Here is a 144,179-nt window from a genome sequence, read left to right as displayed (position 1 = left end):
TTCTATTGTATTTCTTTATTTTCCTGTAAATGCCTGCAAGAAAACAAATCTCAACATAATAATGGTGACATATATGTACTTTGATATTAAATTTACTTTGAACTTTGAATAACTGGATGCTGAAAAGAGAACCCAACAATACTTATTAATTTCAAAAATGGAGCCTGGGTGCTGTGTCTAGAAGTGGGGATTGCAGTCTCAGAATATCACATAATTCATTTAAGAAGGAAGGTATCACAGGCTGCAGAGGGAGACCAGGAACGTGGTATTGAGATCATCAAAGATCCTCACCGCCCAGCTCATGCTCTCTTCTCATTGCTGCCATCAGGTAGAAGGTACAAGTGCCTCAGGACTTGCACCAACAGGTTCAAGAACAGTTACTACCCCATAACCATCAGGCTCTTGAACAAAAGGGGATAACTACACTCATTCTACTTCTGGTGTTCCCACAACCAATGATCTCACTTGAAACACTCTCTACTTTGTTATTTCATGCTCTCGTTTTTTATTGCTATTCATATTTGCACTTGTGCAGTTTGTTGTTCATTGATCCTGTTTACAGCTACTTTTCTATAAATTTGTTAAGTATGCCCACAGGAAAAAGAATCTTAGTGTTGTATGAGGTGCCATGAAGTATATGTACTTTGAAAATACATTTTACTTTGAACTTTGGTGGAGCAGGTAGGAAGGATTGTTCTCTCTTCTTCCATTCCCCATTCTGGCTCCTCTCTTACCCCTTCTCCTCAACTGTCCATCGCATCCCTCAGATGCCCCTCCTTCTCCCCTTTCTGTGATTGTCCACTCTTCTCTCCGATCAGATTCTTTCCACTTCTTCAGCCCTTTACCTCTTTCATTTATCATCTCCCAGTTTCTCACATCACTGCCCCCTCTGCCACCACCTGCCCTCTTACCTGGCTTCACCTATCACCTGCTGGCTTATACTCCTTCTCCTCCCCCACCTTCTCATTCTGGCTTCAGCCCCCTGCCTTTCCAGTCCTAATTGGCCTGAAACATTGACTGTTTACTTCTCTCCATAGATGCTGCCTGACCTGCTGAGTCCCTGCAGCATTTTGTTTGTGTTACTCTGGATTTCCAGCATCTGCAGAATCTCTTGTGTTTATGGCGTGCTTCCCTGGCACCTGTTTTTCTATGTTGGATGCTTTTCTATTTCTATAATCTTTAACAGTGAATATCTGTCAGCTATCTAACAGTGACTTTCTTTATTTTCACTTTTGGGCTGCAGAATATTTGTGAATGCTCTAACTAAGATACAGAACCTATGAATTAATTTTGATATACTCACCTTTCGGTGATATTTGTTTGAGGAAGAAGGAGGTTGATTCGGGCAGGAAGACAATATTTTTAAATAACAAGAATTTACTCATTAACTCCATCCAGAGAGAAAGAAACAAATAAAGAAGCTCTGAAACTAATGAACAGGAGTTCTTTTAATCTTCTTTCTCTCTTTAAAAGAAGCACGGTGACAGTGAAGTATTTGACTGCATTCTCTGGCAGCTTAAGCATCTAGGTGACGACAGTCTTATCACCTTTGAGGAAATGCTGACAAAATACTGTTGCAAGGGAGTTGTTACCCACTGACCTTGCCACCCCCCACTTTCAATCCTAATATTACTGTGCTCTCTCTTCCTGTTTCTAGTCCTGTTCAAAGACAGGCAGTGCTCCGGCTCCCTCACTGTTAAAGCTGTTTGCTTTTGTCAGGAAGACAAAGAACTTCCCACTCGCTTTGTATCACACTGTCAGGCACAATTATCAGCTGACAGGATGGGGCAGCAGGGGGAGATGGGCACTGAATAGCACAGGATGGAAATGGGCTTTTGAGGAGCATGCTGGCGCGGGGTTAAAGGCCGGACAGGGAAGAAGGGAAAGTGGAAATAGGAGGCGGGGGAGACAAAAGAGGAGGATGAACCAGGAGCTGACAAGCAGAGAAGGAGAAATAAAAGGCAGAGAGTAAAAGGCAGGAAAGAGATCCTGTCGAAAAGGAAAAGATGCTCATGGAACAGATGGTTCGGAGTTAAGCTGAAAAGCAAAGTAAAAGCAGATACATTAAGGGCAGACATAGAAATACAAAAGGATATATAGAGTAGTAAACAGAATGTGAGCTCTCCTAGTGACTCAGCTGGTAACACTATGAGGAGCTGAGATATTACGACCAAGAAGACACAGGTCATTGGTAGACCAATGTGGATTTTAAAACTGGTGGAGATGGGAAGGCCTCCCTAGTCTCCTCAAAAGGACAGAATGGCTGTGTAAATATGGGAAGTAGGGAGAATCTACCTGGACAATAACACAAGGGCAGACTGCATTTGGAGCATTGTGAGCAGTTCTGGGTCCCATATCTAAAAAAAAGACTTGCTGGCATTGGAGAGGGTCCAGAGAAGAATGATCCCAGGAATGAAATGTTTAAAGTATGAGGAGTGTTTGATGACTCTGGGCCTGTACACACTGGAGTTTAGAAGAATAACGGGGAATCTAATTAAAACCTATTGAATATTGAAAGGCCTAGATACAGAGGAGGTGGAGAGGCTGTTTCCAGTAGTAGGTGAGCCTAGGATCAGAGGGCACTCCCTCAGAATACAAGCATGTTCCTTTGCAACAGTGATGAGGAAAAAGTTCTTTAGCTAGAGGGTGGTGATTCTGTGGAAGTCATTGCTACAGATGGCTGTGGAGGCCAAGTCATTGAGTATATTTAAAGTAGAGGTTGATAGGTCCTTGGCCGGTAAGGACATCAAAGGTTATAGGAAGAAGCAGGAGAATAATGGAGCAGGATGGCCTAATTCTGCTCCTATGTCTTATGGTCTCATGGCTGAACACAAGGCCAGTGTGTCGGCTTATATGTAGACTGGATGAGAGGGCAGTGCCTGAGTCTTACATTACATCAGATTTAGCATCCTCAGAGTGAAGGTCATTGTGTTTTTATTTAATTTGTTTTAATGCCCTAGTTAACATGTTTTTGTGAATAAAACTCTGTTGTTACAAAAGTTCACCTCCTCAGACTCAACTCTTACTTGCAAGATCTTAGAGCTAATATTTAGAATCACAGATTAACAGTGTGGAAATGGGCCTTTTGGCCCAACTTGTTTTGTACCGACCATTATGCCCACCTATAAGTTAGTCCTATATCCTTCCAAACCCCTCCTATCCTCGTGCTCATCCAAATACCTTTGAACTGTTATTATTGTACCTCCCGCAGCCACTTCCTCTGGTAGCTCATTCTATCAATGCGCCATCCTCGGTGTGAAGAAGTTGTTCCTAAGGTACCTTTTAAATCTTTCTCCTATTTTTGCTGTATCTCTCTGTCAGAATCAGATTCAGGTTTATTATCACTGACATATGCTGTGAAAATTGTTTTATTGTGGCAGCAGTACAGTGCAAGACATAAAGAGAGATAGGCTCAGAGACAGGCCATTTGGTCCATCAAGTCTGCTCCACCACTTCATCATGGCTGATCTAATTTTCCTCTCAACCCCAATCTCCTGCCTTCTCCCTGTTTCCCTTCATGCCCTGACCAACCTATCAACGTCTGCCTTAAATATACATAAAAACTTGGCTTCCACAGATGCCTGTGGCAAAGAATTCCACAGATTCACCACCTTCTCGCTAAAGGAATTCTTCCTCATCTCCATTCTAAAAGGATGCCCCTCTATTCTGAGGCTGTGTCCTCTGGTCTTAGACTCCCCCACCATAGGAAACATTCTCTCCATATCCACTCTATTAAGGCCTTTTACCATTCAACAGGTTTCAATGAAGTCAGCCCTCATTCTTCTGAATTCTAGTGAAGTTAGGCCCAGAGCCATCAGATGCTCTTCATATGACAAGCCTCTCAATCCTGGAATCATTTTCATCAACCTCCTTTGAACCCTCTCCAGTTTCACAACATCCTTTGTAAGGTAAGGGCCCCCAAACTGCTCACAAAACTCCAAGTGAGGCCTCACCTGTGCTTAAAAAGTCTCAATGTTACATCCTGGCTTTTATATTCTAGTCCTCTTGAAATGAATGCTAATATTGCATTTGCCTTCCTCACCACAAACTCAACCTGTAAATTAACCTTTAGAAAATCCTGCACAAGGACTCCCAAGTCCCCTTGTGCCTCAGTATTTAGTATTTTCTCTCCATTTAGAAAACAGTCAACCCTTTCATTCCTTCTACCAAAGTGCATCACCATACACTTCCCACCATCTGCCATTTCTTTGCCCATTCTCCTAATCTGTCTAAGTCCTCCTTTAGCCTCTCAACTTCCTCAAAATTACCTACCCCTCCACCTATCTTCATATTGTCTGTAAACTTTGCAACAAAGCCATCAATTCCATCATCCAAATCATTGACATGTAACATAAAAAGTATCAGTCCCTACACAGACCCCAGTGGAACACCACTAGTCACCAGCAGCCAACCCGAAAAAGGCTCCCTTTATTCCCACGTTTTGCCTCCTGCCAATCAGCCACTACTTTATCCATGCCAGAACCTTTCCTTATATAATATGGCCTTGTAGTTTGTTAAGCAGCCTCAGATGTGGCACCTTGTCAAAGGGCTTCTGAAATTCTAAGTACACAACATCAACTGATTCTCCTTTGCCTATCCTGCTCGTTATTTCTTCAAAAAATTCTGACAAATTTGTCAGGCAAGATTTTCCCTTGAGGAAACCATGTTGACTATGGCCTATTTTATCATGTGCCTCCAAGTACCCTGAGACCTCATCCTTAATAATCAACGCCAACATCTTCCCAACCACTGGGGTCAGACTAACTGGCCTATAATTTCCTTTCTTTTGCCTCTCTCCCATCTAGAAGAGTGGAGTGACATTTGCAATTTTCCAGTCTTCTGGAATCATTCCAGAACCTAGTGATTCTTGAAAGATTATTACTAATGCCACCACAATCTATTAGCCACCTCTTTCAGAACTCTGGGGTGTACACCATCTGGTTCAGGTGACTTATTTACCTTCAAACATTTTCCAAGAACCTTCTTTCTCTTTATGGTAAATTCACACACTTCATGCCTGACACCTGGAAGTTCCACAATACTGTTAACATCATCCACAGTGAAGGCTGACACAAAATAATTACTCAGTTCATCTGCCATTTCGTTGACCCCCCTGTTACTAGCACTTCAGCATCATCTCCCAGCGGTCTGATATCCACTCTCACCTCTTTTTTACACTTTATGTATCTGAAGAAACTTTTGGTATCCTATTTAATATTATTGGCTAGTTTACTTTTGTATTCCATCTGTACCTTCTAAATGACTTTTTTAGTTGCCTTCGTTTGGGTTTTAAAAACTTCCCAGTCCTCTAACTTCCCACTAATTTTTGCTCTATTATATGACCTCTTTTTGGCTTTTAATTTGGCTTTGACTTCTCTTGTTAGCACTGGTTGTGTCATCTTGCCTTTAGAATACTCTTTCTCTTTGGGATGTATATATCCTGTACCTTCCAAATTGCTTCCAGAAATTCCAGCCATTGCTGCTCTGCTATCATCCCTGCCAGTGTTTTTTCCCCCAATCAATTCTGGCCATCTCCGTTCTCGTGCCTCTGTAATTCCCTTTACTCCACTGGAAAACCGACACATCTGACTTTAGTTTCTCCTCCTCAAATTTCAGGATGAATTTGATCATATTATGATCACTTACCCCAAAGGGTTCTTTCACCTTAAGCTCTCTAGTGTATGCTGACCATCAAGCACCCACTCTTATTCTAATCTTCCTCTAACCAAAATGATTATCTCCACCTCCCCAACAATTCCATTCAACTCCTACCTCACCCCCCCACCCTCTGCACTCACCACCTCCCCCACCCCCCAAACACACACACACAAAATTCACATTCTTCACTTCACTCTCCTATAACATTGGGGCAATTTAAAGCTGCTAATTAATCTTCTGAGCCACACAGTCACAGGGAAATTGTGCAAACTGTCCACACAGACAGCACCAGAGGCCAGTATTGAACTTGGGTCACTAGAACTGTGTGGCAGGGGCTCTGCCATTGTTTCACCTAACCATTCTAACTCCTCTAACAATTATTGCTATTTTTAAAATTTATTTGATTCTAATATCTTTGGGTTTCTGGTTAGGCCAACATTTTGTCCTTCCCTATTTGTTTCTTGAATATTGTTTCTTACTGGGCCATTTTAGACTCTGGATTGGCCCTTCGCTCTCAGGTCTTCTGCTGGTCTCTTGTATTTAAACAATCTCCCTCAAAAGGTAATTGGCAGGTCAGCTTTTTTTTGGACTAGGCTCCTAAACTGTGGAATTCAATACCTAAAACCATAAAGGACACAGACCTCAGTGGACACTTTTAAACACCAGCTCAAAACTTATTTATTTAATATAATTTTTTCTTTTATTTTCACGTTTATTTATATTCTTTATTTTTTATTTTCATATTTGTACTTTTATTCCATTGTAAAGTACTTTGAGCTGCATCGTCTGTATGAAAAGTGCTCTATAAGTTATTATTATTATGCTTATAGATATTAGCAAGCTGGTCAAGTGTTTAAAGAGATTTGTCACATGTACAGTAAAATTCATCATTTGTGTCAAATCAAATCAGCTGGGAGCAGCCTACAAGTGTCACCATGCTTCTGGTGTCAACAGAGCATGCTCATAACTTACTAACCCTAACCATATATCTTCGGAATGTGAGCACCCATGCGGTTACTGGGAGAGCCTACAAACTCCTTACACTTACAGCACAGAGGCAAGATTTGAATCCCAACTGGTAATTGCTGGTGCTGTAAAGCGATTGGTGCAAAATGATAGTTTACTATTTATCTTTACTAATTTTAGATTTGTTTAATTACTTGCTTAAATCTGCCAGCTGCTGGGATGAGGTTCAAATTCATGCCTCCAGCACAACAGTTCAAACTGCCACCTATTCTTTCTGCACAGAGTGGTAACTTGCGTTGAGAGCCTTTATCTGAAATACCTGGGTTTCTCAATTTAAAAGGAAACCCGCTTCACACATTCTGTCACATCAGTAAGATGAAAGAGCTGATTGTGGACTTCAGGAATGGTAAGATGAAGAACACATACCAATCCTCATAAAGAGATCAGAAGTGGAGAGACTGAGCAGTTTCAAGTTCCTAGGTGTCAAGATCTCTGAGGATCTAACCTGGTCCCAACATATCAATGCCGTTATAAAGAAGGCAAGACAGCGACTATAATTCATTAGGAGTTTGAAGAGATTTGGTATGTCAACAAATACACTCGAAAACTTCTATAGATGTGTCGTGGAGAGCATTCTGACAGGCGGGGTGCTACTGCACAGGACCGAAAGAAGCTGCAGAGGGTTGTAAATTTAGTCAGCTTCATCTTGGGCACTAGCCTACAAAGTACCCAGGACATCTTCAAGGAGTGGTGGCTCAGAAAGGCAGGGTCCATTATTAAGGACCTCCAGCACCCAGCCTCTGCCATCCGATTCCTAAATGGACATTGAACTCTTGAACACTACCTCACTTTTTAATTATATATTACTTCTGTTTTTTTGCACGATTTTAATCTATTTAATATACATATACAGTAATCGATTTATTTATTTATTTATTATTATTTCCTTTTTTTCTTCTATATTATGTATTGCATTGAACTGCTGCTGCGAAGTTAACAAATTTCACATGCTGGTGATAATAAATCTGATTCTGATTCTGATGAAACTTATTGTGATGTGCTGTAGCCCTTAGCAGGGTGCAGTATGAAATACTGTGCATCACAATACCCTAAAGGTGGCAGATATATTCGGAGCAATACTGGAGATGCAGCAAGAAGGAGTGGATAGATGATCCAAGATATAAAGCAAACCTCAGCTTCCAGAGACTGAAAAGCAAGAAAGAATTCTTTATGTGGATAATCTGCACAATATCCCTGTGACCGCGAGGGTTTTGTCCAGGTGCTCCGGTTTCTTCTCACATCCTAAAGACGTGTGCGTCAATAGATTAATTAGCATTTTTAAAGTACCTCGGGTGTGTAGAATATGGGTTGTGTGGGGGAGGGAGAGGGCAGGGAGTGGTGGAACAATAAAATGGGTCAGAGGAAGATGCTCGAAGAAGTTGCAGCTGTGGCAAGAGCAAAAGAATCGAACCTCTTCATCACGAAGGATGATTCCATTTCTTACTTTAATGGCTAGAAGGTCCATTTTGTTGAATTGGAAAGAGATTAACCCTCCTAAGGTATTTCATTGGTTTTCACAAACTATGGTGTGTTTGAATTTGGAGAAAATTAGAAGTGCAGTTTATGACCCTTCCATTAAGTTTGAAAAAACTTGGAGGCCATTCATTCAGCATTTTCACTTGATGTAATTTGATCATTTCCAAACTTGTTTTATCTCTCTGTACTGTTGTTGGAGGGGAGTGGAGGCGTCGACGCTGAGGTTTTCTTCTTTTCCATTTTTAAGTTGTTAGTTTTGCCCAAGTCTTTTAGTTTAGTTGTTTAATTCTGTTTTTCTTTGGGGATGGGGTTTTTTTTTGGTTTTGTTTTTTTTTCTTTTTCATGATTTTTCTTCAGTTTTTTTTTTGATTTGTATTATCCGTTGTCAGTTCTACATGATTGGGAGCTTTGTTAACTTACACTATTTGATTTTACAATTACTTTTCTTAAGTGTAACAATATTTCTCCTACTATTTGTATTATTACTATGTTTTGTTTCTATACTTCAAAATTAATAAAAAGATTGAAAAAGAAAAAGAAAGAAAGAATCGCACTGAGTATTTTGATAGTGTAAATGACCTGCCTGTGGCTTTTCGAAAAGGAAATCTGCAAGGAAGACTCCAAAAGGCTTAGTGTTCTGAGTAAAGTACAAATGGTCGCTCATCCTCGACTATCATCACTTGCCACCTTGAGAGGCTCACAGCACAGAGAGCAGCTCCTCTCCCCGGAGATCACTCCCAGACAGAGGGAAATACACAGGGGAAGCTGCAGAGTGTTAGGAGGATGGGATAGAAAAGCTGTGGAGTGGGGGGAACAGATGAATTCAGTAATTTATTCAGGAAACAAAGCATTTTTCAAAACTCTGTGATGAATTGCTTTCAGAATAGAATCACAGCTTTCAGTCCAGTGCTGAAGCTCCAGAGCTGGTTGCTGTTGTCACCTGGCAGTGTTTGCTAAGAGACAGGCAGTTATATGCTGTTTGTTAATGCAGTGCATTTATTCAGTAAAGCAAGGAGATCAGAAAGATCTCTGATTCAATCTTTCCTCTAACCCAGGGGTTCCCAAACTTTTTTATGCCATGGACCAATACAATTAAGCAAGGGGTCCATGACCCCAGGTTGGGAACCTCTGTTCTAGCCTGTCCTGGTGAACAGCCAGAACAGCAACATCATCTACAATGGGACGCAGTGCTCTCATGTCAAACTGAACAAAAACCAAGCAGAGTTCTTGTTCTTACATCTGCATGGTGGAATTTAATTTCAGGATCTATTTACACAACATGGGGTGGGTACCAAGAGCCACAGCTATACAGTACAGAAGACATGTCCTTTGACCCAACTCACTCAAACTGAACCATTTGCCTGCTTGGCCCAGAGGATAGTGAGTACCTGGAATGAGCCACCTGAGCAAGAGTAGAAGTGGGTACAATTGCAACATTACATTTGGATAGGTACATGGAGAGAGGAGGGACTTGGAGGTTCATGGGCTGAATGCTAGCAACATGGATGGTGTGATTGGTATGGACCGCTTAGGCTGAAGGGCCTATTTCTATACTGCATTCCTGAATGACACATTCTTCTAAACCAAGGGCCCCCAACCTGGGGTCTATGGATGCCTCGGTTAATGGTAAGGGTCCACGGTATTAAAAGGATGTTGGAAATCCAAAGCAACACACACAAAATGCCGAAGGGTCTTGGCAAGCCAGGCAGCATCTATGCAAAAAAGAAAACAGTCGATATTTCAGGCTCAGTCCCTTCTTCAGGACTGTTTACTCTTTTCCATAGATGCTGCCTGGCCTGCTGAGTTCCTCCGGCATTTTGTGTGTGCCCCTTTTAAATCTTTCCCTCTCATTTTAAATTTGTACCCCTTAGTTTTAGACTCCCATACAAAAAGATCCTTAATGAGAACATTAAATGAGAGGAAACTTAAATTCTTGGGCCATGTCATCAGAAAGGGAGAAATAGAATGCCTTACATTACAAGGCCGTATGCCTGGGAAATGCGGTAGAGGAAGGCAAAGAAGAAAATATATGGACACTGTGAAAGAATTAACGGATCTAAGTGTGAGAGATGTCATTGATGCTGCGAGGGATTGTTCGATGTGGAGAGCCATGATCGCCCAAGCGTGTAACGCACAAGGCACATGAAGAAGAAGTTTTAGACTCCCATACCTTGTGGGAAAAGACCGTGGATATCCACTTTCTCAATGCCTCTCTTGATCTTGTGAACTTGTGTAAGGCTGCCGCAAACAGACAAGGCCTATTAACCAAAAATTTTATTGTTAGGGAGTGCAGATGTGGATATCAGGGTAGGATAAGACTTGTTTGCCGCAGCTTAAATATGAAGAATGGTGGCTTTGCTGACATAGGTGCTCACCTGATATCAGGATTCAGTGACTTAAGTGTGGAGACCGTTTAGAAGTAATAATGCACCTCTCAATCAAACTTGTCTTTATCATACCTCCTCCTTGGACCCCCACCCCAAAATCCCTAGCTCTCATTTAACTTACTGCCTCTCCAACATGGAGGTAAATATGGATTTGATTCGATTCTAAAATTTCAAGTGCTGCTTCAATTTATACCCTCAGTGGCCACTTTATTAGATACCTCCTGTACCTAATAAAGGGGCCACTGAATATGCTCGTCGACTTCTCCAGCTGTAGCCCATCCACTTCAAGATTTGACATGTTTTGCATTCATCAACGAGCTTCTGCACGTCTCTGTTGTAACACAAGGTTATCTGAATTATTGTCACCTTACTATCAGCTTGGACAAGTCTGGCCATCATCATGTGACCTCTCTCGTTAACAAGGATGTTTTCGCCTACAAAACTGCCTCTCGGTGGATGTTCTTTTATTTTTGCACCATCGTCTGTAAACTCTAGAGACTGTTGTGATGAAAACCCAGGGCATCAGCAGTTTCTGAGGTACTCAAACCACCCTGTCTGGCACCAGTAATCGTTCCATGGTCAAAGTCACTTCGATCACATTTCTTCCCCATTTTGATGTTTGGTCTTGAAGAACAACTGAACCTCTTGACAATGTTTGCATGCTTTTATACATTGAGCTGCTGTCACATGATTGGCTGATTAGATATTTGCATTAACGAGCAGGTGTACAGGTGTATCTAATAAAGTAGCCGCTAAGTGTATATGTGTTTTTATGTGAAATAGCAAAGATTTCTCAAATGAGTCAGCTTGAGATCATTTGATGTTTTGTATCAAAACAAAAGATTCCTGACTGAGAAACGGCATGGTAATAACCCACTGAGCTCTTCGCACCTCATCTGGTGGCTCGCCCATGTGGAACATCATAGGTGACCTGGATTGTGCCCCCAATGTATTTCTGCCGGGATGCTACATTGTCAGATGAGGTTAACTTGAGCTTCTACCTGCTTGCTCATGTAGATACTGGTAGTCTAGCAGTACCCATAACAGCATCAGCAACCTGGATTCAATCCCACCACTGTCAGTAAGGAATGTTTACGTTCTCCCTGTGTCTGTGCGGGATTTTTTCTGGGTGCTCTGATTTCCTCTCACATTCCGAAGATGTTCAGGTTAGTGGGGTAACTATTCTTATGGGTGTAATTGGACAGGGTGGGTCGTTGGGCCAGAAGGGCCTGATCTCTAAATACAACAAAATAAATTATTAAAAACTGAGAGATCAGCTTTGCATCTGACCATTATTAATCTCTCAATCAACAGAACAAGAATTGCTTAACTGTTCAATACCTTATCAGTTATGTGGGACATTGCTGTGTCTCCTCCAATCTATATAACAATGATGGCCATGGAGTGCATTGGGATGTCTGGAAATTAAGATGGTGCTGCATTCCTTTGTTATCTTCATTTAAATCAATATGCTCTTGAGAAGAAGACACTTCAGATATTTGGGTTTGATCTGACCTTGGTTGCTGTTTGTGTGGAGTTTGCACACTCCCCCACTCCCACCACCTCCACCCGATGACCTTGTGGGCTTCCTCCTAGTTCTGTCATTTTCCCCCAATTTCCAAAAGCATGTGGGTTAGTAGGTTTATTGGCCATTGTAACTTGCCCCTTGTGTGCAGGCGAGTGGTTGAATCTTGAGAGAGTTAGAGTAGAGTGATTGTTTCACTCAGTACGGAAACAGGCCCTTTGGCCTAACCTGTTCGTGCTGACCAAGATGCACCTAAGCTAGTCCCAATTGCCCGAGTTTGACGAATATCCCACCAGAGAATAACTTCACTAATGGCTAATTATGAGGCAAACATCTCTGCAAGGGCCTCTGCAATTTCCTCTCTAGCCTCCCATGAAGCCCGAGAATGCACATGGCGAGGCCCTAGGGAGCTATCCTCCCTATCGCGTGGTACGGCTGCAGATACCTCCTCCCTAGCAATATGAACGTCCTCCAAAACGTCTCCACTTGGGGGAATAAAATGGCTTAGAGTGGGATTAGTATAAAAATGGCAGACTAGGTGGGCTGAAGGACCTGTTTCTAGTGTTGTCTCCCTCTATGAGACCAAGAACAGAATCCTGACCTTTGTTTCACCTCCTGTGCTCTGAGCCACTGAAGGGACAGTTACAACCTCTCCTGCTGTCCATTGTGATCAGCAGAGGCCAAGGATGTAATTCAGGGACCCCTCCTACTCATTTGATCAAACCCTGTGCTTAACTACCCAGACAAAGATTTGTTTTTGTATGTATGTATGTATATATATATATATAAGCTGCTCTATCACGGCGAATACAACAAATTAATTTACACTCACCACAAACTTGAATAGTCAAAGAAACTTCTTGAAAGACAAATAGTGTCATTACGACACATGGTTCCTCTGTTATCATTATGTAATTATCTGATTCCACTCGACTCACTAACCGCAGCAAATCTGTGTTGAAGGAAATTTGTAACATTTGTCATTAAGTGGAATTTAACATACTGTCATTCATCTTCTCATGGTGCTTGAGTGACAGGCAGGAGCTGGCGAACTGATCGGGCAATGTATCATTCACACACACCAATCTGATTAAATAAAGGCCTAAATGAAGAGATACCGTTCAGTGCCAGCTGTTTCTTGAGAATATCAAGTATGGTGCAATTAGTGATTAATAAACAAAGTAGAAACTGTGCATCTTATAGCACGTCCCATCCAGTTTGTTTGGCAGTGTTTAAAAGGGCAATGCCCTTGCAAAGCAGACTTTCCCCCTCCTTTTACAAAGGTACTGGGTTCCAGCATCATCTAGCCTATAAGGTTCAAACATGTATACTCTGTGGCCACTTTATTAGGTACACCTGCTCAATTATGCAAATATCTAATCAGCCAATCATGTGGCAGTGACTCAATGCATAAAAGCATGCAGACATGGTCAAGAGGTTCAGTTGTTGTTCAGACCAAACATCAGAATGGGGAAGAAATGTGATCTAAGTGACTTTGACCCTGGAATGATTGTTGGTGCCAGACAGGGTGGTTTGAGTATCTCAGAAACTGCTGATCTTCTGGAATTTTCATGCACAGCAGTCTTTAGAGTTTACCAAGAATGATGCGAAAAGCAAAGAACGTCCACAGAGAAGCAGTTCTGTAGGTGAAAATGCCTTGTTAATGAGAGAGGTCAGAGGCCAATGGCCAGACTGGCTCAAGCTGACAGAACGTATTACAGAAATTGTGTGCAGAAGGACATCTTTGAAGTGAATGGGTTACAGCAGCAGAACACTACGACCATTTTCTAATGGCCACTTTATTAGGCACAGGAGGTATATGAACCAAATACTGTGTGTTGGCAAATCATTTCTGCAGAGCAAATATAGCATGTGTTCTGCTGTCAACTTCCAGCAGAAAATCTCGATCCGTTCTGAACCCTGAGCCACAAAAATTAGGAAAAGCTCCTGACGTCGACTGTTGATACCTCTGCGTAGATCTGCTGAGTTACTCTGGCATTTTGTGTGTGTTGCTCAAAATTTCCAGCATCTGCAGAATCTCTTGTGATAAGGGACAGAAGCTGGTCACTCGTCTCTTTAGGCTGCTTATCCTTTGTCAACATCATGGCTGTTCTTCTATCTCAGTGCCATTTTCTTGCACTATTGCCACATCTCCTCATTGCTATCCATCTCTCTTTCAATGGCCCCAGAAACCTCTCAGGTAGAAAACTCCCTAAAAACTACCTCTGTTTATAGTATTATAATGGATACTGACCTTCATGAGTCAGGGGTTTGATATAGAGTCGTGTGCCTGGAGTTCTGTGGGCAGCTCTAGTCTCCAAACTATAGCAAGGATGTGATAATGTTGGAGAGAGTGTAGAGGTAATTCACCAGGAAGTTGTCTGGGACAGAGAATTTCAATTAGAAGGAATCAGAATCAAAATCAGGTTTATTATCATTGAAATATGTCAAAATCTCTCATCGTTCCTGGAAGTTAACTCTCAAATTCTGTCTTTTCTTTCTGTATCAATTCACACTTTACTAAGTTCTGAAACTCCACCAATGCTCAGGCTAAATGCTTTTCTGGCAACTTTATGTGTTATTTAAAATTAAATACTACCTTTAATTCCTCCTGTCAATTGCAGCATTTCCTGTTGGGGTTTTGCATTTTGAAGGAACAATCTTCTTGCAAATGCTGCCTTATTTCCATAAACGCCTGTCCACCAAAGACCAACAGTAGCAGCCCAGTCACTCAGCACAGACCAAAAGGTAATTTCTCCCGGTCCATGTGTTTCAGCTGCCCACTGAGAAAGTTCACTGAACCATTGAGAATGTGCACTTAAGGCTTTTACTGAAATAGGAATTAATGACTTGCATTTATAAAGCATTTATAAAACATCTTTCAGACTTAGGTTGTCTCAAAACACTTCGCTAGCAGTGATATACTTAGGGAGAATGCATTTAGAATCCAAGATATGCAGCTGGCAATAAGAGCACACCATGTTCCAAAACATAACCATGTACAAATGTCTGGCTAATACTTTATGTGATGTTGATTGAGGAACAATTACTGCCCGAGGTATTAGGGTAATTCAGCTGTTCTTCATCATATTGTGCCATGAAATCTTTACTTACAGGGCAGATCAAGACTTGATAATATCTCGTCCATAAGCTGGCCCCTTCATAGCATCCTCTCAGACTGTTAGCCGTGGTCGGATGTCAGGCCGGCAGACCAGCGCAGAGAGGACAGGTGCCCCTCCCACCAGGGTCATGGGTTCCAGAGTCGGAGTCCCATGTGGGCAGGAGGAATAAGGTTCGATGACCCCCCCGAGTTTGCAAAGCAGTGAGACTGGAATTCGAGGCCCAGTGTTTGAGCACTCACCGTTTGAGGCCTAGTGTTCAATGACTGGTGGGTCCTGCAGTCGATGACGAGGATCGAAGACCAAGGGTTGAATCGGAAGCCTGGAAATCAAGGCCTATTGGCTGCCGCCTGAGTCTGCAAATCTTTGCAAATGCCCTGGGAAAGTCAAAGCCATAAAGTCTGCTGGTCTGAACTCAAGCCTGCTGGAGCCTGAGGCTGAAGATGGCCTGTTCAGTGTTTGAAGGACTGTGTATGTGCATGGCTGGGAGGGAGGAATAGGAATGAGGTTTCTTTTGCTTTTGTTATATTCTGTGTTGTTCTGCTGAGCACTGTGGGCATGCTACGTTGGTGACACTTGTGGGCTGTGCCCAGCACACCTTTGGATGTGTTGGTTGTTAAATGGAGATAACACATTTTACCGTAACACACACAAACTGCTGGAGGAACTCAGCAGGTCAGGCAGCAGCTATGGAAATGAATAAACAGTCGACATTTTGGGCTGAGACCCTTCTTCAGGACTGAAAAGGAAGGGGGAAGACACCAGAATAAAAAGGTGGGATTAGGGGAAGGAGGAAGAAGAGCCAGGCAAAGCCAGGTGGGTAAGAAAGATAAAGGGCTGGAGAAGAAGGAATCTAATAGGAGAGGAGAGTGAAGCATAGGAGAAAGGGAAGGAAGAAGGGCCTTTTTCTGTATGTTACTACGTACATGTGATAAATAAATTTGAATCTTGAATCTTGAAATCTTTTTGCTAACATTACTGAAATAGCAAGAACTGCCAGAATTAGCTCTTGCAACTGGGAAATGAAAAGTACAGTTAGAGAGTTGATTGTTTATGCAATGAGTCCTAATTCACAGGATTCCTGAAATCAATTCATAATTTAAAGTTCAAAGTAAATCTATGATCAATGTCACCAACCTGAGTTTCTTTTGCTTGTGGGCATACTCAGTAAATCCAAGAACCACAATAGAATCAATAAAAGACCACACCCACCAGAGTGGACAAACAAGAAATGCGCATATACAAAAAAGAAATAATAATAATAAATAAATAAATAAGCAATAACTATCAAAAATATGAGATGAAGAGCCCTTGAAAGTGGGAACATAGGTTGTGGGAACAGTTCAGTGATGGAGTGAACTAAGCTGAGTGAAATTATCCCCACTGGCTCAAGAGCCTGATGGTTGGGGGGTAATAACTGTTTCTGAACTTGATGGTGTGAGTCCTGAGGCTCCTGGACATTTTTCGTGATGGTAGCAGCGAGGAGAAAGCACGGCCTGGGTAGGAGGGGTCTTTGATGATGAATGCTGCTTTCCTGCGACTGCGCTCCATGTAGACGTACTCAATGAAGAGAATTTTACCCATGATGGACTGGGCTGTATCCACCACGTCATACATTTATGATTTTATTTGTAGAGTGTAAGTGACCATTGCATGTGGGCCATATGTAGTGATGCTTAGGTGCAGAAGAACAATTGTGTTTATAGATTTAGTGATACAACATGGCTCTTCAGACCCAACGAGCCTGCACTGTTCAGTTGCACCCATGGGACCAATTAACCTACTAACCCGGAGGTCTTTGGAATGTGGGAGAAAGCCCATGCAGACACAGGGAAAATGTACAAACTCCTTCCAGGCAGTGGCAGGAAATGAATTCAGGTTACTTGCGTTAGGATTATGCAACTGCTATACTACTGGACCAGAGAGGCAACCAATATACCTCAGAATGTTTTTTAAAAATTCCTGTGCAACAATGACTGAGTATGAGCTGAGGCCCCTGGAACCGAGACTGTGGGAGTGAAGCTGCTGAATTTTGGGGCTGTCTGAGTCACGAACCAGAATTAGCCATAGGGATATGACTTAGAACCCCATTTCTGTGAGATGTCTTATAAGTGAGGAAACTAGCCTAACAGAACCGAATAATTATTCAATGATGGAACATAATTGTATCACTGACATATATCCTCACGTTCTTTTTCACAGAATAGAAACATAGAAAACCTGCAGCATGATACAGGCCTTTCAGCCCACAATGCTGTGCCGAACATGTACTTATTTTAGAAATTACTTAGGGTTACCCGTAGCCCTCTATTTTTCTAAGCTCCATGTACCAATCCAAGAGTCTCTTAAAAGACCCTACTGTATCCGCATACACCACTGTCGCCAGCAGCCCTTTCCACACACTCACCACTCTCTGCGTAAAAAACTTACCCCTGACATCTCCTCTGTACCTACTTCCGAGCACCTTAAAACTGTGCCCCCTTGTTTTCATCATTTCAGCCCTGAGAAAAAAGCCTTTGACTATCCACACAATCAATGCCTCTCATCATCTTATACACCTCTATCATGTCACCTCTCATCCTCCGTCTCTCCAAGAAGAAAAGGCCAAGCTCACTCAACTTATTCTCACAAGGCATGCTCCCCAATCCAGGCACATCCTTGTAAATCTCCTCTGCACCCTTTCTGTAGTTTCCACATCCTTCCTGTAGTGAGGTGACGAGAACGGAGCACAGTACTCCAAGTGGAATGTGAAGTAAATTTTCATTTTTATTTTTATGAGGCCAAAGAATGTTGGTACTGAAATCAATATGCTTTAGATTACAGAGTCAGTACTAAACATGCCCATGTTATCATATTAGCTCATTAGACAATATCAAATAAAGTGTACCAGATTTTTAAAGCTAAAGCAGAGGTCTTTCCTCACCGTCCCAATTAAATTGTTCTTACTCAGGTATTATACTAATTAAATATTTTGTACAAAAATCACTCCAACTTCATTTTATGTCCATCTTCACTACTGTTGTGTCTTGTTTCTCAAATCCAGTCAACCCTGCAAAGACCTTCTCACTGATTAGTAGGTAAGACTGCTCTCCCACTTTAGGCAAGTCTCAGCGATCTTACCTACTAATCAAGCAACAGTCCAGCAAGATCATCCTCAAAGAATAATGCAGTTATTACTGCAGAGGGCTGTAATCCCAGCCAGCTCCAACATAGACACAAGCCTCCCCACCATTAAGGACATCTTCAAAAGGTGATGCTTCAAAAAGATGCCTTTCATTATTATAGAAACATAGAAAACGTACAGCACAATACAGGCTCTTCGGCCCACATGTCCCTACCAGGCTCATGTCCCTACCTTAGAACTACCTAGGCTTTACCCATAGCCCTCTATTTTTCTAAGCTCCATGTAGCCATCCAGGAGTCTCTTAAAAGACCCTATCGTTTCTGCCTCCACCACTGTTGCCGGCAGCCCATTCCACGTGCTCACCACTCTCTGTGTAAAAAACTTAGCCCTGACATCTTCTCTGTACCTACTTCCAAGTACCTTAAAACTATGTCCTCTTGTGCTAGCCATTTCAGCCCTGGGGAAAAGCCTTTGACTATCCACACAATCAATACGTTTTCTTGTACACCTCTATCAAGTAACTTCTCATCCTTCGTCGCTCCAAGGAGAAAAGGCCAACTTCACTCAACCTATTCTCATAAGGCATGCTCCCCAATCCAGGCAACATCCTCTGCACTCTTTCTATGGTTTCCACATCCTTCCTATAGTGAGGTGACCAGAATTGAGCACAGTACTCCAAGTGGGATCTGACCAGGGTCTAATATAGCTGTAACATTACCACTCGGCTCTTAAACTCAATCCCATGATTGATGAAGGCTAATGCACCGTATGCCTTCTTAACCACAGAGTCAACCTGCGTAGCAGCTTTGAATGTCCTATGGACTTGGACCCCAAGATCCCTCTGATCCTCCACTCTGCCAAGAGTCTTACCGTTAATACTATATTCTGCCATCGTATTTAACCTTGTTGTGTGTTCATCCATCGTCGTCGACAAGGACCTCGACACCATTATGATGGTGTCAAGACTAGCACATTATTTGGATTTAAGTGAGGGAGAGTTGCGCAGCGTCTGCCTCACTCTCTCTTCCCAATTCCCATCTGGATCCAGTGGCAAGACAGAGTCGAGACGGCTGGAGATGGGACTAGGCGCAGTGGATGACCTGGACGTCTCCTGTGTCTTGTCCTGCTCTACATGATCCACGATGCTTGCAGGGACTGCCTTCTTGACCGTTGGACCTTCCATTGGTCTCGTCCGCTCAATCCATTGGAGTCTGCCTTCACATGCTGGGATAGACAATTCCCTATCTCACCGAGGGTTTGAGACCCGTCGGCTACCCTCACCTGGTTTAGCCGGCTTGTCGAAGCCGTTGCCCGGGGTGTGGCCGCTGTCACATGCAAACAGCTACGGGGAGCCACAGGTGAGACCTGAGTGCCAGGTGGGGACCAATGGTGGACTAACCACCTTGAAAAGGATGCGACATGTTCCCCCACCAGAGGTGCTACCCCTCCCTGACACCCCATACACCCCATTGACCTACAAATATTATGAACCCCCACCACCCAGGACATGCCCTCTTCTCATTGTTACCATCAGGGGAGGAGGTACAGAAGCTTGAAGACACACTTCACATTTTAGGAAAAGCTTCTTCCTCTCTGCCATCAGTTTTTCTAATGGACAATGAACCTACGAACACTACCTCAGTATATATATTTCAAATTTATAGCATATTTTGTATATTGTACAGTACTGCTGTCGCAAAACAACAAAATTCATGACGTATGTCAGAATAAACCTGATTCTGATTCTGAATACTTTTGGACATAACCTGCAAGGTAGATTCATAAGAGGAAGTGCCACACAGTATTTACATGAAGCTCATAAAATCACAGGTCAAATGTGGGCAAGGAAACCGCAGTCACCTGCTATCCTCGCTCGCTAATGAATCAGAATCGAGTGGCTCACTTGTGCTGATACCAGGGCTGCTGTCTCACGGCTTAACCTCTTGACTTCAGTCCTAACCTGGTGCTGTCTGTGTGGAGTTCTCCCTGTGATGGTTTGAGTGCTCAGGATCCCTCTCATATGCCAACAGTGTATGGGATTGCAAGTTAAGTGGCCACTCTAAGTCACCCCGTGTGTGTAGATAAATGGTAGAAGGTGGGGGAGGGTTGATGGGAATGTGGGGAGAGTAAAACGGGTTAGTGAAAGATTGGAGTAAATGTGTGCCACCATTTGCGGGCTGTCTCCAGCACACCCTTGTGTGTGTTGGTTGTTAACGCAAATGATGTATTTCACCGTATGTTTCAATGTACATCTGCTAAGTGAGTCTGGATCTGAATCAGACTAATAGGTGGCTCAGTGAGAGGAGGTACTTCTTTCTGAGCTGCATCTTGTTATAGTTCTGGTTTCTCCTTATTTGAGCACAGAAAGTAAAAGCAATGCACAATAGATTTTGCATCATCAGGAGTGGCTTTGTGATACTGCTTTGATTGACATGTGAAGTTATAAAGAACAGAGGCTGCCCAACTGAGGCAGATGGTGAGGGAACTAACATGGAGAAACCTCATCTTCACCATCCTCATCTGAGTATAAATGTACTGGCTGGAGTAGTGTGTCCCTGCACAATTTGTAACCCGAAGGCTAAGCTTCATCGTTTTCTATTAATATGAAGCCAGGCAATGAACCTGAACATGGTCAACCTATGACACAGAATGACATGCATGCTAAATAGCAGACGCTTCATAATACAGATAGAGTTAAGCAATCCAGCAACCAGTAATACTACAATCCTCCCACATTTGGACAGGATGGTGGTACACAATTAAACAGCTGAGGAGACTCCATGACCATTCTCATTTTGAGTGATTTTGTGGGTACATAACTGGTATCCACCCAATACTGTAGACAATTGAACATGTGAGCTCTGTGGTTGGTATGGACTCATTGATCTAAAGGGCCTCTATCCATGCTATATTGCTCTATGACTCTATCTGTGTTGTTTTCATAGACATGAGAGGAAATTACAACCCCTCACACAGCCCTTGACCACTGGCAAACAATCAAAGGTGTCAGGTACAACCACTGAGCAACCCTTACTCACCAATATTGTGCACACACTCTAAACTCACATACTACAGAGACCACCTGACTGCTGACCTCATTTGGCAAAAGAGTTGAACTTCTGAGGGAGGAATGGAAGGACTTACATAAGAGCACAACATAGTACAGCATAGTACATGACTATGATGTTGTGCAGAACTTTTAAACTACTCCAAGATCAAGTTAACACTTCCCTCCCACGTAGACCTCTATTTTTCTTTCATATATGTACCTAACAGAGTCTCCTAGATGTTCCTGATGTATCTGCTTCTGCCACCACCCCAGGCAGATACATTAGGGACATTTAAGAGCCTCTTAAATAGGCTCACCCTCCACAATCTGTGTAATAATCCTACTTCTGACTATACGTTCCTCATATCCAGTCACTTTAAAATTATGCCCTCTCACATTAGCCATTTCCACTCTGGGAAAGAGGCACTGGCTGTCTATTTATATCTCTTATCATCTTATACACCTCTAAAAAGGACTCTCTCCTCCTTCACTCCAAAGAGAAAAGCCGTAGCTCGCTCAACCTTTCCTCATAAGTCCTGTTCTATAATCCAGGCAGCATCCTGGTAAATCTCCCCTGCACCCTCTCTAAAACTTCCACATCCTTCCTATAATGAGGAAACCAGATCCGAACACAATATTCCAAGTGTGTTCTAACCAGAGTTTTATAGAGCTACAACATCACCTCACAGTTTCTGAACTCAATCCCCCAACTAATGAAGGCCAACACGCTATATGCCTTCCTAACCAACTTATCAACTTTGAGGGATCTAAGGATGTGGGCTCTCCACACCACTAAAAATCTTGGCATTAACCCTGCCTTCAAACTTGACCTTCCAAAGTGAATCACTTCACACTTTTCCTGATTGAACTCCATCTGCCATCTCTCAGCCCAACTCTGCATCCTATCAATGTCCTGAAGAAACATAAAGCAACCTTCCACAAGGGTTCCCAACTTGGGGTCTGTCCTTGCTTAATGGTATTGGTCCATGGCATAAAAAAGGTTGGTAACCCGTGTTCCACACTATCTGGAGCACTACATATTTAACTTGTTAATAACAGGTAATAACACTTACCTGTTAACAGGGTAGAATTTAACCAAGTGTAGATGAATGAGTCTTAATTAAATCAGCTTCACTGGGAGCCATGGGAAGAACTATCAATTGGCTGGAGTAATTTGTAGCAGGTCCACATGGGATTCAAGGCAAGTGATTAATTGGATCCAAAATGGCTTGGTGATAGGAGGCACAGGGTTCTGGTGGAAGGATTTTTTTTCTCTGATTGAAAGCCTGGTGTACAATAGTGATCAGTAGTGGGACCTGTGCTGTTGTGTTAAACAGTACAGAGGATTCCAGTTAATTAGGACACATCGGGACCAGTACATTTTGGTGCAATTAAGTGTCTGCCCCAATTAGTTGAAGTTTCGTGGAAATAGTTAAAAAGATATATAAAGGACAAACTGAGCAGCAAATTATGTATTTAAATGAAATACAGAACAAATTAGAACACTACCAATAGAACTACAGTACTATAAAACATGTATTAGTTCCTAATAGTTATTGATGGAGGAACTTCTCAATTGCCACGTACTTTTGATTGACTGTAGATAAACAAAATCAGCCCAGAAACCTAATGCAGATAATTAACTGCCTCCATACAATGCCATCGATGATTGTATCCTCCAAATCTTCATTTTCATTGCAACAGTCAAGATGATTGTCGATACTTTCAACTTCTTCATGATTCCTAACTTACTGAAGTAGTGAAATCAATTTATTTTCACTCCCGGCAACAGTGAGCAAAATAGTTCTGAATTGTCTTACTGCTTATTTCTTGCCAGCTATCAGTGGCAAAAATCACTGCTTCTTGAGCACAAATACATGCAACCGATGCTATTTAAAAACTTTTCACTGTAAGCATGGTGTGGTGTCTAACAGCCACCCAAGTGCATGGGACTGACACTAGTTAGAATCCATTTGGCAACAGTCTCCTGCCCAATTAAGCAGCATAATATCCCAAATAAATGAAGGGAATCCTGACAAATCTCTTGATTAGCTTTGTTCTTTAAGATTTGTCCCAAATAAGTGGCTGCCTTGATTAACTGGAATCCACTGTATATTAATGACTTGTGTAACACGCTGTAAGGTTTCACTGCTAATGTAATGGCTTCTTTGTAATGTTCGCTGCTGAGGTAACAGTTTCTCTGTAGCAGCAATGTTTGGGTTATGGCTGGAGATAACAGGATGCATGTTAAGAGATTATTGCTGTGTCTTGTGAATCTGGAAAGACGTTTTCTCACGGTCTTTTGTTGAGGAGAGATGAAGAAGGAAGACGCGTGTGAGAGAGCTGGTAGACCAGCAGACGGAGTGGACTGGGATCTGCGGGTCTGAAGGTCGGTGACGCTCGGAGGAGACCGATGGTGGAAGAATGACTACTGAGTGAGCTCCAACGTGAACTTTTGACTTTTCCTTGAATTCAAATTCTTTCACTGCTGCTTTCTTCTTTTTAATATAATTCTTTTCCACTTGTTCTGTCTCCAGCTGCAGAAAAAGCTCTGCATTTTGTATCCTTTCCTTGTATTGTTGATCTAGTTTCTTCATCCTTTTCTGATACTCCTGCAAAGTGCCTTCCTGTAACTGCTGTAGCTGCCTTTTGAGAGATGTCAATTTCTCCTAGTACATCTGCTCTTTTACTTCCAGGTAGTCTTTATCATCCTGCTTATTGGCAATATCAATTTCAGTTGAATCCTCTGTATCTTCATCTGATTCACAGCCACAGATACTGCGTTCGTCCTCATTGTCGATGCTGTCTAGTTCCTCCTTGTCGTTGTAATAGTCGACAATGGGTGAGAGGAGAGCTGCGGACATCTTCCCCGCCGAGCTGCCCTCCTTTGTTGACACATATAGTGCCTTAATGGTGTACCAATCCAACTGGATTTTCCTGAGTCATTCACGTCTCAGCAACGGTGGTCCTCCATTTTTCAGTACATAGAGGTTCAGCTTCTGTGTTTTGTCTCTGTAGGTCATTGTCACTTTAATTTTACCTTTGGAATGCACTTTCTGTCCTGTGTAAGTCTTTAGCAGTAGTTTAGTTCATTTCAGAGGTATGTGAGAAAACAGTCGTTTGTAGTCGTATACAGAGATCACTGTTAAAGCTGAGCCTGTGTCAAACTCCATTTTCAGTCTCATGCCCGCCACTTGTGGAGTGATCCATATTACTCTTTGATCATCTGTCTTTTTCACGCTGTGAGGTTGCTGACAAGACAATTCACTTTCATTGGAGTCGTTTTCATCAGAACTGCTTTAATTAGAACAGCCTTCTTTCATTTTGTGTACCTTGTTGTATTTTCTTTCCTGGGGTTTCTTGTTTCTCTGTATTTTACCCTTTTTCTGCTGTTGACTAGCTTTGCATACTCTGCCCATGTGGCCCTGTTTGCCACAGTTTCTGCATTTTTTGTCTTTAAACCAACAGTCATTTGGGTCATGTGACCTGTTCCCACAACGGTAAAATTTCTTTCTTTCATTTCCGTTCAGTGACATTTTATTTGTGGCATATTCCAGAGATTTTTGTTGTATTTGTGAAGCACCCCGTGCCGCTATTTCCGTTGATATTGCAATGTTTAGCGTTTTCTCCAATGTAAGGTCTCTTGCACACAGAAGCCTCTTCTGTGTGGTTTCACAGTGCATGCCACACACAAACCTGTCCCTCAATGCGTCCGATAGACCAGCTCCAAATTGGCAATGTTCTGATCATTTGTGCAATTCAGCGCAATATTCAGAAATGCTTTCATTTTTGCTCTGATTCCGATTGTGAAATTTAAATCTTTCAGCAATGACCAGTGGTTTAGGGTTTAAATGCTGTTGGAGAGTGTCTACTATTTGCTTGAACGTTTTGTCAGCTGGATTTTCAGGGGTTAACAAGCTCTGTAGCAGCCCGTATGTTTTTGCTCCCTTAATACTGAGTGAGACGCTGGCTTTCTTTTCATCATTAACACCGTTAGCCTCACAATATAACTCCACTCTCTCAATGTAAGTTGCCCAGTCTTCAATGCCACTATCAAATGCTGTAATGGTTCCAATCATCGTCATCTTTGTTATGTTAATTTAGCCCCGTTTTCCTCTTGTTTTCTTTTTGACTCGTGTCCTTTTTGCTAGCGCCACGAGCGCACTCCGTCTAGATGTGTGTGTGTCGCTCCTTTTTATCTCCCTTCTGGGGCAGGTAGACCCTGAGCCCCTGGGGGTCAGCACCGGCTGTGGTCTTGGCTGGACGTGTTGTGGCTCCGACTGTGTCTCTTGGTCTCTCGATGTTTCCGACCCCGGCTGTGCTCCCGCTTCCTTTCAGACTCGCGGCCTTGCTCTGCCTCCTTATCCCGCTTCTTGGCTTGTTCCTTGTGCTCTTCTTCCGAGTGTCATTATCAATTAAAACACAGTGTTCCAATAAGATGTAGGTTCATTAACCTCGTCGCCAATTTGTTGTGTATGTGGCCTGGTTACACAACAATGCTATTAATAAAAATGCTGGAGACGGGAGCTAAGATTCATGGTTCTTTACCAGCATAATCCGAACTCAGCACACACATACAGATCAATACGCACCTAATAGCGCATGCTCAATGTGTGCCTAATAGCCCATTCAACGACGTGTTACTAAAACATAAAGTAGTCCCTTATTATACTGTAGGCTATACGGTACTGTTTTCAATACAGGTTTCCCCTGCCGTCCGAAGGTAGAGCGTTCCAATGAAACGGTTCGTAAGCCGAAATGTCGTAAAGTGAAGAAGCAATTACCATTTATTAATATGGGAAAAATTTTTGAACATTCCAGACCCAAAAAATAACCTACCAAATCATGCCAAATAACACATAAAACCTAAAATAACAGTAACATACAGTAAAAGCAGGAATGATATGATAAATACACAGCCTATATAAAGTAGAAATACTTTTTGCAATCATTGAAGCACTACCTAGCGCAGCGAAAATCTCACACATGCGCTCTCGGCAGAAGCACTCTCTCAGTAACCTTTAAGCTATGAGGCTACCAAATCGTACCAAATAACAAATCATACTAAATAACACAAAATTGAAGCACAGACTAGCGCAGCGAATATCTCATGCATGTGCTGTTGGCGGAAGCACTGTCGGCGCAGGCGCTGTTGGCGGAAGCACTCTCCAGTAACCTTTAAGCAACGAGGCTGCCAAATCATACCAAATAACAAATCATACTAAGTAACACAAAAATACACAACCTATATAAAGTAGAAATAATGTATGTACAGTGTAGTTTCACTTACAGGAATCGGGATGGTGTATTAGGCTGAGTCGTCGGAAATTGGGGTGGTGGAAGGTAGAGGAGACTGGGGTGTCATCTCATCGTAGTCTGTTTCCAATAGGGTAGCCAGGTTATCTTCTTCTATGTCTTCCTGCCTCGATGTCGAAGGTCGAGGTTCGTCGTCTGCTGTGGCTGATGTGCAAGGCTTGAAAAACGACAGTATACTTGACTGCTGAGCCTCGCGCATCTTTCTATCATACAGTTCTTTGTAAGCACTCAAAACATCCTGCAAGCCGGCCTTAAACCTATGTGCCCTTTCAAAATTAAAGTCGTACCTTTCTGCAATCATTGCAGCGCTGTCAATCACAGTGAAAATCTCACGCAACTGCTTCACGTTCAGTCCCTGGACGACTTCATTTTCGCTACTGCGTTCCGTTTTAATTGTTAATCTTTCCTTTTGCAATTGCATCAGCTCTTCATCTGTCAATTCTTGGTCATGGGATGCCAAAACCTCTTCAACATCATCTTTGTCAACTTCCACAAACCCTGCCTCCTTAGCCAAGCTCACTATTCTCGTATTTATTGTTGATGGTTCGAAGCCTTTAAAATCGTTCACTGCTTCGGGACATAGTTTCCTCCAAACGCCATTTCTCATCGAGACTGTTAGCCTATCAAGAGCATCTCCAATGTTGGCGATTGCTAGTTTTATATTGTAGTCTTTCCAGATCTCTCGCAAAGATGCTTTGGAGTTGCCCTCTCTGTCAATAGCACTTACAATAAAACGCACCACATTTTGCATATAGTAAGCCTTAATTGTGGCTATTAGGCCTTGGTCGCACAGCTGCAGCAACGATGTCGTATTCGGCGGTAAGAACGCAACACAAGTGTTACCGCCATACTCGGTAATGGCAGGCGGATGAGCAGCACAATTATCGACAATCACAAGACACCTATTATCGAGGTTATTTTATCTACAGTAATTTTCAACAAAAGAACTAACGTATCTGCTCATGCACTCAGAAAAAAGCACTTGGGTGTTCCAACTGCTTGGATGTGAACGGAACACAATGGGAGGTGTTTTCTTATCAACGCCTTTAAGTGCCCTTGGATTTTCTGAATGGTACACTAGTAGAGGCTTAAGGACAGCATCACCAGTGGCGTTAATGATAGGCATTAGGGTAAACCTGTCCTTCGATGCCTTGTGTCCCTTAGCCTGCTTTTCTTCTATCGAAATGAATGTCTTACTCGGCAATTTTTTCCAATAAATTGCAGTTTCGTCACAGTTAAACACTTGCTTATAAGAATAACCACCTTCTGTAATTATTTTCTTCAGTTCTGCTGGAAACCTTTTGGCAGCTTCAGTTATCAGCTGAAGCACTCTCTCCAGTAAACGTTAAACTATGAAACTGCCCTTGCCTCAGAAACCGATCAAACCACCCGTGACTACCTTTAAATTCCACTTTTGCAACACTTTCATCACCATCGTCCAGTGCTTTCTGTTTCAGCTTATTAAAAAGACTGACTGATTTCTCCTTAAGTATAAGATAACTTAAAGGAACACCACGTTTTGTACACCCATCAATCCACTCAAGCAACAGACTTTCCATTTTATCCACTACTGGATGCCGACTAAGAGAGACCACTTTGCTACGAGCAGAACCAACAGTAACATCAGCAGCTTTCAAGACCTTTTCTCTCTGCGTGTAAGTAGTGCGAATGGTGGATGCAGGCAAGTTCAACGCGCGGACAACGGCCTTGCTTCATTCACCACGATCGAACGCTTAATTATGTCTAGTTTTACGCTAAGTGTAACACTCTTACGAGCTCTTTTAGGCTTTTCCAATACCTTAGAACTCATCTTGCTAACGGACGCACAAAATAAATCGAGATAAAGCACGTGTTTAAGCAATGGCGGCTAGAATGCAGTTCCGGGGGAGGAGCTTGGCTGCTCGGGGCAAGCGCTGCTTTTTTTTCGCACGCCACCATTTTTTTTCACACACCGCCATTTTTCGCGCGCTGCTTTTTTCGTAACAGTGAAAAAACCTTCTGTTAGGGAAAACAGGGTACAAATGTAGGTCTTTCGTAACAGTGAGGTTTCGTAAAGCGAACGTTCGAAAAGCAGGGGATATCTGTATCTCTGTTAGGGGCAAAAGTTTTTTCACAAACTACCATATCTATGCCCCTTACAATTTTGTATATCTCCAGCAGGTCCTCCCTTAACCTCCAAGAAAAACAAACTGAGGCAAAACAGTCTCCCCCCCATTACTGAACCAGGCAATATCTTGATAAATCTCCTCTGCATCCTATCCAGTTCAATTACATCATTTCTATAATGTGGTAACCAGAACTGCGCACAGTCCTCCTACTGTGGCCTAAGCAAATTGTACCATGACCACCCTACTCTTATACTCTATTTCCCCGACAGAAACAGTTATTATCCTACAACCATCAGTCTCTTGAACCAGCGTGGATATCTTCAATCACCACTATGAACTGATTCTACAAACTACAGACTGGCTTTCAAAGACTCTTTACAACTCATGCTTTCAGTATTATTTTTTATTTGCACAGTTTGTTTTTTGCCACTGGTGTTTGTCAGACTTCGTCTGCCTGCAAGTAAATAAATCTCAAGGTAATATATGCTAACATATACATACTTCAATAATGAATTTACTTTGAACTTTGAACAATCCCTCAGTTCATCATTAAGCCCATCACTGAACTGAGAATGCTCAGACAATCTCTTCAATTCAGCCACATGTGCTGAAATGTACCTCCTTCTTTTTGATTCCACTTATGAAACCTAAAGCATTCTGTAGTCAACAATGGTTTCGGTTCTAAATATTCCTGCATTACATTCATTACATCAGCAAAGCTCATTTCAGCTGGTTTGGTTGAGCAGTTAAAACTTTTTAGCAAACTGTATATCTTTAAATCCAATACACGCAGCAAAATTGGTACACTTTTCTCATTGGCTATTTTTTTTACTATAAAATACTGCTCAATTTGTTCAGTATACACAAATCCAGTTATCTGTCATGGAATCAAATGCACCTATCTTTCCGATGTAGCCAGCCATTTCTGCTTTTTTCAAAAAAAATATTATTATAATTACCTGGTACTCACTGTTTATGAACCCATGAGTTCGTCAGTTTTCTGCCTTTTTTTTAACTTGACCATGTTCTTTCTCCCTTCCAAAGAGTCACATGCTGCACTGCTTTTTTTTTTTAACACAAATGTCTCACTTTGCCTTTTTCATTTGACGTCTAATGGCGCTTCAGCAGATAGGTAGTTGTCTTGAGTTTGTTTTAAAAATACCTTATTCTCTCTATTATGTTTTGTAACCTTAAAACATGAAACTAATTGCAAGGAAAAGACATATTGTAGTTTGTCAAAAGACATGAGCCCAGGAAAACGAGACTTAGTTTTTTTTATTTTGATGAAGCACGCATGTAAGACATGATGAAGTTTGCTATTTATGTACTTTTACAGATAACCCATAATTAATTATTTAAACAAACAATGCTGAATCAACAACATATTTACAATATAACTCAAATACTTCTGAAATATTACATACACAACACTTACCTTAGACTAACAAAACAGCTGATGCTGGAAATACAGGCATTCACAGAAAAACCGATCTCTCAGCCCATACTTCTATGCTAATCATTAAGTACCCATCAAATCTGAAATAAAAACAGAAAATCATGGGAACACTTAGCAAATTTAACTGACTGATTTAATTCTGATGAGGTGTTCTGGAGCTGAAATGTTAACTCTATTTCTCTTCCCACAGATGCTGCCTAATCTGCCGAGTGTTTCTAGTATTTTCTGTTTTTATTACCTGAAACTACAACTTGATTCAGTAGTCTGCACCCAGTAAAAACCTTCCAGTTACTACTGTCAAGCTCTCCCAGACTTCTATGTTTCAGTGAGATCATTGAAGTCCACTAAGTCAGGCATATCAACCAAAGGATTGAGCTAACAGTTGTTTACTGAACCACCTCTAAAGCCCATGTACAGAGCCTGCAACTGCATACAGCAATCAAGAGAATTAGTCTCACCAAAGACCTCTGTGATCAAAATCTGGCTTCTCTATTAGAGTTATACAGCATGGAAAAAAGCCCTTCAGGCCAATCAATCCATGCCAACCAAGATATCCATCTAATCCAAGCTTTTATTCTTATACTAGAACTCCCATGCATTAAATTACAGCATACCAGTTACAATCTCGGTGTGCTACTTGTATGTTAATTTCTGTACTTTGTGTACAAGACCACCACATCTCCCCACCAAAATATCCCTCTGAATGTCACCGTTTACTACTTTCTCATCACTGCAGAATTATTACTAATGATCTTTCTCCCTCTTCCTGTTATGTTCTATCTGCCACCTTCTTACCCACTGGCAAGCACTTGTATGTCCTCAAATTTTGTGCCTGTGTGAAAGAAGAAAGAAATTTGTGCATGTCCCAAGACCGCCCATGCTTCCATCTGCGTACCTATGCAGCTCTTTCCAAGCATGGAAAGCCAGTTTTATTATTCAATGAATGGAATTGTTTTATTTTAGTTCATCTGCTCACTCTCTGGTTTGTTTTCTCCAGGTTCCAGAATTGTTCCAATCCCTTCAGCAGATTACTAACTGTATTTCAATATGTTTTGTTACAATACAATTTATGACTGTACTTCTAGCTAGCCTCCTTCCCTCCCCCTCCCACCTTTTTACTCTGGCATCTTTCCCCTCATTTTCAGTCCTGAAGTAGGATCTCGGACCGAAACGTCGACTGTTTATTCACTTCCACAGATGCTGCCTGACCTGCTGAGTTTATCCAGCATTTTTTGTGTGTTGTATTGTATTTCCAAGGCTTCTGTTGTGTGGAATGGAGTGGTGGGAATGATACTGCTGTGGCATTAACCAGCCAACACTTGCTCCGCACATAATTCCACTGTAAAAAAGTTCAGCAAAATCCCACGTACCAAGGGCTGTTGTTACCTGAACTCTAGAAATAGTGAAAAAGAGCTGAATTATACAAACTACATACAGTATTGCATTTTGTTAAAACATAGATTTGTAACAGATGGTAATATCCCAAAGGCTGTTGGAAATACCCAGCAAGTTCATGGTTGAATCATGTTTGAATCACTGACCTTAGTAAGCTAAGTTTACACATTTCAATGACATTTGTAAACATGGTTTATGCATTAGGTGAGAAATGTGTATTGCACCTATTAATAGAGCAGCCCGTGAAAGGGTGACTTTTAATGTTTTCAGTCTTGGTAGTTTTAAACGTTCTTTCAACTTAGTTTCTTCATAAAATATAAATCTCTACAGTCCAAGACCTATCATCAGGACCTAAGTCCGAACAACATCAGGACCCAAAATGTCAACAGTTTGCTCCTCTCCATAGATGCTGCCCGGCTTGTTGAGTTCCTCCAGCGTTTTATGTGTAATACTCTGGATTTCCAGCATCTTGTGTTTATAATCTCTGCAGTCCCTTCTATTTCAGATTATTCTTGAAATATTTCTCATTTTAAAACATCTTGTTTTGGAACGTGGGAGTCATTGGCAAGGCCATAACTGGCTGCGTGGTAGTGTAGCGATTAGCATAACACTTTACATCACAAATGATCCGCCTTTGGGGTTCAATTCCTGCCACTGCCTGTAAGGAGTTTGTACATTCTCTCTGTGGCTATGTAGGTTTCCTCCAGGTGCTCCAGCTTCCTCCCTCGTTCCAAAGGTATATACAGTAATTAGGGTCAGTGAGTTATGGACATGCTATGTTGCTGCCGCAAGTGCCCAGCTCAATCCTCACTGATTTGATTTGATACAAAGAGATGGATTTCACTGTATATTTCAATGTTTCGCTGTACATATGACAAATAAAGCTAATATTAATTCATTGCTGATCCATAATGACCCTTGAGAAGGTGGTGAGGAGGCCCCTTTTCTGAAGCACTTCAGTCCTACTGGTGAACATACCCAGAGTGTTGTTGGATAGAGTCCCAAGGTTTAGATAGAACAACAATGAAGATTCTAGATTCAAGGGTGTCGGCCCGAAATGTCAACTGTATTCTTTTCCATAGATACTGCCTGGCCTGCTGGGTTCCTCCAGTATTTTGTGTGTGTTCCTAGATTCAAGTTTATTTATCACGTTTATCGAAACAGCCCACACACCCGAGAACGTGCTGGGAGGAGCCGCAAGTGTCACCACACATTCTAGCACCAACATAGTATGCCCACAATGCTCAGCAGAACAACACAGAACACTATAAAACAGAACACAAGGCAACAAAACAACAATAGTAAAGCAAGCCCCCGTTCCTCCCTCCTACCCACATACACAGTCTTCTAAGCCCGAGACAGTCTGATTTCTTTGGCCTCCTACCTCCAGCAGACCTGGATTCTGATTTACAAGTGGACATGCAGACATTGCTCTTTTGACTACTCCAGTGGACCTGCAGAGATTCGTAGACCCGGGCCTCTAGTAAACAGGTCTTGATTTCCGGACTTCCAATTCAACCCTCAGGCTTGGACCTCAGCATCAAAACTAGGACATGATGATCACCGAACACAAGGCCTTGAACTCTACATGCATTGATTCATCAAACCCAGGGAGCCATCAGATCTCATACCTCCTGCCACACAGAACATTGCGACCTGCCGACAACTCATTGATCCAGAGGGAGGCACCTGCCTATGACATTGGTAGTCTGTCATGAACAGCAATATATTTCCAAATTAGGATGATGGCTTGGAGGGCTGGGAGTTATATATACACAGCGCCTATAAAAACTATTCACCCCCTTGAAAGTTTTCATGCTTCATTGTTTTACAACATTGAATCACAGTGGATTTAGTTTGTCTTTTTTGTCACTGATCAAAAGCAGTCCTCTACAAAGTGATCAAAATTAATTACAAATAAAAAACACAAAATAACTGATTGCATAAGTATTCACTCCCTTTAATATGACACACCAAATCATCTCTGGTGCAGCTAACTGAATATAGAAGTCACATAATTAGATAAATGAGGATCTGGTTTAGGAGTCCTGTGTGCAGTTAAGGTATTTCAAAAGATTGTAGTAAAAATACGCTTGTATTTGGAAGGTTCAATTGCTGGTGAGTCAGTATCCTGGCAAAAACTACACCACAAAGACAAAACGCAGACATGAGGAAATCTGCAGATGCTGGAAATTCAAGCAACACACACACAAAATGCTGGTGAACACAGCAGGCCAGGCAGCATCGATAGGAAGAGGTACAGTTGACGTTTCGGGCCGGAACTCTTCGTCAGGACTAACTGAAAGAACAGATGGTAAGAAATTTGAAAGTGGGAGGGGGAGGGGGAGTTCCAAAATGATAGGAGAAGACAGGAGGGGAGGGGTGGATCTAAGAGCTGGAGAAGGGAGAGGATCATGGGACGGGAAGCCTGGGGAGAAAGAGAAGGGGGGAGGGGAGCCTGGCGGGTGGAGAGCAGGCAAGGAGTTATAGTGAGAGGGACAGAGGGAGAAGAGAGAGAGAGAGAGAGAGAAAAAATGATAAGGAGGGAGAAATAAAAAAATATATTAAAAATATATTAAATGAATAAATAAGGATGGGGTGTGAAGGGGAGGAGGGGCATTAATGGGGGTGTGTGAAAGGGAGGAGGGGCATTAACGGGGGTGTGTGAAGGGGAGGAGAGGCATTAACGGAAGTTAATAAGGTGTATATTCCGTCTGGGTGGACTCCAACCTGATGGCATCAATACTGACTTCTCTAACTTCCGTTAATGCCCCCCCTCCCCCTCACACCCCATCCCTTATTTATTTATTTATTTATTTATTTATTTATTTATTTATTTATTATATTTTTTAATATATTTGTTATTTTTTCTCCCTTTTTTTCTTTCTTTCTCTCTCTCTTTTTTCTCCCTCTGTCTCTCTCACTATAACTCTTTGCCTGCTCTCCACCCTCCGGGCTCCCCTCCCCACCTTCTCTTTCTCCCCAGGCTTCCCATCCCATGATCCTCTCCCTTCTCCAGCTCTTAGATCCACCCCTCCACTCCTGTCTTCTCCTATCATTTCAGATCTTCCCCACCTCCTCCCACTTTCAAATGTCTTACTATCTCTTCTTTCAGTTAGTCCTGACGAAGGGCCCCGGCCCGAAACGTCGACTGTACACCTTCCTATAGATGCTGCCTGGCCTGTTGCATTCACCAGCATTTTGGGTGTGTGTTCCACTAAGACAAAAGAACACTTCAAGCAACTCCATGAAAAGCTTATTGAAAAGCATAAGTCAGGAGATGGATACAAGAAAGTTTCCAAGTCACTATCCCATGGGGTACAGTTAAGTCAATCAGCAAGAAATAGAAAGTTTATGGCACAGCTGTAAATCCTCCAAGAGCAGGCCATCCTCAAAATCTGAGTGACCCTGCAAGAAGGGGACTGGTGAGGGAGGCCACCAAGAGACCCATGACAACTCAGGAGAAGTTACAAGTTTCAGTGGCTTAGATGGGAGAGACTGTGCATACAACAACTGTTGACTGGGTACTTCACCAGTTGCAGCTTTATGGGAGAGTGGCAAAGAGAAAGTCATTATTGAGAAAAAACTCACATGAAATCTCAGCTAGAGTTTGTCAGAAGGCATGTGGGAGGCTCTGAAGTCAGCTGGAAGATGGTTCTATGGTCTGTTGAAACCAAAATTGAGTATTTTGGCCATTAGACTAAACACTTTGTTTGGTATAAGCCAAACACCGCACATCATAAAAAATGCCCCGTCTGTACCATGAAGCATGGTGGTGTCTGCATCATGCTGTGGGGATGCTTCACTGCAGCAGGCCCTGGAAGGCTTGTGAAGGTAGAGGGTAAAATGAATACAGCAAAACACAGGGAAACGCTGGAGGAAAAACTGATGCAGTCTGCAAGAGAACTGCAACTTGTGAGAAGATCTGTTTTCCAGCAAGACAATGACCCCAAGCATAGAGCCAAAGCCACACAGGAATGCCTTAAAAACAACAAAGTTAATGTCCTGGAGTGGCCAAGTCAATTCAATTGAGAATTTGTGGCTGGACTTAAAAAGGGCTGTTCACTCACAATCCCCGTGCAATCTGACAGAGCTTAAGAAGTTTTGTGAAGAATAAAGGGGAAAAATTGCAGTTGAGACGTGCGAAGCTGATAGAGACCTATCCATACAGACTCAATGCTGTAATTGCAGCTAAAGATGTATTTACTAAATATTGACTTGAAGGGGGTGAATATTATGTAATCAATTATCTTGTGTTTAATAATTGTAATAAATTTACACCAATTTTTAGAAATTTGTTTTCACTTTGACACAAAACAGTTTTTTATAGGCACAGCAGCTAGGGTCCCTAATACTTTGCACAGTACTGTATTTGTCAATATGGAGCGGACAGCAGGTTTGTAAATCTGGTGGGAGCAAAGGACGTTGGGAATGGTGAAGGTGGAGCAATGCGGGAGGGGTGTGGGACAGGAGGCAGAGGAGGAGTGCCAGAGGCTGAGGGTGATGTGGGTGCAGACACACCCAGCCCTGAGACACCAGGAAAACTCATTTTACTCCAAACAATTAGTTTATTGACCATTACAGAATGTCTTTCTGGTGCTTCCCCTCCATCCCTTTTCCCCACCATGATTCCCCTCTCCCTGTCCCCTTCCCACTCTCAGCCCACAATAGAGATCCATATCAGAATCAGGTTTATCATCACTCACGTATGTCATGAAGTCCTGACAGATCCATTCTCCTTGGCTACTATGACCACTAGTGTTGCCTATGGACTCCACTCAACCTTGGAAAGAATCCTTTCGCTCTCCATGTAATCTAGCTCACTGGCTACTTTATCAAAGATGGTATAATGAACCAGGTGGGCTTTGCAAAACTTGGGTGTGGCATTTTCATTTAACACTATTTTATCCCTGATACTGTATGTTTGAGTTTTCCAATGCCATCCCTGAACACTGCTGTGACATGATCCACTACCTTTTAAAATTAGCTTTCAGTTGACCCTTTTGCAGGGTATGTGGCAGGAGGCTGGCTCTCCAGTCAAGTTCTGGTTGCCTCAGCCAGTCACAGCCCAACATTGCTGGCCCTTCTGTTTTCACCACATACAGGCCCAATGTGGCTTCCTGTTTGTTGTATTTCACTGTTACAAATGTCATTCCCACAGGAGTTATCTTTTCTCCAGTATACAGTCTGTAGGCTTCAGTTCAGTATCTTAAAAGTGCCGTTCAGACTCATTTTGGAGAATGACCAAAACATCCGAGCCAGTGTCCAACTCTGTTTTAATTAATTTGCCGTTCACCTCTGGTGTAAGCCATATTGCTTATCTTTTAGTTTTCACATTGTAAATCCGAAGCCCTGTGCCACTCTAACCATTATCAGATGTTTCATCAACAGCGCGCAGATTAGTGCTCTTTTTGAAACTGCAACCTGGCTTTTTATCTCTTTATTTCCCTATGCAACCCATTTACTTTCGTTTGCCCAGCATGTTCTTTGCATGTGCCTTACTCTGTAAATTCACCTTTAAACCTGCATTGGTCTGGTGTATGTGAGCCTGCGCCACAATGGTAACACAAGTTGTTCGGCCAGGCCGATTTCTGTTTAGATGTTGTTACTTTGTTCACGCTCACTTTCATTCCTGACTGCAACTCAGTTGCGTGTCTGGGTGCTGTTTCAAACGAATCAGCTATTTCAACTTCTCTTTTAAATACAAGTTTACTTCGGTTAGAAGCCATTTCTGAATGCTTTCTCGTAAGATTCCACAAACTAAATAATTTTTCAGTTGTCTGGTGTCTCAGGGTTGGGTGTGTCTGCACTCGTAACCCGCCCCCCCCATACCTGGCACTCCTTCTCTGCCACATGCTCCACACCCCTCCCATGGCACTCCATCCTCGCCATTCCAAACATCCTTTGCCCTTTCCAGATTTACAGACTTGCTCTCGCTCCACGTGACAAATACAGTACTGTGCAAAAGTCTTAGGCACCCGAGCTATATATTGGTACAGGAACGCAAAAGTAACTCGTGACAACAGTAATACGTTAACAACAGTGGTGCGCAGAACAGCATCTCTAAGTACACAACACGTCAAACATTGAAGTGGACGAGTTACAGTGGCAGGAGAGCACAAAATCCTGTACCTTATAAAGTGGCCATTGAGTGTAAGTTGGAGAGGGAAAGCGGTCTAGAGATACAGGATCAGCTGTGAATTTGGATGGCAGAGAAGTGTAAGGATGTGTGCATGCCCATAATGATGGTTGGTTGCCCTGTAATAGTGCAACAGAGTTCTAATGTAGTCAGAACCAAGAGTTTTGAAGGGCAGCACAGTAGCGTAGCGGTTAGCATAATGCTATTACAGCACCAGAGACCTGGGTTCAATTCCTGCCTCTGTCTGTTAGGAGTTCTCCCCATGACCATGTGAGTTTCCACCAGGTGCTCTGGTTTCCTCCCACATTGCAAAGGCTTTTGGATGGCGAGTGTGTAATTGGGTGGTGTGGACTAGCTGGGTCAGAAGGGCCTGTCGCCCTACTCTTAAAAAAGAACCAGTGGGTGTCCCTTCTCCCAAAGATGATGAGATCCCTAAAGACCCACACACAGCTCCAGACAACGTACATGATCCTCCCAATGCAGACCAATTCCATTAATGCTGTCAAGGGTAGGCCAAACTGTAATCTAAGCTCATTGTTAAAAAAAAACTGTTTTCCATTCAATTACTGAGCATGCAAAATATGATCTTAAAGAGATCTGTGAATGACTTGTATGTAGAAATAAGTGAACCATAAAATCAAACTCACATCCTTGACTACAGAAAGCCAACTGTCTTACTCAGTTCTACATAAGACTTTCTAATTATGCAGTTAACCCTTGTGACTGTAATGTGACCTGCAAATAGTTTATTCCTCAACATTCCGCCCTACTGGTGTCCTCAGTCACTAACACTCTTCGCGTAGTTGCTCATTTTCATTTTTAGGTCTTGCGCAAGTCATTCTTCCTTTTCTCCCCCAAATTATTAGCCTCCCTTTGCACCTCTGAGCTCCCAGGTTACCAGTCGGGTTGACTCAATGTGCGTAAGCGATGTTTGACTCATTCCCTTCTCCTCGATCCGTCACAGCCTCCCGAAGCAAAACCCTGTCTCGTGTCCGCACTGGAGACCGCAGCCTCTCCCGTGGCAGTGTACACAGTTCACAGCGTGAGTCAAGAGTCGACTCCTGATCAGTTACACCGGCACATTCGCGTCATCTCATCGGTCGTGATTCTTAAATATAATTTTCGATTGTTGGTGAAGTTTGGACGTGTTTAGAATTTATTTCGTGAAAAGAATGCAGTTGACAAGCAAGGATTAAGAATTGATACCGGGGACTCTTATTTAGCAAAATTGTTGTGAATTCTAAACTCTGGTAAGGTAGAAAAAGGAATCAAGAGGTAACCAGAAATATTCTCAATAGCTGGTTAGAAAAAAAAACTGCTTCTCACACTGGGGGCGGAGGGCCAGGCTTTTGAAGCCTCTGATCGCAAACTTTCTCTCTAGCTTCCAAATTTCAAATATCAAACATCAAACGGGACGTCTTGGAGCAGATTTGAAAGTTGGAATTTGCTGAGCCTGTGTCTTTAAACCTCTCAGGTTGGTGAAGCATGTCACTAACATACACACACACACCCCCTTCCCAAATCTGAAAGCAAGCGAGCAACCAATCGCAGCTCTCGCCGTCTGAGCAGCCCGTTCCTACACATCGTCCTGTGAATAAAAACAGGCGGAAGTTTCCGTTCTATGTGCGAGCTGAATTGAACCGCTTTTGAGAAAAGGTCCGATTCATACTCAGTGGCATAAAAAGAGCAAACGAGACTGGGCGTTAACTGGATTACAGATATGAGTGTATTCGAACGGGAGGCAGGTAAATCATTACAGCGTCCTTTCGAATCTGGCAAAGAACCAGAACGGAGATGCGTCTGATTAACTTTGAAGGCGATTTGATGGGGGAGCTTGCACAAGTAGCATTGCATTGATAGTCAATAGCCAACACCGCAATGATCAGCGGGTCTATTGTTTAAAAATGTTAGTTTATTAGGTAGGGCTCGAATAATCGCAATAGTGTGAGAGGGAGGAGGGACGGCGAAAGGGAGCGCAAAAAGAGGCAAGGAAATCGCGAGCCTTATAAATGACCTGTACATCAGACGATTCACTTTTATGCAACCTCTGCTTTCTGTTGCATCTACAGATCAATAGAGTGTAGCTGCACTTTGTTCTTCAGACGCCACTATTGGGTCCCTGGATCCATTGGATACCCTAGTGAGCCGGTTAAAGAGGAGAGAAACTCGCCGAGACCCTGGTTTGTAGACACGTCACTCCCTGTGTTACCTGCTTGGAGGACAGCGTCCAAGACCATCTTCACCTTGAAAGAGTAGCAAGGAATGTCCCATAGCACAGGACGATCAGGTATCTTCAACGCCCTCCTTTGAACACAATTTGTCCGTATGAGGTTCAGCAAAGGCCCACGCTCCTTGGCGATTCCCAGTTCACTTTTTCTAACGTGGCCCTAATGTGCAGTGATTTACAGTTGGATATCCAGCAACACAGTAGAGAAAGAACATTCTCTATGGCGTGTGAAAGGAATTGGTGATTTGAATTCACCAAATATACATTTCTGTCATAAAGTAACCAGCTGATGTTTATAGATTTATTTATACATGATTTGCGGCCTTTGCCTATATTTAGCTCTTCCGGGAGTCAGAGGGAGTAATATCTGGGCTGCTGGTTTTTAGTCATTGCAAGGGAGAATTGTTTTAAATAAGATACGCTTATTTGGACGCCGGCTACAGTGAGATACGACTGCATCTGACTGATAGATCTTACAATGAGATCTTTTTTCTCTGAAAACCAGCACTTTAAGTGACGCCCACTGTGTTAGTTTGATTACAATCAGCCATAGAATGTGTTTGCCTCTGGTATATTAGTGTAATTTTGGCACATTCGGTGACAGAAGCTGACTACTCTGACACAAAAAAATGGTTTTTAAAAATATATAATCAGTTTAGTAGGAAAGACTGGCCCTAGCATACGTCTCTATTACATCAAGTACTGGACGAGATTTGCCTTATTATGTGTATTTTTGTATTACAATCATGTACTTGGTCAGATGACACTGCTACATGGCTGTAATTTTTGTTACATTTAGTTATAGGATCTGATTGACTGTGGTGTAATAATGTGTTTTATTACACTCAAGCACTCGGCGAGATTGACTCAGGCACGTGTAATTTCCTTTATTTCCGTCAGATACAGGGCAAGATTGGCCGTGGCACATGTGTGTAATAATTTCATTACAATCAGGTCAGACTTGAGATTGCCCCAAGAACATGTGTGTAACAATTTTATACTAGGGTGTAATGATTTCGAGCAGGTACAGGGTAAGATTCACGGTGTGCAATAATGTATAAGCACCTGTAAGTGACTCGGTGTAATAATTTTATTAGACAAACCTGGGATGAAATTTATGTGATGGTGAATCGGGTTTAGTTTATTTGCACCTCTATATTCAGCTTGTACTGTTTTGGAGTCAGGTGGTTTTCTTCACATTGGCAAGGAAGTTTACCTTGCCGAGCTGCTACCGGTGAGCTCTGCGTTCTCTTAAATTAAATCGAAATTCCCTAGTTGAGTGTGAACTTAAGTATGGATTTAAAACAACCATGGCCTGAGTGCTGAATTACTGTGTGTGTGTGTGTGTGTGTGTGTGTGTGTGTGTGTGTTGGACGAGTGGGCCTCTGTTAAATGTAATCAGTTACACTGAATGAAATCGCAGTTGTTTGAAAGGTTATTCCGTTCTACACCTTCTCCTCAGTTGTTTCGATCTGTATCATATTCATGCTGTCCATCTCGGTAACTCCACAAGGAGAATTACTGCTTGCTGTGGTTCGACTGAGCCCAGACTTCTGTTGAGACTGTCGAGATTGTAACTTTATCGAAGTTTTGGAAATAGCCGATCCTTAGGGAGGGGCAAAACATAAAATCCACTCTTTTAATTTTCTGTTTCGAATCTCCATTTACTCCCTGTTTAATTATTGACCGATATACTAACAAATTATATTCAAAACCGTTGCCTTTTGCACGGTAAACGGTGGTATGTCGTCGCTTGTACAATTCTGAAATTCTCGTAAATCTTTGAGCACAAAAGTGCAAGTTTAGCCTCGACGCTAAACTGAAACCCGGGTGTATTGGAAAGCAAGTATCAAGTAGGGGGTTGGAAGAAATTGTACAAAATTAAACTTCTTTTATCACTGATAACAAATAATTTCGCATAAATGGGAAATGAAATATTTAATATAAAACCACCTCACCGGCTCCAGGAAGAGTTCCCGTTGCCATTAACATTGGCAGAGCATTTGATTACTTAAACCTGTCCAGACGCCAGGGTTATCTGCGAGTTTGCCCACCCCGAGAATGGATGTGCTTCTGTGGGGTTTGCCTGTTTAAATTGGATTTAAAAGTTGTAGTAAAGGCTGATGGATGCTTCAAATGGCGTCCACGGGTTATGTTCCGTTCTCTCCAGGCACGATTTGTTTAAGTGATCTATTATGGTATAAAAATAAGCGGAGCCGCAGGGGAGATGAGTCCTAGGTCCCTTCTTCCAGCACATTAAACGGGGTTTCCTTTGTGCCCCCCTCCCCCCCCCCCTCCCCCGCTATTCACACTCAGAACAAACGCTCGATAACACTGGCAATATAGTTATTACTACCCCTCAACTATCAGGCTCTTGAACCGGAGGGGACAACTTCACTAACCTCAACACTGTTCCCACAATTTGTGCACTCACTCTCAAGGGCTCTTCATCTCATGTTCTCGATATTATTATTAAGGTTTTATTGTATTTGCACAAATCGCTGTCTTTTGCACATAGGACATGTGTTGCCCGTCTGGCGTGCGGTTTTTCATAAAATTCTATTATCATTTTCTTGCCCGCGAGAAAATGAATCTCAGAGTTGATGTGATGACATGTATGTGATTTGATAATAAATTTACTTTGAACTTTGAATACTGGCATGCAGAGGCGTTATGCAGGCAGAGCTGGGTCAGGAGAAGCAGGCACGGAATGAGATCTGATAGAGAACGGAGGAGTAAATCCGGTTTGGGAATCTTTCAGATGTGCTCGTATCAAAACAAAACTGTCGAGAACAGCCGATTTATGAAATACTGCCGCTCACGCAGTCGACGAATGATATTACACCGGACTGACTCAATGTTAAATTGAGTACATGAAATTTAATTAATTAATTTATATTTCAATGTAATGTACTTAAATCTAGTTAAATTTTGATAGAATTGCCCGATTATGGACAGAATTACCAATCGATTCGGCCCGTTTTCGATATTTAAAAAAAAATCTATTTCGCTTTAAAGAGGCTTGCCAGGACTTTCGTGTTATATTAGGTCCACAATCAAACTCCGTTGAAGGGGTTGATATTAGCCCCAGTCTACGAAGCTTAGTCGAGTTAAACCACTACAACACTGCATCTTATTCTAAAAAGTAACGTGTCTCCATTCTCAGCAGCGGGAACGCAGTGTTCCCGGGGCGAACGTTAACTGCCCAGTCTCACTTGACGTTATTTGGGGGGGGGGGGCTTCTTTATTTTTCGCCATTTGCTAGTTAATTTGTTGCAGGCTTGTAGAATTCGACGAGGAAAATCAGTTGGTAGAAATATTCCATTTTATCGGGTAAATATCTCGTCAAGCGTTAAATGATGTGAAATCTCCAAAGACAGACGGAGAAGGTTGCCCAGGTATGTGTATTGCATATACTGCTCAGAACAGAAATTCCCAGCATCAATTCACAGCTGCTGATCCTGTTTTCCCTACAGGTTAATCCGACTGATTCAGGTTCCAAGAGGTGGAAATCTCTTCTGGACAGTCAGCTAGCTGTAAATAATGTGAATTTTAACGTACATTTTCGTAATTGCAAAATGGGTTGATTGAAACTATGCAGGTCTCTGCTGGCGGCTTTGGTGAGTGGGGAAGGCTCTTGCAACGGTTTGCTTGAACCCTGGGCAGGTGGATGGTTGCAGAGCGGCGATTCACGATGCATCTCGCCGCCTTTATTGAAGGCCGCTGCAAACTCAGGCACAAGTTATAGGTTTGCGCGCGCGCGCGTGTGTGTGTGTGTGCGCGCAGAGTTAATTGCAAAGAGCAGTTGATTCAAGAAAGTGACAGTGATTGATCTCCCGGTCAGGACTTTATTTTCCCAATTTGAACCAGACGCTCTATACTGTATTACATATATTTTAAAAATCCCATCGGTTGACAAAATCTAATGCTACTGGCAATTATTATTCATCCAATTCACTCGCATTTAGCCCCCAATTCAAGTGGGTTTATAACGAAGACACTGGCCTCGTGGCCGTTTTCCGCGATATTTTTAAATTTGCCGCTGTACTCTTTGAAGTCTGGAAGCGCGTAAAGTCACCGTCTCTAAAGAATAGAATCACAAATTATGTCTAATACTTATAAAGATAGATTAATTGTATTTGTCATATGTATATCGAAACATGCGTTGTTCGCGCCAACTCAGGTACATACCTTAAACATGAAATATCGTGAATCAGTGAGTGACAGTGAAAGATCGAACATGAACGAAGTAGATGCCGAGACAGTTGCACATGTCACTCAACTCCCGGGGGTGGGGGGAAGAGTTTGTTTCCAACATCTCGGGAAGAGGTGTATTTCGCCTTATATTTGCACATCAGTTTGTTTTATCTCCAGTCTTTGCTTCGACCAGAGCGGAAATTTGCCGCTAGGAAAGTTGATAATGGATCCAGGTGAGGCAACGAGCAACAAGTCTAGCCGTTCCAGCGGCACCGCAGTCCCGGCAGGCTGCCGCAAGCACCCGGTTTCGGGAACACCACCACTTCCCGCAGTACCAACGTGGGGCAGGATAACTCTAAGAATTTGTGTCCTTTGGAGTGAATATTCAGTTTTGTTCCCGATGATCCTGGTCACCGACAGATATATCAGACGGAAGACTACCAGGGAGACAATTTCCGATCCCCTGTCCAGTTAGTCAGTTAACTGATGAAGGGTCTCGCCGGAAACGTCGTCTCTTTATTCTTTTCCATAGATGTTGCTTGACCTGTTGGGTTTCTCCGGCATTTTGTGTGTTAGTCCGAATTTCTAGCACCTGCCGAATCTCTTATCTTTCTAGTTAGTTAACCTGCGTTTATGGCCCGGTTTATTCCGAAAATCAACAGGAAAACAACCATCGTCGACAAACATCAATATTAAACGAGAGCTGGTGTTGTAACATTGACCCGCCGTTAGTTCCCATATAAAGGCAATTTAATTTATCGAAATGATTTTAATTTAGTGACAAATTGAATCTAGTACTATATGTAGCATTGCTGAAAGTCGTTTACAGCATCGAAACAGATTCGCACTGTATAATTTATAAAATAACTCTGTAAAACACTACGACTATAATTCATGGGGTAATCTCCAATTCTTGCAACTAGTTTGGGTAGGAAATGTTTCTTGCGACATTAAATGGAAACAGTGCACATATCAGAGGTCTGAGGCGTGCGCAGCAGAAATCGATTGAACGGGTGAACGAAACGAAAGTGCAGGCTTGTGATCTTTCTCTCGCAGTCTGCTCAGAATAAAAAATAATTTCAAGTCGAGCCTCATACACGCTGGGGTATCGTGTGATAAATGTGCACGAACATATGCAAACCTCACAATTTGACACATGCACGGAAAAGAAAGATTGAAGGATCAAAAAGTACGGGAGGAGACAAGAGCGGCTTGGAGTTCACTGCTGCTCTGGATTTGAAGCGATTTCCCAGCGTTACTGGTCCTACTCTCCCAGTACCAGCATATTCCTTCCTAGTTGTGCTGCTTTGGAATTGCCACCTGTTTCCCCTTGGGCGTGCGTTCTCGGCCGATACATTGCTCTCTTCGTGGAAACCGACGACTTAAATGCCAATTTTTAAAAAAATTATATCTAAAACTAGTATACGGGGTTGTTGCCTGAAAGAGGAAATTTGGGTTATCTTTAGCTTCTAGTTCTACGCTTAACTGTCTTAAAAGTCCTATCTTTTTAACCCGTGGAGGTTAAAAATAGAGCCACTGCCGCCTCTCTTCTAACGTTCACATTTTAAAGGATTTCTGTTCGGAATAGAACAAAATCCCATTTGGAAAATTGTGCCCGCGTGTAACCGTCATGTCAGATTTACAAAAAAAGTAATCCCGACGAAGGAACAACGATTACACTACTGGTGGAAATCAGCAGATGTTGGATGGGAGTGGGGCGGGGGGAATGGACAGGGGGCATTTCGGGCGGAGACTCCGCGTCAGGACCCGAAATACCGATTGTCCACATACACATGCTCCCCAAGCCACTTAAATTCTTCCAGCATCTTGTTTGTAACTTCCGATTCCAGCATTGCACTCTTTTGTATCTCCAATAGGCAGTCTTTTTGGCTGACATTTGGACGGTATTAGCCGCACGAACCGGACAGTCCTTTCGGTGTCATGATACCCACTACACCCGTTGGAGATCACTGAAATAACTTGGCCGGACACCGCATATAGAGAAAAAAACACGGCTCTATCCAATCCCACAGGTCATTAGCAGTGACAATTAGGTGCGAGAATTAGTTGCCTGCGACCACCGCGTGGATTCATCAACAATGAGATGACAGGCGATTCTTAATTTTAAGTAAATGGGAAGCAAGTTGGAAGGGAGGGGGTGTGGGTTGACATCAAGCAGATGGAGCAGGTGTGTGGGGTTGGGTCAGAGGTCTGTCCAACGCTGGACACCGCCTCCGGCTTTTTATTCACACCGGCTCTTGTTGCGTTGCCCCCGGGGCTCTTGCCGTTCCGCCAGCCCTCTGATTTCCCGAGCTTGCGAAGAGGCAGAAAGACAAGTATCAGGTCAAGGCAGCCTTTATTTTCGTTTAATTTCCGCACGGCAATTGAAATGGAAATTAGAGGCCAGCCGCTCTAGAATGGGTTAACGAGGGCCGCGGCGGTGGGGCAGTGAAGCAGAGAGGCAGCAGATCTATCAAAGAGAAGGTAATTAGAAACAAAAACCCCTGGCTGGGTTGGGGAAGGAGGCCAAGGAAAACCGGGAGGTAGACAGAAATAGCGACAGAGACGGAGTCAGTGGAACAGGGAACGAGCGACAAAGGGTCAAACCAAAGAGACAAGTATCAGATAAAGTGGGGATAAAACGCAACTTGGAAATGAGGCGTGGACGAACAGACAAGAAAAATAAACCCAAAAGGAGGGAAAAGAAAGCAAAACGTTTGTAATAAGATGCTCTTTTCCATGCTGTATAACTGTGACTCTAAGAATATGTTGAATGAGCGGTAAACAGAAGTATAATTATGGAATGATAAAGAGTGCATTAGACTCGAGGTGAAATTGGCGATTTTAGAAACAGTTATCCAAGTAGTCCCATTCTCTTAATTTTTCTGTATAATCCACACCCCTCTCTTGCAAGTAGTAATTAAACCCGCTTCCCTCGTCCTTATGGGAGATCGGAACAGTTTGCTGTGTATACCTAACCGTTTCGTTTGCCACACATTCGTGTCGTCTGGTGATCCGCCCTATTCTACCGCAAACAAAATCTCATCATTTTCCCCATCAAACTCCAGTCTAAAGTAATTTGTGCACTTCCGCTAAATCTTTATTTAATCGTCCCCACAACCGTGACAACTGTAGACAATTGGTTTCCAAGGGAATCTTCGTAAGCTTTGCATTCGATTCAAAATCACGGCAGGGTCATAGATATACGGGTCTTTGTATTTTAGTTTCATTTGATTAGTCTTTATACAAAGTAGTAAAATATAATTTTCCTATGGCAACAATAGAACATAGAACTTAATAGCACAGGACCTTCTACAGGTCCTTCGGCCCACTATACCTGTACCGACCATGATGCCAAATTAAACGAAACCTATCTGTCTTTTCTTGATCCATATCAACACCCCTAACGCGTTTCCTCAGTATGTACGGCATGGAAAACAGTTCTCATAGTTACTTGTACATTGTGTTTTATAGGATTGCTTATGTTTAATATATGTTTTTTAATTATGTTCTTTATGCTTATTGTGTTTTTTATGCTGCATCGGATCTGGAGTAACAATCATTTCGTTCTCCTTTACACTGGTACTGAAGAATGATAAACAATTTTGAATCTTGAATCTGGAATGGAATCCAGATCCAAATCAAGGTGCAATAACTTTCTAATTTCCTCAACTATGTAATAATTATAATTTTATTTTCTTTTGACAATTATATTGAGGTAACATGTCAGACCAGCATTTATGTAAAATTAATAATTCTGTAATTCTGGATTTTGATCATTTTTAAATACTCTTGACAAATTGATTTCTTCCAATGAGTTGCTTGCCTGAGATTATGAGTCAGTGCACAGTTTGAGATAGCTTGCAATACCACTGGGATAACACCATTTCATGGATCTTGTCCTGGTTATAACCATCAGGGAATCTTCTCACCTTGATGGATGAGTATCTTTTACTAATGCAACTAGTAGATTTTGTTTAAATTATTTTACTCTCTCTTTGCTTTTTCTTCTATCCTTTCTCCACCTAAAGTTCCTGACACTCTGGTTCTGCAGAAACAGACCTTTGGTAGCTTGTCAAGTGACCATTTACACATGTGAATTAATTTTTGACAGTATCAGGGTCAAGTTCGATCATGTCTTGGACAAGTGATCAACATTCAGTCACATGGCTTGACTGATTTCTGCACCTGCCCCCTCCTGACCCATGCACCACCCTCCCCTTTCAAGCCTGCAGATAAAGAAGACAATTGCAGTGGTCCTTTTGAGACCAGCTAATTCAAATTCCTCTTCCAGGCTTGTATCTTTCAGTTCCCCATGACCGCTATGTTTGATGTAGTTTATGGGCTAACCTTGGCACAGACAGTAATTCTATTACTGGACCTACAATGTTCTAGATTATAATGTAAAATGAATAAATAAAAGCCAGAATAGGCAGATGGAGTTGTAGCAAATAGTTAAATAGACATATAATGAATAAATACTTTGTTGAGAAACAGAACTGCATTTCTATTCTACTAAAGTAATATGCTTATAATGGTGTTAAGAACATTAGGCATCCTCAGCATTGAGAGAATTACAGAGCCTGGCAACGGATGGCCAAAGACTGATACATAGAGCTACTTAAAAGGAAAATGTATTTTGCAAATTAATAGAGCTTTATTGACGATATAACAGGATTGATAAGTCAATGTACATTTTAAAAGGTGTTCATCAAAGTACTAAACGAGGGTTGCTACATAAAAAACAGAAAATACTGGAAATATCCACCAGGTCAGGCAGCATCCCTGAGAGAGAAAAGGCATTAATATTTCAGGCTGTGGTGAAAGTTCATCAGCTGAGAACAGTAATTTTAGTTTTCTCTCTCCATGGATAATGTGTGATCTCTTAAATATTTCCAACATTTCCTATTGTTATTTCAGATATCTGCAGCTTTTAAAAACGCAAACATGAGGAATTCTGCAGATGCTGGAAATTCAAGCAATACACATCAAAGTTGCTGGTGAACGCAGCAGGCCAGGTAGCATCTCTAGGAAGAGGTACAGTCGACGTTTTGGGCCGAGACGTCGGCTGTACCTCTTCCTAGAGATGCTGCCTGCCCTGCTGTGTTCACCAGCAACTTTGATGTGTGTTATCTGCAGTTTTTTTTTGTTTTCTGATTATTGCTGGCCCCTCAGCTAATTATGATCTAATCTGAGGCTCTTGTTCGTCGGGGGTCAACCATGCACATTGTGACCTAGCTGTCTACGTGATACACAAAGCAGTATGATATGGAGAGCAAGTTGTTGCCTATGCAGCAGTCTCCCCCTCTCCGTGCAGCTGATTAATCCAAAGGAACAGCAGAGATAGATATAGTTTGACACCAGTGGTGTCGCTAATTTGCATTGAACTCATTATAAGACACACTTGGGGACTCCAGCTCCAGATTTTTCCTTGGGGTTTACTTCCGAAGCCTTCCCCATGATTGGGTATAACTGTAAGGCAGCAGCAGTTTGAATCTGAGTTTTCCTTCTTCTAGGTGAACTGCCAGCCACACTGAAGAGCCCCACCTGCCTGAGGCACTGGTTTTAAGGTGCCAGTAACCTGCCTTTGCCCTTTTCCTGTTAGTAAAACAGTTCCACCAGGGTTAGTAGCCAAGCCCCATGTGAAGGCTAGGAGCTGGATTTGGACTTGGTTGTCAGAGGCTATTGAAACACACACCATTGGGAGCATTTAAAAGTTACAGGTATCTTATTCCCACTACGATCCCCAGTTACGTCAACCTTAAGAAACCTATGGTTTATATTCATAATGTAAATGAAAGAGCCAAGAAAATGACATCCTGCATGAATAGGATGCAAAGAGCTTGCCAAACTTGAGTGGGCAAAAAGATGGTAGATATGTTATAATGTAGGAAATATGGGAGAATTCATTTTGTTGGAACTGGAACACACAGATTTTTATATTGTGAAAAGCTAGTGAATAGAGACTTACAGAGTTTTTTGTGAATGAAATACAGAAAATTAATCTGAAAATGTGCAGGGATACCATGAAATTTGGAAGATAAATCATTATGTGGCAGAATGGACTCTGGAATACAAGAGTTAGAATACACATTTTTTGCAATTATGAAGGGCACTGGAGTGCTGCACGTAGTTTTGATCTCGGTGTCAAAGGCATGATATTCTTGTTTTCAGTGTAGTACATAACAGATTCAGTCTTGCAATAAAGGATTGCCATCCAAGCTGTGAATTAGTAGTATCAGCTCCTTGGTAGAGTTAAGGAGAATAAGATGTGATTTCACTGAAGCATAACATTCTAAAGGGGCTCCAAGAATAGATGTGGAAAAACTGTTTGCCCAGTTAAAAGAATCAAGAGCTAGTAGAAATAATCTGAACAAGGGGACTCAGACATTTAGGGCTGAGATGAAAAGAAGTTTCTTCATTCAGAAGGGCTGTGATTCTGTAGAATCCTCTCTCCTAAAAAGCCTGAGGATGTTCAGTTATTCATGTAATCAAGAGTAAGAACAAAAGTATTTTGGATACTTAAGATAATCAATTGGTCGCTAAATTAGAGCTAGAATGACAAAGTGACCTTGAGAGGACACCTGGCTCACTGGCCCCTACTCCTGTCACAGAATACTACACCATGAAATAGTTTTAATCTGGGAAACCTATTTTTGTTGCTGATAGGAAGACAGGCCAGAAATAAAGTGGATCAGAGACTTGCTTGGCTTTGGTACTAGACTGTAGCCTACACTAATAACCAAATATTATTATGGAATTTTGAATTAATTGTGAACAATGCAAATAAAAGTATGCATGCTGAGATTGGCACAGGAATACAAGATGGGAAGGAAGCCTACACTGTTTTACAAAAATTTAAAATACTGGCCAGTGTTTGCGGCAATGATGGAAGATTTGGCCTTGGTGCTTTAGGTAGGGGAAAAGCAAAGCTGCTTGTTGCAGACACAGGAGACAACAATAGAACTTCAATAATCTCTTTGGTTCTAGTGCTAGGAATAAACTCTGATGCATCCCTATATGATCAGGTAGCCTGCTGATACTGAGGTACCTAGGGTCAGATATGAAGAATAAACACTTGGAAATGGAGCATAGACAGTGTAAACACCTTTGGGAGAGGACTAATGAAAAGGGATCTTGAGGAATTTGTTCTAAAAGTTGCTCCAACACATGTCAAAATCATAGAGGATGTGGAATATGTGAACCTCTGCTTCCTGTTCTGATGTCTGTACTGATAAGTAAAAGTTTCTGTGAGTGCTGTCTAATATACATTCCCAGCTGGAAAATAGTTCTATTTTTTAATCTATTCTTCCCCAAGAAAGTAATAGATGAAATTCCTGTGTTAATAAAAATTGATATCCTGCATATACTGTATAATTACCTCCTAACAAATTACTGCTTTGAACCACAGGACTTCTATGTAGTTTTGTTGCTTTAGGGCTGTCTTTTCTGTGACCCTCAAACAGGCAATCTGACCCTCAAAACTCATTGTACTCCTTTTGATTTCTCAGTTTCTGCTTGCACTTCTTACTTCTTGGTTTACTGTGCTTTTCTTTGGTTCTTTGACTCATTGCTTCGCAGATAAATGAATTCTCAAAGCCAGATTAACACTGTTGAGGAGGCTAATATTTGACTCGAATTACAGATGGCTTGAAAGACCATTTGAGCAAACACCTATTCATAATCCATAGACCAAGGTTTGTTGGTAGTGACGAGATCACATTATTTTAAATAAGGGCATATCGCCATTCCAATGAATCAATCTAGAGCAGGGATTCCCAAACTTGCTTAATGGCATTGGTCCATGGCATAAAAAAGGTTGAGAACCCCTGATTGAGAGAGATCTTCATATTATATCATTGTAATAATATATTGTTTCTTAAATGGTTCAATAGCTGTTGCCTCCATTATGATATCTGGAACCTTACTCTACGAGCTGACAGTCCATTCTTTGATAATATTATTACTGATATTTTAAATTTGAATTAGTTAATATTCCATTAGATTTTTGAAATAACATTAGCAACCCTATAATGAATAATATAATGCACCTTGCGGAGCAGACTCAAAGGGCCAAGTGGCCTAATTCTGCTCCTATATCTTATTGGTCTTATAAATTACAAATGGATAAATGTACTGAAATACCTCTTCATTCCTCAGAAAGCATTTAACTATCTTGCTTTCAGATAATCAGTACATAAGCACTATAAAGTTTGATTGGAATCTCCTTGAACTTACATTTGACAGTTTTGCCATTGTTATTCAGCATCAGAACAGCTTTGTTGATTGTTCTGCTCATTGGTTGGACTATTTGCGCAAACTGTCTACTAGACTTCTTAAATCACTATTAGCTTTGTTTTTAATCAATTCAACAGTGATGGTCGTCTGCCATCTGTTTTCTTCCCTACTACTTTACTGTTTACTGCATTAAATACATCTTTGTTCATTCACATCTTTGGTTTAACAGAATTAGTGGTTTATATATTACAACCATCATGCTATCATTTCCTGTTTGTCACCTTATGTACAGACACCCATCCCTAACATCACTTTATGGACATACAATCTACGTACATAAGCTATCTTATGTATTTATATATATTGTGTTTTTTATCAGTATGTTCCTTATCTTACTGTTTTTTTGCGCTGCATCAGATCTGGAGTAACAATTATTTCATTCTCCTTTACACTTGTGTACTAGAAATGACATTGAACAATCTTGAATCTTATACAACATTACATAAATTTGACCAATTTGCCCAGGTATCTGTATATTAGAAACAATGGAACTCCATTACCCCTCTCGAATTTGCACACCAAATAATCTCACAAAAATACCAAATGTATCCTCATTTTCGGCTACTTAATTCTCAATTTCCAAGGCCCACTATGAATCTTAGTTTACTTATTGAAAACCTAACTGCAACTGAAAAGCAAGCAATTGAGATACATAAATTGTCAGGAAATACAGAAGAGACTTGACCCAAACTCAGAGCAAAGAAGATGATTTGCAGTTAGTGATCACTTTTATAATAACTGCAAAATAACAAGCATCACCAGTGACCAGTGGGTGTTAAGAATGATGTCTACCACTCATCACCCTGGTTGATATAGATCAGGTTGTATGCACTCTGTAGATCCAGTTTGGTGAAGATCCGGGCCTCACAGAGTGTATCATTCATCAGAGGAGAGGTACCAATTCTTCATGGTGATTTTGTTGAGTCCACAGTAGTTGATGCAGGAAGGAAGACCCCTATCTTTCTTTTTGAAAAAGCATTCCGCACTGGCTGTGGACTGGGATAGTAAAATAAAGCCTTGCTGTAGGGCTTTGGCAATGTAGTCATTCAGGCTTGGGTTTCAGGAGGTGAGAAGGAGGGCTGATGACTTCAGGAAGGTGTGGTGCCCAGGAGGAGGTTGTGTGGTCTGTGAAGCAACAGAGTATTGGCTTCCTTTTTATTGAAGGTGATGACCAAATTGTGGTATTGCTGAGGTCGAGAGCTTCTTCATTGTCCATGAAATTACAGGGTGAAGTAAGCAGAGGTTGCAGGCAGATGGGCCCCAACTAGACAGTGAACTGTACGATCAGGTGGAGTGAGGGTCATGAGCGGAAAGCTGGAGCAAGACGAGAGGAGTATTAGCCAAGGTGAAAGGAGGAATTGGATGGACTCACAGTGCTCCCTGATGCTCATGTGCACAGGCTGTATGTGTGCTATGACCATCCCAGACCCCAAGGAATGTCCATCAATGGCTCTGATGCAGAGGAGGCGAGAGGTGGGCTCAGTAATCCAATCTGCAGTCTGGACTAGAAGGTTGACTGCTGGACCAGAATCCACCAGAACCTGCTGAGGGTGTTGAGCCATAGGGGTGTGGAGCAGAGAGAGAGAGAGTCAGGCTATGGTGCTGGAATGAGAGGCCAGGCGGAACTTAACAGATAGAAGTCACCTTGTCTTTACCTGATGGCACTGTTTTCCACAGGTGCAGTGGATATTTGATATGTAGACGACCAGTGGCTTCTCAGTAAGCATACAAGTTGCTTCTCCATTGACGCTCATACTCCATGTGGGGTTAAGGGAGCTCCTACTGGCATTAGCTCTGAAGGCATTGACATTGAGGGTCCTGCAGCCCAAAATGGCTCCGAGAACAGAACTGGGTCTTAGCTGATGACTTGGAGGGTAATTCCATAAGACACTTATCGACTCAGAAAGCTAGATGAGGCTTGAGGTTGGTAGGCATCTCCCAGGTAGACAGCTCATCTTTCATGCACTCAGAGTGGCCGTGATGGTAATGGGTCAGCAGAGTGTCTGCATTCCAGCTGCACTCTGCCACAAGGGTCCTGAATGCCACAATGTAATCCAACATCAAGTGTGAGGCGAAGTATCCAATCTGCTACCTCCCATCCACTCCCCACGTGGTCAAAAACCCAACAAATACCAGAGGTAAAATCTTCATATTGGTTGCAAAGGGGGGGGGGGGGGTTATTGTCCCAGTTAGAAATGGCTCAGGTCAGAGCTCACGAAGGCAATCTTGGCTTGGTCCATAATATACAGAAACAGCTGGAGCTCAAAGTGTAAAATGCACTGGAACAGGAAGTTGCTGGTCACCAAAGCGTTCAGGCACCAGAATCCAGGTCTCAAAGGGAAGAGGTTGAATCTCACTGTGACTGTCTCGTTGCTGTATCGAGATGGAAAATTAGTTGAGAGTTGTAAAAGGATGGTCAATGGTTTTTCTGCTGCTTCAGGATCATGTGCTCCTGTCAACAGACAACTTCCTTTAGGCAAGCATATTCATTTGGGTAAATCGTTGGTTCACTAATTCTGTCAGGAAATGCAGAGGAGGCTTGACCAGAGCAGCAGAGAATATTAGCAGTGAGCAATCACTTTAATGATGAACTACAAAATAACAGGCCACAAGGGGCCACAAAACAAGAGAGAACAGACACTTTAACATGGCAAGGCAACAAGATAACTGAAGGCTAGGAGCAACTGGTTAAGGCTGGCTGGTTCATTAAGACAACAAGGGCTCCCCTCCCGATAAGACCTGGGTTTAAATAGTCTGCAGGTGATAAGTTGGGAATGAGTGGTAGGTGATTCCTGTTCGCTGGGTGGAGACTGGGAGGTGCCTGTCTGTGCAGGCCTGACATAAATTCTGAAATAAAAATACAAAATGCTGGAAATACTCAGCAGACCAGGCAGTTCTGATAAATCATCAACCACCTGAAATGTTACCTCAATGTTCCTTTCCAGAGGTGCTCACTATTTCCAGTATTTCCCACTTTTACTATGAGTTTGTCCCAGGCCTTTCAGTTTGTTTCATTCATAAACAGATATAGAAGGCTGGTCAGGCGGGACCTATAGTTTCCTTCATGATATCGGGGTGTATCCACTGGTATTTGATTGGGGTGGGTGGTCTTGTGAATCCCCATAATAGACTCAGGGTACAATAATGACACCAGCAGCACAGTAGCATAGGAGTTAGCTTAAAACTTTACAGCACCAGCGATCAGGGTTCAATTCCTACCACGGTCTGTAAGGAGTGAGGTGGTTCAATTTGGTAGGCCAAATATGATGGCAGAACATAGTATTAATGGTAAGACTCTTGGTAGTGTGGAGGATCAGAGGGACCTTGGGGTCCAGGTCTATAGGACACTCAAAGCTGCTGCGCAGGTTGACTCTGTGGTTAAGAAGGCATACGATGCATTGGCCTTCATCAACCGTGGGATTGAGTTTAAGAGCCGAAAGGTAATGCTACAGCTTTATAGGACCCTGGTCAGACCCCACTTGGAGTACTGTGCTCAGTTCTGGTCATCTCACTACAGGAAGGATGTGGAAACTATAGAAAGGGTGCAGAGGAGATTTACAAGGATGTTGCCTGCATTGGGGAGCATGCCCTATGAGAATAGGTTGAGTGAACTTCACCTTTTCTTCTTGGAGTGACAGAGGATGAGAGGTGACCTGATAGAGGTGTATAAGATGATGAGAGGCATTGATCGTGTCGATAGTCGGAGGCTTTTTCCCAGGGCTGAAATGGCTAACACAAGAGGGCACAGTTTTAAGGTGCTTGGAAGTAGGTACAGAGGAGATGTCAGGGGAAAGTTTTTTATGCAGAAGGTGGTAAGGGCGTGGAATGGGCTGCTGGTGACAGTGGTGGAGGCGGATGCGATACGGTCTTTTAAGAGACTCCTGGACAGGTACATGGAGCTTAGAAAAATAGAGGGCTACAGGTAATCCTAGGTCATTTCTGAAAAAGTACATGTTTGGCACAGCATTGTGGGGTGAAGGGCCTGTATTGTGCTGTAGGCTTTCTATATTTCTATGAGTTGGTATGTTCTCCCCATGATTGTGTATGTTTCCTCCAGGTGCTCCAGTTTTCTCCCACATTCCAAAGACATACAGTTTAGGATTAGTAAGTGTCTTTTTAGAGTGGTGAATCTGCAGAGTTCTTTGCCATTGGCAGCTGTGGAGGCCAAGTATTTATGTATAATTAAGGCAGACGTTGATAGATTCTTGATTGGTCAGGGAATGAAGGCATACGGGGAGAAGGCAGGAGATTGGGGCTGAGAGCAAAATTGGATTAGCCATGATGAAATAGCAGAGCAGACTCGATGAGCCAAATGGCTTAATTCTGCTCCTATATCTTATGGTCTTGTTATCTTTCAAAAGCTACAGAAAATATGATGTCATCACATCACGTTCCTTTTCTCCTCACCATGAGTTTCCACCCACCCCACTCAGTACATCATCAGTCTCCTTTCTTTCGGCAATGGGGCAGCATGGTAGTCTAGCAGTGAGCACAACAGCTTTAAAGTGCCAGTAATCATCAATCGGAATTTAATTCCAGCTTCTGCCTGTAAGGAGTTTGTATGTTCTCCCTGTGTCCACATGGGTTCCTCAATGTGCTCCGGTTTCCTCCCTCATTCCTAAAATGTGTGGGTTAGGATTAGTGAGTTATAGGCCTACTATGTTGGGATTAGTGAGTTATAGGCCGGCTATGTTGGGATTAGTGAGTTATAGGCATGCTATGTTAGGATTAGTGAGTTATAGGCATGCTATATTGGCACCAGAAACTTGGCGACACTTTTGTGGAACGCCCCAACAAAATCCTTGGACTGTGTTGTTCATTGATGCAAAATGACTCATTTCACTATATATTTTTTGAGGTATGTGTGACAAATAAATCTAATTTTTGAAAATCCATGCACACTGCCTGTAGTTTTGGAGTTTTTGGGTGAATGAATACTTCTGCAAACTTTGATTGAGTTATTTGGAGAGAAGACAGAGATTGAGATTACTGCACTATCATTTCCCAAGCATTGGACTGAGGGATAGGAGTTAAATTTTGCTCACTTTTACAGGTGCACACTTTGAACAATATCAGACAGAGAGGTAATGGTAGAAGCAGTCTGAAGGGAAATTATGCTGATTACTATTTACTTACTTTATGAGATGACCTCAAAACTATTTAATTCTATATATGGAAGATTTCAGAACAATTCAGAAATTTACTGCACTAGCTGAAAGGTTCACATATACTTGAATGTAAAAGGTGTCACAGATACAATGAGTTTGGAATGATAATTTTTACGTGTAATTATGTGAGGAATCACTGGAGCACTAGGTTTATTGGGAAGGCCATGCTACAGAATTAAACACTTCCCATTTAAGTTGTCTAGTTTTGGAAGCTAGCAAAGTTCTCATGAGTATGAAGTACCCTCTTCACACCCAGGGCCTTCACCATGTTATGTACTACCATTATCCTGCTGGATGGACAGAATCAAAACAAATCACAATAGGAATGAATGCCATCTCACTGGCTCAAATATTGCAGCATATGACAGTGATAATAAACCTGATTCTGAGACCAGCACCTTGAAAGTTGAGCACCTAAGCTCTCCAGGCTACCAGAACTGTTCTTCTCCACACCATGTAACCTCACACCTCTCTGTCCATTATTTGCGTCAAGTCAGGAACCAATCTTGTTTAAACAGGGTGTTTAGAAGGGTACTTTTAGTTTTTAATCTGGTAAAGTTGTAACATAGGACTACCTATATGCAAAAATGCAGCAGACAGACCTAATCTAATGCACAATCAATAGATCAGATTGATTGTAGTTCTAGTACGTATATCCATTTGTGAATACTGAACATCTACATAGATAATGGAAAGAGGATGCTTTAAGAACATTCACATCCTCCGCATCATCAGAGGACGGCACTGGAGTGCCAACAACAAGACACTCTCAATATCTTCATATCAGATTCCAACTGAGGTCACAAGCAACACAGAAATCAGACTTCAACTAAAAGTGACTGAGAATACTGGATAAGACAAGTAGAACCAGTAACATGAATCAGAATCAAGTTTATTATCACCGGCATGTGATGTGAAATTTGTTAACTTAGCAGCAGCAGTTCAATTCAATGCAATACATAATCTAGCAGAGAGAAAAAATAATAAATAAAATAAAACATAATAATAAATAAACAAGTAAATTAATTACATATATTGAATAGATTTTTTTAAAATGTGCAAAAACAGAAATACTGTATATTAAAAAAAAAATGAGGTTGTGCCCAAAGCTTCAATGTCCATTTAGAAATTGGATGGCAGAAGGGAAGAAGCTGTGCCTGAATCGCTGAGTGTGTGCCTTCAGGCTTCTGTATCTCCTACCTGATGGTAACAGTGAGAAAAAGGCATGCCCTGGGTGTTGGAGGTCCTTAATAATGGACCCTGCCTTTCTGAGGCACTGCTCTCTAAAGATGTCCTGGGTACTTTGGAAGTGCTCAAGATTTGAACTCTAAAACTTATTGCATCTCTAGACAAGCTGTCCTAGTTCAGTAACATCATGAGCATCCACCTGACTGTGTGGAAAGTTGCCAGGAATGTACTGTGCACAGAAACCAGAAAACAGCCAAATTACATCCCAACTGCTTTCTCCTCAATCATCAGTAAAGTGATGGATAGTGTTGCTGGTGTTGGTTTCAAGCCACCCTTATTAATCTATCTTCTAGGCTCTGAGTGGTCTTGGTGTGTGTGTGTGTGTGTGTGTGTGTTCACGCACACATGCAGAAATTGTGAGATAATGTGTTACGCATGAAAGTCCATGGGCCTCAAAAGATCCGTAGAATACATAATATTATATATACATTTATCACATAACTATAACATATTCTATATTCATTAATGCTCCAAATCTATGGTTACCTGATTGTCATTTTAGTTGCTTTCTCGAGTCATGAGAGTTTCAAGTACAGGAGGATCATTTAGGAAGCTCTACGTAGAGATTCTCTACTGTATATCCAGCTTTTGTCTTAGCTCCAGTCTCAGAAGAGTGCATTTGATTTTCAGAGAGGCGTTCTCCATTTCCTAACCAATTATCTTTCTAATTACTAATTTGTATCAGAATCATGTAATTTTTTCACTGAAATAGTGCTTTGAGCTGTACTTGGTTTGTATATGCACGAACAAGAGAAAATCTGCAGCTGTTGGAAATCCAAGCAACACACACAAAATGCTGGAGAAACTCAACAGGCCAGGCAGCATCTGTGGAAAAGAGTAAACAGTTGGCGTTTTGGGCCAAGACACTTAATCAAGACTGGAGAAAAAAGATGAGAAATCAGAGTAAGAAGGTGGGGGGAGGGGAGGAAGAAACAGAAGGTAGTAGGTGATAGGTGATAGGTGAAACCAGGAGAGGAGAGGGTGAAGTGAAGAGCTGGGAAGTTGATTGATGAAAGAGATAACTTAAGCTGTGGTAACGGGTCTGGGTGAGCACATAATTGAAGAGTCAGAGTGTACAGAGATCACAGAGAGGGAGCAATGAAAGATGGTTTCACTGAACTCATTTCAAATCCCACCACCAAGCACTTCTTTCCCCCCCACCCCCCTGAATTTCTGCCTTCCACAGGGATCGCTTCCTACGTGACTCCCTTGTCCATTGATCCCTCCTCACTGAACTCCATCTTGGCACCTATTCCTGCAAGCAGAACAAGTCCTACACCTGCCCCTACACCACTCCCTCACTACCAATCAGGACCCCAAACAGTCCTTTCAGGTGAGGCGACACGTCGCCTGTGAGTCTTTTGGGGTCATCTACTGTATCTGATGCTCTCGGTGTGGCCTCCTGTATATCGGTGAGACCCGACGTTGATAGGGAGACTGCTTCACCAATGTGGGATTTCCCAGTGGCCAACCCTTTTAATTCTACTTCCCATTTCCATTCCGACTTGTCAGTTCATGGCCTCCTCTACTGCCACGAAGAGGCCACACTCAGGTTGGAGGAGCAACACCTTATATTTTATCTGGGTGGCCTCCAACCTGATGGCATTAAACATCTGTTTCTCGAACTTCTAGTAATAGCCTCACCCCTCTCCTTCACCATTCCCCATTCCTATTTCCCTCTCTCACCTTATCTGCCCATCGCCTTCCTCTGGTGCTCTTCCCCTTTCCCTTCTGTCCATGGCCTTCTGTCCTCTCCTATCAGATTCCCCCTTCTCCAGCCCTTTCTCTTTCACCATTTGATTTCCCAGCTCTTCACTTCACCCATCCCCCTCTCCCGGTTTCACCTATCACCTACTACCAGGTACTTCTTCCCCACTGCCCCCACCTTCTTACTCTGACTTGTCATCTTTTTTCTCCAGTCCTGATAAATGGTCTCGGCTGAAAGGTTGACTGTTTACTCTTTTCCATAGATGCTGCCTGGCCTGCTGAGTTCCTCCAACATTTTGTGTCTGTTGCTTGGTTTGTGCATGTATTGGTGTGAATGTGCAGACCTCACTTAATTGTATGGAAATGTTGGAAAAAGCATATTAGGGATCACTCAGCTTTGGCATAACGAACTTCCTAAGTAACACTTTAAGGTCTTATTTATGCCTTAGGATTTCCCGAAAATGATTCACTTATTTCAAATCATTCTGATATTACGTAAAATTCACAGCAAATATGAGGAAAGTTTTAGATATGAGACGTTGTGTTCCTGGTTGGAAGTATGGATGCATGAAGCACACATTGGAAATTTATCCTCACTTAATTTCAGAAGTTATTTTGTAAAACTATGGGGCAAGTAGGTTTTTGACATCAGTATTCTCTACAATCATTAAAACATCTTGTCAAGAGAATTGGATACCTTCCAAATTGATGTCTGCCCATCACTCACAACTTGAGCTTTCAAGATGGTGTAGGAGAGACTCTGTGTGAACTGCTCTTAGTGGCAGAGCAGAGATGGCACAGTAGTGTAGCATTTAGCGTAATGTTTACAGCACTGGCTATAAGATCCGCGTTCAATTCTCACTGCTATCTGTAAAGAGCTTGTACATTCTTTCAGTGACCGTGTGGGTTTCCTCCTGGTGCTCCAGTTTCCTCCATATCCTAAAGATGTATGAGTTATTATTAGTAAATTGTAGGCATGCTATGTTGGCATCAGAATCATGGCAACAGTCGCAGGCTACCCCTAGCACATGATGGATTATGTTGCTCATTGACGCAAAAGGGGCATTTCACTGTAACTTTCAATGTATGTGTGCCAAATAAAGCTAATCTCTAATCTCCAATTATGCCTGCAATGACACTGTTTGGCACATTGAGACACCTTGCCAAACTCTTCCCAGGATTTCATTCAGCCACCAAGTAATCCCATGGAGTTGGATCACTGAGTGTCAGGATTCAGTGCTGAAATAAATCTGAGAGATTTTACTCCCAATGAATGACCAGCCTCACTGTCAGTGAGCAGTCAGAAGGTTCATTGTTCATTATTGGTAGAGGGATCCCATTTAACTTTCAGAGCCAAAATAAAACTACTGCGGCTGTCTGTGTGAGTTGGAGGATCTGGTTCATCATTACTGAAAATGAAATCGCTGCACAGAGAATCAACAGGGAACAATTAATACTTTGAAATAAGTTGCATGGCTATAATCTGTTGACATCACAAACACAGAGATCAGATAACAACTTTTAGTTTTTGCCATGCAGCTATTTTTGTAATGTTTACTTTTTCAATTGTTAATGGGATTTGATTGATATTTATAAACCAGGTTTCTTCCTCTCCTCTCTGTCTGGCAACAACAGATGTCAACAATCGCTGGAAATGGTCCTTAATGCCTCGCGCCTTGAGGTGTTTTTAAACACACGAGCCCACAGAGGTCAAAAACAGAAAAAATTCTGCAGACATTGGAAATCGAGAGCAACACACACAAAGTGCTGGAGGAACTCAGCAGGTCATGCAGAATCTATGGAAATGAATAAACAGTTGACATTTTGATCCGAGACCCTTTATCAAGACAGGTGAAGGGTCTCGGCCTGAAACATTGAATGTTTATTCACTTCCATAGATGCTGTTCTGCCGAGTTCCTCCAGCATTTTGTGTGTGTTGCCGCAGAGGCCAATGGCAGGTTATTCGTTTATTCTGACAGTTGACCCCCTATCTTACCTCCACCTGAAATAACTTTGAGGATTTGGATGTTACATCTTTTGCTCTTGTCCTTGCGTGATCTGGTAATGGCATAGATTGGAATGGAAGCTAAGCATTACATGTCTCTATGACTAATCAATTGAGTGACCAATACAAACCCTTTAAACCATATTTATCTGAGCGATATAACATGCTTACTGAAATAATACTGAGAAAATATTGTTGAGTTGATACCCACAGGGTATAGACATAATGTGATTAGTAACAGAATCAGAATCAATATGAGAAAGATCCGTTTAATGCTACGACAGAAGCGGATTTGGAATGCATTACCTGATTAGAAGATGGATAAAGGTTCAGTAATGGCTATAATTAAATATATGGTTGAAATACTTGAAGGATAAAAACAGGAAGAAAGAATGGTTTGCTGGGGATAACTGGATCTTTTTTTGAAATAGCCTGCAGAAATGCCCAGTCACTGCCCAATTTTGTTATGTACAAAGCATAGTTTCAGTTGTAGTTCATGTCTCAGTAAAATAGTTATGGGTTCAAGTAATACTTCAGAAACTTGAATATTTCAACAGTCTGACAATAGAGTGTGGAATTGAATGAGTACCTCATTGTCGGAAGTGGCATCTTTCAGATGTAATTGGAGGCTATCTGTACTCTAATGAGGATGTAAAACTAATTTGGAGAAGGGTTGACCTGGATAATATATAAACAGGAGAAATTCTGCAGATGCTGGAAATCCAGAGCAACACACACAGAATGCTGGAGGAACTCAGCAGGTTGGGCAGCACCTATGGAAAGGAATAAACAGTCAATGTTTTGGGACAAGACTCTTCATCAAAATGTCGACTGCTTATTCCTCTCTATAGATGCTGCCTGACCTGCTGAGCTCCTTTGCACTTTGTGTGTGTTGACCTGGATAATATCATTTAAAAAGATTGTCTAGTCATTATCAAAATGCTTATTGTGGGACTTGGCTGCTAATAAATTGTTTGCTATGTTTTTGACATTATCAGTGACCAGATTTTGAAAGTACTTCATCAGTTGTAAAAAGCTTTGGGGCTTTAGGAGATGTGAAAGGTGTAAGATTCCTATTTTCAGTAACGATAAAATTCAGAGTACCAAGCATCAGACCAGTTATTCAATCTAAGCACATCTGTTGATCCACACATTTTGGTTGTAGCTTTCGCAAATATACTTGGAGTATCTAACCATCCATAGCTGACAATTGCTGTATTAGAAATAGGGTGGATACAAGAGATTCTGCAAATGCTGGAAATCTGTGCTACTCATCAAGGGGTTGGTTGACTGTCCAGGCTTGAGACAGAGAAATTTCTTCACCCAAAGAAATTTTTGTATTTCTCTACCCTAGAGGATTGTGGAGGCTCTGTTATTCTGTGTGCTCAGGGCAGAGAGCAACAAAGTTTTAGATATTAAGGAATTGGAGTTAGCACAGGAAAGTATCGATGAATAAAAGTTCAGCTATGAACTTATCAACAGTGCAGAAATACAAGGGCCATCTACTTTACAACAAAGTTTCTTCCCCCCGGGCACTTAATCAGAATAACAGTTCTAGTTAGTGCCCCCCTCTACCTAGTACCCATGTCACTGCACTGCACTGTAGACATATTAAACCATTTCTTATAATGTTGTTTACAATCTAAATACATGCTGGTATTTACAGTATTTACTTATGCATATTTTATTCCATATCTATCCTTTAACCTCTAACTTTATTAGCTTTTCTTATAATTCTTTATTGTTTAAAAGAATTCTTTATTCTTTATAATTGTTGAATGTTGTTTTTTTACTGTATGTCATGCCTTGATCAACACAACATGGTAAATTCGTAATACATGTAAATGTATTAGGCTAATAAAGTTCACCCTTGATTCTTGAACAATGTATTCTTACTATTTCTTTGCTACCACTGATTAAATCCTTTAACTTAACTGTTTTTTTTCTCTGGAAGATTTCAATTGGATTAATTAACATTAAGGTGCTCCACATGTGGTTTAGCTGGTAAATCAACTAACTGCTGCATGCTCAACCAGCTGATTTGAAGATCTTTATTTCCATTCCAGTGGCTGCTGAGGTAGTTGATCACAGCCAAAGCTGAATTAAAGCACTGTAATTACCCTAGTCTGGAAATGAGTTAGGAATGGGGAAAGCCAGGCTTTCTGTTCTTGTTTGCTGTTTAACTGCTTGCCTTGGGATAGCATACACAATGGATAAAAGTTGTTTTGATCTTCTGTGGTCCAAGAATAAACTAATCCTTCCTGTCTACGTTCACAAACAACTACCTCCAGCACTGTAGAACTTGCAGATCCATATTGACAAACTATGGATCAGATGAGTAACAGCTAAACAACAAGTGTTTCTCAGTTCTTTGCTAGCTCCCAACATATAGTGTGTTTTCCTTAGTTTATTTCCCTACTAAAGGTAATCTTAAAAGCTTTAGAACAAAGAGCATACACTCAGTGACCATTTTATTAAGTAAACCTATCCAGGGGCTTATTAATGCTAACATCTAATCAGTCAATCATGTGGAGGCAACTCAATGCACAAAAGCATGTAGACAAGGTCAAGAGGTTCAGCTGTTGTTCAGCCCAAACATGAGAATGGGTAAGAAATGTGAACTAATTGACTTTGACTGTGGAATGATTGTTGGTGCCAGATGGGGTGGTTTGAGTATCATAGCAACTGCTGAACCCAAGTCTCTGGTGCTGTAATAGCATTTTGGTAATGGTTAGACTACCAATATCTGCATAAGTACTTTGTAAGTAGGTAGAAGCTTAACTTAACCTCATCTGACAATGTAGGATCCCAGTAGAAATACATAGGGGGCACAATCCTAGTCACTTACGACTTTCCAACAGATGAGTTACTTAGAGGCCAGTCGATTATTACCATGCCTTTTCTCAAACAGGAATCTTTTGTTTTCACAGTCCAGAGAAAAAATGATGGGTTTTAGTACAACATATTGAATGATCTCATGTTGAATCATTCGAGAGATCTTTGCTGCTTCACATAAAAACACATACGTACACAGTCTTCAGTTTATTAGGTACACCTGTACACCTGGTCTTTAATGCAAATATCTAATCAGCCAATCATGTGACAGCAACTCAGAGCGTAAAACCTTTGAGACACAGTCAAGAAGTTCAGATATTGTTCAGAACAAACATCAGAATGGGGACAAATGTGATCTAAGTGACTTTGACTGTGGAATGATTGTTGATGCTGGACAGGGTAATTTGAGTATCCTGAGATTTTCACGCACAATAGTCTCTAGAGTTTACAAAGAATGTGTAAAAAACAAAAGAATAAGCCAGTGAGCGGCTGTTCTGTGGGCGTAAATGCCTTGTTAATGAGAGAGGTTAGAGGAGAATGGTTGGACTGGTTCATGCTGACAGGAAGGAGACAGTAATTCAAATAGCCATGTGTTATTACAGTGGTGTACAGAAGAGAATCTTTGAACGCACAACACATCAAACCTTGAAGTGGATATACTACAGCAGCTGAAGATCACAGACAGACATTCAGTGGCCACTTTATTAGGTACAGGAAGTACCTAATAAAGTGGCGACTAAGAGTAGATCATACAAAAAAAGAACATTACAGCACAGTACAGGCCTTTGGCCAATGACGTTGTGCCAACATTTTAACCTACTCTAAATTCAATCTATCCCTTTTCTCCTACACAGTCCTCCATTTTTCTATCATCTATGTGCCTATTGAAGAGTTTCTTAAATTCACTTAACATATCTGGTCCTACCACTACCCTGACAAGGTATTCCACACACTCACCTCTCTCTGTGTAAAAAGCTTACCACTGACATTCCCCCCCCCCCCCCACAATACTTTCCTCTAATCACCTTAAAATTATGCCCCCTTGTATTAGCCATTTCAGTCCTGGGAACCAGTCTCTGGCTGTCTACTCAGTCTTTTGTGCCATAACAGGCAACAAGTTTACCATGTGAACCAGAATACATTTTTCAAAAAAACACGTTTTTGTCAATTTATCTTCCTTTATTTACTTGACAATGTTGTAACTGACACATTGCTGGTGCATGTCAGAGTATTATGCTTCCTTATCCCATCTCTCAGAGAGAAATGTTGAACCCTCATGGAAACGGCTAACATAAAATCTGTCTATTCAGAATTCCTGCAGTAAGCACCAAATCAAACAATTACCCTATCTTATGGGTATTGACAGATAAGATGTACCTTATATAGAAAGCTGTCATTATAGATTGAATCCTTTCTTACTGTCAAGCTTCAGACTATAATTGTATTTTTATTTGTTTATTCATAGGGAGGTCAGTATTTATTGAGTATCCACTATTGCCTTTGAAAAGCTGGAGATGAACCAGCTACTTGAACTAATGCAGTCCTGGTGAATGTGCTCCCACAGTGCTATTGGGAGGGAGTTCTAGGATTTTGACCCAATGACAATAAAGACATGGCAATATATTTTCAAGTACGGTGGTCCACAAATTTGGTAGAATAAATTTGGTATATAGCTTTAGTCCTTGTCATTCCTAGTGAATTTGAGAGATGCTGTCAGAATAATTGCAGTGCATTTTGTAGATAATACTCCTTGCATTGGGTAATGGAAGGAGTTAGGGTGCTAATGAAGCAGATTGCTTTGACCTGGAGTATCACTAGACTTCATTCATCCAGGCAAATGGACAGCATTCCATTGCACCCAAGACCAATGCCCTATTGATGGTGGAAAAGCTTTGTGTTTTAGGGGTGAGGCACTCACCACTGGATACACAGTCTTTGTAGCAACAATATTTATGTGTCTGATTCAGCTGAGTTTCTGCTCAATGGTGGTCTTCAGTTTGTTGATGGTGGGTCTCTGACTGAAGGTTGTGCCACTGAATATCAAGAGTAGGTAGTGAGACTCTCTCTCTTGTTGGATATGGCTATTGCCAGTCGTATTTGTAGCAACAGTGTTACTTAGTCCATGTCTGAATATTATCTATTTGTTGAAGCAGAAAAAAACCTTTTGGAACACTCAGTAGATCTGAGTGTAGGGGGAAACAGATTCAACATTTCAGGTCAGTTGTGTAGGGGGAAACAGATTCAACATTTCAGGTCAGTTGCCCTTTATCAGAACTGGAAAAGTAAGATTGAGTTTTAAGTTACAAAGGGTAGGCAGGGAGAGAAAGAAGGCATGGCTGTAATTGGTTGGAAACCAAGGTTGTCTAGGTAACAATTAATTTTGATGCAGCAGAGACGAGAGAAGTAAAGGGCATGCTGAAACTGTAAGATGCAACTATGCAAAGAGTACCCAGGACATCATGCAGCATCTGTGGAGAGAGAAAAATTGAATTAAAATTACAGATAGAGGATGTCAGGAAATGTAGAGGAGGCTTGAGCCAATTGCAGAGCAGTGGAGACAATTAAACCCTGAACAACAACTTTAATATTAAACTGCAAAATAACAAGCCACGAGAGACCACAAAACAAGAGAGAACAGGTATTTAACACAAGGTGACTGAAGGCTAGAATCAGATGGTTGTGGCTAGCTGGTTCATATGAATGAACAAAGACTGTGAATGAGACCTTGGTTTAAATGGGCTTTCTGGTGATGATTTGGAAATTAATACAAGTGACTCCTGTTAGCTGGATGGATTCTGGGAGGTCTTGCCTGTGCAGGCCTAACAGATGATCTTACATCAGAAATGGCCAGATCAGATACAAACTGGAAAGGCTAGTTATATAAAATTTTTGAATTCAATATTGAGTTCAGTATTTGGGCCAAGACCCTTCATCAGCATTGGAGAAAAAAAGATGAGGGGTCAGAGTTAGAAGGTGAAGGGGAAGGGAGGAAGAAACATAAGGTGATAGGTGAACCTGGGAGGGAATCTGGAGCAGTGAAGTAAAGAACTGGGAAGTCGATTGGTGAAAGAGATAAAGGGTTGGAGAAGGGGGAATCTGATAGGAGAGGACAGAAGGCCAAGGAAGAAAGGAAAGGGGAGAGGAGTACCAGAGGGAGGTGATGGGCAGGTAAGTAGATAAAGTGAGAGGGGGAAATGGAAATGGGAAATGGTGAAGGGGAGGCATTATCAGGAGTTCAAGAAATTGATGTTCATGCCAGTCCATGGCCTCCTCTACTGTCACGATGAGGCCACACTCAAGCTGGAGGAGCAACATCTTGATTTGCAGCTTGGTAGCCTCCAACATGATGGCATGAACATTGATTTCTCAAACTTTCAGTAATGCCCCACACTCCTCCCCCCTCCAATCTCCTTCACCATTCCTCTCTCCACTGATGCTGCCTGATCAGCTAAGTGCTTCAGGGATTTTGTTTTTGCATATTTGGACAATAACATTGCTTCATTTGCTGTGCACCTGTCAATGGTTTTGAACATTGTGAAATCATCAGTGAACATCCTTACCTCTGATCTTACAATAGAAGGATGGTCATTGATGAAATCGCTGAAGATAGCTGAGGATTCTATCCTGAAAAATTATAAAATGTCAGGGTTGGGATTATTGACCTCTAATACCATCCAACCATTTACCTTTGTCTGAGGTCTGCTTCCAAAAATTGCAGTGTTTTCCTCTTGATGCCCATTGAATTTAGTCTTACCAGAACTCTGTAGCAGCACATTCAGTCAAAGGTGCCACAACGTCAAGGGCAGTTACTACTTTACTTTACTTTATTGTCGCCAAACAATTGATACTAGAGCGTACAATCATCACAGCAATATTTGATTCTGCGCTTCACACTCCCTGGAGTACAAATCGATAGTAATTATAGTAAAAATTTAAATTATAAGTCATAAATAGAAAATAGAAAAGGGAAAGTAAGGTAGTGCAAAAAAAACCAAGAGGCAGGTCCGGATATTTGGAGGGTATGACCCAGATCCGGGTCAGGATTCGTTCAGCAGTCTTATCACAGTTGGAAAGAAACTGTTCCCAAATCTGGCCGTATGAGTCTTCAAGCTCCTGAGCCTTCTCCCGGAAGGAAGTGGGACGAGAAATGTGTTGGCTGGGTGGATCATGTCCTTGATTATCCTGGCAGCACTGTTCCAACAGCGTGCGGTGTAAAGTGAGTCCAAGGACGGAAGATTGGTTTGTGTGATGTGCTGCACCGTGTTCACGATCCTCTGCAGCTTCTTCCGGTCTTGGACAGGACAACTTCCATACCAGGTTGTGATGCACCCTAGAAGAAGCTTTCTACAGTGCATCTATAAAAATTAGTGAGGGTTTTAGGGGACAGGCCAAATTTCTTTAGCTTTCTCAGCAAGTAAAGGTGCTGGTGGGCCTTCTTGGCAGTGGACTCTGCTTGGTTGGACCAAGTCAGGTCATTTGTGATATTGACCCTGAGGAACTTAAAGCTCTTGACCTGTTCCACTTGCGCACCACCGATGTAAATGTGGTCGTGCGGTCCGCTACTCCTGAAGTCAACAACCAATTCCTTCGTCTTGCCGACGTTGAGGGATAGGTCACTACTACTTTACCTTGGGAATTCAGCACTTTAGTCTATGTTCAGATCAAAGCTGTGAAAAGGAGTGGAACTGAGATGATTGGTACTGCTTTTGATGATAACTTATATCATTAGATGATGAAGAGTAGATTGACTGGGCAGTAGTTAGCCAAATTTCACTTGTCCTGCTTCTTGTGGATAGAACTGTTCTTGCACCCTTCCCTTCCTGTTACCTGTACGTCCACAACCAGTTATTAAGTACAGCAGGACTGCACAGTTTTGATCTCATCCATTGGTTGAGAGAGCATTTATTGTTTATTTTAGCTGTTTATCATGTGCTGCAGATTCATCTGCTTGCATCTTAATTTTACAATTTTAAATATAAAAATTGTAAAAGAAAACTACAAATGCTAGAAATCTAAAATGAAATAGAAAACCCTGGAAGTACTCAGCAGGTCATTTGACATCCATGTAAAGAGAAACAGAGCTAATGATTTCAGCTGAAAACGCTGCTGAGTGTTTTAGGCATTTTCTGTTTTAATTTCAATTTTAGCATGTGGCATATCTTTTTGCACTTCTTTTTGAACCAGGGTTGAGGCCCTTGCTTGTTAGTAATGGTAGGGTGAAGTATATCAGAATCAGATTTATTATCTCTGAAATATGTTATCAGATTTGTTTTGTTGCAGCAGTACAGTGCAAGACTCAAAATTGCTGTTGATTACAAACATCAAGAAAACAGTGCAAAAGAGGAATAATGAGGTCGAATTCATGAGTTCATAGACCATTCAGAAATCTGATGGCAGAGGGGGAGAAGCTGTGCCTAAAATATTGAGTGTGGGTTTACAGGCTCCTGTACCTCTTCCCTGACAGTAGTAACACAAAACGGGCACATCCCGATGGTGAAGATACTTAATGATGGATACTGCCTTCTTGAGGCACCCGTCTTGAAGATGTCCTTGATCGTGGAGAGGGTTGAGTCTACAACTTCATTCCATCCTTCGCATTGGAGCCTCCTTACAAACCAGTGAAACAAACAGTCAGAATGCTCTCTACCATACGTATATAGAAATTTACAAGTCTTTGGTGACATAATTCCAAATGAAGTAGAGCTGCTGGTATGCCTTGTTCATTATTGCATCAATGTGTTGGGCCAAAATAGATCTTCTGAGATGTTGCTGCCGAGGAATTTGCTGAATAATAAGGATATGGATTGTGATGGTGTGCATTTCTGTTGCTGATGGCTCACATCACATTGCGAGTGCTGAAGGTATGTTATAAGTTCATCCAATTTAGCATAATTGTGATACCATAAAACAAGATGGAAGGGTTTCCTCAATATGAAACAACTTTGTCTCCTCAAAGGCCATGTGATGGTCATTCCTACCAATGATATCGTGACAAATCTATCTGTCACAAGTGCATTGGTAAGGACAAAGTCAAATAAATATACCCTTTGTGTTGATTCATTATCTGTCACAGACCCACAATAAGCAGTTACGTCCTTGAGAATTCAGCCAGCTTCGGTCAGTTGTAGCCTCCTGTGGTGAATGGATAGTTAAGTCCCCTATCCATAATACATTCTCTGCTCTTGCTATGGAACAATTGGCTTATCAGCTGATGGAGAATAGTGAATGAGAGACAGGGGAAGCATACTTCCCATATTTGACATAATGCTATAAGACTTCATGAGATCTTGACTCCCAAAGCAACATTACTACAGTTTTTAAAAACTTTATCTGTATGAAAGTGAATGCAACTTCCAGGAAATGGCTGAACATGGTTGAAGTTGACACTAAAATATGTAAATAGGTGCAATGCTTTTTGAACTGTGAACTCACTATTGACTTCCAAAGGAGTGGGAACTGGTAAAGGGAAGCTGACTACATCTAACCAGGGGACACCCTGGACGGAGGTAGATTGTCATTACATGGGACAAAGATGCCAAGGGGATTCCTGCCCATTAAGCTACAGAAATAGCACCCTCCCTGGTACAGGCAACTGTCAAAAGAAGAAACACTCCAGATTCTGGAGCTACCAAAACTGAATATGTTCTGAATATCTCTGAAACATGCAAAAAACATTAAAATCCATTTAAACTATTAAAAGAATTAAAAGTTAGTAATGTGGAAAATGTACTAAAATGTGTATCTATCACAATAAGTGAGAAGATTTTCCTCGCGTGTAACCTTGCATTTGGTTCTTGGAGTAGATTCCTCCCCATTAGTTCTGAGGAACTGACACACTACTTGCATGATCTGTTCTGCACTCCATGAAGAGTGTATTATCAGAACACAGTGATCAACATTACCGTAAGTCCAGGCCAGTATCGATCTGCTAGAGGAAATGTACGTTTAGTGTCCCATTTTATTTAGGCACACCTATAGAACTACTTGTTAATGGAAATATCTAATTGGCCAATCATGTGGTAGCAACTCAATGCATAAAAACATGCAGACATGATCAAGAGGCCCAGTTGTTGTTCAGATCGAACAACAGAATGGGGAAGAAATGTGATCTAAGTGACTTTGACTGGGGAATGATTGTTGGTGTCAGATGGGGTGGTTTGAGTACCTCAGAAACTGCTAATCTCCTGCGATTTTCATGCAAAAGAGTCTCTAGAGTTTACAGAAAATTGTGCAAAGAAACAAAAAAAAAACATCTAATGAGTAGCAGTTCTGTGGGCAAAAACAGCTTGTTAATGAGAGTAGTCAGAGAAGAATGGCCAGACTGGTTCAAGTGAACAGGAAGTCAAGTTTAACTCAATTAACCACACGTTACAACAGAGATGTACAGAACACATCGAACCTTGAAGTGGATGGGCTAGAGCAGCAGAAGTCTAGATTGGATTATACTCCTAAACCTAATTAGGTAGCCACTGAGTATATATGCCACAATTTAGCCCCCTTCCATTGCAGAGTAATATATTTAACTGTAGGGAAACAAAAAAGGGAGAAAATATTTGGAAAATGAATACAGGGAAGAAGTCAGGGCTGAGTCTTCAAGGCAGAGCCAAACAGAACAAAATTTTGCTTTAAATGTAGAAAAAAACATCATTATCTGCTTCAAAACAGCACTGCCTTTCAGGAAGCTGGTACCCCAAGAAAACACACTAGTGCCTTTACTTCCTTTACAGGTTAGGGAAATTTGGCATGCCCCTGATGACTCTCACCAATTTTTACAAACCAAAGAAAGCATAATCTGGACACATCACAACTTTACATAACAACTGGTTTGCCTAAGACCACAAGAAATTGCTGAGTGAACACATCCCAGTGCATCACAAAAATTTGCTTCCCTTCTATTGATTCTGTCTACACTTCTCACTTGCTCAGGAAAGACTCCTCTCAACCCAGTTGTTCTCTCTTCTCCCCTCTCCCGTAGGCATTAGATACAAAAGCTTGAGTATATATATCATTCAAGGACAGCTTACATCTCAGTATTTTCAGACTCCTGAACGTACCTCTTATATGATAAAGATGAGCTCTTAATCTCTCAGTCGATCTCTTCATGACCCTTGCATCTTATTTGTCTATATGTACTGCACTTGTATGTAACTGTAACAGGACATTCTGCATTCTGTTATTTTTTTTTACCTTTGGTAGAACTTCATTGTACTTATGTATGGAATGATTTGTCTGGATGGCATGTAAACAAAGCTTTTCACTATATCTCCGTACATGACACAATATTCAACCAATTACCAATCACAAATTTTGAGCAATCCAATTAAGTCAGATTTAAATGGCTCATGCTCTTCTTTTTCAGGACACGGTGGAATAAATCAACTAGGAGGCATGTTTGTGAATGGAAGACCGCTTCCCGATGTGGTAAGGCAGCGCATCGTGGACCTTGCACATCAAGGAGTACGGCCTTGTGACATTTCTCGACAGCTCAGGGTTAGTCATGGGTGTGTCAGCAAAATCCTTGGCAGGTAGGAAACAATGCTTATAGAAATCAACAACTTTCAGTGGAATTAATAAAATTCAGCAAACTGCAGATACCAGATATCTGAAAGAAAAACATAAAAGTGTTGCAGCTTGATAGGTAAAATGTAATGAGACAGTACACTATTGATGAGAAAAGGAATCTTGGGGTCTAAGGTCATAGATCCCTGAAAATGGCTACACAAGTTGATAGGGTGGCTAAGAAGGCATACGGCATGCTTGCCTTTATTAGCTGAGGCATTGAGTTCAAAAGTCAGGAAGTTATAAAACTATATTTAGGCCACACTTGGAGTATTGTATACATAGGAAAGATTTTGAGATTTTGAAGCAGGTGCAGAAGGGGTCAGTCCTGGGTATGACTCTAAACTGCAACCGGTGATGAGGCTCTGACTGGGGACTTTCAGAGCTTTGGGGAAAGTGGAGTTACCTCTTAGTCATTCATTGCTCCTAGGGCCGCTCTGACCTGGAATGGTAGCACCTGCAAGGGTTCCTGCTCAGGATACAAGCGAAGGCCAACGGCAGATCCGGTAGGTTCAGTAACTGAACTTATGACGGAGAAGGCGGTTGAGCTAGGACCTCAAATGTCAATGGCTATAGTATAGGCGGATGAACATTTGGGAAGAGAAATGGCGATTTCTTTAGTTTGCCCAACGGTAGGCAATAGCAAACCACCGTTGCTAATTGCTAAGAAAACCATGGTCAAACTCACAAAATGTATCACACAACAACAGCGTCAAGAGGATCTTCAAGACAATTCTGAAGATGCTTCGCTCGGTAGGGTTGATTCTGGCCAGCTGGGGATCCCCGACCGTCATCAAGCTACTGCTCATAAAATTAAAGTAACACAAAAGAAAATGATTGCCACTTGGAATGTAAGAACCCTATATCAAGCAGGAAGATTGGACAATGTGATAAATGAAATGGAAAGACCAAAGATTAACATCATGGGAATTAGTGAAGTTCATTGGATAGGTGGTGGAACATGTCAGATTAGAAATAAAACACTAGTTTATTCTTGTGGAACATCTCATACTAATGGAGTAGGAATTCTTATGGATGAAAACATGGCAAAAAGTGTTTTAGGACATTGGGCAATATCAGAAAGAGTGCTCCTTGTTAGATTCAGAGGACAACCATTTGATTTAGCAATTATACAGGTATATGCACCAACAACAGATGGAACAAATGAAGATATAGATAAATTCTATGAAGAGCTTGAACAAGCAAAGAATGGATGCAAATCTCAAGATACTGTTATTGTCATGGGTGATCTAAATGCTAAAGTAGGACAAGGTGCTGATGGAAATACCATAGGAAAATTTGGACTAGGGGAAAGAAATGAAAGAGGTGAGAAATGGGTGGAATGGTGCAAGATGAATAATCGGGTCATTATGAATACCTACTTTAAAAACTATCCAAGATGCTTGTGGACCTGGAAAAGTCCAGGTGATAATACTAGAAATCAAATTGACTTTATCACTATAAACCAAAGATCTAGAAACTCAGTGACTCAATGCAAAACATATCCAGGTGCAGACTGTAATAGTGACCATAACCCAGTAGTATGTCATGTTAAAAATTAAAGAAGCAAAAACCTGAACAATCCCTTGATTGCTTGCAATTAATTAAAGAAGAAAGCTTAAGACAAAAATTTACAGTTGAGGTAAGGAATAGATTTCAAAGTCAAGAAATAGAATCTGTTGAAGATGATAGCAATCAGAAAGAATTGAAATTTAACTCTCTAAAGGATGCCTTGGTAGAATCAGCAAAGTCAGTGATTCCTAAAAAAGAAAAAAGCACAAAGAATAAATGGATGATAGATGAAATAAAAAATCTAATGGAAGAAAGGAGATAGAAGAAAGCAAATCCTATATAATATAAGTCCTTAGATAAAAAAGTTAAAAGCTTATGTCAAAAAGCCAAAGAAGGATGGTTAAACCAGGAATGTGAGCAAATAGAAAGAATCCCTATTACTGATCCAAAAAGGTTACATCAACAAATCAAGAATATCACTGGTAAAAAGCTCCTCTGTTCTTCAGGTGGATGTTTGAAAGCAAAGGATGGTACCATTATCATGGAAAAAGATGAGATTATGAACAGATGGACTGAGTATATTCAGGAATTGTTTGAAGACGATTGAGGTGAAAAACCAAAAATTAAGAAAAACATTGAAGGTCCAAGTATTTTAAAATCTGAAGTTCGTAATGCAATAAATAAGATGAAGAAAGGAAAGGCAGCAGGTCCTGATGAACTAGTAATAGAACAAATTATTGCCCTTGAAGATTATGGAATTGAAAAACTTTCTGATTTAATCAATGACATTTATGAGACTGGAATAATACCAGAAGAGATGAAAAAATCAGTATTTATCACCCTTCCTAAGAAAGCTGGAGCAATAGAATGTGAATTACATAGGGCCATAAGATTAATGAGTCATATCACCAAGATTCTTCTAAGACTATTGATGCCAAAAGCTAAAAGTAAGATACAAGCTGAAATAGGCAAAGAACAGTGTGGTTTTGTGAAACACAAAGGTACAAGAAACACAATATTGATGTTAAGGATACTATCAGAAGGAGCTATTCAAGTGCAAAAAGATTTGTTTGCTTGTTTTATCGACTACACAAAAGCATTTGATAAAATGAGGCACAATAAGTTATTCGAAATATTACAGGAAACTCTAGATCTAGATTCGAAAGACCGCCACCTAATCAGAAATCTGTACTGGGAACAAACTGCCGCTGTAAGAATAGATGGAGAAGTGAGTCAGTTTACGAAAATCAAGAGAGGCGTTAGACAAGGGTGTGTTTTCTCCCCTGATTTATTTAATGTGTACATTGAAACAGTATTACAAAAAATAAGAGACATCTTGGGAATCAAAGCTGGCGGTGAAGACATCAATAATTTCAGATATGTAGATGACACTGTGTTAATTGCAAGTACGGAGGAAGAACTACAAAACTTAATTGATATAATTGTTGAAGAAAGTGCAAAAATAGGTCTATCTATCAATTGCAAAAAGACAGAATGTATGGTGATACCCAAAAAGAAGGAGAATCCTATCTGCAGGCTGAGAATAAATAGGGAAGACATAAAACAAGTAAAGAACTTTTGGTACTTAGGAAGCTGGGTGACATCAGATGGCAGGTGCGACTTGGACATCAAAAGAAGAATAGGGATGGCAAAAGACACCTTTACGAGAATGGAGAGTATATTGACCAATACTAAACTAGGCATGACAACCCGCCTCAGACTACTGAAATGTTACATTTATCCAGTTATATTATATGGCTCAGAATGTTGGACAATTGTAGCAGCAGAGTTGTGATTTTTGAGGAGGATGCAAAGAACATCATAGACGAAATGAATATCTAACGAGGATGTCATGAACAGAGCAAACACAAAAAGAGAAATAATGTATGAGATCATGAAAAGGCAACGTAATTTCATTGGACATGTGATTAGGAAAGAGAAGTTAGAATGCATGGTAGTCATGGGAAAGATTGAAGGGAAGAAAGCAAGAGGAAGACAAAGACAAATGATGATGGAGACAGCAGCCAGAGAATTGGAAATGAATACCAATGAATTGATCCACTTGACCCGAAACAGGAGCGTGTGGGCCACGGAAGTCAAAGCTCAAACTGGGCACGGCACCTGATGATGATGATGATGATGAAGATGATGCAGAAGGGGTTTAGCATGATATGGTCTAGATTAGAGGGCATGTGCTATTAGAGGTTGGACAAACTTGGGTTGTTTTCTCAGAAATAGTGGAGACTGAGGGGAGATTTGATAGAGATTTATAATATTATGAGTGGCATACTTAGAGTAGATAGACAATATCTTTTTCCCAGGGTTAAATGTCTAATGCCAGAGAGCATGCATTTAAGGTGAGAAGGTTAATTTTTTCCACGGAGTGGTGGGTGTCTGGAATGTCCTGCCTGGGGTTATGCTAGAGACAGATACATTAGGAACTTTTAAGAGATGTTTACATAGACACATGACTGTGAGAGGGTAAAATAGAATGATATGGGCATTGTGTAAGCAGAAGGGATTAGTTGAGTTGGCCATTTAATTGTATTGGTTCAGCACGACATTGTGGGCTGAAGGGCCTGTTCATGTGCTGTACTGTTCTATGTTCTAAAATGCAGAAAACATTCGGTAAATCAGGCAGCATCTGTGGAGAGAGAAACAGAGTTAATAGTTCTAGTTGAGCCTTCACCTGATGAAATGTTAACTTTGTTTTTCTTTCTAATTACATGTTGTCTGACCCATTGAGAGTTCAGGGAAATTAATATCCTTGTATGACAAATCCTAGGAATGTTGCAAAATCTAGATAAATTGCTTGATGTAAATGCATTGCCAAGGTGAGAATGGCAATAAAACATGCACAAGAAGTTGATTCTGAGCTTGAATCCTGGGTGGTACTCCAATGATCTCAGGGGATTAGTAGCAGAAATATTACAATTCCCTCACTGTTACTTAGCCGGGGGAAAGAAGAAACAATTGTCTCCCAGCAGCTAGATGTAGTTCCTGCCAACTGGCTTTGCAGGAATGCATCACCAACATACAACTGTATTCATGGGAGACTTTAATCTACAAATGAACTAAATCAGCAGAAATAATGTGAAGGAGGAATTCATGGAGTGGGGAAATAATGCTTTTTTTAGACCAAGACACTGAAAAGCAGATTAGAGAAGAAACTATCCTGGACTGTGATGGTGCAATAAGAAAAGAATAAGCAGTCTGGTTGTGTGTGATCATTTAAAAAAGACCAACGACAGCATGATAGGATTAATTCTTTCAAAAATGAAGTAAGATCAGAAACTGGGATCCTGAATCTGAGCAAAGGAAATTATGAAAGTATTAGGCATGGGTTAGCTATGAAGCATTGAGGAATTTTACTAAATAGACTGATGGTGGATAGGTAATGAATAACATTTAAAGGATTATACATTAATTATTTCTGTTCTGCACAAAGTTAGAAAATTGGGTTAATCCGAGGGTTATATAGGAAGTTAAGCGTAGAGAAGAAATATAAAATTGTCAAAGAAAAAAAAAGCAGCTGGTCTGATGATTGGGAGCAGTTTACGATACAACAAATAAGATTGTAGGGAACATAAAAACTGACTGTAAAGGCTTTTTAATGATGGAATGAAACATATCCACTGAACATTGCAAACAGCCATTTAAAATTCTTTGTGACACAGTGAGTCTTAGCTAATACTATTAAGTGAAAGGAAATATAGGTTTTCTACATTTGGAAAGTAGGTAAATAATAACTGGAAACAAAGAGATGACAGTGCAATTTAACATGTACAATGGTTCAGCTTTCACAAATAACCTCACAGACATGATTGGAGAAACAAAGGTACACAGAGAGGGAAGAAATCAAGGAAATCAATACTGGTTTTAAAAAAGCATCCATTGGGGTTAGAGGCCGACAAATCCCAAGACCTTAAAATCTATATCACAGAGGACTTAAATAAGTGGCCCTGGGAACAGTGAATACATTTGTGGTCATCTTTCAAGATTCTCTACTCTGAAGCAGTTCCTACAGATTGGAGGGTGTAAAACATAAGCCCACTATTTAAAAGAGGAGGAGGAGAAACATAGTAAATGACAGACATGTACACCTAACGTTTTTGGCAATGAGAAAAATGGAATCAATTATGAAATATGCAATAGCAGTACTCTTGGAATAGATTAATGTAAAAGACTTGTAGTCATTTCTCAAGAGTTCAATATTCAACATTAAAGCACGTAAGATTGGGATAATATAGTGGAATGGATTGAGATTTGATTGACAGAAAGGAGACAGTAAGAACTAATGTGTCCTTTTCTGAGTAGCAGACAGTGGTTAGTGGATGGTACAAGGATCAGTTCTTGGATTCCAGCTATTGAAGTATACTGTACATCAACAACTTAGAAGAGGTAATCGAATGTAAAGCTGACACAAAGCTGGGGGGAGTGTGAACTGTGAGTAGAATTCAAAAAGGCTCCAATGTGATTTAAGTGCTAGCTAAGTGGACAAATGCTTGGCTTATGCAGTTAACATTGATTAAAGTGAAGTTATCCACATTGTTTGTAAATTCAGGGAGCTGGATTTTATTTATTACTTATATCTGAAAGATGATAAATTGAGAAAAGATAAGGTGCCAGGAGACCTCAGTTTCCTTGTGCACCTGTTCCTTTCAGGTACAAAGAACAGTTAGAAAGACAAGGGTATATTGCCTGTCAGTGCAAGTGCATTTGAGTACAGTAGTAAAGTTATCTTGTTACCGCTGTACAGGATGTTCTTGCCATGGAAGGAGCGCTACACTGATTCTGGGATGGCAGGACTGATGTATGAGATTGGATCAGTTAGGCCTACATTCACTGGAGAGTAGCAGAATGAGGGGGGAAACTCATCAAAACCCATTAATGTCTAACAGGAACAGGCAAATCAGGTAAACCAAGACCAGGGACGTTTTCTTTACAAAAGAGGGAAGTGGAGGCCAAGACAGAAAATATATTCAATGAGATATACTGTAGTTCTTAACATCAAATGGATTATGAGATATGGAGAGAAAATGAAAACAATCAAAATCGTGCTGAATGTGGAGCAGACCTAAAAGGCCAAACAGCCCACTCCTGCTCCTATCTTCTGTGTTTTCTGTTTAACTTGCTGCCTGCAGTTACTGCTTCAGCCAGAATCACTAGAATTGGACATTTAGGTGATTGGAACCTACTTGTGTCTATAGAACTCTACCCTATTTTACTGTAACGTTTTGCATCTGAAATAAAAGCCGAAAGTGCTGGAAACACTCAGCAGTTCAGGCAGTATCTGTTAAAAGAGGCAAAGGCTTCATGTTTCATTTGGAAAGAATTTCTTTCAGTTCCTCCATAGAATCTGGACTGAACTGATATCTAGTTAGGTTAATTTGCCTTGTTTCGCTAACAAGCAAAAGAAGGAACTGCACTGGATTGTTGTCCATAGAATATCACAAGGCACAATACTGTAAGTAAAGATACACTGAAACACAGAACAGGATGAGGGCCATACGTGAAGGAGTAATGAGTTGCAAATGTCACCCCCCCCCACCCCAACTGCCATGAGAGCTGCTAAGTAATAACAGGAAAGACTTGTGGACCTTTTGATTTCTGAGGACATCTTCAAAAGGCGATGCCTCAAGAAGCTGGCATCTATCATTATTTTTATTTTTATTTAGAGCTACAGCATAATAACAGGATACTCCAGCCCAATGAGCACCCACCACCCAATTGCATTCATGTGACTAACTTGTATGTATTTGGAATATGGGAGGAAACCCACATGGTTAAAGGAGGGAACATACGAGCTCTTTAAAGACAGCAGTGGGAATTGAACCTGGGTCACTGGCATTGTAATAGTGTTACACTACCCACTATGCTACCGTGCTGACCTGAGGACCCTCACCGTCTAGGACATGTCCTCTTCTCATTACTACCATCAGAGAGGAGTTACAGGAGTCTGAAACAGCTTCTTCCCCTCTGCCATCAGATTTCTTAACAGTCCATAAATCCATGAATACTACCTCATTATTTTGCTCCCTTTTTACATTATTTATTTATATTTCTTATTGTAACATAGTAATTTCTTTTGTGTATTGCACTGTATTGCTGCTGCAAAAAAAATCACAACGTATGTCAATGATAATAAACCAGATTCTGATAACTGAAGATTGGCATCTTTTTCTGAAATAAAGTATAGTCAATCAAATAAAGGATGTGTTTGCTGCTTCAAGATCCATGCACAAGTCGAAGTGTTTCATCCTTTATGCTCTGAAATGTGTCGCAGGTACTACGAAACAGGCAGCATTATGCCTGGAGTCATTGGTGGCTCAAAACCAAAGGTTGCGACGCCAACTGTGGTGGAGAAGATAGCAGAATACAAGCGGCAGAACCCTACAATGTTTGCATGGGAGATTCGAGACCGATTGCTTGCGGAAGGAATATGTAATAATGACACAGTACCCAGTGTCAGCTCCATTAATAGGTATGAATTGTCAGCTGTTATATTCAGGCTAAGAATATCTCCATTCTTCAATGAAGTTTGTGCTTAGGCAGATGAAGAATATAAGAATATGGAATTTTCTGTTCAATATCAACCGTTGTGTGAATATCAATCAATAAAGCAAGGCAGCTAATACTCTACACTACATAGCACTCCCAGTCAGAGATAGATACAAAATAAAGTCTTCATTACACTAAATTCTCTTGCTTTTTATCACTTATTCTATTGAAAAGTGTGTGCTTGAACTGAATTGGACTTGGTTGTGTTGAATATTTACTGATACTCACTGTCTAGATTTGTGGTTACGGTACTATATGTTCCCGTGGACCATAGCTCAGCGGGAGTTCGAAGGACTGCGGAGGAGTGAATGGGAAAATAATGGTACCAGGAAGATTTATTCTGGCAGTTTAATTGAAAATAAAATTAGAGAGCGGTCCTGACATGGAATCACTTTGACCTGCTTCCAAAAGGATTAGAAGTTGGGTTCTAATGGTCCTTGTTCGTGCTGGTTGCAGTCCACATGGAGGTAAATAATCCACTCTACATAGCAGCAGTGCTTTCTGTTGCTAATGAAGCAGGTTTGATGATGAATGGGTAGACATCTGTCCATTTGTAGTGCTGGCTTAATTGCGAGAGGCTTTGTGATGGGATTGGCAAAAACTTAGAAAGAAGAAATAAACAGCAACAGAATAAGGAAAGGTAGCTTGGTAAGGAAAGAAAAAGGAGTGATGAGTTAAATGTTATGCTTTTCTACTTTGTTTACAGAATTATAAGAACCAAAGTTCAACAACCATTTCATCTACCTCTTGAAGACCATTCTGGGACACGACTCAGTCCTGGACACACTTTGGGTGAGTAAACACGTCAGAATATGCTCTGGGATTGTTGTTTGTCCCATGACTTTGTGACCATTGTTCAATTAACTTGTTCCAGCACATTCTATGAAGAATAGTGTTCTGTAAAATCCACATATTGATATTTTAATTACTTCACATAACAAGTTTCATGACATATAATAAAGACAATAAGTTCATGAAGATGAGGCTAATTTTCATGCTCTGATTTTCTCTATCTTATATTCACTAACAACAGTATTTTAAATTGTGTGCGTGTGGGGGGGGGGGTGGATCGCTGAATATTTAACACTATCCTGCAGTGAGGCAAACTTAGCTACACTGCGGTTGTAGGATTGATTCTCGACTCACTAGCAGATTAAAGGACCTTTACTTGTGAAGTTTGAAAGTATTATTGCGCCCAGAGCTGTATCATAAAATCATTGACACAGCATAGAAACTTGCCTTTCAGCCCACCGTCTGCATCATCCATCAAACTCCAATTTTTACATTAATCCTACCATAACCTATTCCACTCTCACCACATTCCCATCTACTCCCCCAGATTCTACCACTTCTCAATGTACACAACCCCAAATGCTCATCTGTAAATATTTTTATGGTCACTTTTCTCAGTGCAACTGTAACTGATCTGATTCTGTGTATTTCACAGTGCCCCCCCCCACCCCACCAGCTCTGCCTCTGAACATTCCCACATCTCTTCATTCCTTCCTTCCCTTCCATTTAGAAACAGAGCTCAGAAATCTCTTTTTGGAACTTCCTTCTGAACCCATCCACCCTTTGCCACTTCCACCTCCCTCCATTAATAGCTGTGAAAAACCCTTTTCCTTTCAAGTATTCTTTCAGTAAAACTCCCCAATTTGGTTCATTGTTGCCTTTTTGAAACATCTGACATTTGTTAGAGGTGAATTCTCAGCACTTTTAGACTCTCTGTTTTAACATGGAAATCAATTTTGCAGGTGTGCACTGGTCCCACATTTAGAGGAGATTAAACTTGCTGATACAGATTTTTAGATTAGTTTAAAATGACATTTCATCTGGCGGTTTATAGGTGCGGAGTGAATTTATATAAAGGTAAGATATATTACAGATTACGTAAGCTGAGAACTCCCAGCATTGGTAGTAGGTACTCTTGGGTCACAATAGAAAGACCCAGATCTGGACTGATCTGTGAGCACAGACAGTGTAAACGCATCAGGCCCTGCAGTTTCTTAATCAAAACAACCTGTATGTCATTGTAAGAGAAGAATTTATTTAAATTAATTTCAACTATTTGGACATATTTAATTGTCTACCTTAATGAGGTCATGGTTTCCCTCTTGAACAGAATTTTGGTCAGTCTTTCTCCTGATGAAATTAAAATATTCAAGTGGTATAGAAAAATTGAATCTATGCTTTCATTTGGACTCATTCAGACATCACTTTAAAATTTCAATATTGTCAAGGTTTCCAGCACTCCTCAGCATCACTCACAACTCTAGTAACTTGATTTTGATACTAACTTCCAGTGCTGCTTGTGTGGAGTTTGCATGATTCTCCCCAGGACTATGTGGATTTTTTCCTGGGTTCTCTGCTTTCCTAGTAAGTTCCAAAGACAAGCTGGCTGATAATTAATAGGTTTCTGTAAATTACTCTTTGATATGAGTAGTAGGTGGAAGATTTGGGCAAAGCTGATGGGAACATCAGAAAGAAGAGCTTACAAGTGCTAGAATGGGACTGATGGGAATGTTCTGTGAAACAGCATAGACTTGATAAGCAAAATAGCTTAATTCTCTGTTGTTATAGAGATGGTAGAAGTAGACATCCATAACCCTGTGCTAGATAAATGCACTATTTTCATGGATTGAAATTATCGATGCCTAAAATTATGCAGGTTAGGTTACCAATAAACTCAGCAATCATGAAGGGATGCTGCTGGCATTTTTCCTAACGTAACTTTAATTATATTTTTGTGCCCTTACTGATTGACCAAGGACAATAGGCATCACCAACTCATGCTTAGTTCTGGTGCTCCTTTAGGAATGGATGAACATGTTGGCAATATTGGCTCAATGGGTGATTGCATTATGAAGCACTGAGGTTTATGTCCATCATTTATAACTAGCACCCAGATTCAGAATCAGGTTTAATACCATCGGGATATGTCATGAAATTATATATATGTCATGTAAAATATATATAAAAATAAAATTAAATAAGTAGTGCAAAATAGAAATAAAAAAGTAGTGAGGTAGTGTTCATGGGTTCAATGTCCATTCAAAATCAGATAGCAGAGGAAAAGATGTTGCTCCTGAATCTTTGAGTGTGTGCCTTCAGGCTTCTGTACCTTCATCCTGAGGGTAGCAATGAGAAAAAGGCATGTCCTGGGTGATCGGAGTCCTTATTTATGGATGCTGCTTTTTTTGAGGCATCGGTCCTTGAAGATGTCCTGGACACTACAGAGGCTAGTGCCCATGATGGAACTGACTAAGTTTACAAATCCCTGTGGCTATTTCGATCTTGTGCAGTAGCCCCTCCATACCATACAGTAATGCAGCCGGTTAGAATGCTCTCCATGGTACATCTGTGGAAATTTCAAACCAAATCTCCTCAAACGCTTAATGAAATATAGCCACTGTTGTGCCATCTTTGTAACTACGTTAATATGTTGGGTCCAGGTTAGATCCTCAGAGATACTGACATCCTGGAACTTGAAATTGCTCACTCTTTTCACTTCTGATTCCTCATGGTCTGGTGTATGTTCCATCATCTTACCCTTTTTGAAGTCCACAATCAGTTCTTTGGTCTTACTGATGTTGAGTGCAAGGTTGTTGCTGTGACACCACTCAACTAGTTGATATATCTCGCTTCTGTACGCCTTCTTGTCATTATTGGAAACTCTGCCAACAATAATTGTATTGTCAGCATATTTATAGATGGCATTTGAGTTGTGCCTAGCCACATGGGTGTAGAGAGAGTAAAGCAGTAGGCTAATCATACATTCCTGAGGTGTGCCAATTTTGATCGTCAGTGAGGTGGAGGTGTTATTTCCGATCTGCACAGATTTGGTCTTCCAGTTAGGAAGTTGAGGATCCAGCTGCAAAGAGAGGTACAGAGGCCCAGGTTCTGGAGCTTTTTTTAAAATCAGAACTGTAGGAATGATTGTGATAGATGCTGAGTGGTAGTCAATAAACAGCAGCCTGACATTGGTACTGTCCAGGTGATCCAAGGCTGCATAACGAGCCAATGAGATCACATCCACCATAGACCTCTTGTGGAGATAGTCGAATTGTAGTGGGTCCAGATCCTTCCTGAGATAGGAGTTAATTCTAGCCATAGCACTTCATCACCGTAGGTGTGAGTGGTACTGGACAATAGTCATTAGGGCAGCTCACCCAATCAACCATTATGCAAAACTGTCCAATGGGAAAATGCATAACCTCAGGGGACTGAATGGCCTACTTCCAAGCTGTACAATTTTATGACACCTATAATAGTGAGTTTTACAAACTGATTCCACAGTTATGCTGAATTCACTACAGTCAACTTGGTAGATGATAGATTGCATATAGTTGTTGTCAATATCCTGAAATAGGAAGCCTAAACAAGCTCCTATTTTGATTTCAATACAGCGAATCTTGGATAAAGTGAAAGTCTCCTATGGTCGAGATTAGCTGTTGCCATAAAGTTTGCTACAAATTTACTACTCTTTACAGATTCAGTGTTTAGGCTCACTGATGCTTGATTGATTGGGTAAATGAATAATCTTGATCTTTAATTTTGTTGTTTTTTTCCCCTCCAGTGCCCAACTCGACAGTTACACCCCCAGAATCTCCTCCACCCAGTGATTCCCTGGGTTCATCCTATTCCATTAATGGTCTTCTTGGGATTGTACAATCCAGTAATGAAACCAAAAGGAAACTGGCTGAAAGTAAGGAAACCAGGCTGAGTCTCGAATGAAATGGTGCTGATTCTACAATAATTCTCAGCCTGATCACAAACTACTGCTGAGTTTTGTTTTTTTATTTTTAGATTTTAGATGCTTGTAAACACCGCGTTGCTAATGTGATTTCTTCATGAAGTGATGTAGTGCCATGAAATAACCATTAATAAACCAAAGCTGGACAAGATGGGGATTTAAGATGTTAGTCAGGTTATTCTGACTAGGGTTGACATAATTTCTCTGAAGAGCTGAGCTTCAACGGAACAGGAACAGAGTTGGGATCACAGTCTGATATCCAATAAATTCTTTTGAACCTTTACTATCTAATTTCTGTAGAAAATAGAAGATACTAGAAAAATTAACATCTATTTTATAAAAGTAAAAGATGCAACAGATGCTAGAAATCTATAGGCTGCTCTGCTAATATATACCAGCATTTTCTGTTTTGAAAACTGGTCTTTTCAGTGCCCAGGTTTCACTTTAGAAATTCCTTTGCAGCCCCATCAAAATCTAAATTGGTTCATAGCAAAACATGTGGTAATTGCAGTTGCTGGTTAAAGTATAATTTTTGTCTTTGATTAGAAGTATTCATTCTTGTTCATTATTTATAATCAAAACATATATGTAACCCTCTGCTAAAGACTTTAGACAGGCTCATAAATTACTCGATTAATGCCAGGACATTAGGGATAGAAGCAGACTATTTTGACCCCTTGGATGTGATGAGCTTATCAATGAGATCAGAGATGTTTTGTTATACTTATGTCCTTATCTCATATACGCTAATGGTTTAAGTTAACACGATTCGATGCCATTGTTAAATGATCAGTTTATCCTGTACTATTCATTTGTCTACTGTCCGCTGTCCTTTGCCAACTAACAATATACTTTATCAAAGCTCTCTAATTTATTTAATTTTACTTTTATTTCTTACTAACTCCCAATATGAATGATTCAGCAACTAGACAAATCTTCTTTATAAAGAGGTACAAAGAATGAAGACAGTCTTTTCACCCTAGGTGCTGTCTTGTGGTTTGGCCATTGATGTCAAGGGTCTTTATCTCATTTCACATCTTTCTTTCAGACCAATTCTCTGATGTGGTCAGAAGCAGAGAATGTGATGGAATGTAAAGGAGCATCAATGGACATTTGTTGATGAGTAAATTATTTGTTAGTGCTTTCAACAAGCCCTTCCATCACGTCTCTGAGACTGAGAGTAGACTGATGTGGCTGAATTTAGCTGGAATAAAAATAGAGCATGTTGGAAGTACACAAGTCAAGCAACAACCATAGAGAGAAAATCACAATTAATGTTGATAGCTTGACCTGTGAGTATTTTCTTTATTCTCTTGTTCCATATAGTTACAGTACTATCAATATAGCCTCAATCTCACACAAGTGATAGAATCTATACCCTTCAGGGTTCATCCACGTTGGTGGTGAACATGGAATTTCCCTGCTCAGAGTAATTAATGCTGATTTATCAATGTATTTTATTGACCTACCAGCTCATAACCAGCAGGAGCTTTCCATCCTCACAGTACTTCCATGAGGTCTGGCATTATTGTTGAGGACTCTTAGGGCCTATTTACCAAATGCATACCAATGAGGCATCTTTAATACATCTGTGCTGCTGATGGGCCAGGGTACAGCAAGGGATGTAATGGAGGAGCCTGGCACATTGTCTTTAAAGCACAGTTCTGTGAATGGATGCATCAGACTGTTGCTTGATTATTCCCACCACCTCAGTGAGACAACATTCTCCCGGATGCTTGTCACAAGGATTCTGCAGTCAGTAATGTCCCAGTTCGTGGCTGGAAGTGAAGCTGGATGTTTTTTTTTGGTTTTATTCTGCTTTAACATGCTGATGCATGATATAACCAAGAGGCTCACTAGGTAAATTCATAGGATAGTTAAGAATTCTTTTCTGGAGTTGAACAAATCTAAATTGTACATACAACTGGGTTGAAGGTGAATGCTTGTACATATTTGTGTGCTGAGCTCCAAATCATCATCAAGTGCAAACAAAGGTCCCTTACTGACCTGTCTCTGCCATATAGGGGTGCCTTCTAATAATAAAGATGCATGCAAAAGTCTGGAAAAAAGTGGATCACATCCCATATTTCAAGAACCATCTCAGTATCAACAGGCATAGATGATGAGATTTGCTATCATTCTTAATGCACGACATTCGACCAGCTAAAGAAAAGGGTCTTTGAAGATGAAGACCTCAAACCAACACAAAACTCATGGTCTACAGGGCAGCAGTAATTCCCATACTTCAGATACCTGGACTATCTAAAGCAGGCATCTCAAGACAATGGAGAAATTGTCAATGATTCCTCCACAAATTCCTCCAAATTCACTGGAAGGATAAGCAAGCCAACATCCGAGCCCTCTTCCAGGCTAATATTCCAAGACATACGCCCTGGTTACACTCAGTCAACCCTGTAGGGCAGGTGATATGATTTGTATACATGACACCAAACTCCCAAGATAAACCCTATTCCAAGCTCCACTGTGGGAAGAGATTACAATACAGAAAGAAGAAAAGATTCAAGGATGTTCTTAAAGTGTTCTCAAATAATTGCAACATCCACACTTACTTTTGGGAATCTCTGTCCTACAGCTGCTCAAAGTGGACATGGAGCATTTAGCATGGTATCAAGAGCCTCAATGGCATGCCAACATCAATAGCAAAAGGAGTGCTCTGGCTTACAAACTAGCCGAATAACTACCCTATCAGGGACCTCCTGAACCACTCATGAAAGAGTCAGTGATTTGCAGATTGACCTCATCAGCCACCACTAAACCCACAAAACTAGAGTGGAAACAAGTCATCCTTGATCCTAAGGACTGTCTAAGAAGACAGGACTATGGATCTGGAGTCACTGCTTACCCAAGCCAGGTAAGGAGAGCAAATTCCTTCCATGCCCCACTCCAAAGAAATTCGTGAACCAAATGGCTTTTTACCATGCTGGCAATTTCATGATCCTTTTTACTGAAACTAGTATTATTTTCAAAGAGCATAGCAATTTATGATACTGAAGGTCATTTGGCATTTGAATCGGTGCTGGTCAACAAAGAGCTACCAAGCCCTTTCAGGGATTTCTTTCTTTACCTGCCCTCCAGGAAGTGAAATCCAGAAGCAGGGTTAAAATTATTTTCCTTATTTTTCACATAATCTTTCTGTCAATTACTTTAAATCAATGCTCCTTGGTTTTTGAACCCCAAGAAAAGAGGTAGGTCCTTCCTATTTACTTAGGACTCTCACATTTTGATACACTTTGGCTAAAATTAACCTCCAGTCCCAAATGGAATAATCTTAGCCTATCCAATATTTCATTATATGTAACATTTTCCAATTCTGAAATGCAGTAGCAAGAACTGTAAACAATACTCAAGCTGCGGCCTAATGAATATTGTACTCATTTCATGCCTGGTTTTATATTCTATATTTTGGCTAATAAAGGAAATCATCCAATTTGCCTTTTTAAAATACCCTGTCTACCTGTTCAGTTATTTTTAATTATTTGTGGATGTACACTCCAAGGTAACTCTACTCCTCTACTCCATTTATTTGGAGTACTGTGAGCAGTTTTGAGCCTCTTATCTGAGAAAGGAGTTGTTGGCATTGGAGATGGTCCAGAGGAGGTTCAGAAGAATGATCCCGAAAATGAAAGGGTTAATGCATAAGAAGCATTTAATGGCTCAGGGCCTGTACCCCCCGGAATTTTGAAGAATCAGGGGTATTTCATTGAACCCTCATATTAATAGGCCTAAGTAGAATGGATGTGGAAAGGATGTTTCCAATAGTGGGGGAGGGGGTCTAGGACTGGGGGCACAGCCTCAGAATACAAGGATGTCCTTTTAGAACACAGATGAAGAGATAACTTCTTTAGCCAGAGTGAATCTGTGGAATTCATTGCCAAGGAAAGCTGTGGAGTCCAAGTCACTGGGGATAGTTAAACCAGAGGTTGATAGGTTCTTGATTAGCAAGATGTCAAAGGTTACATGGAGAAGACAGGAGAATGGGGTTCAGGTGGAAAATAAATTAGCAATGATGAAATGGTGGAGCAGACTTGATCTGTCGCATGGCGTAATGTCCTATGTCCTATGGTCTTACGGTATGTTCCCTTATCACGTTGCATCTTTCCAAATGTATTACCTGACACTATATTTTCCCCTAAAATCAAAAGCTTTCCTTTTCCTTGTTAACTTTCACTTTATTTAAGTCTAGGTTAAATACTCTACCAACTAATGGCAGTTTGTGTCCCTGGATACTTGCCCTCTGTGCTACTATTCTGAAAAGCTTAAGCATATAGACATTAATAAAGAGGATGTGCTGGAGCTTTTGGAAAGCATCAAGTTAGATAAGTCACCAGGACCGGATGAGATAAACCCCAGGCTACAGTGGGAGGCGAGGGAGGAGAATGCTGAGTCCCTGGTAATGATCTTTGCATCATCAATGGGGACGGGAGAGGTTCTGGAGGATTGGAGGGCTGCAGATATTGTTCCCTTATTTGAGAAAGGGAGTAGATATAGCCCAGGAAATTATAGACCAGTGGTTGGTAAGTTGATGGAGAAGATCCTGAGAGGCAGGATTTATGAACGTTTGGAGAGGCATAATATGATTAGGAATAGTCAGCATGGCTTTGTCTGATTGATTTTTTTGAGGATGTGATTAAACACATTGATGAAGGTGGAGCAGTAGATGCTGTGTATATGGATTTCAGCAAGGCATTTGATAAGATACCCCATGCAAGGCTTATTGAGAAAGTAAGGAGGCATGGGATCCAAGGGGACCTTGCTTTGTGGATCCAGAATTGGCTTACCCACAGAAGGCAAAGAGCGGTTGTAGACGGGTCATATTCTGCATAGAGGTCGGTGACCAGTGGTGTGCCTCAGGGATCTTTTTTGGGATCCCTTCTCTACGTGATTTTTATAAATGATCTGGATGAGGAAGTGGAGGGATGGGTTAGTAAATTTGCTGATGACACAGAGGTTGGTGGTGTTGTGTATAGTGTGGAGGGCTGTCAGAGGTTACAGCGGGACATCGATAGGATGCAAAACTGGGTTGAGAAGTGGCATATGGAGTTTAACCCAGATAAGTGTGAGATGGTTCATTTTGGTAGGTCAAATATGATGCCAGAATATAGTATTAATGGTAAGACTCTTGGCAGTGTGGAGGATCAGAGGAATCTTGAGGTCCGTGTCCATAGGACACTCAAAAGCTACTGCACAGGTTGACTGTGTGGTTAAGAAGGCATATGGTGCATTGGCCTTCATCAATCATGGGATTGAGTTCAAGAGCCGAGAGGTAATGTTACAGCTCTATTGGACCCTGGTCAGATCCCACTTGGAATACTGTGTTCAGTTCTGGTCACCTCACTACAGGAAGGATGTGGAAACCATAGAAAGGGTGCAGAGGATATTTACAAGGATGTTGCATGGATTGGGGAGCATGCCTTATGAGAATAGATTGAGTGAACTTGACCTTTTCTCCTTGGAGAGATGAAGGATGAGAGGTGACCTGATAGAGGTGTATAAGATGATGAGGGGCATTGATCATGTGGATCGTCAGAGGCTTTTTCCCAGGGCTGAAGTGGCTAATATGAGAGGACACTGTTTTAAGGTGCTTGGAAGTAGGTACAGAGGAGATGTCAGGGGTGACTTTTCTATGCTGAGTGGTGAGTGCGTGGAATGGGCTGGGCTGCCGGTGATGGTGGTGGAGGCGGATACAATAGGGTCTTTTAAGAGACACTTAGATAGGTGCATGGAGCTTAGAAAAATAGAGGGCTATGGGTAACCCTAGGTAATTTCTAAAGTCAGTACTTGTTCGGCACAGCATCGTGGGCCAAAGGGCCTTTATCGTGCTGGAGGTTTTCCATGTTTCTATTCTATGCAGTAAACCCCAGTACACGAACCCTCCCGAAAATACTGCTAGCTTGCAGTAATCTTTGGGTTCTCCAACCCACCCCACCCCGCCGAAATAATTGATAACTGGTGAGGTCAGCTGTAATATTTATGTGGCCAGCCTTCCCAAAATCAGCTTAGTTAGCTTTCTGTAGCATCAATAATTGCATTTAACAACTGACCTAATGGGGCTATAATTAGGATGTCATTAGAAGAATGGAGCACAAAGCAATCACATTAGACAAATAAAGAACAGAGTTGGTTTGTCTTCATTTTTTAGACAAGGTGGTGATGATTCATGGAGAATTAGCAGACTAATGATTATGCTGTGCACCTATTGTCTTTATGAAACATGCTTGATTGTCTTTTAAAATACTGAGTTGGTGCTCCTGACTCTGTACCTGAGGAAGGACGAATGGTTTTGGAGCCAGTGCAGTGTAGATGTAGTCAATTCCAGAGAGTTGCTCGATGAGAAACAATTGACGAAGCTGGGCACATACTTAGTGGTGTTTCAGAATGGCAAGATGGTGCTGGTGATATACGGCCATGTTTTGCAGGTAACTTACAAAACTACGAGATACTCTACTAGATATACTTCTGAATTATGATCATTGCCTGTAATTTCCCAATATCATCCCCACTCGGGGCAGTGGGAGTTTCTAAGGAGCAATAGATATAAACGGTTGGTGGGGGGGGGGGGTGCTCGGTAGCAAGAGGGGCAGCTGAGGGATCACAGGCTTAATTTAAAAAATGAATTACTTATAAGTATTTGATCCCCAGTGCCTCATAATTGATTACAATGATCATGCTCAACTCTTACTAACCCATTGTTCTCTTAGACTTTGTTTGAAGCATGTTATAGTTGTTGAAAAGCTAAGTGACACTCCTGTATATGGCATATCACGAGAAATCTGGACGGAAGAAATTGTGTTATCTTTGGGCCTAGAACACGCATTATTGCTGTTCACTACTGTAGTACAGTGTTAGCTAGCTGATTCCCATACTATAATCACACAGTTGAGCAGGTTGTTGAGTAATTTTTTCAATCAAACTTCACACAGAACTGCAGACTAATACAGAAGGCGATTTAATTAGCGTTTGCTCTCAAATACCCATGCTGGTTCTATGAAGCTTTTTACTCTTTATCCTTTATAACTTAACTAATTAAAAAAAATGGTATTATTGAACTTGTTTCCCAATCTTTTCAGATGGTACATTCCACATCCAATGAACTCAATGTGGAAAATGTAAATAATAATTGCTTGTGCAACATCCTGTTGAATGTTATTTGAAATCCATATACACTACATCTGGGGCTGTCAGGGAACTGGCAGGAATTATCTCTGTGCTTTAAGAAGAATTTCTTAAAGCTCAGAGGTAATGGTTTGAAGCAATGAATTAAGAGCATACATGTTAAACATATAGATGTAATATTAAGGTGATTTAAGAAGTGTTAAAATTAAGTTTATGGTCATGTGCACAAGTATAGTAAGGTAGAGGTACACTGAAAACCCTGCTTGCAGAGGCATCATAGGCACTTAGATTCAGACAACATACAAAACTTAAATTATACAAAGAGTGAAGAGAGAAAAAAGACTGCAAAATGAGACATTAGACACAAGAGGTTACAGTATATCAGGCGAATAACAGCACAGAAACATGTATAATTCATGTCAATTCAGACCACAGAGATGACAGATTTTAGTATTAATGTGAATCAAATTGAAAAGTGCATCTCTGGACTTTATACATTATTGTTTAGGCACAATAAATGCACATTATTTACTTCCATTTGCAGGTGAGGAAGATATTTGTGTGATCAGTGCTGACTCCCAGAGTAGTAGTGGGGGCCCTCGAAAACAACTCCGCACCGAGGCTTTTGCCCAGCATCTTGAAGCCCTGGACTGTGCCTTTGAACGACAGCATTATGCAGAGGTCTTTGCAGCTGCCAGTCACACCAAGGGAGAGCAGGTGAGTGAAGAACGGCCAGCACTCTTGGCACTGTGTTTGAAGTGGTGGTTAACTACTGAAATTCAAAATATAGCATTGTGCAGAAATTTATTACACCAGGATGCATGTCCTGTGTGAACTCAGTTAAACTAGCTGCTCACCATTCTGCTCACTTGATACGTGTGTATTTGAGACAGCAGTGATCAGGATAAATTGGCGAAGTGTATTTTTGCAGATTAAAGGTTATCTGTTCTTTTTCCTCATGGAGCACTGTTCCAAATTATTCAGCTAAATAGTTGCAATAAAGGTTCTGAGATCTCAGTGTACACAGACATCAGAAAGAACTGGGGAAAGTGAGTAAGCTTGTTTAAAGCTAGAACAGGATATGTTTGAGATGGAAAGTTGGGTAGAGTTTTGGCAGTGAAAATTTAACCTTGACAAGTGTGATAAATAGTGTACCAAGCAGCAATTACAGCTGAATGTGGTTGTACCTGCCTGTCTTTGGCACATGAGGCCATCATTGAGGATCAGAGTTTTCTTGAAGCCTGTGATTAGTAAATCTTTGAGAGACATTTGTACAGGTACAGGTGCATCGAAGAATATGGAGTTAATGCAGGCAAGTGCGATTATTATAGATGATGATCGGCGGAGATGTGGTGAGCTGTAGGGCCTGTTTCTATGTTGTACAAAACTCTGATTCTTTAAACTGCAATCTTGTTGTGCTACTCATATTCCAGACTGCTCTGTATCCACTTTCCACCTTAAGTAATGGAATGGATGAAGGGAAGCCAAGTTTGTCCTCTTCTGCCACTCCAATAGGCAGGAATATCTCTGGATCACAGGGATACTCAGTAGTGACAGGTGAGTATGTTTGTAGAGGGCTCTATGTTCTGTTCAAACAATTAAATGGGAAAATATGGAAATGAATGTATGATTGGCAGAGAATTAAACACTAAATGCCTTATAAATTGCAATATACTGTATACTATACCCTGCATAATGTATATGGTCTTCATTTTAGATTCCCTTCAAACCTTCTTTGCACAGGGGTTAAAGAATAGCTTATTTGTCACACGTACATTGAAACACGGTAAAATGTACTGTTTGCATCAACATCCAACACAGTCCAAAGATATGCTGGGGGCATCCCGCAAGTGTTACCATGCTTCCACATCAACATAGCATGCTCACAACTTACTAACCCTAACCAGATCAACATAGCATGTTCACAATTTACTAACCCTAACCAGATCAACATAGCATGCTCACAACTTACTAACCCTAACCAGATTGGAGGAACAACACCTTATATTCCGTCTGGGTAGCCTCCAACCTGATGGCATGAACATCAACTTCTCTAACTTCTGCTAATGCCCCACCTCCCCCTCGTACCCCATCTGTTATTTATTTATATACACACATTCTTTCTCTCACTCTACTTTTTCTCCCTCTGTCCCTCTGACTATACCCCTTGCCCATCCTCTGGGTTCCCCCCCACCTTGTCTTTCTCCCCAGACCTCCTGTCCCATGATCCTCTCATATCCCTTTTGTCAATCACCTGTCCAGCTCTTGGCTCCATCCCTCCCCTCCTGTCTTCTCCTATCATTTTGGATCTCCCCCTCCCCCTCCCACTTTCAAATCTCTTCCTTCAGTTAGTCCTGACAAAGGGTCTCGGCCTGAAATGTCGACTCTACTTCTTCCTAGAGATGCTGCCTGGCCTGCTGTGTTCACCAGCAACTTTGATGTGTGTTGCAACACAGCATGCTCACAACTTACTAACCCTAACCAGTATGTCTTTGGAATGTGGAAGGAAACCAGAGCACCCAGGAGAAACCCACACAGTCATGGGGAGAATGTATAAACTCCTTACAGACACTGTGGGAATTGAACCCTGATCGCTGGCACTATAATGGTGTTACACTAACTGCTATGTTACTGTATTGCCCAGAAGGCAGAGGATGGCAGATTGGTTGGTGCAGTGCCAGGGGTGGTAAGTGAATTGATGGGAGGATAGTGGAGGAAAATTTAACTATGTGTAAAGTATATGAATAGGATTGAGTATTAAATCCAAACAAAAATTGCATTTAGATTCAGCAGAAGAACAAAAGACTTTAGATTTTGGCCCATTCACAAGTAATTTTGAAAAATAAAAAAATAAGTTTTCTGTATGTTATATTACATTATGGAATTCTTCATTTTACTGATTTAACAGTGACAGATTCTAAGTAAATATGTGGGGCCGAGGAAAGTGAGAAGGAAGAGTACCTGCCAATGTACCATTACATTCAGCATTGGGGAAGTTACCCACTAGGCACCATACTTCACTCAGAAGCATGTGTACCTAGAATTTCTAATTCATCCTAAAAATTTTGCTAAAATGGCGATGATGAAGTGAGATAATATTTGTTATGGTCTACCCGGTTGGAAATGAGATGCTGGGAGGGAGGTAAAAATTGGTAGTGTGCTGGAGGAATGGTCAAGAGACAGTACAACACAGGTGGAGGTGGTGCAGGGAAAAGTGCTCTCGGAGTATGACACAAGGGAGAGGGTGGCAGATAGGGGATGGTGGCTGGGTTGCCGCAGTGACAGGAGTAGTAAGTGATGTGATGAGAAAGTAGTGGAGGAAGACTTAACAGTGTATTAAGAGACTTGGAAAGGACCTTACATATCTTGCAAGAATTCCAGACTTCAAAATCATAGTATGGTATAGAATTGATGTTGTAAGAATCATCATTGTACTGAAGAAAATTGCGGTCCAAGTTTCCTATATTATTCCTACATGAAGTAAGGATAAAAGAGCTTAAAGCAGACCATTCAATCCCTTAAGATTGTTCAGAAAGTTCAAGTCAAATCTACTACCTCAAATAGCATTTCTTGCACTAATCCCATATGTTTTAATATCCAGAAATCCATTGGCTTCTGTTTAAAAAGCTGAGCATCAGGGTAGAGAATTTCACAGATTCTTATTCTTTTAGTAAGAAACTTCTCTTCATTTCAGCTATACATGATGAGATCTCGTGCATCCCTGCCACAAGAATCATTCCAGGCCATGTGCATGGCCTGAGTAGGTTCTTTGAGGGATGCAAGACAACCTGCAAATGGTCATTATCATGTCTCACACCCGGAAAGACTGATTTTCAATTTCACAATCCTGCAATGAACAGTAATATGCCATTGAATCACCAGGCATGAATTTAAAAATCATTAAATTATTACTTGAAAATTAAAAAACCTGCAAATAGAGTGGATTAATTGAGACACATCCGGACATTATAGCCCAATTAGCCAAAGTTTCATGGAAATAGTTAAGGAGATATAAAAAAAAACTAATGTTTAACTGAGTAACAAGTTATGTATTTAAATAACTGATGGCCCAATTAACTGGAATTCACTGTTTGGGAAATCTAAAGCAAAAATAGAAATTGCTGGAACATTTAGCATCCATGGAAAGAGACCCAAAGTTAACATTTTAGGTCAAAGACCTTTTGTTTAAACCGATGAAGAGTTTTTGACCTGAAATTCTAACTCTTAAACTAGTACATGTTGTTTGTATTTGAAACCACTCCTTGTCCTGTGCTGATATATGCATTGCACTACCATTATACTGTACAGTACTTTACTTCTTAATCACAAACCATAGTAGTCACTGCTGTTACAGTATTCTGAACTCATCATTTTAAAAAAAAGTTTTGATAAGTGGCTGACACTCAAAAATCTTGCTAATACTGAAAATTGTATATATTATTAAAGACATATAAGAACATAAGCGATAGGAGCAGGAAAAGGCCATTTGGTCACTTGCCTAAAAATTCTAAGATGTCTGTTTAGGCACATTAAATAGATGCAGCAGGCTAACACTGAGTGCTGCACTGGAAAACATAGTAGCAGATAAGTCTCAAGGGAACTGGTCATGGTGATGTGCCATGGTAGTGCAGTGGCTAGTATAACACTTTACTACACCTGCACACAGGGTTCAATTTCCACTGCCGTCTGTAAGGAGTTTGTACTTTCTCCCTGTGAATGCGAGGGTTTCTTCCAGGCATTCAAGTTTCCTGCCACATTCCAAAGATATATCAGTTAGTAAGCTGTGGGCGTGCTATGTTAACGTAGAAGAATGGCAATACTTGCAGGCTGCCTCTAGCACATCCTTGGACTGTATTGGTTGTTGACACAGACAATGCATTTCACTGTATGCTTTAATATACATATGACAAATAAAGCTCATCTTTCATCTGGATGGTGCAGAGTTTGGGACCTAGCCACAAGGTGGGTTAACAGGGATATCATTGAGGGTAGAGACCTAGGAAGAGAACAGAAATTGTATCATGCACAAAGAGATGCTACATGATCTAATTTTTTACCAGTTACTTCTTTCGCCTCTGGTACCTGTGTATGCAAGCATGTACAGATATGCAAGCCACTGAATTTTGTTCCACAATAATTCAGCCAGTCCAGCACATGTTCAAGAATGCACTGGAATATCCAGTCCCCACAGTCTGAAATTCCCCAGCAACATTATTCCTCATTTAATATATACAAACCAATGAATTACACCATACTGAAATATTAATTTGCTGGAATACTATATCCATAGTATTTTTTGCAATTTATTTTGTTTTTTGTTCTCTTACTCCATGAATGTTTGTTGGACTGGAGATTGAACCCAGTTATTTTTGTTGCTTTACTGTCTTTAAGTAGTTTTTTTCCCTCTGTTGTCAGTTGTGAATTGACAGACCACCATGGGTATATTTCTAATTCAGCCATTAATGGGTAACAACATTAATGGGTAACAACACCCACTAATCCATACAGGTTGAAATCTGTGGGATTTATGTTTTATTTACAAATGCCATGTCTGTGGATGGCCAGTAGTCCCATTTCAAGACCTTAACCCATGAACCATTTACATATATTTAAGCTCCATTTTCAAGATTAGTTTCAACTCTTTTTTTCTGCCATTTCAGATTCATTTCAAGCAGATGTGAATCAACCCCCCCCATATCAGATTCAGATTTATTTATCACATGCACATGAAAAAATACAGTGAAATGTATTGCTTGTGTTAACAACAAACACAATTTAAGGATGTGCAGGGGGCAGCCCGCAAATGTCATCACACATTCTGGCACAAACATAGCATGTCCACAATGCTCCAAATATCCAAGGTATATTGCTTTTGATTTGGAAATCGAACAAGTATTATCTCCTTTTACAAGTAGCCAATAAATTGTAGAAAACTATGCTTGTGACAATAAAGAGATGCTATAACTGATTTCCGCAGATTTTGTGTAACTTTAAGCCCTTGACTATAATTTAGCTTTTCCTCCAAAGATGCTGAGTTTGCAGGTGTATGATTTCATGAGCTCCAGCAGTCCTTGGGTCTGAGGTCTGAATTCCAATCTATATTTAATTAACAGGTGCAGCTACAGTAACGGTAATCCACAGCAATGAGCTTCAGTGTTTAGGTCTTGAAAAGAAATCTTAATTAATATTTCTGCTGATCACAATAAGACAGCCATCTGTTGGCATCTTCAAATATGCAGAAATTGGATAAAATAGATAAAATGGCTCAAACATTGGATAATTTGCATTCAATACCCAGCAAGGGGTAATCATGGACAAGGTCCTCCTAGGTGTGGCTGGGATCAATGGGATACTACACAGTACTCTCAGGAGACAAAAGTAGGTTGAATACCAAATTTAATAAATAAGTACTTTATTTGAATCTGTATTTCAGTTGAGTTGAAGAGATGACACCAATGGACCATAACTTTACAAATTATAATGTCTTCTAGGGCGTGAAATTATGAGCTCAACGCTGCCAGGGTACCCCCCTCACATTCCTGCAAATAGTCAAGCCAGTTACACATCATCTGCCATCGCTGGAATGGTGACTGGTAAGCACTCTTATTTGGCTCATTGCCAGTTATTATCAGAACATACACATGGTGTTAGGTATTACTTTCAGTGGCCCAAGACCTGCATCTTTCACCCAGGTAAATGACTGCACAGAGAGATACTTGCAGCAGGGACAAAGAAGAAATGATCTTGCATCAATACAGTACATTACATTTCACAACCAATATGTTTCTTATGATCTCCGCACTAGGGTCCTCATAATTTTATGTGCTGCAATTAATTCTCTCCTCATTTTCCATTATTCCAAAGAAAATAACCCCAAACCATCCAGTCATTCTGAATAGCTAAAATATTCCAGTCTTGACAACATCCTTGAAAATCCCCTCCGCACACTCTGCTACACAATCACAACTTCCCTGTAAAGCAGTGACCAGAAATGAACAGAGATTATGAAATATAGTAAGTGTGTTGTATCGATAGCCTTTATGTTCTTTCGTAACTTTAATTTCTCAATTTATCTGCCTCTATAGTCGTCTATTCCTCTAATAAAACCACAGAAAATCTAAGGCACAGAAGGAGGCATTAAACCCACTGAGTCTGTGCAAAATACAGAAGAGCTACCCTTGCTGAGCAAGTCCACATAGCCTTGTAGGCCAAGAACAGTTTGAATGTGATGTGAGTTTTTGCCTCTACTACCCTTTCAGGCAGTGAGTAACAGAATACCCACCCTCTAATCCTCATACACCAGGTAAAAACATATTCCTTATCTTTATATTAATAGCTCTTTCAGTTACTTAAGTGAATGTCCATCACCCTGGCCAAGCTCTTTTCTCACTACTACCACTGGGAAGGAGGTACAGGAACCTTAGGTTCCAAACTATCAAGTTCATGAACAGTTATTGCCCTTCAACCAACAAGCTCCTGAACCAGTGGTGGACAACTTCACTCACCGCACCACTGCATTTATCACTGAACATAACCTACGAACTCACTTTCAAGGACTCTGTAATGCATGTCCTCAGTATTATTTTGTCCAAATATTTATGTATTTTCTATCTGTATGTCTATTTATTTATTTACCCATCTAGCCAATCATACACTTATCTATGTGCTTGTTTATTTATTATAATTACTTTTTTTTGCATTTGTACAGTTTGTCTTTTGCATATTGTGTTTGATTGTCAGTATTTGTATATAGTTTTTCAATGATTCAATTGTATTTCTTTGTCTACTGTGAATGCCTGCAGGAAAACAAATCTCAAGGTAGTATATGGTGACACATATGTACTTTGATACTAAATTTACGTTGAACTTCAGAACTTTTTTAGTTTTTGGTCCCAAGGTAAGCAGTATAGTCTCTATCTATTTAAGTCCCTCATCATTTTATATCTTTCATTTAAATCTCTCTTTATTCTCCTTTGTTTCAAATAAAATAACCCTAGGCTCTCAAATATTTTATTATAATTACAATTTTCCCGTTCTGCTAACATCCTTGTAAATTCCCTCTGTGCTTCTCCAGTGCAATAACAGCTTTCTGGTTATGCAGGTATCAGGACCTTTTATAATGCTTAAAAATTTAGCCTACCGAGTGTCAATGGGAATGAAACAAAACCATAAGAAATGTTAAGATCTAGTAAAGCTTCCCTGATCCTATATTGTATGATTTATCTAATAAAGGAAAGCACCTTATTCCAATTTTTCACCACCTTATCACACTATACTGTTCCAACTTACTCTATATTCCTAAAGGCAGGTACTAAAATGGCATGAGTTTACCTGACACTAGTGTACTTTAGCCAGGGAGATATCCCAGCTCCACTTCAGAGTCTATGGAGGTTTGGCATTGGATGAAACACTGGCTAATTGGATACTTCCTTGTGAAATTCCAGCTTTGAGGTTGAGGCACATTCTGGCAGCCATATAGGGAATGTATACTTGGCTATCTGAGTTACTGTCATGATTCTGTCAGCTTGAACCAGTCTGGCCATTCTCCTCTGACATCTCTCATTAACAAGGTCATTTTGCCGACAGAAAGGCAACTAAGGCAACTAAATCTTAGGCACATGTAAAAAAAATCTGTAAAGCAAAGATGCTTTCAAAAATAATGAAAAGTTTTTAAGTATCAAAATATTTATTATAAAGAGCAATAAATAGTAAAAACAACTAATCAAATCAATATTTGGTGTGACCACCCTTTGTCTTTAAAACTACATCAATTCTCTTTGGTACACTGTTATGCAGTTTTGTAAGAAAATCAGCTTTAGGTAATACCAGACAGCCTCGATGATGTCAAGATCAGGGCTCTGTGGAGACTATAGCATCTGAAACCAATAAAAATACCTAGGGTGCCTCAGACTTTTGCACAGTATTGTAGATTTGTACAAAATCTATTCAGAAGCAGATGCGCTTACATCATCAAATGAATAAAATAATATGAGATAATGAGCCAAAGCTTGGCTCAAAATGTTAACCATTTATTCCTCTCCAGATATGCTGCTTGACTAGCTGAGTTCCTCCAGCATTTTGTGTGTGTTGCTCAGGATCTCTTGTGTGAATGAGATAATATGTTGTGCCAAAACTGCTCAGTTTTCCTAAATAGGAGTACCTCAACTCTGTTCATCTGGTTGACAAAAAGGAAAACAAATATAAAACTTTTCTCCTGATTATTTTCTAGTTTCTTGCATGGCCAGAATATCAGCAGTTCTTGGCTTCAGTAAAGATCTAGTTTTCCTAAACAGTAGAAAATCTTGAAGTTCACAAACTTTTAACATAAATAATACAGGATGGCTGATACTCTGAGAATTAATGATTTTGGGGTTAAACAGTGACTATTTTTACAAAAATTACATTTTGTTTGTAAAAGTAGCTGTGAAGATCTTGGAGTTTTAGACTTGAACAGATTTACAGAAATTCTGTTAAAATTTATGCAAAAGAAAGTGTGCCCACATGCTCAGCAATAATTGTCATTAATTGGAAGTTCCACTCCATAACAGGCAGTTAATGATTGAACAGGCCTTTTGCTGACCTGCTGACTTTTGTTTTGATGCAATTAAGTATTTTTGCAATGAGACAAGATGAAACATGCATGTATGGGGCAGAAGATGTTCTCCTTGTTCCTTCTGACCTAGATTGTTGATGCGTTACTTTGGTAACACAAAATGCTTCTCTCAGCCATGAAATTCGATGGTTGCTTTGAACATCAGAAAGAGACAAAAAACACCCCCAGGCTGGGCTCTTCTATTAGTCACTAATTAATCAAAACTGAACATTTTATGCACAATGCTTGTGATAATTAAAAGAATTTTATTTATTATTCTGACTCCAGGAAATGAATATTCAGGAGGCCCTTACACTCACTCCCATTATACATCCTATAATGATGCCTGGCGTTTTACCAACTCTGGATTAATAAGTAAGCATCACTGGAATTTACCTGTTAAATTTTGACTTATTTTTAACTAGTAATCTGTCTATGTTGCATTTATTGTCACCCTGTCGTCCCTTGATTTTCTAACTTTACTTTTGCTTTTTGACTTACAAGCGATATTCTTTTTGTGATTTTGTACACTGACTTTATATAGACTGACATAATTGTCATAGCATTCTGAAAATCAAATGAAATAATGATATACTGTATGTTGACATTGCTGCATCGATCAGGATAGTAATATAAGTCTTTTGAGTAAAGTCATTGTACTTGAGGAAATAGGAGGACAAAGGTAACCTGAATAGCCTACTACCTACTGGATTATACTAGTGGGTACATACAAGATCTGACTTTATCAACATAGCCTGTCTGACATCAATTCACTGACCAGGTACATCAACAGCAAAATGGTTACTTTAGTGAGGTACTTGAGAAGCACTGAAACCTTTGGAAATACACTGTAATGTAGAAAACTGGAGAGAATTAAATAGCTATTTATATATAAAAACAGTAATGCTGATAGAAAGTGCCCTGTGAGTACAAGCTTTTCAAAGCATTTGAGGGGTGCTGAGCTTTTCAGTTTTCAATAATATTTAACCATAAAGAGGCTACTTAAAAGAGCTTCAGCAGTGCCATGTGATCTGAGTCATGACATTTTGTTAATGCATTGTTATGTTCTTCCAACCGTCTTTTCTTCTTGTCCGTTAACTTTCAGGTTCCCCTTATTATTATAGTTCCACTCCAAGGACCAGCGCACCTCCCGCTGCTGCGGCTGCCTATGACCACCTCTAGTTTCCACAGCAACCAGGGAATTGTGCAGAGAGATGCCCTGGGGAATCATGTGCTGTCAGTCTAATTGATTTGAACACAAAGCAATGTGAAAAACTCTATTTATGAATGAAATTTGAACGATGGGCAATAATTTCATCACTGGATGTTTTCGAAACATGCCAGAAAGGATCCCAAAATAAGTTCAGCAGTGAATTGCCTTCGTATTCTGGATTTACAGTTAACTCACAGAACTAAAAGCCATAGACCATGGCTGGATAGAAATTGCTTCTGAGAACAGTAAGGAAAACAAATGCACTATTAGTATTGTAAATTATACATGGATTTTGCAAGGTCCACTCAAATGGGCCACAGACAATGTGTATTCAAGGCTCTAATAGGCTCATTATGTGACTTTAATTATGAGTGTGATGAGTTGGAGAAACAATAATGCATTGGGAGATCTTCCTCCGGTGAAACAGGGAGCTACATTTAATAGTAACTGAGTGTTACAGTGGATGGCTTCTGCAGACAAAAGAAAAGAACTTTCAAAATTACACAGAGCTTTACAAAGAGAAAGGCTGGCAACTTTCATTACTGACTGATCAAGAAATTCATTGTACTAGCATCATTATTGACCCTGCAACTCAACAGAAGACCATGACAAGAAAATAAAAATTCATTGTCTCTTTACATAATGTCTTTAGGCTCAAGGCAAATTCTCAGCACTTCCAACATTGTTTAAGACATGAAAGTAAAAATATGAATAGCTTAGAGACACTGGTAACAACATAAAGATTTTAAATTTCACCTTGAAGATTCAACTTGTATTTGAACCTCCCATTCTGCTCACATTTGACCTTTCAAAAAGCACCAAAATAGCAGGATTAACAAAATAGAAATCAATAAATGCATTGCAATTAATTCACCTTTGTGTGCCATATTCAAGATAAACCTGTTTAATTCTTTAATGTTGAAATGGCCTGATACTCAGCTTATGTGAAACACATTTATCACATGCCAGAGCTACATTTTTATTAAGCATACTAGTTTTAGACACGTGAGGAAGTGTGCAATACATAACTCAGCTACCACAGACGGATGTCTTCAAGGACCGAAAACAACCTAAGTCCAATGCCAGTTTTACAACCTGTTCACTTTTGAACGACATGATTAAGCTGCACAGGCCTGGGATTTTTCATTTGCTATGTATGTATGTAAACTATGAAACTATCAAAAGAAAAATATTTTAATTCAGTGTAGCATGAATTCAAATCTTGGAAATAAAATTTGTTGACAGTAGAAATTATCTGAGAACTTATTTTGTTGTATTCTTGTTCCCTATATGAGTGCAATAATTTCTTATCAAGAAAAGATCAAACTGTGTGCATCTTATATGAACTGGGGCCAGGAAGGTGGGAGGAAAGCACAATTAACATTTTGTGTTCATTGTCAAGTACTAGCTAATGCAAGGGTTATAAATTCACCAAAAATCACCTTTTCCAACATTTTTTGTCTCTATTTATTTTAACAGTTTGATTTCTAGCCTTGGAACACAAAATAAGTCCAGATTGTTTCCAAGAAATGTTAAGAATTGAGCTCAGATAGAACTGAAAAATCCCCACAAAACTCAAGAGGTATTTCATGTATTTGATTTTATAAGTACCAAACAATGTATATATTGGCTGCACCACCTTCTCTTTTCAACTTCCTTAAAAAATTAACCCTGTTAAATATGTTTAGCAATAGGATACCACCTTATCATTCTTGTCCATCAAACCCATCTTCAACAAGATGGTTAGACACTTCTGGAAACAGATTAAGGATATGACTCTTATTTCACATGCATTTCTGCAGTATTTTTAGTGGAGCAATAGGACTTTGAAAATGTTAATACTATAATGTCTTGTTTCAAATTACTTTGCAAACCTTGTTAACTCAGTAAAACTAATACTGAAACACCTAGAGCGAAAACATGTATAAAAGAAAAAAATGCCATCACACTAGTTTCAGTTTTTACCTTTACTGAATACATTTGTGAGGTTAACACTGGAAATATTAGAAATATTCAGCAGATCAGGCAGCATTTTTTTGAGGATTAAACTGTAAACACAAACGATTCTACAGATGCTAGAAATCTAGAGCAACAGACACAAAATGCTGGAGAGACCCAGCAGGTCAGACATCATCTGTGGTGAGGGAGAAACCGTACTAGTTTTAGATTGTGATGTTCATTAGGGATGTTTTCTTTCCACACATCACAACACCCTGGAGGAACTCAGCAGGTCGGGCAGCATCCGCGGAAACAATCGGTCGACGTTTCGGGCCGGAACCCTTCGTCAGGACTGTAGAGAGAAGGGGCAGAGGCCCTATAAAGAAGGTGGGGGGAGGGCGGGAAGGAGAAGGCTGGGTGGTTCCAGGTGAAAAACCAGTAAGGGGAAAGATAAAGGGGTGGGGGAGGGGAAGTAGGGAGGGGGTAGGCAGGAAAGGTGAAGAAGGAATAGGGGAAAACACAATAGGTAGTAGAAGGAGGTGGAACTATGAGGGAGGTGGTAGGCAGCTGGGGGAGTGGGGGAGAGTGACATAGGGATAGAGGAACGGAGGGGTAGGGAATTACTGGACGTTGGAGAATTCTATGTTCATACCAAGGGGCTGGAGACTACCTAGACGGTATATGAGGTGTTGCTCCTCAACCTGAGTTTAGCCTCTTCATGGCAGTAGAGGAGGTCACGTATGGACATATCTGAATGGGAGTTGAAAACAGAATTGAAGTGGGTGGCTACTGGGAGATCCTGTCTGTTGTGGCGGACGGAGCAGAGATGCTCGACGAAGCGGTCCCCCAATCTGTGTCGGGTTTCACCGATGTAGAGGAGGCCGCTCCATGAGATCCGGATGCAATAGAGGACCCCAACAGACTCACAAGTGAAGTGTTGCCTCACTTGGAAGGACTGTTTGGGGCCCTGAATGGTGGCAAGAGAGGAGGTGTAGGGACAGTGTAGCACTTGCGCATGCCAGGTGGGAGGTCCGTGGGGAGGGACCAATCCCTGCGGAAAGCGGAGGGATTGGAGAGGGAAAGATGTGCTTAGTGGTGGGGTCCTGTTGAAGGTGGCAGAAGTTGGGGAGGATAATGTGTTGGATCCAGAGGGTGGTGGGGTGGTAGGTGAGGACAAGGCGAACTCTGTCCCTGTTGTGGTGGTGGGAGGATGGGGTGAGAGCCGAAGTGCGGGAAATGGAGGAGATGCAGATGAGGGCATCATTGATGACAGCAGAAGGGAAACCACGATCCTTAAAGAAAGAGGACATTTGAGATGTCCTGGAACGGCAAACCTCATCCTTGGAGCAGATGTGGCGGAGACGGAGGGACTGGGAATAGGGAATGGCATTGAGAACAGAACTGAGTCTGTTGGGGTCATCTATTGCATCCAGTGCTCCCGGAGCGGCCTCCCCTACATTGGTGAAACCCGATGCAGATTGGGGGACTGCTTCGTTGAGCACCTCCACTCCGTCCGCCACAACAGACAAGGATCTCCCAGTAGCCACTCACTTCAACTCTGTTTCCCACTCCCATTCAGATATGTCCATACATGGCCTCCTCTACTGCCATGATGAGGCTAAACTCAGGTTGGAGGAGCAACACCTCATATACCGTCTAGGTAGTCTCCAGCCCCTTGGTATGAACATAGAATTCTCCAACTTCTGGTAATTCCCTCCCCCTCCCTTCCTCTATCCCTATGTCACTCTGCCCCTCCCCCAGCTGCCTATCACCTCCCTCATGGTTCCGCCTCCTTCTACTACCCATTGTGTTTTTCCCTATTCCTTCTTCGCCTTTCCTGCCTATCACTTCCCTGCTTCCTCTCCCCCACCCCTTTATCTTTCCCCTTACTGGTTTTTCACCTGGAACCTACCAGCCTTCTCCTTCCCACTCTCCCCCCACCTTCTTTATAGGGCCGCTGCCCCCTCCCTCTACAGTCCTGATGAAGGGTTCCGGCCCGAAACGTCGACCGATCTTTTCCACGGATGCTGCCCGACCTGCTGAGTTCCTCCAGCGTGTTGTGAGTGTTGCTTTGACCCCAGCATCTGCAGATTATTTTGTGTTCTTTCCACACATGCTGCCTGCAAAATATTTCTAGTGCTTTCTGCGATCAGATTATAATACAAAGATAGCTACTCAAATGACAGCATTGGCAGTAGTACAAAACATATGGTAAATTACTCCCTATTATGAACTCTTCCTGAATTTCTATTATATTTATTTACCTTAATGCAAAGGAAAGGGATGGGAATTATGAATGATCAATCACAGCAGAGTTTGGCTGCAACTACCAGTCTCTAGCCAGACTATTAATAATTAGCGTTGGAGAGCTTAAGGCAATTTCTTCCACCATTTTAAGATATCCCTTGCCAAGAATTTCAATGCAGAGATATTTATTGTGTCACTTCATTTTCTTGATGCTATTCTACCTTTATGCACTTTTATTTTTACATCTATATGGTGCAGTTCATCCCATTAAATTTTCCTCAAACATATTAGAGAACCTTTCCATGAGGTCTTTGGTCCCAGTCCTGTTGAAGTGCAACACTTTCTTTTTGAATGGACGTCTCCTGTCCGAGTTACCCAAGTTACACATTGACTCTCCTTAAATGTTTAGCTTTATTCTTGTCGACAGGTGATACTGGGAATAATCCCAGTTCTAGAAAGTCTGATAGTAGGGCCTCTATGCCTGCCTTCTCTATGTTACTGGTATCAACATACAGTAGGCAACTTCTGCTTCAGTCCTCTTCCCCTGCAGAATATTCTACACCTTCTCAGTGAAGTCTTTCATATGGCACCAGAGAGATTAGATAGTACATGGGACTCACAATCTCAGTAACAAAATCCTATGCTTGTCCTATGCTATGGAATATCATGTAACAACTGTATTTTGATGCTTTGTTTTTCCTCTAATCTAACTCCAGAAGGATAAAACCCCTCAGATGAACCCTAGTCCAGAGGACTGTAGCCCTGTAAGGGATTATCAGTCACACGAGATTTCAACAATGAGTAACAGTTTGAGAGTAGTATGTCTCCAGAAGACATTCTTTCTATCCAGTGCAATATTGTGATAAAAGTCAGCCTATGTAGCAATATTTAAATCTATATTGTATAATCGTTTGTGTCCAGTTGGGGCAACATAATATATGTTTGGTAAGATGCTTGACTGCAAATAGGTAAAATTTTAACTGTTTCCCTAGACAGCATAGATTTCAAAAGGGAAAATCTTCCTAACCGATTGAAGAGGTAACAGAGAAAGTAGCCAATGGTAATTTAGTAGATCTATTTTATTTTGATTTTCCTATAACAGATTAATACAGATCAGGTAATGTGGAGTTAGGAGACAAGTACCAGAAGTGCTACTGAGAAGCTCAGTAACTTCTGGATAATAAACAGAGTGTGGGCATAAAGAACAGCTAGTCACAGTTGTAAAGAGAAAGTATTCCACAAAGGTGCTGGAAGTACTACTGTTAACAATTTACATTTTTGATTTAGATGTTACAATTAAGAAAATTTCTAAAGTTGTGAATAATATCGAATGCATGAATGATAGGTGGAGGAAGGGGTAATGGTGAAAGATTAATCTAACCTGAGAAAAACTGCAACAAATTACAGGAGGATATGAATTATCTTGAAGAATTGGACAACTAGTTGCTAAATAAAGTTCAACATAGATAAATGCTTATGGTATGGTCGGGTTGGATGGATATGGAGAATATTTATTAGTTGCAAGCTGCAGTGAGGTAGAAAAACCAAAGGCATCTTGGAATCCAAGTATATTAATCATTAAAAGTTGCCCCACAGGTTGGCAAAACCATAATAAAAAACTAAAGCAAGCACTGGGTTTTATTTGCAGAGGGATAGATGTGAAAAGTAGGCAACATGCTAATCACCTATCAAACCACATTTAGACCATACAGCATAAATCCTGGTCATATTATAAACAAAATTAGAGGCACACTGAAAAAAAATGTAAAGATTTACATGGACGACAGAATTGCAAGGGTATATGTATCAGGAAAGGCTGAACATAATGAGTGCATTTTCTCTTCAAAAAAGGCCAGCCAAATAGAGATATTTAAAAATATGAAGGATAAATTCTGAGAACTTTCACAAAGGAAGGAGCAGATCTAGAAGTCACTAATATAAAATAGTCACCAAGAAATCCAATTAGTAACTCAGAAGAACAACCCAAAAAGTGGTGAGGTATGGAACTTACTTCCACGGGGAATGATTGAGGTAAATAGTATAGATGTATTTAAAACGAGACTGAATATGTACATGAAGGCCAAAATGAAGAGCAAGGAGAAGAGGCTCCTAGAAGGTTTACTGTGTCATGCATAGTTTAGTTGAATGGTTTGTTTCTGTGCTATTAATCCCATTAAATTCTTGTGCAAAATGTCCAACTGAATCTGGAAATGAGCGGCACAACATCATAGGAACATGATAACACACAAAATAGGAGCAGGAATAGGCCATCTGGCTCATCGAGCTTGCTCTGCCATTCAGTAACATCATGGCTGATCTGACTATGGACTCAGCTCCAGCTGCCTGCCTCTTCTCTTACCATGTAAAAATCTAACTGCATCTTACTTATATTTAATAAGGTAGTCTCTACTGCTTCCCTGGACAGAGAATTCCACAGATTCACTACCATCTCGGAAAACAGTTTCTCCTCAAGTCCATCCTGAATCTTGAGGCTGTGTCCCCTAGTTCCATTCTCACTTACTAGTGGAAACAACTTTCCTGCTTCTTTCTTATCTACCCCTGTCCAAGGTAAATCATACGCTAACCACATTATCTCCAGAATCAATCTTGTGAACCTCCTCCACACTGCCTCCAAAGCCAGCATATCTTGCCTCAAGAAAGAAGAACAGTGTACTCCAGGAGTGGCCTAACCAGTACCCTGTACGATTGCAGTATCGTCCCTGGTCTTAAATTCAATTCTCTCTAGAAATGAAGGCCAACATCTATTATTCCCTTCTTTTTTGCTTGCTTAGTGGTTCTTTGCTGCTTTTCAAAGTTTTCCCAATCTTCCAATTTTCCACAAATCTTGGCGACTTTGTATGCATGAGCTTTTAGTCTGATGCCTTCTTTTATTTCCTTAGTTATTCAAAAGTGGCTCTCCTCACCCTTACTGGCCTTGTATTTTAGATTAGATTATGAGGACACTCAATCCTCGTTTATTGTCATTTGGCATGTATTAAAAAATGATACAACATTCCTCCAGAATGATATCACAAGAAAACACAGGACAAACCAAGAATAAAACTGACAAAACCACATAATTATAACATATAGTTACAACAGTGCAAAGCAATACCATAATTTGATAAAGAACAGACCATAGTCCCGATAGACTCATCATCTCACACAGGCGGCAGAAGGGAGGAACTCTCCCTGCCATGAACCTCCAAGCACCGCCAACTTGCCGATGCAGCACCATTGGAAGCACCCAACTGCAGCGGACTTTGAGTCCGTCCGAAAACGTCGAGCCTCCAACCAGCCCCTCCGACACAGCCTCTCTGAGCACCATCCTCTGTCGAGCGCTTTGACCCCGCCCCGGCTGCCGAGCAATAAGCAAAGCCGAGGACTCGGGGCCTTCTCCTCAAGAGATTCTGGACCACACAGTAGCAGCAGCAGCGAAGCAGGCATTTCAGAAGTTTCACCAGATGTTCCTCTGTACTCTCACGTCCGTCTCCATCAAATCAGGATTGTGCACAGCACCCTACTTGACAAATAACAGACATCACCACCGGAGTGGCCGCAGTGAGCTGCGTCGCGTTGCCATCTTCTTCTCCCGCCTTGACTGGAATACACTTCTGTTGAGCATGTAAAAAAGCATTTAAAAGTCTTCTCCTGTTCTTCAACTGTACCACCATATACAGTGCCTATAAAAGTATTCACCAACCACCCCCCCCCAGAAGTTTTCATGTTTTTATTGTTTTACAACATTGAACCACAGTGGATTTAATTTGTCTTTTTTGACACTGTTTAACAGAAAAAGACTCTTTGTGTCTGTGAAAAAAGATCTCTACTAAGTGATCTAAATTAATTACCAATATAAAACATAAATAATTGATTGCATAATCATTCAACCCCATTAACATAACACACCAAATCATCATCGGTGCAGCCAATTGATCTTAGAAGTCACATAATTAGTTAAGGTGTCCGAGCTATATTTAAACCTGTGTGCGGTCAAGGTGTTTCAACTGATTGTAGTAAAAATACACCTGTATCTGGAAGGTCCAATTGCTGAATAGTCAGTATCCGGGCAAAAACTACACCATGAACACTCCAAGCAGCTCCATGAAAAAGTTATTGAAAAGCACAAGTCAGGAGATGGATACAAGTAAATTTCCAAGTCACTGAATATCCCTTGGAGTACAGTTAAGTCAATCATCAAGAAAAGGAAAGAATATGACACAGCTGTAAATCTGCCTCAAGCAGGCCATCCTCAAAAACTGCAAGAAGGGAACTAGTAAGGGAGGCCACCAAGAGACCAATGACAACTCTGCAGGAGATACAAGCTTCAGTGGCTGAGATGGGAGAGACAGCACATACAACAACTGTTGCCCGGGTGCTTCACCAGTCGCAGCTTTATGGGAGAGTGGCAAAGAGAAACACACTGTTCAGAAAAACTCACATGAAAGAAGGTTCTATGGTCTGATGAAACCAAAATTGAACTTTTTGGCCATCAGACTAAACGCTATGTTTGGCATAAGCCAAACATGGCACGTCATCAAAAACACATGCTGTGGGGATGCTTCACTACAGCAAGCCTTAAAAGGTTTGTGAAGGTAGATGGTGAAATGAATACAGCAAAATACAGGGAAATCCTGGAGGAAAACCTGATGCAGTCTACAAGAGAACTGCGATTTGGGAGAAGATTTGTTTTCCAGCAAGACAATGACCACAAGCATAAAGCCAAAGCTACACAGGAATGGCTTAAAAACAATGAAGTTAATGGGCCAGAGTGGCCAAGTCAGGGTCCAAACCTCAATCCAAATGAGAGTATGTGGCTGGACATGAAAAGGACTGTTCACTCATTCCCCATACAATGGGGAAAAATTGCAGTGTCCAGATGTGCAAAGCTGATAGAGACCTATCCATACAGACTCAAGGCTGTAATTGCAGCCAAAGATGCATCTATCAAATACTGACTTGAAGCAGGTGAATACTTATGCAATCAATTATTTTGCGTTTTATATTTGTAATTAATTTAGATCTCATTATAGGGATGTTTTCACTTTGACACAAAAGCACCTTTTTCTGTTGATCAGTGTCAAAAAAAAAACCATATTAAATCCACTGTGATTCAATGTTGTAAAGCAATAAAACATGAACACTTCCAAGGTGGGTGAATACATTTTATAGGCACTGTAGCCCGTGCTTCCAGTCTATGCTAGCCAGCTATTTCTTCATCCTGTTGTAGTCTCCCTTGTTTAAGCATAAAACACTGGTTTTAGATCGAATCATTGCACCCTCCATTTGTATGAGAAATTCAATCATACTGTGATCACTCTTTCCAAGAGGATCCCTATTTACAAGATCATTAATTTTACCTGTCTCACTGCACAGGGCCAGGTCTCAAATTGCATTATCTTTCGTAGGTTCACTAACATGGTTTTTCATTTAAAACATCTCTTATTTGAGTTACAGAAATACAATTCTATGCTGAATGCAGTATCCTGATGTAATTTTCTGGCACCAATAGCTACAGTGCAGGCAAGCATCAATTCTGTCCATTGGCACTAAGTGCACAATATCTCAAAGAAAGTGCTAAAAGAAATAGCTGCAAGCTGCTTCTGAAAACAGTGGACACAAAGATGTTTAAATATGCCTTTCATCATAAAGGAACCTGAAAGTGTTCATACATGTTAAGCAGTTTCCCATTCCCAAGTTTTTGAATTTACATAATAAACAGGTCTTAGTTATTTGTTAGAAGTTGGAGAAATGTCCAATGTTTGGTTCATGAATGTTGACTAACGTGTGCCAATTACATTCCACACAGTTTTCCATTAATTGTGGAAGTAAACCAATGTCAGTACCTTCAGTTGAACTCTGTCTTTTTGTGTGCTTCCCCCGAGCTGTCAGTCTGTGGTTTCGTATTGCCATGTGCTCTGTCCCTGCTCCTTGCTCGACTCCAGCCCCTGTATTACTGAGTACTGCGTCTCTCATCTGCTTCTCATTATTACCTGTATTGCTGCCACTTCTGTCTCATTGTGCTCCACCTATCATCTGCCTCTCTGTTTATTGCTCAGTGTATTTCAGTACTGTGTTTTCACCCATTTGTTGCCAGATTGTGCCAGTGAGTTTTCCTGAGATGTTCCAGTATTTTTATCTGAATTCTGTCCATCCGAATATCGACTCTGCCTGTTTCCTGATTTTGGATTTCTCTGGATGTTTTGATCTCTGCCTGCACTTTGACACTGACTTTGTTTGCACCTTGGGATTTGTTACTCAGTTAATATCACTGTGTGCAGAGTACTGCGTCTGTGATTGAATCCCTGCTCCAGTGCCCTGACAACTAATAGCTACATGTAAACAAAACATTAAACATTTTCTAAACCTGATCATCCACCTTATCTGCCTAGACCCCAAATCTATCTTCTAACTCTTGCCTTTAAAGTGTCTCTTTGTCTAAGATTTTATTTCCACCTTTGCACTCCACATTGGTTTAGTTCTAAATATTCTTCTCCATTAAAGGAACTGTATAATTTCAATTTGATATTGCTGATTTTAAATTTTAATTTAATGGATATGGCTTGAAATAAAAGGATTAAATGCCAAATTTCAGAATATCCAGCTTGCTGAACAAAAGGTTGCTGGGTGCCTGGTTTGAACATTAAAAGCTCTTGCATGGGATTTAATTTATCACTCATTTTCAAGTAAACATGTTTTCTTTCACAAAGAGTTCTGTAAAATTGTAACTGGATCATTAACAATATAAGTGAGAGTACAGGAGGTTGTACTTTGTGAAATGCTTTCACTGGGTCCATGTTATCCTGCAAGCAATGGGTCATGTGATGTGTGGCAGATTTGCATTCCCTGCAGGACCACCTAGCCATACGGTGCCATTTGATATTGTTGGAAATAGTTTCCCATTCCTGTGTTTGTGCATTTGAATAGTAAAGTGAATGATAGACCATTGAACAATGATCAATACTGCTGATTATTACACTGATCATCTCTGATTATATTTGAAGGGAATCAGTGAATAATCTTGAAAGGAAATAGACTCTAGACAAAGTGGTACATTAGTGATAATCATACCTGAAGCTGTACCCTTATCTAACTAGAATGGCTAATTCAGGTTTATCAGGAAACCTGGATGATCCATCAATAGGAGGGCTAACTGGTTGTAAAACAGTCATGGTATCACATTAACAAGTTACCTTGCTTGGGTATCTGCACAGAACTCACATCTGGTCAGTTTGTAGAGTAGCAGTTAGCATAGCATTTTACAGCGCCAGTGACCTGGGTTAAATTCCTGCCATTGTCAGTAAGGAGTTTGTACATTCTCTCCATAACTCTGAGTTTCCTCAGGATACTCTGGTTTCCTCTCACATACAGGTTAGGGTTAGTAAGTTGTAGGCAAGTCCTGTTAGCACCAGTAGCACGGTGACAACTGGGGGCTGCCCCCAACACATCCTTGGACCGTACTAGTTGTTAACACAAATGAGACATTTCACTGTATATTTTGATGTACATGTGACAAATAAAGCTAATCTTTAATTGTTAAAACTCATAGTGCCCTAAGACTGTGAATTACATGTTACCTACAACTATCAATAGGTGTATTCCAAGTGGAAAGAATGGCTGAAGTGAATTCCACTTTTTCTCAGTTGTTTGGCAGTTGCAGGAATGCAAGAAATAGAGGCAATTGGAACCACTTAGCTGCTCATGCAACTTTACCTTTCAATAAGATCACTGTTGGTATCTTACTTCAATGTTCTCTCCTGAACCAAACTATATCTTTTGATTCCTTTAATATCCAAAAGTCTATCATTCTCAGTCTTAGATTTACTCAGAAACTGGATATTCACAACCCTTGGTGGTACAGAACTCCAACAAATTACCCTGCTTTCTTGGGTGAAGAAATTTCTTCTCCCTTCTATCCTGAATGGAGAAACACTTATTTTAATATTGAGATGCTTGATATAGTCAGCTTCACCAGGGAAAATATTATCCCTTAAATTTGCTGGTGAACGCAGCAGGCCAGGCAGCATCTCTAGGAAGAGGTACAGTCGACGTTTTGGGCCGAGACCCTTCGTCAGGACTAACTGAAGGAAGAGCTAGTAAGAGATTTGAAAGTGGGAGGGGGAGGGGGAGATCCAAAATGATAGGAGAAGACAGGAGGGGGAGGATTGGAGCCAAGAGCTGGACAGGTGATTGGCAAAAGGGATATGAGAGGATCGTGGGACAGGAGGCCCAGGGAGAAGGAAAAGGGGGAGAGGGGGGAACCCAGAGGATGGGCAAGGGGTATAGTCAGAGGGACAGAGGGAGAAAAAGGAGAGAGAGAGAAAGAATGTGTGTATATAAATAAATAACGGATGGGGTACGGTGGGGTGTGGGGCATTAGCGTAAGTTAGAGAAGTCAATGTTCATGCCATCAGGTTGGAGGCTACCCAGACGGAATATAAGGTGTTGTTCCTCCAACCTGAGTGTGGCTTCATCTTTACAGTAGAGGAGGCCGTGGAGAGACATATCAGAATGGGAATGGGATGTGGAATTAAAATGTGTGGCCACTGGGAGATCCTACTTTCTCTGGCGGACAGAGCACAGGTGTTCAGCAAAACGATCTCCCAGTCTGCGTTGGGTCTCGCCAATATATAGAAGGCCACATCGGGAGCACCGGACACAGTATATCACCCCAGCCAACTCACAGGTGAAGTGTCGCCTCACCTGGAAGGACTGTCTGGGGCCCCGAACTGGGTTTGTTGGATATTGTAAGCACAATATAATGAAGTGGAAAGCACAATAGAAATGACTCACTAAAGAGTGTCAGGAAATGAATATCTTTGAGTGAGAATCTAACCACCTGCCCTGGTGTATAATTGCTGAGTCTCAACATGAATCTACTGAGGCTCACGAGTAATCAGACACATAGATACAGTGGCTACTAAGAGCAGGTCAGAGGCTGGACATCTTATAGTGACTACCACACCCATTGATACCCCAATGCCTTCCCATTATCTACAAGGCACAAATCAGGAGCATGACAGAATACTCTCCACTTGCTTGGATGAGTGCAGAACCAACCAAGCTCAAAAAGCTCAATGTCATCCAGGACAAAAACCTGCCTTACTTCTCTAAACATTCATTTCCTCCACCACCAGGCACAGTGACTGCTTTGTCCACAATCCACAAAATGCATTTCAATTACTTACACAAACTAAATAAGAACATAAGAACCAGGAGAAGGAGTAGGCCACCTGGTCTGTCCAGCCTGCTCTGCCATCCAATAAGACTATGGCCAATCTGGCTTTGTCTCAGTTCCACCTACTTTCCTTTGCCCCATAACATTTAATTCCCCTGCTATACAAAAATCTAACTGTGATTTAAACATACTTAATGAGGTTGCCTGTACTGGGCAGAGAATTTCACAGATTCATTATTATCTGGGAAAAGTAGTTCTTCATTTCTGTACCACACCTACTCCCCTGAATCTTGAGGCTATATGCTCTAGATCTAATCTCACCTTCTTGCCTCTATCTTATCTATCTCTTTCATAATTTTATATGTTTACATAAGGTACTCCGTTATTCTTCTAAATTTCAGCAAATGTAAACCTAGGTGAATCAATAGGCTAACCCCTCATCTCCACAATCAACTTGGTGAACCTCCCCTGCACTGCCTCCAAAGCCAGTATAACTTTTTTCAAGTAAGGAGACCAAAACTGCCCGCAGTGCACCCGGTGCAGCTCACTAGTACCCTGTACAGTTGCACCATAACCTCCCTGCTCTTAATTCAATCTCTTAAGCGATGAAGGCCAACATTCCATTTACCTTCTTGATAATCTGTTGCATCTACAAACCAATCTTTTGCGATTCATGCACAAGCATGCCCACACCTCCAAAAGCACCCTGCAATCTTTCACCATTTAAATAAAAATCTGATCTTCTATTATTTCTTTCAAAGTGGATGACTTTGCATTTCACAGCATGGTATTCCATCAACCAACCCATGCCCGCTCACTTAATCTATCTGTATCTCTCTGCATCCTCTGCACAATTTACTTTTCCATTCAATTTACTCATCAGTAAACTTAGATATGCTAGTTAGTCCCCTCTACCAAATTATTAATGTATAAAGTTAACAGTTGCAAGACCAGTACTGACATTTGTGGCACTCCACGTACTACTGATTGCCAATCAGAGAAACACCCATTTATTCCAACTCTTTGGCTCCTATTGATTAACCAATCCTCTATACAGGCTAATACATTACCCTCAATTCCATGCATCCCATCATATGGATGTATTTTATGTGACACATTATCAAATGCCTTTAAGAAATCCAATTATAAACATCCACCTATTCCCAGCTATCCACTGCACTCAAACAGATCTATCTTTCATGAATCCATGTCTGCCTGATGAAACACTTCTATCCTATTTCACTATGCTCACTATTTCAAAGTTCAAAGGACACTTATTATCAAAGTACATAAACTATATATACAGCCTTGAGATTTGTCTCCTTACAGGTAGCCACTAAACAAAGAAACCCAATAGAACCCAGTAAAAAAAGACCATCAAACACCCTTACTCACTCTTCCTTCAGTTAGTCCTGACGAAGGGTCTTGGCCTGAAATGTCGACTGCACCTCTTCCTACAGATGCTGCCTGGCCTGCTGCGTTCACCAGCAACTTTGATGTGTGTTGCTTGAATTTCCAGCATCTGCAGAATTCCTGTTGTTTGCCATCAAACACCCAATGTGCAGGAAAAAAAATCATACAAACAATAAAAGTAAGTCAATAACATTCAGAACTGAAGTTCACGAAAATAAGTCCACAGCCACAAAGCCAGTCATTGTTGCAGCTGATCCAGGAGCACATTAGTTGCAGGCCACTGACTCAATTTTGCGCAGAGGCAAGTAAATCTCATGGGGCAGCAAGCTGAAACTTGCCTCCCTCATCTGTTGTCTCCGGTCCCAACACCTTGACCTTTTAAATCTAGCCTGGTGGTTAAATAGGCAACCTTGGGTTATTCCTTGCTCTTGGACCCGAGACTAGGCCCCACTAGCCCGTACCTGCCACGCCGCAACTGTCCTGCACCTTTGAGACTTCAGTTAACACCATATAAATGCCAGGTCATACAAAAGGTTCTGAAGCCAAACTCCTAAAGGGAAGATACAGGCTACTCATTGTAGTGATTGTATCTGAGAAAAAGTGTGTTCAATAGAGTAATTTATAATTTTGTTTTGTTTGCTATCAGCAAGTCACTACTGTGCTTCACTAGCACCATCTTAAACTATTTCTCCCTTAATGATAGCTTAAAGCATTTATCCAACCACGGACATGAAGCTAACTGGCCTATGGTTTTCAGATGCCTTTAAATATTTAGGAGATTATTATGGGTTATGACTTGGAGGAAACCAGTAGGTGGTGGTATTCCTATGTATTTGCTACTTCTGTCCTGGCACTGAACAGAGGTGCTCTGAAAAGCCAAAGTTCAATTACTTGGCCAATATTTTTGGGAAAATTAAGAAAGCTTCTTTGGACTTTGAACCTTGGAAAAAAGTTGAAAACAGATGACATTACTAATGATGCCACAATTGATAACTGATTCTGCTTGCATCAAGTGCATCGGATGGAAATGAGTAAGAGGTTTGAAAACCAGCAAATGGATTACTTTCTCAAAAAATATCGAACGAAGGTAATTTCATTGAGAAAACATTTGCACAACAGCACATTCTGTAGTTCCTGACCCTAACCTGATTGTTATTTCTGTGTTTTCTTGTATCATGTGCCTTTAACTAGAGTCAGTTTAGTTGAAAAAGAACCAGTGACAGATATTCCAAAAGTTTTTTCAATTTTCCATTGAGTTTGATCAACCCCACATAATCTTTTTGGACTGATTCCAAAATTTAAAACATTCAATACAGATAAGCAGTCCCTGAAAAGGGAAGACACATTCACTTCACTTTCCCTTGACAGGATTTGCCAGAGCATATTCCTATATTAACAAGGCAGCTTATCAAAACTCGATTGTCAAGAGATGTCACCCTGAGCTCAATTAGTGTCATAATAACAAAAGCATGGGGAAACATTAACAGAGAATTAGCAGAGTAAGAGTCTGTGTCAAAATACGTTCCAGAATTGGTTTTCTAACAGATTTCTGGCAACTCCAAAGTAAATACCAACCTATTATTCAGATTATTTGGGTCAACTATGATGCCACAATGGAATATTGGAACCACAATCATTCAGCCACTGAATCAATGTTAAGTGCCAGACTTCAAAATCTGAAACTTACTAATATATGTGGAAGGCTAAACAGAAGTGTAACCTATTCTTATTGGGAAACCCCAGCATTAAATAAGAATCAAGAAATCAATGATTTTAATCGGGTTGGTTTGATAAAGATATAAGATTTATTATTTTTAATTCCTTACATGTTTTTAATTAACTGAAAGTGTTTAAATATATATTAATATCTGTACTATTTAAGGGGTATTGAAATCCTGGACAGCTTTTACAGTTGGCAAAGCCCTCCCCTCAGCTTTGCCTGCTGTTGAAGGCCACCTGGGGGTGGACCTTCCTCATTGTTCTACCCACAGTCCTGTAACCATGTAGAATGAGCTGAATTAAGAAACACACAGGGCAGGCAAGGTAGCTTCTCCACATCTAGCCCAGATATGTGCATTGATAGAATGGATCATCAAAATTCATTGTATTTACCAGAAACAAACATGGGCAGTTGGTGCATGTCTATCACTCTAACTACTTTCCAAGTCAAAAGCTGAGGAAACTTCACGGTTCTCCTTGTCTCACTCCTTTATCCCTACAATGGTCTATCCATTACTTAATTCATTGCCAAAATGTGTGTGTTGCTCATTGGCTTGAGGAGATGATGCTGGCTATCCTCTTTAAACATTGCTGTTTCTGTATTAAAGATAATCCCAAACAACTCTGTAAGGAAGGAAACTCCAGATTTGTAGACCAGGAACAAAACAGAGAAAGAAATGTAGATTTGAGTTGCAATAAAAACAGATCAATGCACAGATCAAACAGCACCTGTGGGAAGAGAAATGATGAGAGTTCGAGGTCTGAGACCTTTGTCCAGAAGTGGGAAAGAATTCCGATTTCAGATTTTCAGCCTGTGTAGTCTTTTGCTTTTAAGTTATGATAACATAAGTCTCAGCTAGAAAATTGTAAGTGACAGTATTGCCAAGCAATTTCTGGCCTTGCATAACCAACACATAAAAGGCCAAGGGCCAAGGCTGGAAAATGGCATTGTTATAAATATGTTTTTGATGGATAACATGGACAAAGTGTGCTGTAGGCACACTTTCTTTCCATGAGCCAATCTTTTATATCTCAGAGATTTTAAAGAGGACACTCTGGTTGTCATCTTTTAAAGCTATAAACATCTTGAATTCTCCACTATTTAAGGAAGAGAGAAAATTGGAAACTACCAACCTGTTAGTCTAATTTGAGTGGAAGGCATAATATTGGAATCTATAGAAAAAGAAACAGTATGAATCTGTCAGGCTGAAGACGCTCTATCAGAATTGGAAAAAGAAGAAATTACTTAGTTTTCATTTGCAGAGAAGACAATAAGGGGATGGATAGCGCAAAGGGAATACTTCTGATAGGGTGAAGCCAAGGGAGCTGTGGGGATAAGCTGTACATTGAGACATCCAGTAATAGTTAATGAATAGATTAGACAAAGAGTGCATGAACAAAGCAACATAAACAGTATGAAATGAGGACAGTTGGAGAGAACACAAATAAAGGAAATTTAATTGATTCTTGACCTCACAATCTACCATGTTATGCTCTTGAATCTTATTGTTTACCTGCACTGCAATTTCTCTGAGGCTGTTGCACTTTATTCTCCATTCTTTTATTATTTTACCCTGTACTACCTTGATACACTGTGTAAGGAATTGATCTGCGTGACCAATATGAAAGACAAGGTTTTCACTGCTCTATGACTCCATTACACATGACAATAATGAACTAATTCCAGTTCCAAATGCTCCACCACTTGGTGGTGCATGATGGTGGGAGAAAGGAAAACTGAAAACTGAATGAATATTAACTAATCGATGACCTCAGCAAAGCTGACTAGTTCTGATGTAGATGGAGAAAACAAGTTACTTGAAGTTGTAGAATTTGACACTGAGTATGGAAGGCTGCAACATGTTCAGGTAGAAGGCTAGACACTTTTCCTCAAGTTCCCATAGGGCCTTTTCAAAACAGTTCAGCAGGCTATAGACAGACAGGTCAGAGTGAGAGTGAATGGAGAATATAATGAGAAAGTAATGGGAAGCTCAGTCGCCTTGGCAGATTGAACCCAGATACACTGCAGAGTGTTCTCCAAGCCGTTGTTGGTTTATCCATTGTAGAGGAGACCATATCATTAACAGCAAGTGCAGTAGACTAGACTCGAAGAAGTGCAAATGAATTACTTGTTTCACTTGCACTTGAGTCTTCACACAGCGAAAAGCAAAGGCAGGTCTGTTCACAGAAGGTACTGCAAATACTTAGAAGCAGTGAGCATCTGTAACAAGAGGAACAAAATTAACATTTCATGTCAAAGACTCTTTGCTAGAGCCAGGACTCTCACCCTGCCTGGTTATGATTATCTGTAAAATAATGAACAATACTTTGACATGTTTCATTAGATACTCGGAAACTTGAAAATCATAATGACAATATTGCAAAAGTCATAGAATTTAAAAAAAAACTTTCTGCAGGAAATTAACAAGTGTTGCATTTGATGTACTGTTAGGTTTGAAATTTACAGCATTTGAAGACCAAGGATTAATAATTAAATCTAGCTGAATGATTTCATTTTTAAAATTACACCTTAGAAATTTCTATTCCTACTCAAGGATCATTTTCCCCAAACTATACGGACTTTTGCTTGCATAGACAGGAAATTTAGATCATCTGTGACCTCCGGTAATTTTTCACTGATTGTTGTTTTGCTAAGCAGCAGATTTAACTGTATCAGCTTGCAACATGTTGTAGAACCAGTACAGAACCAAAACTGCATACACTGAATGCACAATGTCTGCTCATCCACAGTTATAGCTGATACCCAATATACTGGAAGCCACAGAATGTGTCCTTACAGTTGACTGTACGCCTTATGAGAATTTACGCATCCTGTGCAGCAAGGTTGTTATGGATAATTATTAATTATTCTACCATTAATGGCTGCCAATTCAGATAGGCTGGCAGTTTCCCCAAGGAGAACAGACTGATGCGTGATTGCTAGGTAACACATTGAACTATAGTGGTTCCTGATTACGTCAAAGACTTAAAAGTCATACACCAAAGCTTGAATTGATAAAATGCCAGAAGAATTTTCATAAATCCTGTTTTATGGAAGCCCATCCAGTGAAAAGTAGGTCAAATGAAACCTTTAAGCTTCAGGGTCACATTACTACTAAATATGAATATCTCACAGCCAGTTCAGTGAAGACTGGGCAGATCTCTCCGCAGGCACAAGAAAGCCTTCTTTAGATAGTAAGATTTAGTTTTATACTGATTTTCTAAATGTTGGTCTAGGTTCCATGCATGCTCTTCTAACTTTTACAAATGATTGCTTTTCTGCAAAGCAAATTTGGACTTCCTTACACCATTTGTTAATGTTTTTTCATGAGTATGTATATAGATGTTGCAGAGCTTCTCCTTCCTAGATAGGAGTACAGATTGGGAAAGAAATATTAAGCAGCCTTGTAACCTATTCCTACATTTGAGAGTCTGTTTAAAAAATGCATGGCCTTCTAATCTGTGGTGAGTCATTACCAGTGTCATAATTGCACATGTCTCAAAATGCCTGCTGCACTCCTACCTTCCATCAGTATCACCATGCTTTAAAGATAAACAAGTAACCTGGGGATATCTGATGCTTATGGGATCTTTAAGATCTTTAAACCAGCTCCACTTTGCCACATAATTGTGGTTATAATCTGAAATATACTGTCTGAAAAGGTGGCCAAAGCAGGTACTCTCACAACACTTAAGAAACATCTGGATGAACACTTGGACCGTCATGGTGTAATAGGCTACAGACAAAATGTTGTAAAATTCTATAATTCTCTAAGAATCCAGTAAATCAATATGCTGAAAATTATTTCCATATCCAGTCATTGACTAACAATCTTTATGCATTTCTTTAGCGCTCTCTTGTATGCTTACCTATCATTGCGCCAAGCTAAGCTTGTAGACAGTTATTAAGTTGCAGTGGATAATTTTGCAAATAGCTGTGAAAGTGATCTATATATTTTTTGTCATGAGTGGCAGCAGTCCAGCTGGCTGCTTGATAAGACCAGAAGCATTTGTGGAATGACAATGGTGGGTTGTGGATGTTATCATGATCTGTGATTCATGCTATCACTCCTTTGAAGTGAGAGATCATCAGTCCTGAAAATCTGCTAGAGGATAGATTGTTGTAATACTGTGAAACCCTGTCTAATACTGGAAGCCAGTGCCATGAGAGCAGCAATAGATCAGTGCTTCCATTATATGCACTGTTAGCTATGTAGCTTATGCCTGGGTTGGAATAAGCAAAAGCATTGATATTCAGCTGGGTTCCACATTTATCCTGGAAGGGAGAGTTCTAGGTACTGCATAAGCCCTTGTGCAAGGCTACAGTTGACTTCTTCATGCCTTTAGAAGTCACACACAGAAATGTCCCAACAATCTCCATATCAATACCATTTGTTATTGTTTCAAAATGCCTGTTGCAATTTGAAATGATAATAGAGAAGCACAAATCTGGGAAAGAGTACAAGACCATCTCAAAAGCACTGAACATTCGTCAGAGCTCAGTCGTACATCGTGAAAAAGTGGAAAAAGAGTATCAAAGCATGGCTAGGTCAGTCTCCCCCTATAAACGAAGTCTCCAGAAAAGAAAGCACTTGCAAGGCAGGCTACTGTGATGGTAACAGTCACTCTGAGTGAACTGCAGAAGTCAGCGGCTGGTACTGGAGATGAAGTTCATGGTTCCACAGCCTCTAAGGCCTTGCACAAAAAGAGTATTTATGGAAGAGTGGCAAGGAAGAAGTCCTGGCAAAAAGAAGCATAAATTTGCCTGTAAAGACTTTGCAAAGCATCACTTAGAAGATACTGTAAATCTGTGGAAGAAGGTCTTGTGGACAGATGAGACTGAAGAGGCACTTTTTGGCCTCACACTAGTCATAGAGTCATAGAGGAGTACAGCAAAGAAACAGGCACTTCAACCTATCTAGTTCATGATGAAACCATTTAAACTGCCTACTCCTGTTGACCTACACCGGGACCATAGCCCTCCATTCCAAACTTCTCTTAAACATTGAGATCAAGCTCGCATGCACCATTTGTGCTGGCAGCTCATTGCACACTCTCACTACCCTCTGAGTGAAGAGGTTTCCCCTCATATTCCCCTTAAGTTTCTTACCTTTCACCCTGAACCCATGACCTCTATTTGTAACCACACCCAACCTCAGTGCAAAAAGCCTGCTTGCATTTACTCCGTCTATACCCTGCATAATTTTGTATACCTCTATCAAGTCTCCTCTCAATCTTGAATACAGTCCTAACCTATTCACACTTCCTTTATAACTCAGGTCTTCCAGGCCTTCTTGTACATTTTCTTTGTACTCTTTCAACCTTGTTCACATCTTTCCTGTAGGTAGGTGACCAAAACTGCACACAATACTCCAAATTAGGTCTCACCAATGTCTTTGGACTCTGGCATGGTGTCAGAGGAATGGAAAATTGCAAATGTCATTCCACTCTTTAAGAAAGGAGGAAGGCCGCAGAAGGGAAATTATACACCAGTTAGCCTGACCTCAGTGGTTGGGAAGATGTTGGAGTCAATTGTTAAGGATGAAGTTATGGAGTACTTGGTGACACAAGACAAGATAGGACAAAGGCAGAATGGTTTCCTTAAGGGAAATCTTGCCTGATGAGCCTGTTAGAATTTTTTTGAGGAGATTATATGTAGGATAGATAAAAGGGATGCAATGGTTGTTGTATATTTGGGCTTTCAGAAGGCCATTGACAAGGTGCCACACATGAGGCTGCTTACCAAGTTAAGGCATTACAGGAAAGTTGCTGGCATGGTTAGAGCAACGGCTGATTGGTAGGAGGCAGCAAATGGGAATAAAAAGGATCCTTTTCTGGTTGGCTGCCAGTGACTAGTGGTGTTCCACAGGGGTCGTGTTGGGACCGCTTCTTTTTATGCTGTATAACAATGATTTAGATGATGGAAGAGATGGCTTTGTTGCCAAGTTTTCAGATGATACAAAGATTAGTGGAGGGGCAGGTAATGTTGAGGAAACAGGTAGGCTGCAGAAGGATTTAAACAGGTTAGGAGAATGGACAAATGGCAAATGAAATACAATGTTGGAAAATGCATGGTCATGCACTTTGGTAGTGTGGACTATTTTCTAGATGGGGAGAAAATCCAAAAACCTGGGATGCAAAGGAACTTGGGAGTCCTTGTGCAGAACACCATAAAGGTTAACTTGCAGGTTGAGTCGTGGTGAGAAAGGCAAATGCAATATTAGCATTCATTTCCAGAGGTCTAGAACACAAGAGCAGGGACGTGATGCTGAGGCTTTATAAGGTACTGGAGAGACCTTACCTTGAGTATTGTGAACAGTTTTGGGCTCCTCATCTAAGAAAATATGTGCTGCCATTGGAGAGAGTTCAGAGGAGGTTCACAAGGATGATTCCTGGAATGAAAGGGTTATTCTACAAGGAACGTTTGATGACTCTGGGTCTGTACTCACTGGAATTTAGAAAGATGAGGGGGGATCTCATTGAAATCTTTCAAATGTTGCAAGGCTTAGACAGAGTAGATGTGGAAAGGATGTTTCCCATGGTGAGGAAGTCAAGGACAAGAGGGCACAACCTCAGGATAGAGGGGCATCCATTTAAAAGAGAGACATGGAGAAATTTCTTTAGCCAGAGGGTGGTGAATTTGTGGAATTTGTAACCACAGGCAGCCGTGGAGGCCCGGTTGCTGGGTGTATTTAAGGCAGAGATTGACAGGTTCTTGATTGGACATGGCATCAAAGGTTACAGGGAGAAGGCCCAGGAGTGGAGCTGAGGAAGGGAGAAAAGGATCAGCTATGATTGAATGGTGGAGCAGACTCAATGGGCCAAATGGCCTAATTCTGCTCCTATGTCTTACACAACTTCAACATAACATCCCATCTCCTGTACTCAATACATTGATTTATGAAGGCCAATGTGCAAAAAGCTTTCTTTATGACCCTATCTACCTGTGACACCACTTTCAGTGAATTATGGATGTGTATTCCCAGACCTTTTTGTTCTACCACACTACTCAGTGCCCTACAGTTCAATGTGTAGGACTTACCCTGGTTGGTCCTACCAAAGTACAAAATCTCACACTTGTCTGCATTAAATTCAATCTGCCAATTTTCAACCAATTTTTCCAGCTGATGCAGATCCCTCTGCAAGCTATGGTAGCCTTCTTCGCTGTCCATTACACCCCCAATCTTGGTGTCATCTGCAAATTTGCTGATCCAGTTAACCACATCATCATCCAGATCATTGATATAAATGATACACAGCAAAGGACCCAGCACCGATCCCTGTAGCACACCACTAGCCACAGACCTCCATTCAGAAAGGCAAGCATCTACTACCACTGCCTAGCTTCTCCCACAAGTAGAGGAGGCCGTGGATAGACATATCAGAATGGGAATGGGACGTGGAATTAAAATGTGTGGCCACTGGGAGATCCTGCTTTCTCTGGCAGACAGAACATAGGTGTTCAGCCCCACCTCCCCTCCGTACTCCATCCATGCCCGGTAGCACATGCTTTGCGGCCCTGTACCGATCCGCGGCCCGGTGGTTGGGGATCGCTGCCTTAACCACTTGGCCACGCGCCAACATAGGTTTATGTTTAGAGCTTTTTTAAACATTGGAACAACACTAGCTATCCTCCTATTCTCTGGTATCTCTCCTGTCACTAAGGATGTTTAAATATTTCTACTAGGGCCCAGGCAATTTCCACACTTGGCTCCCGTAGGTTCTGAGGGAACACTTTGTTAGGCCCTGGGGACTTATCAACCCTGATTTACCTCAGGGCAGCAAACACCTCCCTCTGTAATCTGTACAGGGTATATGAAGTTGATGCTGCTTTGCCTGACTTCTATAGACTCTGTATCTGTCTCCCAAGTAAATACAGATACAAAGAATTATTTTAAGATCTCCCCCATCTGTTTTGGCTCCACACATGGATTACCATTCTGGTCTTCCAGAAGACCAATTTTGTCCCTTGCGATCCTTTTGCTCTTAACATATCTGTAGAATCCCTTGGCTACTAGAGCAACTTCATGCCTTCTTTTAGCCTTCCTGATATCTGTCCTAAGTGTTCTCTTGCATTTGTTATACCCTATAAGTACCTCATTTGTTCCTACTTGCCTATACCTGCTATACATCTCATTTTTTCTCTTAACCAGGGCCTCAATATCTCTTGAAAACCAAGGTTCCACACACTCATTATCTTTACCTTTTATTCTGACAGACTTTGTACAAGCTTTGTACTCTCAAAATTTAGTTTTTGAAGGCTTCCCACTTTCCAGGTAAACCTTTGCCTGAAAACAGCCTGTCCCAATCCACACTTGCCAGATCATTTCTGATGCCATCAAAATTGGCCTTTCTCCAGTTTAGTATCTCAATCCACAGACCAGACCTATATTTTTGTATATTTATTTTGGAACTAATGCCATTGTGGTCACCTGCCCTATCTCATTCCCCAATAGCAGACCCAGTATTGCACGCTCTCTCATTAGGGCTGATGAAGGAAACTTTCCTGAACACATTTGACAAACTCTATTCCATCTAGTCCTTTTACCAATTTCCCCCGGGATCAATAAAGTATGACTATGACTATTACAGTATGGGATTACCAGTCAATATGTAGAAATTTAAAATCACCAACTATAACAACCTTATGCTTCTTTCAACAGTCTGCAATCTCTTTACAAATTTGTTCCTCTAAATCCCTTGGACTGTTGGGTGGTCTGTAATATAGCCCCATTAACATGATCATACCTTTCTTATTTCCAGTTCCACCCAATACACCTCACGTCACGTTCTCCAGTCTGTCCTAACAGAGCATTGCCATGACATTTTCCCTGAATAGTAATGCAAACCCTCCTCCATTAATCCCTCCCGCTCTGTCACGTCTAAAACAACAGAACAGCAGAATATTGAGCTCCCAGTCCTTCCCATCTTGCAACCAAGTCTCACCAATGGCTACAACATCATAATTCCAGGTCTTGATCCATGCCCTGAGTTCATCCGCCTTTCCTACGATACTTCATACATTGAAATACAAGCACCTCAGGACACTGGTTGCTCCATGCTCAACCTTTCAATTCCTGAATTTGTCTGAGGTCTTACCAACATCTGCCTCCACTAACTTCCTGCACTTTGGTTCCCATCCCCTGCAACTATAGTTTAAACCCCACCATGCAGCATTAACAAACCTTCCCGCTAGGCTAGTAGTCCCCCTCCAGTTCAGGTGCAAACCATCCCTTCTGTACAGGTCCCGCCTTTCCTGGAAGCGAGCCTGATGATCCCAAAACCTTATGCCCTCCCTCCTACACCAGCTCCTTAGCCAAGCGTTAAACTGTATAACCTTCCTCGTTCTGGCCTCACTAGCACGTGGCACAGGTAGAAATTCTAAGATCACAAGCCTGGAGGTCCTGCCCTTTAACTTAGCACCTAACTCCATGACCTCCCTATGAAGAACCTTGTCACTCATCCTATCCACGTCATTGGTATCTACATGGACCATGATGTCTGGCTGTTCATCCTTCCATTTAAGAATGTGGAGGACTCAATCTGAGAGGTCCTGGACCCTGGCACCCAGGAGGCAATATATTATCTGGGAATCTCATTCTCGCCCACAGAACCTCCTGTCCATTTCCGTAACTAACAAATCTCCTATCACTGTAACATACCTCTTCTCTCCCCTTCCCTTCTGAGTCACAGAGGCAGAATCAGTGCCAAAGACCCGACTGCTGTGACTTTCCTCTGTTAGGTCATTCCTCTCCGCAACAGTATCCAAAGTGATATATAGTACCTGTTGTTGAGGGGGATGGCCACAGGGATACTCTGCACTGGCTCCTTAACCCCTTTCCCCTTTCTGACTGTCACCTAGTTTCCCGTGTCCTGCACCTTGGGTGTAACTACCTCTCTATACATCCTATCTATCACCCCTTCAACCACCCGAATGTTCCAGAGTTCATCTAGTTCCAGCTCCAACTTCTTAACGCGGATTGTTAGAAGCTTCAGCTGATGCACTTCTTGCAGTTGTAGTCATCAGGGACACTGGAGGTCTCCCTGCCTTCCCACATTCCACAAGAGGAGCATTCAACTATCCTGCCTGGCACCCCTACTGTCCTAACTGAGCAGGTATAAAAATGGAAGGGGGGTAAAAAACTTTACCTGGAGCTTTTCTTTTTTTGCTTTCTCTGACTGAAGTCTCTCTTTGCTGAAGCCTTAAAGAGCTAAAGCCTTAAGATCGCCACTTTCGATGGCCGCTGCAACAATGACTGCAGTGCTTCTCCTGTGTTCTTGTTAATCAATCCCAAACACAGATTGATCGCTGGTCAGAGCTCAATTCCACTGCCATGATCCACCACTGCCTTTTTCTACTTGGGCAGTGGATGTGACTGAAATCCCCTCCACTCAAACTTCTGATGTTTGGATTGGTCAGTGGTCAGAGCTCAATTACTAAGCAGTATGTGCGGCATAAATCTATTACCGTGCATCAGTCAGGTAACTGTAAAGTATGGTAGAGTTAGCATCATACGATGGGGATTCTTTTTAGCAGCAGGGCTGGGAATCTAGTCCGGATTAATGGGAAGCTGAATGCTGCTAAATGGATGTACAGAGGGATCCTGGATAAGAACTTGCTAGCCTCTGCTAGAAAGCTTAAACAGGGGAGGACGTTAGTTTCTCAGCAGGACAATGACTGAAAACACCCTGCCAGAGCAACAATACAGAAGCTTCAAATGAAGAAAATTTTTGTCTTTGAGTGACCCAGTCAGAGCTCTAACCTTAACTCGATTGAACATCTCTGGCAAGACCCTGAGATTGCTGTCCACTGCTACTCCCCAACTAACTTGGCACAGCTTGAACAATTTTGCAAAAAGGAATGGGCAAATCTTGCTCCATCAGGTTGTGCAAAGCTAACAGAGATTTATCCAAAAAGACTACTGGCTTTAATAGCTATGAGAGGTGGTTCACTAAGTGCTGAGCAAAGGGAGGGAGGAGAGGGAACTCAGACCATGAGAGGTCGCATCGGGCATTTTCATGCCTCACAGGGTGCATATTGGAAGTCTATGTGGGGTACCACTCCTCACACAAACTAGAGCAATGTGTGATTAAGCGCCTTGCTCAAGGGCACAAACACGCTGCCACAGCTGAGGCTCAAACTAGCGACCTTGAGGTAACTAGACGAACGCCTTAACCACTTGGCCATGAGCCCAACACAAAAGGTCAAAAGGGCAAAAGGGAATGAATACTTGTGAATACTGACATTTCAGCTTTTGAAGTTTTAGTTTTTCACGCTTTACAATTGTCCCTGCTTTTTCTACTGTGAAAAAAGGAGCATGTGATTCATAAATTAAAATACTCAGTTAAATTGATCAAAATCCCTAGTTGTAATATTCATTTATGTGAATAAAGGGTTGGGGGTTGAATACTTTTACAAGACACTGTATACTGAGCTTTGGTGATATTACCTGTAGAATATTATGTACAAGTCTATATATGGTTAAGGCAGAAGAAGGTGAGTTTGGCAGCTACCTTGGATATAACAGTTGACTGCAGAGAAACCGTGAAGGGCCAAATGGCCTACTTTCATTCTTCCTGTTATTTCTTATGATCTTCTTCGGGATATCCATCGTCTCAGAATAAAGAATCAGCAGTTTGGAACTGAGATGAGGAGAAGTTCCTTCATTCAAAGGGTATTGTGGTCAGTGAATATCTATTCAGTAAACTCAAAACATAGATTGACAAATTCTTGGATATTTAGGGAAATACAAGGATTTTTTAAAAACTTACTAAATAATTTATAGAATTATAGGCGGAAAGTTATGAATTTCGAAAGGATTTCAATAGACAGAAATACAGTATAACAGATAATCTAGATAAATACAAGAAGTATTTAGTCAGAGCAAACAAAGGAAAACACACTAACTATTGGTGTAATGGGACAAAGGAATCCCAGAGTACCGACACACAGATTCCCAAAGACAGCAGGACAGTTAAAAAGAGTTATGAAAACATTTATTCTATTACCCAAGACAGGATATAAGGTGATAGACTTGTATAAAACACATAGGATAGGGCTTGAGTACTATGTACAGTTCTGATCAACACAATGAAATAATGATTTCACTGTACAGGAGAGGATACAGAGGAGGATTTTGAAGATATTGCCAGGACTGGGGAAGTCTAGTCATGAGGAAACACTGAACATGCTGGGGTAGTTTTCTGTCAAATGAAGGAAGCTTTATTGTGACATGCACATAATTATGACAAACCTATAGCAGAAAAAAGTGTAGCCTACTGCACTCATTGCTGGGGGAGAAGCTCTGTTCAGTGCAGGTTGGCACATCCATTGTATTCTAGATAATGGACTACCTGGCTGGCAGACCACAGTTTGTGCAGCTTCAGAGCTGTGAGTCAGACATGGCTATAAGCAGCACAGGGGTCTGTATTGGCTCTCTTCCTGTTCACCCTGTACACCTTGGACTTTGAGGGGGTGACCTGGCATATAGATGAGGGTAGTGCAGTGGATGTGATCTACATGGATTTTAGTAAGGCATTTGACAAGGTTCCACACGGTAGGCTTATTCAGAAGGTCAGAAGGCATGGGATCCAGGGAAGTCTGGCCAGGTGGATTCAGAATTGGCTTGCCTGCAGAAAGCAGAGGGTCGTGGTGGAGGGAGTATATTTGGGTTGGAGGGTTGTGACTAGTGGTGACCCACAAGGATTGGTTCTGGGACCTCTACTTTTCGTGATTTTTATTGACGACCTGGATGCGGGGGTAGAAGGGTGGGTTGGCAAGTTTGCAGACGACACAAAGGTTGGTGGTGTTGTGGATAGTGTAGAGGATTGTTGAAGATTGCAGAGAGACATTGATAGGATGCAGAAGGGACTGAGAAGTGGCAGATGGAGAAGTGTGAAGTGGTACACTTTGGAAGGACAAACTCCAAGGCAGAGTACAACGTAAATGGCAGGATACTTGGTAGTGTGGAGGATCTGGGGGTACATGTCCACAGATCCCTGAAAGTTGCCTCACAGGTAGACAGGGTAGTTAAGAAAGCTTATGGGGTGTTAGCTTTCATAAGTCGAGGGATAGAGTTTAAGAGTCGCGATGTAATGATGCAGCTCTATAAAACTCTGGTTAGGCCACACTTGGAGTACTGTGTCCAGTTCTGGTCGCCTCACTATAGGAAGGATGTGGAAGCATTGGAAAGGGTACAGAGGAGATTTACCAGGATGCTACCTGGTTTAGAGAGTATGGATTATGATCAGAGATTAAGGGAGCTAGGGCTTTACTCTTTGGAGAGAAGGAGGATGAGAAGAGACATGATAGAGCTATACAAGATATTAAGAGGAATAGATAGAGTGGACAGCCAGCTCCTCTTCCCCAGGGCACCACTGCTCAATACAAGAGGACATGGCTTTAAGCTAAGGGGTGGGAAGTTCAAGGGGGATATTAGAGGAAGATTTTTTACTCAGAGAGTGGTTGGTGTGTGGATTGCACTGCCTGAGTCAGTGAATGATTGCACTGACTGAGGCAGATACACTAGTGAAATTTAAGAGACTACTAGACAGGTATATGGAGGAATTTAAGGTTGGGGGTTATATGGGAGTCAGGATTTAAGGGTTGGCATAACTTTGTGGGCCGAGGGGCCTATACTGTGCTGTACTATTGTATGTTCTATGTTCTGTCTTCTGTGTTTTAGATACAACACAGAGTCATGTCATCTACCGAAATTCTCTGATAACTCGGCAATAGTTGGGTGTATAAAGGGAGGACAGGAGGATAAGTACTGTATAGGGTCCTGGTGAAAGACTTTGTCAAATGTTGCAGCTCAGCATCAGTAAGACAAAGAAGATGGTAATGGACTTTAGGAAAACGAAGCCTGCACTTCTCCCTGTTACTATTGATGGTGAAGATATGGATGTGGTGAGGACCTACAAGTACCTGGGGGTGCACCTGGATGACAGTCTTAAGTGGAGCACCAACACAGAGGTGTGTACAAGAAGGGCTAGAGTTGCCTCTACTTCCTGAGGAGACTGAGGTCCTTTGGAGTACGCAGGCTTCTCCTTCACATGTTCTACTAGTCTGTTGTCGCAAGTACAATCTTCTATGCAGTGATGTGCCAACAGGCTCAATAAACTGATTAGAAAGGCTCCCTCTGTTATAGGAGTCAAACTGGTCATACTGGAGGCTATGGTAGAAGAAAGGACCATATGGAAAATCCTGGCAATTCTGGATAATGTTTCTCACCCTCTGCATGCTACCTTGGCTGAACAGAGGAGCACTTTTAGTAATAGACTAAGACAACTGCATTGCTCCATAGAGCATTATATGAGCCCATTCTTACACTTGGCCACTAGGCTCTGTAATGAGTCAACCTATAATCAGCGAAGTGATGACCTCCTCCTGTTAGACTGTTTGAGGTAACTTATTTTTTATTCTTTCTTACTTCTCTTCTAATATTTGTAATATCTGTGCACTTGTAATGTTACTGTGACACTGTAATTTCCTTTGGGATCAATAAAGTATCTACCTATCTATCTAGTAGAAACAGAAAACTGTGATAAAGATAACATACTTTTTGGCTATACACCTTGCAATAATTTCTAAAGATGAGGACAAGGAATTGGAAATTTAATTAATCTCAATAATTCCCTCTTTGGCTGGCCCAGGAACAAGGAGGTGAATGGCTTTCTAATCTGTACATTTCTATGATTCCACATGTTGATGGTGCAAGCACATGGAATTACAAAATCAGCATGATCTTATTGAATAGTACAGCAGGCTGAAAGAGCCCAGTAGCTTATTCCTGATTCTTTTTCCCTTTTGTTTATACATTTTAATCCTGCAAGTAGAGCAGAATTGCAGGTATATGGTCTGTAGAATGAGAAAAACAAGATGGGGAGGAATTGAATAAATCTACCATCAAACAATCAAGTCAAAACAGACTAATAGGAACATTATTTTTCTTTTATAAGTTGTTTTCAGGAAGAAGCATTAACAGAATAATATTTTCCACACATAAAGAGAAAGCAAAGGTGCTGAGTATTTATTCTTTTCTGCAGCCTTGTTAAGGATTACAAATATGGAGCTCAAAAAGGGGATGCATTATTGTTAAAATTAAAGACATTAGCATTTACCATTAGCTCCCCTTAAATGACCATCTTTTTCACTTTCTTCTTAAAGGGTTTGCCATATATGGCAAAATTAATCCCATAATGGTTCTGTGATCACTGAAGTGATGCAGTTTCATTAGACGTAAATCAATTGTGTAACAAAACCTGAACGGAAACAAATACACTCTGAAGTCAACCTGCTTGAACCATCCATTAACATATGACAGGCTATTATTTGCATATTAGAATAGGCCTGGACTCTCCAGGGACAGGTTAACCCTAGTGATAGCTGCACTGCTAATGAGATTTAATTCCTTAATCCAATAAATAAATTGGCATGGCTGTATATAGTGCCTGTTTGAAAAAACCTGCCAAGAAATGGCAAAAAGGGCCATGATTATACACCAGGTTTATATTCTACTACATTCAACTAAGGAGATTTAGCTGCTTTTAGGTACGGTTCATCAATGTTGTCCAAGCATTTCATTTCATTTAGCACTGTCAATAATTTGTTGTTCAAGATTCCCCAAAAATAGGTGCAGAATGTCAGCGGTTTCATTCTGTATCCTCCTCAAAATCCAAATTGATTGTACAGTTGTCTGTAAATCAGTGCTTCCAACCTAACCTCCACAATCAAAGATCTGCACTATGAACTACATACAAGCTAGAGCAAGGAAAACCAACAAATCTTGTTGCTGTCTTAGATATAATAAATTGGATGTTCTTAAAATTAATTTCACATTTACAAACCCCAAAATCAAATATCTTCCCAAAAACACATTTTGCCTCATCCACATGTATAATATTTGAATATTTTTGTTTTTATATTTAATAACTGAAAACACATTCCCAAAGATATAATTTTAAATTTTGATTTTTTTAAGCACACCATTAGAACTGGGTTGGCTATCGACTTTGTTATGCCAACCATGCATTTTGTTTTAAGAATGAAGCTTTCAAAATCATATTATGGATGAACATTTAATATAAACACTGCAATGACATGACTAAGTAATACATGGGAAAAGGGCTCAGATTAATACAAAATATATGTGACAAATAATGACTTTGAATGTGCCGGTATTATTTATGGCAACTTATCACAGTTGTTTTGTTTATCTAATTTCTTTTGAAATAAGAAAGAAAATTGCCTGATAATGATTTCTCCAAACTGAACTGAAAATAAAAACTCAAGTTCTCATGTATGTGGATGTACTTTGGTTTTGATTTTATTCTTAAGTCTTTGCTGACACTAAAGGGTTGGATAAGGAGATATACACATGAAAATCATTATTCTCCCAGTAACCACACACTTCACAAATATCATAATATGAAGGGCGGCAATTCAAACCATTGACACAGAACTCAAAGGAAAATGTAGACCAAGATCCAAAATCTGTGGTGGATGATAAATTGACATGTAACCTTGATTCCTACCCCTCACCCAGGCAATTTCCTAAAATGTCTTCAGCTGGGTACACAGCAGGAAAGGATGTGAAGATTAGGGTATATTTGAAAACCTTACATTTGTTCGATCTCTGTTAGTCAGAACTGGAAGTGGATTCACAAGAGAAACTGCAAATGCTGAAATCTGGAACAAAAAGCAAAAAAAAAGCTGCTGGAGTAGAAGCACCCTCCTCAAAGTCCTCAAGGAGAGCTTGGCTATTTGAACTTAAATATTGCTTTGCAACACACATCAAAATTGCTGGTGAACGCAACAGGCCAGGCAGTAGCTCTAGGAAGGGGTACAGTCGACGTTTTGGGCCGAGACCCTTAGTCAGGAAAGCATTAAATATTGCTTTGGCAGGACTGTTTATTCCTATCCATAGATGCTGCCTGACTTGGTAAGTTCTTCCAGCACTTTTGTTTTTTCCTCTGGATTTCCAGCATCTGCAGAATCTCTAATATTTAAATATTCTGGAAAATCTCAAAATTAGCTATCTCATTGTACGGGGTCTTTCTTTTGTTACATTTAAAATGGCGATTTTTGTTATGTTAATCTGTGGAATGCGGTTTTGTTGTGTTTTAACGCTGCAGAGAGTTTGCGCTAGCAGTTTATTGTGGTTTAGAGGGTGATAAGAGGGTGCTATTAACCAATTGGGATAGTTGTTATGGTTTTGGTGTATTTGAAGATACTGTATGCGTGGGGTTTTGGGGGAGAAGGCGGGAGAGCGAGACAGAGGATGGGCCAGGTGCTGTGAGTCCGCTAACGGGGTCGGACCCCGAGCGGGACGTTCGGCGAGGAGACGGAGACGGACTCGTTTGGCGCGTCTGGTCGACCACCGTTGTTGGTCCCAGGCGGCCGGTCGAGGTGGTCCGAGGGTTCGCAGGGTGAAGAAGAAGGTCCTTGAGCTCCAACGGTTTTTGTGCACAAAGAGATTGAACTTTGATAAGTGTGGCGCCTTTTATTTTCCTTTTATATTTTATTCTCTTTTAATTATATAGTTCCAGTAATATCTATAAACTGTAAATCATTTAATTGCATCTGGTGTAATGTCTGTTATTTGGGTGGGGTGGGGTGACTCACACAGCATCCACACAAACTAATTACCCAGTTTGGCGGGGCCGAGGCTGTTTCCCTAGACGACAGCGAGCCGAGCGACCCTGAGGGTGGCCAGGGGGCTACATCATGATCTTTGGGATATCGCTAACATCAGCATAACACCACTGATCTTTGATAAAATTAAATCACTCTCTCCACTTCTGACTACTAGGACCCTTTTTCATAAGCAGCCAGATTTATGCCTACCCTTTTGACTAGTTGTCAATTTAGATGAATGTTTGCTGGCCTTATGAAAGTACTTATTTAAATGAGGAAATACATGAAGACCATCAGGTAGTTCATATCTCTGACAGTGCTTGATTCATCTGGGTTCCTGTGATTTCTTTCATCCTTCTGTTCAAACAACACTAAGATGCTGATATCTGTGGAATTCAGTCCTGTTATGGGTCAACTTCATGAGCAGGATCAGGACCAACAGCTTGATTAAAGAAGATGTGCTCACGTGAACAGGTGTGGCATGCATGCCCACAAAACAGCACATACAAAAATTTTGTTGACAGGCAGTATCCATGCCTTACCTTGATTCTTTAACACTCCTATCCATAATAAAAAGATACACAATGATTATTTTTACTGCCAAATGAAGTTGTGAATGATTTTTATAACCCGAGAGCAGGGAGGTATTTTTACAGGGAACACCTCATGCCAGCTAGATAACTACAAGAACACATAACATTGGATGATACATTTTGAAATCCTCACAAATACAGTATATACACCAGTATTTGGATTGTAAATAGTTATAATAACAGTATTATTTAGAAGTGATGTTATTTTTCAAGTGTCTTTTAAAAAGATTAATTTTAATAGTTTTTGAACAGATTTTCTAAAATGCTTCATTTATTTCAATCAGTCGCTGTTATACTTCTATTAATAGTAAAACAAGGAATACAAATAAATAAGGACTCCTTCTACCTTAAAAAAGTCCATAATCAATGTTACTAATTGATGATAATCTCTGCTTAAAATTACCATGGCATGCCAGAGAATTTTTTAGAAAATTATCACCAATTTGGGTACATGCGCTTGAAAAGGCTCACCACCCCTGGATGGGAACATTAATTGACAATTCACAGTTTTTTACTTAATATATTGAGTTCATTTTTCACAATAGCATTCATATAGAATTTTTAAAAAATAATGAATTAGTGAAAATAATTAGTTAATTGGAGATACTGGACTATTGCCACATGTCATGAAGTACAGTTATTCATTGACTCGATCTCAGCTGTGCTTTTACAAATCCACCTGGCTCAGTCAAATTTTGATGAGCCTCTATATCTCTCATGAGTACTCTTAATCAAAGAATAGAGGGCTGTTACAAAGGCCTTTCACTTAAAGGAATCAACTGTATCTAAGCAGTGGAGAGGCCTCCTCGATGGAATGTAGTAGGAAACAATTTGTTGATAAGTAGTCTTCTTAGCCCGTCATTAGACCAGCAGAGAGGACAGATGGTTCCCCACAGAGAGGGTAGGCCCCTTCCAGAGTACGTTCACACTCAACTTTCAGTAACACTCTCTAATCAGCTCCACTTTAAGTCCTGGGAACAAGGTTGTTTCTTTACCCATTCTAACTGTGATGGCATGTGGTGGAAGCACACACTCAAAATAAAATTAATACAGAAAAAGGTAAGGACAAGATTCAGGATGGACAATTTCCTTAGTGACCCCAGAATTTGAAAAAAAATCCTCTTGGCTGGGGTTAACATCTGCTTAACTCATTCCAATCTGTAGTATATTACTGTCTCTTCCTCCTTTGACAGGGAAGAACCATGGAACCCTACGTTTTAATTAGTCCTGCATTAGTAACGGAAAATAATTTTTCCCAGACCTATTTATGTACGGCAGAAATCATGATTAGATCTTCACATTTACTATTTTAGTGAATTTGTTTCAAGGAATATTTTAAGCAGCGTATTTTTTCATACTTAAAGCAAACTATTGATAGACCCTTATCATTATATTTTTCTTCACCAGTCCTAAATAGCAGGGTATTTGAATCTCTAATTTTCCAATTTGTTAAATTTCACAAGAAGACTAGAGATAAGAAAGAAATGCTCCATGGGTACTACCTGAAATGATAACTTCATAATTAAGAAAAACATTACATTCCAACTATTTTTAATCATATAATACTCAGGTTATTTCTAAACTGGATAACCCAATTATTAACACATAGGTTAGCTTACTTGGAACTAAAGCAGTATAAAATGTAATGCACACAATTAGAAAACATGTCAAGATTAAACAAAATCTGTTCTAGGATGTATGCAAACTATTTATTTTTAAATATGGGTTTATTTATCCAACTTGTAGGAAGAATTTTGACCAGTGAATGTGAAATGATTCTTAATGTTTTATGGGTTTGCAGTAGATGGGGTTGAAGTCTGAATGAAGCAAGTTGCACAAGATCTAACAATCAACGTAAGGATCACCTTTCAAGACATAATGTATAGTAAAAAATCCATGCTGCCTTTTTATTTAAATTACATTTGGCTGAATATTATGTTGGAAAATATATCATATACTTAATTAATGTTTTCATTGTGCATTCCATATCTGGTTTACAATAAATGGCAACAGTAATATTGCTTTTAAATTAACAGTACAAGAATCAGAACTCGTAACGTTTAGTCATATTGCACTCCTATGGTTGCTTGTGTGTCAATGTCCACTGTACTTCTTTTGTCTTGTTGCCATGGCTTCATGCACCAGTTGGATTTCAGCTACCCTTCTTATGTCAGAGAGGCCAATCAGCAATAGTTAAAGATTGATGTTTACATTATATGTTTACATGCATGTAAGGGGAGGGGGTTAATTTTAATATTTTTATATACTGTTCCACTGAAAGAGCTAATTAGACAGACAAACACTAAAAATTCATGAAAGGACCCCCAGTGCATTAATATCGTATTACAATGCTAATGTCAACCTCTAAGCATTACTAAGCATCCTAATATACAAAAAACGGGCGCACAGGAATATGTATTTCTGAAAGAGGCCAAGACCCAACATACACAATACCTCGAGTTAAACAGTGTGTGACAGGAAGACTGGAAATGTTGACTTTTGTGACCAAAACTGTTATTAGAATGATTCTTACATTATGACGTCAAAAATTAAAAGTACAGACATTTACAAATGATACATATGCATATACAAATATTATGAAACAATATTAATTTATATGCATTTTTAATTCACAAATACCTTTTTATCTCATCTAACTTGAAAGCACTGGTTGAAGGCTAGAATTATAAGTTGTTCACTTATAATAACTATGCAAATGACAATTCTTTGAGAATTTACCCTGACGGTAACTATTGGAAAACTACTTCAACAAAACATTGGCAGATATCCATTTCCTAACTCAGAGCCACTGAACTCTTTTATTGTCCACAGAACTCGTTGATCTGAGATACCATTTTAAACTAGTTATCCTACCATAGATGGAACATTTGCCTGTTTATTTTGACCACTGATCACCACTCTACTTATTTACCCCTTTTATCCGAAAAAGGAACTTCGTGTACCATTATTACAATCAGCAGAGGCTGATAATTATCATACAAAAATCACAACACAACAAACTTTTTGTCCCCTTTCTCTTGAGTTTCTTGGCCCTACAAATCTAAAACGGTTAGCATTACAAGAATACTACTGACTCACGCAGAATGGTTGGTTCTTTCATGCAACTCCTTCTACTTGTTTTCCCTAACCTTTAGCCCTCAAGTACTGGTTTTCTCAGTAACCTATTAATACTACTTTGAAGAAATATTTGTGAGGATACTGTTTTTTTAAATAAAACTGCAATTTATATGCTTTCATTTAAAAAAAAGTGTCAGCTGTAGAGAGGATAATTTATCACCTTGCTGTTGGCAGGTGCAGTGGAATTCTGCAGAGTGGAAACTGTTTTATTCTGTAATAACCAGAGCCCTGAGTGGAGGCGGAGATGAAGGAATAATTGGAAATAAAACTTCATGATGCAGAAAATAAAAAGGAGATTAAACAGATGTGCATGTTTTAAGGATCATTGGTTTTGTCCTTTTGCAAATCACAGTATTTTAAGCCAAGCCTCCTGTTCATTTACATTAACTTAAAGCTGTACCATTTCAGAGAAGCAATAACCACTAATACAGTGATTATACAGTGCTCATGTGGACGTTAAACATGGGATACCTGAAAATATACTTACTTTAATTTTGTGCAACATGCAAACATCTTTTTCCATGAGGAATAAGTAACAGATTTCCAATCTAATACAAAACAAATCAAATCAAATCTGTGTCACATACAAACCAGATAGCTGTACTATGAAAAGCAAGTGAAAATGGAAATGGAAGGCTTAACTTGCCTTCCAAGGGTATTGGGTCTGAAACTGTAATAGTCATGCTGACTTACACGAGATGGAGAAAAAAAACTGAACTGATCTTGAATGATACATTTTGTTCGCAACTTAAGATGCTGGCCATGGTGATATGTGGCAGAACCCCTAACTTCTCACACGCTATCACCGAAGTTATACAAGCAATTCTTAAAGACTAGAATATAAAAGCAAAGATGTAATGCTGTAATTTCATAAAGCACTGGTGAAGCCTCACTTGGAGTATTGTGAGCAGGTTTGGGTGCCTTATCTTAGAAAGGATGAGCTGAAACTGGAGAGGGTTCAAAGCAGGTTCATGAAAATGATTCCAGGATTTAATGGCTTGTTATATGAAGAGCGTCTGATGGCTCTGGGCCTGTATTGACAAGAATTCAGAAGAATGAGGGGTGACATCATTGAAACCTATCAAATGGTGAAAGGCCTTGATAGAGTGGATGATTGGTCAGGGCATGAAGGGATACAGGGAGAAGGCAGGAGATTGGGGCGGAGAGGAAAATTGAATCGGCCATGATGAAATGGCAGAGCAGATTCGATGGGCCAGATGGTCTAATTCTGCTCCTATATCTTGCGGTCTTAAAAATTCAAAAGCAGTAGTTCACCTGTTCTTACAACTGAACTAGGATATCTGGCAGGGTTCAGCCAAACAAGAGTAGAAAGTAAATTTTAAAATAGGGTAACAAAATTTAATGATATTTGGTGATTAACTAGGTTAAGAGAAAGATAATAGGATTGCTTCCACATATATGGTTGACAAATAGTCTTTATTATGTAGAGAGAGGCACTGCAGCAAAAAAAGGTAATTCGAGTTTGCAATTGCTAACTTTGATTCTTCTCAACTTTTAAATTATATTA

The 144,179-nt window shown here is 40.7% G+C and overlaps 1 protein-coding gene across 9 annotated transcripts; it reads left to right on the top strand.

The window, feature by feature from the left end:
- The first annotated feature begins 38,730 nt into the window (after positions 1 to 38,730).
- On the top strand, positions 38,731 to 106,049 carry LOC140201894 (paired box protein Pax-8-like). 9 transcript variants are annotated; one of them, XM_072266668.1, is made up of 12 exons: positions 39,369 to 39,523; positions 39,848 to 40,065; positions 47,794 to 47,848; positions 73,823 to 73,988; positions 81,821 to 82,018; positions 82,802 to 82,887; positions 86,672 to 86,800; positions 94,527 to 94,699; positions 95,416 to 95,539; positions 100,474 to 100,575; positions 103,863 to 103,949; positions 104,699 to 106,049. In XM_072266668.1, the coding sequence occupies exons 4-12, from the start codon at positions 73,852 to 73,854 to the stop codon at positions 104,818 to 104,820; spliced, it is 1,158 nt and encodes a 385-aa protein (XP_072122769.1). In that variant the 5' UTR covers positions 39,369 to 39,523; positions 39,848 to 40,065; positions 47,794 to 47,848; positions 73,823 to 73,851; the 3' UTR covers positions 104,821 to 106,049. The 9 variants fall into 9 exon arrangements, with proteins under 9 accessions (XP_072122766.1, XP_072122764.1, XP_072122767.1 ...); XM_072266665.1 differs by lacking the exons at positions 39,369 to 39,523; positions 47,794 to 47,848 and adding an exon at positions 38,731 to 38,820; XM_072266663.1 differs by lacking the exons at positions 39,369 to 39,523; positions 47,794 to 47,848 and adding an exon at positions 38,892 to 39,252.
- Positions 106,050 to 144,179: the final 38,130 nt, after the last annotated feature.

This window comes from Mobula birostris, chromosome 8 (assembly GCF_030028105.1).
Source record: "Mobula birostris isolate sMobBir1 chromosome 8, sMobBir1.hap1, whole genome shotgun sequence".
Lineage (NCBI taxonomy): Eukaryota > Metazoa > Chordata > Chondrichthyes > Myliobatiformes > Myliobatidae > Mobula > Mobula birostris.
The sequence above is the reverse complement of the archived record's forward strand: the minus strand, read 5'-3'. Positions and strand labels throughout refer to the sequence as shown.

Excerpts from the sequence above, each read along its gene's own strand:
- LOC140201894 (XM_072266660.1), top strand. The coding sequence starts at position 71,273 with ATGGTGTGCATTTCTGTTGCTGATGGCTCACATCACATTGCGAGTGCT. Across the intron at positions 95,540-100,473 it reads GGGATACTCAGTAGTGACAG|GGCGTGAAATTATGAGCTCA; the intron begins GTGAGTATGTTT and ends AATGTCTTCTAG. Across the intron at positions 100,576-103,862 it reads CATCGCTGGAATGGTGACTG|GAAATGAATATTCAGGAGGC; the intron begins GTAAGCACTCTT and ends TTCTGACTCCAG.